At 43.5% G+C, this 144,179-nt stretch overlaps 3 protein-coding genes across 6 annotated transcripts; 1 reads left to right on the top strand and 2 right to left on the bottom strand.

Moving 5' to 3' along the window:
- Positions 1-2,227: 2,227 nt before the first annotated feature.
- SNRPB (small nuclear ribonucleoprotein polypeptides B and B1) lies at positions 2,228-18,417 on the bottom strand. Of its 4 annotated transcripts, none has more exons than XM_012455311.3 (7): positions 18,275-18,417; positions 7,763-7,914; positions 5,937-6,048; positions 4,350-4,502; positions 3,698-3,836; positions 3,244-3,369; positions 2,228-2,533 (listed from the first exon to the last, which is right to left on the bottom strand). In XM_012455311.3, the coding sequence occupies exons 1-7, from the start codon at positions 18,413-18,415 to the stop codon at positions 2,523-2,525; spliced, it is 834 nt and encodes a 277-aa protein (XP_012310734.2). In that variant the 5' UTR covers positions 18,416-18,417; the 3' UTR covers positions 2,228-2,522. The 4 variants fall into 4 exon arrangements, with proteins under 4 accessions (XP_012310734.2, XP_012310733.2, XP_012310735.1 ...); XM_012455310.3 differs by having other exon boundaries at positions 2,228-2,387; XM_012455312.2 differs by lacking the exon at positions 18,275-18,417 and adding an exon at positions 10,521-10,650 and having other exon boundaries at positions 2,228-2,387.
- Positions 18,418-19,004: 587 nt separating this feature from the next.
- Positions 19,005-29,878, bottom strand: ZNF343 (zinc finger protein 343). The gene is given in 5 exon segments (XM_064382285.1): positions 19,005-19,092; positions 24,899-24,971; positions 28,333-28,459; positions 29,518-29,576; positions 29,761-29,878. Coding segments are annotated over 4 exon segments (357 nt in total). The 3' UTR covers positions 19,005-19,092; positions 24,899-24,918.
- Positions 29,879-78,055: 48,177 nt separating this feature from the next.
- Positions 78,056-141,739, top strand: TMC2 (transmembrane channel like 2). The gene is made up of 18 exons (XM_012455314.2): positions 78,056-78,162; positions 81,467-81,619; positions 84,928-85,018; positions 91,878-91,959; positions 92,645-92,751; positions 101,271-101,369; positions 105,590-105,732; positions 107,934-108,081; positions 109,321-109,509; positions 118,171-118,350; positions 119,880-120,029; positions 121,161-121,289; positions 124,073-124,140; positions 125,033-125,272; positions 130,065-130,190; positions 135,679-135,757; positions 136,954-137,071; positions 141,522-141,739. Exons 2-18 carry the CDS (start codon positions 81,573-81,575, stop codon positions 141,737-141,739), a joined length of 2,214 nt encoding a protein of 737 aa, XP_012310737.2. The 5' UTR covers positions 78,056-78,162; positions 81,467-81,572.
- Positions 141,740-144,179: the final 2,440 nt, after the last annotated feature.

Here is a 144,179-nt window from a genome sequence, read left to right as displayed (position 1 = left end):
TAGGAACTGCCACTGTTTTCCATAGCGTCTGGCTACACTGTTCTCACCTCAAAGCATGAGGGTTCCTATTTCTCCACATCCTCACCAAGAGTTATTCCTTGTTTTCTTCATAAATAAGACATCCTCATAAGTATGAACCAGCATCGTATTGTAGTTTTAAAATGCATTTCTTTAATAACCAATGATGTTGACCCAGTTTTTATGTGCTTTTTGGCCATTTGTGTATCTTTGAAGAAACATCTGTTTAATTCCTCTCATTTTTGAATTGGGTTATCTTTTTAATAATTCTTTATATAGTTCAAATAGCAAGCCCTTATCAGATTTAGTCTGCAAAAATATTCTCCCCTTCTGTAAGTTGTGTTTTCACATTCTTCACCACATTCTTGGATGTACAAGTTTGAAATTGTGATGAAGTCTTATTTATATTTTTCTTTTGTTGCTTGTTTTCAGTGTCTAATAATCCATTGCCAAATCCAAGGTCATGAGGACTTACCCATTTTCTTCTAATAGATCTAGCTTTTATAGATTGTTTACCAATTTTGAGTTAATGAGTGGTATATGAAGGTACATGACATAAGAGCTCCAACTTCATTCTTTTCCATGTTGTTATCCAGTTGTCCCAGCACCATCTGAAGACTCTTTCTCCAGTAGATGGTTCTGGTACCATAGTAGAAAATCAATTGACCATATATGCAAGGGTTTCTGTACTCTCATCTCTCCATTGTCTATCTTTATGCCAGATACAGTTTTGATTAAAACTTTCTAAGTTTTGTGCAACTTCTAACATGATCAAGATTGTTTTGGCTATTCAAGGCCATCTTCAGCTTCATATATATGAGGATTCGCTTCTCCATTTCTGCAATAACCACTTAATTATAGGGATTAAATAGAATGTTTAGAGACTATTATCTACTACTATAATAGTTAAGTCTGCTGAACCATGAACATGTTGTCTTTCCTCATTTACTTAGTTTTCTTCCAGAATTTTTATAGTTCTTAGTAGTCTCACCGCCTTGGTTTGATTCATTCCTGGGTATTCTGGTACTGCTTGCTTTGATTCATAGGTATTCTTTGTGTTACTATCCTAACTGGAATTCTTTTCTATTTCCTTTTCAGATTGTTTGTTGCTGGCATATGGAAGTTTTTATGTGATCTTGTACCCTAAAACTTTGCTGAATTCATTCATTAGCTCTAGTAGCTATCTTGTAGATGTTTTGGGGTTTCCTACATACAAAATTGTATCTTCTGCAGAGGTAAGTTTTACTTCTTCCTTTCCAATTCCAATTCTTTTTATTGCCTAATTGCTCTGGCTAGAACTTCCAGTACAATGTTGAAGTGGCCAAAGTGGAAACCCTATTCTTGTTCCTAGTTGTGAGGGTCAAGTTTTCAGTCTTTCACTATTATGTTTGCTGTTTCATAAATTTCTTAATCTTGTTTAAAAATTACCTTCTGAGGTGGGTGCAGGGACTTATGACTTCAATCCCAGGCAGAGGCAGGATACCTTGAGGCCAGAAGTTTTGAGACTAGTCTGGGCAAATAGTTGAGATCCCCATCTCTATTAAAAAAAAAAAAAAAACTCCCTTCTATTCCTAATTTGCTGGGTGTATTTATCATGAAAGGGTGTTGAAATCATCTCAACTTTTTTTCCACATCTATTGAGAAGATCCTATGAGGTTTCTCTTCTTCTATTAATGAGGTAAGTTCTGTGGATTGCATTTACAATTATCTTCCCCTACACAGTAACTTTAGAACAGTGTTCTTATTTCTGTACCCTTACAGCTTGATGCACTAAGTACTAGAGTACTGCTCAGTGAACACAGGCTTTGGGTAGAAGAAATCATGAAGATACCACAACCCAAAAGTTGTATTAGGTTATATGTTACATGTGTGACCTTGGCAGAAAGTTACACCAAAATTGTTCCTCTCCCAGTAGAATTAATTTTCAGTTTTAGCATTTGCTTCCTGGAGGAGCTATCTAGAGAAGTGCCTTCCCAAGAGGATATTATGTATGGGTACTGATTTCAATAAAACTGATCTTTGAATTTGTAAGTGAAATGTTCAATTTTGTAATTATCTTAGTGTATGAGGGTGTACAGATGCAAATGAGTAGTAAAATATTTTACAGGGAAGAAGCTAAGATCAGGACTAATTTTTTTCCAAGGCAACCCTTCTTGACTCATTAAGCACCCGATCTATCAAAGATTTTTATAAAAATAAAGATCATATGTGCAATTATAATGTTCTCTTCAGAGTTTATTATAAACCAGTTTCAGAGGCCACAAGGAAATACAAGGACTATGTACAGCCTTACGGGAAACAGGCAGGGAGCTGAGGAGGGCCAAGATGAGTCTAGGGCCTTGGTGGGCGCATTCCCGGGGGAGGGGGCCCTGTAAGGGAAACCAGACAACCCGGTGAGACTCCGCGAACAACAGCATAACAAACAAACAGGTCTGTGGTAACGTGGCCCTGAGGAATCGAGCCCACGCCTCTGCGGAGCTACTTCCATACTCTGTGGCCAAGGGTCAAAGAAGGCCTGAAGTAAGAGTAAGAAGTTTAGTCAGTGCCTGATCTGCAACTTGAATCCCCAACCCTGCCCCAACCTCCCCAACCCTGCAGTCATGAAGTGAGTAGAGGGGTATATATGGCCTATGTGCTAGCTAGGGACTTCTCTGAGGCTGGCTGGGTTCCTATAAAAACCCATAAAGGAATAACCCAGACTAGAGAAACAGGGGTCACAAAGTTTGGCCATGCGTTATCTAAGCGGGAAAGAACACTAGACTTGGAGTCCACACTGAGCTCTCTGGGGCTCTACTTTCTCATCCACGTGGAGACTGATCTCAAAATTTCTCCAACTCAAGTTAAAGAGAAATCCATAATAGTATAGCAAAGCCCAAAGCCCCTCTTAATTACTAGGCACTGTTGAACAAAAGAGCTTAAGACAATCTCATAACTTTTGTTAGGGATCCTCAGAATGCATTAGCCCTGAAGCCACTGCCTCAGATATTGAGAAATACCCTGGGTGCAGGGCTGCTCTAATTGTTCTAAGAGGGGAGGTAAGCCCAATTTCAGAAATGTGTTCCCTCTTCTCTTTCCTTTCTGGACAAAGTTCTCCTCCAAGGGTTGATTTCCCTAGACTTAAGGCTTGAAGGCCCATGGAATATGGTTTAAATGCAACCTTCTCTCCATTTCCTGTCCCACTAGGCTCTAGGGAAAGAAGCCAAAGCCACCGCTGCAGGCACTTACCTCGCATCCCAGGGGGAGGAGGCCGCATTCCCGGAGGGGGCATGCCCATTGGAGTCCCTCTTCCAGGAGGGATCCCCATTGGGGGACCCATAGGAGGCCTCATACCAGGAGGTGGGCCCATCATGCCTGCAAAAGAAAAGCCCCAAGAACATAGCTCAAATGTCTATCTTGAAAAGGTAGCAAAAAAAACTACAAAGCTGTCCACCAAGTTCTGAGACAGGTGGACCATTCCACCCTCTCAGCAGCTCCCAGAAAGCTGACATTTGAGCCTAACACCTAGGGCTCCCAGTGGCTCTTGTCCAACTAGTTTCATCAGTCACCCACGCTGGATCTCAGAGTAATCCTGCTTAATTATACAAACTCATCATGAGTTTCAGTCAAGGTTGTATCTCATCATGAATCCAGCTAAGGCATCTTCTATGACTTAGCACTGATCTCCTTATGGGCTCCTCACCTGGAGGCGGTGCTCCTCGGCCCATAGGAGGGGGAGGACCCCCACGGCCAGGTGGGTACTGGGTCGGGGCCCCAGCAATACTGGCTGTGGCAGCAGCTGCAGCGGCTGCAACAGTGCCCCTTCCTTGTGGGGTCATCACCTAAGAAGAAAGAGTTAGAAGAGTACAGTACAATCAGTACAATGCAGCTTCCCACTCTCCTCCCCAACTTGCGGAAGGACAGCAGGAAATAGCGGACACCAAATCCCTTAATACTACAACTCTCAGCACCAGACTTCCTATAAAAAACCACATATGAAAGATCATGCTTGAATGCCCAACTCCCATATTCTAAACCTGAATGTAAGGATTTCCAATCCAAGTGAGAGAAGGCAATCGCATTTTCAAATATGACTCATGATTTCAAATGTTGTCATGGAAATATTTTCCTTAAATATAGTTGGCTAATTCATACATCTCTTTAATAGCATCAACATAATTTATAATGGCAAATTTTCCTTTTCACTTGACTCTAGGGCCATGTACAAAGCACAGTGACACATTGATAGTCTGACAATCATAGGTTGGTCACTCTGGACTCTTTTGACTGTGGGCCCTCCCCTTTATCCTTTATTTCAGCCACCAGAAGGTGGTACCCTTTCCCCAACCCCTCACCTGTTGAGATGGCCCGCCAACCCCACGGACTGGCCCAGCAAGTCCTGCAGGAGCCTGGGGCATGGGAACCCCAGCTGGGATTCCTCTGCCAGCAGCCCTGCCAATCCCTGGACCCCCGGCAGCTCCAGCAAGTGGTACTCGAGCAATACCAGTCTGAAAAATAAAGAAACATGCTCAAATGCCCAGTGGCCTGAAGAATCAGACCATATACACTTTAGAATACCATTGACAAGAGAGCCCCTCAGATTTAGAGGGCATAGAAACAGCTTATAAATACTACCTTTTCATGTGTGCTAACACCATTCTTCCTCCATCTAAGACTATGAGTCTAGCTGTTATCCCTGAAGCAGGGTAGAACTTAAGAGTAAGTCTAGAGAAACATGCCACAACTCAACCAGCTACATGTACTCCTGTGAAAGTTAAACCAAGAGTAAAGGGCCAGGGTTCCACTCAGGGTTCAGTAGGCAAGGCATTAAAGGGACATGAGATCCATTCCCAGCTGATTCTAATCTGCTAGTGACAACAGGCAAATAATCCCACAATCCTGGACTGAGTTGCCTTATCTGCAAATGATATGGTTATGGTACAACTGGTTGTGGTACAAAGGCTTACAATGAGTTATATTAGAGCAGCCAATTCTACTGGAAGTAGGTACTAAGAGATTTGAATACGTACATGTGCTTTGAACCAAGATATGCTAACATCCCTTCCAGACATTTATAATTGGAAAAGGCAGAAATGTAAAAATCTCCCAAACAGAAAATGACTAGGCTAAACTACTCTGTACTCGAGAAAATCTTTCAGTCATTAACTTGACTTTAAAAGTGTAAAGCAACAAGAAAAGTGTTAACATTAAGTGAAAACGCAGAACATAATACATGCATGTTATGTGTTAAGTACAAAAAACCCCTTATATATGTGGTTTAAAAAAAAAGTTAAACAAGAAGATTATTCTCTTGATTATAAATGTCTTGGAAAAGGGAAAGGGAAAACAAATTTGACCAGCTCTCTAAAGGTTGCTCTGTTTCTATGTGTAGCTTGGTGTTTACAGAATCAAGATTGTCTGAGATCTAATGTCAGTTTCACCACTTAGTAGCTGTGACACCTTGGGCAAGTTACTAACCCCCAGTTTATTCTATTTATAGGTGAGAATTTATCTCTAAAGACTTACAAGGACCAAATAAAATAATGAAGTGCTTGGCACAAAGCAGATTCTCAATAACTATGAACTATAACTGTACAAAACAAAATACATATTCTACTGTTTTGTAGTTAACTTTTTAAGATCCACCTAGGCTTTATCGTCACATTAAGAACTGACCCAGATGGCCTCAGGTGCTTCCTCCACTGACTCACTATCTATATCAACTGAGAAAGAGGAAGAGGTTTAAAGTCAGAAATACCCAAATTCTAGTTCCTTTTATCTGCTTTCTTGCAGGGTAACTTCTTTTAGGATTCCATTTATTATCTGAAAAAGGAGGTAAAATCCAGCGGATGCCTGTGAGAACTGCAATGAAACAGAATCTAACAGAGCCTGGCTCATGGGTAGGACCTCCTTCCTCCACAAGGCTGTCTGCTCTGACTTACATCTTTGGGAGGAGGTCCCTCTACTGTCATTGAGACCAGGTTCTCCCCTCGCAGCAGCACCAGACCAAGGACTCGCTTCTCTTCCCTTTCAGCTTGTTTGGAGTTCTTTGGCCTAAAGAGAGGTTTAGGAGAAGAAACAAAAAAAGTGTTAGAGGTGGGTAAAGTTCACCTGCCTAGTGGCCTCCAAGATTTACTTACACTACACCTCCTAACAAATGGTACACAAACTTTCCCAAGATAGCCCTCCTGGACAGTCTCTGCAGGCTGAACACATAACCTTTTAGGTGGCTGTCTACCTGTTTCCTACCATGCCAAGAGGACACACTGACCAAGAGATAGGACAGGGTCAACAATGCCCAGCCCTGGCCCAACTGCTAGTCCACGTTAACTGTGAAGGCCCTTCCCTCAGTCAAGTCTTCTTTCTTATGACCCTATTCCCTCTCTTTAGCTTAGGCCTCACCAACATCAGGAAGCTACCTCAACAATTCCAAATGAATCCCACCACCTCACTTATGCAGTGTCCTTCTAGTATCAATTCAACTGCATAGGCCTATAATTCTGTCCCTCATCTTACATGAAATACAAGCCATAGAAGGAAAAGGTTAAGAGAAATTTCACGTACATAGAAATTGAAATTTCACATCTGTCCCTCAAAAGCACAAAAACAGAATCCCCCAAACAGCAACAACTAGAAAAAGATGAACAAAATATAAATGTGAAGTAGAAAAAATAACTGCAACATAGGAAAGTGGGGAAAAAAGCTAAAGCTAAGATCCTAAAAATAAAGGGGGGAAAAAATAGTCTGATTTAGCTCACATTTTCTTTCTTTAAGATAATAACCATGTATTGTCTTTTCATAATTAGACCCCCCCTCAAAAAAAAAAAAAACACCACCACACCCTTCTGGGTATTTACTTTCTACTCATAGACTACTTTGTATTTTCAAAAATACTTTCCAATAAACATTTTTTATCATCAGAAGGGAACTCTGGAGTAGCTCCATACTCATCTGTTGGCCCCTCTCTCGTACGTACCTGGCACCCAGGCAACCCTACCACATTTTTAAACTATACTTCTTGACCTTGCGCCACGGAAAAAATCAGCCCTAAAGAGATTCAAAGGGAATTCAAAGCAAGTGACTACATAATATGGGCAATGCATATGACAAAAGAACTGATGACCACGGAAGTCACATCATCTTTTTGTGCCTCAATTAGCCTTGAATGTAAAATATGATGGGAAGCTATATCATATCTTTTAAGGGGCCAAAAGCTTAAGATCTATGAGATTCTAGGGAGTTAGCCAATAACTTATGGAATTGTAGCAAAGTAGAAAATATCTCCAATTGTTTGTATAAATGGCAACAAAAATCACTGGCCCCAAACCCACATGGGGAGCTGAGCACTTACCCTGAAGAGGGTCAGAGGCTTCTTAAAGCAGTTTCAGACCAGGTTGCATTGGGAGAGCCCTTTAGGCTACAGCTTTACAAATAGGCAATGAGGCCAGAAACTCAAGCTCTCCCCCCTCACACACCTGTGGGGAGAACATGAGAGCCCTTTACCCCAGTACCCAGGGGCACACAAAGTCAGAGAAACAAAAAGCCTAGCAGCCCTTCACAACTTGTACTTTGCTAGACCTAGAGAGCAAGGCTTGCTGGACTGAAAAAGATTTCTTAGTGTTCAATGTCCCCATTTAAGTCTGCTCTCTAAAACTGGAGAATAAACAGAGAAGAACCAACCAGCTACATCATAACCTCCATTACTTGGCCCACCCACTCAATCCATTCCCATCCTCCAGTCCCCACCACCCCACAGTCCACTCCTCACTTGATCTTCCTGAACTCATCACAGTCACAGAGGATCAAATTCATGTGCTTGTCAAAAGCCTTGAAGGTGCCAATGAAGATCCGGCCGTCCTGCAGGATGCACCTCATCCTGTAGTCAATATGCTGCAGCATCTTGCTGCTCTTGCCCACCGTCTGCAAGGAGAAATGGACAGGGATGAGACTCTGCTCTTTTCAACCCAGGCAGGCACCTCTTGCCCTCCCCAAAACTTCCAACATGGCCTTCTTGTCCATGTGTCCGTCTTTCTCAATAGATTCTTAGCTCAGTCTTCCACCCACAGCCCTTTCCTAGGAATTCTCCCATGCTACCCTGTTTTAGCCCTGATCTCTACACAGTAATCTGCTATTCGCTCTTCCCTTAAAATCAGTCTTTCTCATATTATAATTGCCTTTGTCTATGTTGTGTCAATTGCAGGGATGAGAGTATAGGGTGTCCCCAAACTAATCCAATCCATCCATACTAGAGCCATCTGCCATTGTGCAGATAATGTGTGACTCAAGTGCTGTAAACACCCAAATCTCATTAAAAAGACTGAGTAAAGGAAGAGCTAGAATGGGTCTGAAACTAAAAATCTAATCACCAAGAAGCTTGTTATCAGGAAGGAGATCAGCTTCAAGGTGGAGAATAAAATCCCCAAATCAAGAATTTGAGGCCGGGTGTGTTGGCTCACACCTGTAATCCTAGCACTTTGGGAGGCCAAGTCAGGCAGATCACCTGAGGTCGGGGAGTTCAAGACCAGCCTGACCAACATGGAGAAACCCCATCTCTACTAAAAATACAGAATCAGCCAGGTGTGGTGGCACATGCCCATAATCCCAGCTATTCAGGAGGCTGAGGCAGAAGAATCGCTTGACCCGGGAGGTGGAGGTTGCGGTGAGCCGAGATCACACCATTACCCTCCAGCCTGGGGAACAAGAGCAAAACTCCGTCTCAAAAAAAGAAAAAAAAAGAAAAAAATTGGTTAGTGTACCTCCAAGACTATATTTGACAGAAGGAAAACAATACCTTGACTCCACACAAAGATACTGCCAGCCACCCTCAGGTTATGTGGTTCAGTTTCCCTTCAATGACTATTTTAATCATCGTCTAACCACATGGGATGTGAACCTTTAGGACAATTCACTGGTCCAGTTGAACTAACGTTTACTGGGTGCTCACTATGTATCTGGCACTCTGATAAGCACTGTACATCTCATTTAATCCTCAAAATTGAGCCCATTATTATCCCTGTTTTACAGATAAGGCCACTAAGGCTGGAAGAGGTTAAGTAACTTGCCCAGTTTCACAGCTGGGAAGCTGTGTTGGAACCTAGACAGAATTAATCAAGTGCCTTTTCTAACCAATTATCCAAACAACATCCTACCAAGTTTCCCTGCTTCCAGTCCCATCGAATATACATGCCAGAGCTAGAGCGATCTTTCTAAACACAGCTAAGTTTGTGTCACTTTGATAGTTAAAATCCTTCAGCGGGCAGGGCGTGGTGGCTCACACATGTAATTCCAGCACTTTGGGAGCCCGAAGCGGGTGGATCACCTGAGGTCAGGAGTTTGAGATCAGCCTGGCCAACATGGTGAAACTCTGTCTCTACTAAAAATACAAAAAATTAGCCGGGTGTGGTGGCAGGCGCCTGTAGTCCCAGCTACTCGGGAGGCTGAAGCAGGAGAATCGTTTGAACCCGGGAGGTGGAAGCTGAAGTGAACCGAGATCGAGCCACTGCACTCCAGCCTGGGCAACAAAAGCGAAACTCCGTCTCAAAAAAATAATAAAAATAAATTAAATTAAATCCTTCAATGACATGCCTCACCACCAACAGGGTAAAATAACATGCAAGACTTTTAGTAATGAGCCTCCTGCCAATTCTTCCCATCTTCCCTACTCTTTCTTCCTTTCTCCTCCGACAACTTTTTCTCAGTCAAGAGACGCAGAAAAATCCGGTAACTTTTAAAATCATGCTACCTTTTAGCCTTTGTTCCTTCAGTTCTTCAGTAACATTCCCCCCATTTTCGCCGGGAACATTCTCGCTAATCTTTTAGGAATCTGCTCAGGAACCATCTATTTGACAATCTCACCCCGCCCCCCTACCGTTACTTTTATACCGAATGACCACACTGATTTATATTGAGTCCCCAACTACTTCTGTGAAGGAAGGAAACGTACTTCATAGAGTAGCCCCAGCGTCTGAGAAGTCAGACACAGGCAAACACAGAAATACGATGAACAACTGAGTCGAACTCTTCCTCCAAACATTCTTTATTATCCTCCTCCTCCCTCCTCTCCATCCAGTAGACCTAGCAAGACTCTAACGTGGTCCACAAGCTCTTCCACCCAGTTCCGCAACTCTTTCTCAGACTCACAACCTTTCACAAGTCTGAGCCTTTTACCGGGTCCCCGTGCGGCTGCAGTGCCTGCTCCGAAGCCTGAGACATATATTTATTCGACAAAAGTTAACTTAGTGCCTACCGGGTCCCAGGCATTATGGCTACAGTGGTGTTGAGAGCCGCGGTTCTACCCTCGCCCCAGTCGAGCGACCTTGGCCTCCGTACCCTGATTCCAACCTTTTCCTCGACTCCATGCCTAACCTAACCGCCAAGGTCTGGGTCTTTCCCGCCCAGACCGTGCGGCCTCGACCCAGGCCTTCACCGCCGTGACTCCAACCCACAGCTTCCTCCCCAGTCAGTCGCGGTTCTCACTACACAACAGACTCGAAAGCTCCCGCGCCGCCAGCCTGTGCCCTCCTCACCATGGTGGCGGTTCTGATGGCTCCGATACCCGCTGGATTCGCCTCCACAGAGGCCTAGCTGCTCGCCTAGCAGCCCGATTTCCCGCCGCTGCTACCGGAAATGCAGCAACACGTAAAATACGGTCGGGTAGAAATCTACTTCCTGTCCGGACAGGGAGTCCTAGAGTTCCGGCCCCGGAGCCCTAGAGTTCCGGCCCTGGGAGCTGAGCTTGGGCCGAGCAGGGGCGGGGCCTGAGGACTGGGCGTTAACATTCAGCTTTAATAGGAGAGCCTTTATAAGTTCCTGTTTGGACACCCTCCTAGCTTAAATCTGTACTCAAGGCTGCTCTGTGTCATACTCATCTCTCTTCACCCTACCCTTCCCATTACCCTCTCGGTCCTCATTTCCCGTTACCCTCCCCGGCTCTCTCCCCTGCAGCCACTGTCCTTGCTTTTCCCTCCACTGGCTCGACGTGCTCCTGCTTGAGCTCCTCTGCGTTTACTTTTGCCTCTGCCTGGAATGCTAGTCCCCAAGGTATACCAAAGGCTCCTGCCCTCACCTCTTTCAAGACTTAAGCTTAAAAAACACTTTCCCAGTGAGGACTTCCCTGACCATCCTGTAACCTTCCCACCCGCCTCATCCTCATCTCTGCTGTATTTCCCTCTTGCAATCTAACATGGTGTATATTTTTTGTTATTTTATTATCCCCTCCCCATTAGAAATATGAGCTCCATAAGGGTGTGAATTTCTCTTTGTGTATTACTTATTGCTGTAGTGCCTAGAACATTTTAGCACAAAACAGTGGCTCTATCCATATTTGTTGATAATCTCATCCAGTCCTATGACGTTTATTTTTTTCTATAACTTTTTTTTTTTTTTTGAGAGTCTCACTCTGTCACCCAAGCTGGAGTGCAGTGGTGCAATCTCGACTCATTGCAACCTCTGCCTCCCCGGTTCAAGCGATTCTCATACCTCAGTTTCCTGAGCAGCTGGGAATACAGGCCTGTGCCACCACACTCGGCTAATTTTTGTATTTTTAGTAGAGGCGGGGTTTCGCCATGTTGACCAGGCTGGTCTCGAACTCCTGTCCTTAAGTGATCCGCCTGCCTCGGCCTCCCACAGTGTTGGGATTACAGGCGTGAGCCACTTTCCTATGACTTTTAAATACAATGTATACACCCAGGGCTTTCAAGTTTGTTGACCTTGGCCTTTTCATTTAACTGTTGGTCTTTTATATCCAGCTGCCAGCATGATGTGAATGTCTAATGGGTATACCACATTCAATATGTTGAAAACTGAATTCTTGACTCTATTCACTCTTTCCAAAACCACTTCACCAGTGTTCCCCATCCCTGAAGTTTCTTGGATTAAAAAAGAAGAAAAAAAAAGAAAATTACAAACTTGAAGCATACTTCATTCTTCTCTTTCTCTGCCATCAAATAATCAAATTCATCAGCAAATCCTGTGGCCCCTACCTTCAAATTATCTTGAATATGACTGTTGTCACCCACTCCACTGCTTCCACCCTAGTCATAGCCACCATCATCTCTGTCTTGGATCACTGAACAACCCTAAACTTGTCTCTTCGCTTCCTTTCTTGTTCTCACAGCAGCCAGAGGGATCCTTCTAAATGTACTGGGATATCAGATGATGTCATGCCCTGGTCTCTACTTCCCAAAAACTTCCCAGCACACGTGGAATAAAATCCAGTTCTGCATTCCTCTCCAACCACACTCAGGTCCTTCAACATTCCCCTCATTCATCATTCTCCAGTCACACTAATCTCCTGTTCCTCAAACCCAGCAAGGAAAGCTTCCACCTTGGGGTTTTGTCACCTTCACACCATCTAAGAGGTATGTTCTGTTGTCCTGTTTCTGTCACCTGTAGATGAAGAGGTGAAGCCTCATAGAAATGAATTATGTTGCCCAAGGTAGCAGAGTCAGAGTGGGAATATAGGTTCATCTGGCTCCTTAGCTGTTCATCTGCCCCCACCTTACCCAGATGCCTAACACATCATTCATGCATGTATTAAAAATAATTTTTATTTAGCACCTACTAAGGCCATGCACTGTTATTGGGATAGAGTTCTTTCCCTCACTGAGCTGTACATTCTAGTGAGAAACACAGATAGTAAACCAAGTAAATAAGTATGCAGTGTAACATTAGAGTGACATGAAAAAAATAAAGGCAGAGGACTGAGAGGGTGGGGTACAATTTTGGCTAGGTGGTCAGGGAAAACTTCTCTGAGGAGTGGTATGTGAGCAGAGACCTGAACCTACACTCAGGCATATCTGAAGGATGAATATTATGAAGGACATTCTAGAAAATTCAGATAAAGGGAATAGGCTGGGCGCTTTATATTTATATAAAGGGAATAGGCTCACATCTGCAGTCCCAGCACTTTGGGAGGCCAAGGTGGGCGGATCACGAGGTCAGGAGATCGAGACCATCCTGGCTAACAAGGTGAAATCCTGTCTCTACTAAAAAAACAAAAAATTAGCCGGGCATGGTGGCACACGCCTATAATCCCAGGTACTCAGGAGGCTGAGGCAGGAGAATCGCTTGAACCTGTGAGGCAGAGGTTGCAGTGAGCCAAGATCATGCCACTGCACTCCAGCCTGGGTGATAGAGTGAGACTCTATCTCAAAAAACAAAAGAAAAAGAAAATTTATATAAAGGGAATAATATAATAATATGTGGTCTTTTGTGACTACTTTCTTTCACTTAGCACAGTTTTAAGGCTCATCCATGTCATGACATGTATCAGTACTTCATTCCTTTTTAGGGCCAAATAATATTCCACTGTATGGATGTACAGTAGTCCCCCCATATCCTTGTTTCACTTTCTGTGGTTTCAGTTACCTGTAGTCAACTGCGGTACAAAAATAGGTGAGTACAGCACAAGATACTTTGAGAGAGAGATCCCATTCATAACTTTTATTACAGTGTATTTTTATAACTGTTCTATTATTATTATTGTTAATCTCTTACTGTGCCTAATTTATAAATTAAACTTTATCAAGCTATGTATGTATAGGAGAAAATAGTATATATAGGGTTTGGTAGTATCTGTGGTTCCACGAATCCACTGGGGATCTTGGAATATAACCTCCTCAGATAAGGAGGAGACTACCACATTTTGTTTATCAGTTCATCAAATGATGAACATTTGGATTGTTTCCACCTTTTGGCTATTATAAATAATGCTGCTGTAAACATTCGTGTACAAGTTTTCAAGTGGACATATTTTTATTTTTCTTGGGTATCTAGCTAGGAGTGGAATTTCTGAGTCATATGATAATTCTGATTAATCATTTGAGGAACTGCCAGACTATTTTCAAAAGTGGCTTCACCATTATACATTCCCACAAGTGGGTATGAGGGTTCTGATTTCTCCAAATCTTCAACCATATTTATTATTATCTGACTTTTTGATTCAAGCCATCTTAATGAATGTGAAGTGCTATCAATTTCATCATGGTTTTGATTTGCATTTCCCTCATGACTAATGATGTTGAACATCTTTTCATGTGCTTTTTGGACATTTATATATCATCCTTGGAGAAATGTCCATTCAGATCCTTTGCTCATTTTTTAATTGGACCATTTGCCTTTTATTATTGAGTTGTAAGAATTCTTTCTACATTACAGATACAAGTTCTTTGTCAGATATGTGATTTATACAGATTTTCTCCCATTCTGGTTCTTTTTTTTTTTTTTTTTTTTTTGAGACAGAGTCTCGCCCCATCACCCAGGCTGGAGTGCAGTGATGCAATCACAGCTCACTGCAGCCTTGATCTCCTGTGCTCAAGCGATTCTCCCACCTCAGCCTTTTAAGTAGCTAGGACTATAGTTGCATGCCACCATGCTGGCTAATTTTTGTATTTTTTTTTGTAGTACAGGGTTTTGCCATGTTGCTCAGGCTAATCTTGAACTCTTGGGTTCAAGCATTCCACCCTCCTTAGCCTCCCAAACTGCTGGGATTACAGACATGAGCCACCATGCCTGGCATTTCACTTTCTTGATAATATCCTGTACAAAAGTTTTTAATTTGGATGAAGGCTAATTTATCTTTTTGTTGTCATTGTTGCTTATGTTTTTGGTGCAATAAGAAAAATCTTTTTTGCCAAATCTATGACCATGAAGATTTACCCCCTTGTTTTCTTCTAATAGTTTTATAGGTTTAGCTCTTACATTTAGATTTTTTATACATTTTTAGTTAATATTTTATATGTGGTATAAGGTACAGTCAAACTTTATTCTTTTGTAAGTAGATATACAGTTGTTTCAGCATCATTTGTTAAAAAGACTCTTCTTTCCCCCACTGAATAATCTTGGCAACCTGGTGGAAAATCAGTTGACCACTGACACAGGGTTTTATTTCTGGACTTCCAATTCTATTCCATTGATCTATATGAGTATCCTTATGCCAGTACTATACTATCCTGATTACCATTTGCTTTATATTAAGTTTTGAAGTCAGAAAGTATGAATCCTCCTCCTTTTTCTTTTTCAAGATTGTTTTGGCTATTCTCGATCCCTTGCAACTCAATTAGTTTGCCAATTTCTACAAATAAGGAAAAAGGGGTCATGAATTCAGAGCAGGGGACTAAACAGGGAATTCATTTGGTCTTTACTTAATAAAATGGTCCCAAGTTTCAGTCTAGATCAAAAGTGGGCAAAGTTTTTTTTAATATGTTTAAGACTGGTTAGTTTCCAATAAGTTTTTTGTTAAGGGCCAGAGAGCATTTTAGAGTTGGCCAGCCATTTGGTCTCTGTTGCAGTTACTCAGCTTTACCACGTAGCATGGAAGCAGCTATAGACAATACCTAGCAAATGAGTGTGGTTGGGTTCCAATAAAATTTTATTTATGTATACAAATTTATGTATACAAATATATGTATACAAATATATTTATTTATGTATACAAATATATGTCACAAAATATTATTATTCTTTAAATTCTTTGCAACCATTTAAAATGTAAAGACCATTCTTAGCTCAAGGCCACACAAAAACATGTGATCAGCAAGGGTTGGTATTTAGGCTGTAGTTCGCCAACTTCTGATATAGACCATTAGATTTCTGTGTCTAGATTCAAGGTCACAGCCCCAGTTGAGTATTCATAATTAATAGTTTTGACCTGCATTATTTCTTTGGCTTATCTCTGGGCTCACTAAATAAATGCAGTCAAAATTCATGTCTTTGCCCTCATTTTAAAAACACACACATATATGTTCACACCTGTATCAATATGGGTTTGACAAGGAGACAGAAACCATACAGTAATTTAAAGAATAATTTTGCCGGGCATGGTGGCTCACGCCTGTAATCTCAGCACCTTGGGAGGCTGAGGTGGGCAGATCACCTGAGGTCAGGAGTTCCAGACCAGCTTGGCCAACATGTTAAAACCCCAACTCTACTAAAAATACAAAGTTTAGCTGGGCATGGTGGCAGGCACCTGTAATTCCAGCTACTCAGGAGGCTGAGGCAGGGAGAATCACTTGAACCCAGGAAGCAGAGATTGCAGTGAGCTGAGATGTTGAACTCCAGCCTAGGCAACAGAGCAAAACTTCGCCTCAAAAAAAAAATTATTTTGCAAAGATAAATAAAAATACTAAGAAAAAAAAATCCCACAGCTGAGGGGAATTACCCAAGGATAAACTTGGAAGGAGGATTCCCTACCCAAGGCTAGGGTTCAGTCCTTATTGGAGATATGGTTGCAGCCTACTGGTCAGCAGAAAAGTTTTGAGGGGGAAGGTTGTGCAGGCCAGAGTTGGTCCACAGTCACCAGGCAAGCAGGCATAACCCTTTGGGGCACAGGCAAGCCTTTTTTATTCCATCTGATTCCAAGAAGTAGAAAAAATGGTTATTTAACAGTTACTGCCATCTTCGCTCACATACAGAGTACATGGTGGAGTCAAGACATCTCCTGAAAACTCCTCAGAGGTGAGTGAGGTAGTGACTTGGGGTGGCAAGATAGTCCTCTTAAGTCAGCGGAGGAGGGGCATCGGATGAAGCTCCACCCACAAGCCCTGCCCACACAGGTCTTCTCCCTGAGTGTGTCCTCCTCTAGTGCAAGATGAGGTTTAACTTATTGCCAGTGTGTTTCACATTTTCCCTCCTCACCCATGTAAAGTTTGTCCCAAAAAAAGCTGTTCTTTGATGAGGTGCACCTTTTTCCTAAGTCCTTGTCCATTCTCCCCACACATGCGGTGGTATTTCTATTCTATATACTCTGGGGTTTAGTAAGGGGTCACTCATGGCTGAAGCCTTATCCACATTCCTTATATACCTAACATGTCTTAGAATCAATTCTCTGGAGAGACAATGAGATGGAAAATTGAGGATTCATTGGAGAGTGAAGGCAGGACTGGGCAGAGGAAGAGGCTGACCTGCAATGTGTCTGCAACCCAGTGATCCTTCAGTTCAACTGGGACCTCTGGATCTGGAATGACCTTCTGGAGTTGTCCCAGTTGAGTCAATGGGTGGGGCCAGGAGCTACCCCTGTGAAGATGCATACCCCTAGGGTGTGCAGCTCCCTGTGACTGAGAACGAGTTCCAGAGTGGAGGGCATCTCTGCCAGCAGCAACACTGTTTTCTCAGGCAGCTGAGCTGTTAGCCCTGAAAAGGTCATCTGGGCAGAGCTCCACAGTGTCCCCACATGCCGATTCTCCCTGTGGTGTGTGATCACAAAAGCTTTGCCCATACACCCTGCAACAAAGACCTCCTTCCTGAGGGCCACCTTGTGCCTGACTGTCCATTCTTTTGCTCACCAACACTCCCCAGACAATGGTGCTTTCCCCTGAGGCTGTCATTGGATGTTTGGTAAATGTCGATTATTGCTAAAGCCTTACCCACGGTCCCTACACAAATGAAACTTCTCTCCTCAGTGTATCCTCTGTGCACACTCTATACTCATAAGGCTCCTCTCCTGAACGTGTCCCTCCCATGCCAGATAAGGGTCGACACATCTCTGGAACTTCACTCACATTCTGCATACACAGGGTCTATTCCCCATGTGTCTCTCTGGGGTAACGTGAGGCTTGACTGATCACTCAACTCTTGCCCATGACCCCTGCATACACAGGTTTCTCCCATCAGTGTGCCCTCTGGTGCCTGATGAAATTTGACTTGTGACTAAAGCCTCGCTCGCACTCCCTACAAACATAATGCTTCTCCCCTGAGTGTGTTCTCTGGTGGAAAAGGAAGAGTGATTTCTGGCTAAAGCCTCTTTCTGGCAACACTCACTGCACACCTAAGGCTTCACTCCTGAGTGTGTCCTCTCATGTACAATGAGAGTTGACTTGTCACAAAAGCTTCACCCACATTACCTGCAAATATAAGCCTTCTCATTTGTGTGTGTCCTCTGGTATCTGGCAAGATTTGACTTCTGGCTAAAACCTAGCCAATATTCCCTGCAAACATCATGCTTTTCCCCCGAGTGTGTCCTCTGGTGCACAACGAGGAATGATTTCCGACTAAAGCCTCATCCACACTCACCACACACATAAGGCTTCTCTCCAGAGTGCGTCCGCTCGTGTATCATGAGGGTTGACTTGTCGCAGAAGCCTCTCCCACACTCCCTGCAAACATAAGTCTTCTCATCTGAGTATGTCCTCTGGTGTTTGATGAGATCTGAGTTCTGGCTAAAGCCTTGCCCACACTCCCTGCAAACAAGGCTTCTCCCCTGAGTGAATCCTCTGGTATTTTCTGAGGGTTGACTTATCACAAAAACCTCGTCCACACTCTAGGCATACATAGGGTTTCTCACCTGAATGTGTCCTCCGGTGTCTGATGAAGGATGACTTCTCGCTAAAGCCTCCGTCACACTCGCTGCAAACATAGGGCTTCTCCTCTGAGTGAGTCCACTGATGTCTATTGAGGATGGACTTATTTCTAAAGCTTTGCCCATACTCCCTGCACAAATAGGGCTTCTCTTCTGAATGTGTTATCTGGGGTCTGTTGAGGTTATACTTCTGGCTAAAACCTTGCCCACACTCACTGCACACATAAGGCTTCTCCATCGAGTGTGTCCGATGGTGTCTGATGAGGGTTGATCTATCTTTAAAGCCTCGCCCACAATCACTGCAAATGTAGGGCTTCTCCCCTAAGAGGGTTCTTGGGTTTGTAATAAAGTTTGATTCCAGGCTATGGTCTGGTTCACACTCTCTACAGTTGATTGCTCCAAATCTCAAGGTTTCCAATTCCTTCAAGTCTTTGGCTGCACAGGGTTTGTTCTTTGGGCTGAGCTGGACTCTATTTCTACCACCATGTTGCCTTCTCTAGGACTTGCTGACTGTCTTTGGAGTAGGCTGGGGAATGCCCTTGAGGTTTCTCTCTCCTCTGTCCTTGCAGACCAGGGTTTGGAGCCACCTCCTCTCTCCTGATCTTCTGTGTTTTCATACCAGCAGCTCTGATGGGAATACTGCTGCCCCTGCTGTTTCCAATGCCCTGGGCTAGAATTCCCTGGATGGAAGTGATTTTCTGCACATAAGCCCAGGAAGATCTGAAGCACATGTTGGCTGAGGAATTGCTGACAAGAGAAGGCCAGAAGGCAGGAGGAACAAGGGTAGATTTCTGGCTTTAGCTCTGCTGAAGAAATAAATTTTTCAGTTAGAGTACCATAAGTAGGGCTGCTGGGCTCTTCTCCCTTGTCTTAGGACAGAGAATGTTTTGCTGCAATGCCTGTAATTGATAGTATAAATACAACACAATTTGCTTCTGAACAATGATTCCTTTACATTCCATCACATTTTCTATTGCAATCTAAAAAATCCACAACAAAAACATCTTGAGACCAGGAACCTCTCAAGTGAGTATTCTGTTCTGTAAATAGCTTTAATTATAGTTAGCCTTCTCCTTCTTCTAAAATCTTCTAAGCCATAGACATTCACATTGGTATATACTGTCCACAACTCTTTGTTCTGCTTGGAGATAATGGTCTCTATGACATGTGGAAATCTCCTCCATGACTGTTCTTATTATATAAAAAAGAGCCTGATAGGCATAAAAAGTCCCTCAGTCTGGAGGGTTTCAAATGTAGGTGAAATTGTATGGAATACTTATTAAAGAAATTATAGTATATAAAACAAATATAAATTTCAGGCTGCCCACCTGTAAACAAAGACTTCTTAGAAAACGTCAAAGTACTAGGTTCTCTCCTAAGTATTATGAATTCAGCAATGAACAAGAAAGACATGGTCCATGATTTCAGGATTGTGACAACAAACCAAAACAACAAAATCTGCCTTTCCTTCCACTTTTCATAAATTAGTAAAAAGACAAATTTTTCATTTACAGCAGCACCTGCCTACAAAATATCAAAACTAGATGTTGCATTTCATCACAACTAGATCTATCCAACTGATGCTGAGAAACAACCACTTCCTTGGCCCCAGACCCTGCTGAGCCTGATTGAAGACTTCTACCTAACTAATGAACACTGGAATCTTTATACTCAACTCTGTCTGTCCCTACAAACTCATTTTATCCTATCTAGAATGCTAGTTTTCAAATCTTTATTAGCAAAACCATCATGAAACTGCTCTCTAAGAGAAAAACATTTTACTTTTTCCCCCTCACAAAACTATACGGTGAATTTCTTCACTGTTGTGTCTCTTTGTCTCTTATGTAAAGGATTTGTGCCTTTTGATTTTTTTTTTTTTTTTTTTTTTTTTTTTTGAGACGGAGTTTCGCTCTTGATACCCAGGCTGGAGTGCAATGGCGCGATCTCGGCTCACCGCAACCTCCGCCTCCTGGGTTCAGGCAATTCTCCTGCCTCAGCCTCCTGAGTAGCTGGGATTACAGGCACGCGCCACCGTGCCCAGCTAATTTTTTGTATTAGTAGAGACGGGGTTTCACCATGTTGACCAGGATGGTCTCGATCTCTTGACCTCGTGATCCACCCGCCTCGGCCTCCCAAAGTGCTGGGATTACAGGCTTGAGCCACCGCGCCCGGCCGCCTTTTGATTTTTTGACCTTTTGTGTTCTTTGTTTTAGTTTCTGACAATGTGTTTTCCCTTTGGTCGCTTTCTGTGCATAGACTGAGCCATATGTGCTCAAAGCTGCTTGTCTGGCAGCCTTGCCATGGGTGAGGCTCTCAGTAGCCGTTAGGCTCTGCTTGCGTCACTGAACACTCCCTGAGCTTATTTGGTTTACTTGGGTTCTTAAAGTAACTCATTATTTGTTTCTATTTCTGGCCAGTCATCTCTTATAAGACTTGTGGTCATTCTAGTATTTTGTGACATGAACTTTTAGTCTTGATACTTTGACCGTGACTTGCTGCCATCTTTTTGGCTTATCTAGAAGCATACCAGGTCATGGTCATTCGGACTACAGTCTGGATCCATAGATGGTATATAGTACTGATGTAACACCCTACATCACTGAGAAGTATTTCAATAGAAGAAGAAATCTCATTTGTGTCTATTTTGTGTTAAACACAGGAACCAAAAGCTCATTACACTTAACACCCTGTTAAGTGGGCCCTATGTGTACTTATTATGATTCTAATCCCTATGCCTTACTAGGAAAGTGTCACCATTTCACTAAAGATAATTTAGATTTACAGAGGCCATTCTGAGGAACTCTGTTTTCTATCATGCCCCTTTGCTATATAATAATTCAGTATATATTTCTAAAGAACTACAGAGTTAAGAGATCTGGCTTGCATCATCAATACATGTACTCATTTGCTTAATCTTAAAATGCAAGGAATAAGGCTGGGCACAGTGGCTCACACCTGTAATCTCAGAACTTTGAGAGGCTGAGGCAGGCGGATCACCTGAGGTCGGGAGTTTGAGACCAGCCTAACCAATGTGGAGAAACCTCATCTCTACTAAAAATACAAAATTAGCCGGGCATGGTGGCACATGTATGTAATCCCAGCTACTCAAGAGACTGAGGCAGGAGAATCGCTTAAACCCAGGAGGCAGAGGTTGCAGTGAGTCAAGATTATGCCATTGCACTGCAGCCTGGGCAACAAGAGCAAAACTCGATCTCAAAAAAAAAAAAAAGCAAGGAATATAGTTTCAGAATTGTTGACCCATATCCTTATAAAATATATACAAAATATAGTCCATTTAGTTCAAGATTTGTCTGCAGTTCTTCTTTGTGAACAGAGAAGGAGTTGGCCAATTTTTTCTGTAAAGAACCAAAGAGTAGCATGGTGGCTCACACCTGTAATATCAGCACTTTGGGAGGCTGAGGCGGGTGGATCACGAGGTCAGGAGTTCGAGACCAGCCTGACCAACATGGTGAAACCCCATCTTTAAAAACTAAATAAATAATAAAAATTAAAAAAAAAAGAACCAAAGAGTAAATATTTTAGGCTTTGTAGGTGACATGGTCTCTATCATGACTGCTTAATTCTGACAATGTATAACAAAAGCAGCTATAAATAATTCATTGTTCCAAAAAAACTTTATTTACAAAAACAGGCAGTGAGAGAGATTTGGCCTGTAGACCCTAGGTTTGCCAACTCTCACTTTACTGTGGAGTATGGTCAAAGCTCTCTGTTAACTGGGTTGTTTTCCCGTTACCTGTGGCCGTATTATTATTTCGGAACATAGGTAGTTTTTTTCTCTTTGTATTCCAGTTTAGGGATTCTCTCTCTTTGCTGATTTAATTCCTTTCTTTGGGTATGTAAAACATTAATATGCTCTAAAAGTGCAAAACTTTTCAGAAAGGTCTCTCAGAGAGGACATGCCTCTCCTTTCCACAGCCTTCCAGCCAAATTCCACATATAACGCCACAGCTAACCAATCTCGTTAGTTTCTGGTTTATTAACCCTGTGATATTTTGTGGAAAAAAAAAGAAGAAACATATGCATATGCTCATAATTTCTCAGAATTTACTCCCTATCAGTTCAGAGGAGCTCTTCCTCATTCTAGAAGGATGTACCATAACTTCTTCAACCAATTGACTACATAAGAGCAATTAGATTACTCTGATATTTTATATAGAAACAATGCTATAGTGAATAACCTTGTGCAAATGTAATAACTTTGGAGATCAATCTTCAGGGTAAATTCTTCTAGGTAGGATTGCCAGGTCAAAGCACAGGCACATACAGCTTTGTTACATATTACCAAATTTCCCTCCATAATGGCTGCAGCATTTCTGCATTGCCATTTACAGTGTATAATGTTGCCTATATCCCTCAGCTTTGTCAAGTATTTTGTCAACCCTTTAAATGTTGCGAATGATACATTAAGAATGGTGTGTAGTTTTAATTTGCATTTATCTAATTAGAAGTGAAGTTAAACACCTTTTCAAATATTTAAGGGCCAATGTTATATTTTATTTTGTGAACTGTCTATTTAGGTATTTTGCCTATTTTCTTCCTAACTGGTTTTAGGGTTCTTCTTCTTAAATTTTAAGATTCATTCTATATCATGGAAAATAACTCTTTATATGTGATATACTGTCTGTGACAAATATTTCCTGGAAATTTGACCTTTCTTTTGACTTTGTTTACAGTATGAAACTTATCACTCTTCTCCTCTAGGCATCTGAATTTTTAGCCAAATTTAGAAAACCGTTTCCTATGTCCAGGTGATAGAATATTTACTCCCATTCTATCCTACTATGTTTACGGTTTAATTTTTTACATTTAGAGCTCTAGTCATATGGGATTTTTTTTGTGTATGGTGTGTGGTATATGGTCCAATGTTGTTTTTCCAAATGGAAATGGATATCTAGTTGTCCAACACCATTTATTAAAATGTCCATCTTTACTCCAGGGATTTGAGATGCTACCTTCATTGCATACCAAAGTTCCGTAAGTTCTTGGGTTGACTTCTTAAACTTCTCCTTGATTCCACTAGTCTATTTGTCTAGTCATGGGCCAGCACCACAATCTTTTCTTTCTTTATTTTCTCCTTGCAGCTTTAACTCAAAGGACACATTTTAATTCTAAAGGTTTTGTAGTATATTTTAGTGTCTGATAAGGATAGTACTCTGTTATGGCTTTTATTTTGCAGTGTATTCTTGACAGTTTTTCCACATTTATTTTTCCATGTGAATTTCACAAAAGAGCTTGTTACTACTTTTGTATTGGGATATGTTGACTTTATGAATTACCTTAGGGATAACTGACAACCTGATTTTAATCTATAAAAATATTTTTTGAGGCCAGGCATGGCTCACACCTGTAATCCCAGCACTTCAGGACGCCCACATAGGTGGGTCACTTTAGACCAGGAGCTTGACACCAGCCTGGACAACATGGCAAAACCCTGTCTCTACTAAACATACAGTTAGCTGGCATGGTGGCATGTACCTGTAGTCCCAGCTACCAGGACGATTGAGGTGGGAGAATCACCTGAGCCCAGGAAGTCGAGGCTGCAGTGAGCTATGATCATGCCACTGCATTCCAACCTGGATGATAGATGTGAGACCCTGTCTCAAAAAAAAAAAAAAAAATATATATATATATATATATATAAAAATATTATTTATATTTATATATTATTTTATATATTTATTATTATAAATATATGTTTTATATATGTAAAATATTTCTTTGATTAAAAATAATATATATAAATATATAATATATTATATATTTATATATTAATATATATAAAACATAAAAAATATATAAAAATATGTTTTATATATGTAAAATATATTTTTGATTAAAAATAATATATATAAATATATTATTTTTATATTTATATAATATATATTTTTTATTTAATATGTATAAATATATATATATTATTTTTAATCAAAGAAATTTTAACATAGATTTGGTATTAGATGATTCCATTAACTTTGTTGAATATAGTAGTGGTATTGTGGCTATGTAAAAATCCATTTTTAATTTTTAGAGAAATGTGGTATATTTAAGGGTGTCATGGTATTTTGAATTAACTTTAAAAATAATTTGGCCAGAAAGGGAGAAGGGAATGATAATACAAGCAGGTAATATGTTAATAACTATTAAATTTAATAACTATTTATTAAATTTAATAGTTATTAAATTTTACTATTTATTAAATTAATAGTTATTAAATTTAATAGTTATTAAATTAATATAAAACTATTAATATATAAATATTAATAGTTATAAAATTAATAACTATTAAATTTAATAACTATTAAATCTAGATAATTTATGTTCCTCCTTGACCTATCAGCCCTGCGAACACTTATTTCTAAGATTCAACTTAAGCTCCCCTCTTACAGTAAACTGTATTTTGGTCACAATATCTGCTGTTCCTCCCCACAGAGCCCATCTCTGAAGAAGGATTATCTTTCCCACCACAATGACATCAGATTTGGCTGTGGGATTTGCTTTGGCCAATGAAGGTTAGTGGGAAGTTAGTACACTTTCAAACAAGTTTTAAGAGCTACCATGTGGTCCCATCATTGCTCTTTTTCCCTTTACCTTGAGAACCCCTGATCCAGCTAGAAACTGCTCCTTTTGCTTGGATCCCAAAACCAACAGAGTTGAACAACACCTGAAGTAACCAAGAGAAAATGTAAGTGAGAAATGAACATTCGCTATCATAAGTCACTAAAGTATAGGGGATGTTTATCACATTATTAGCTGGTCTAAGCTTCCTAAATTGTCTCCCCTGTGAAGGCTTTAAAGATTATTTCAGGCCAGGCGCGGTGGCTCAAGCCTGTAATCCCAGCACTTTGGGAGGCCGAGGCAGGTGGATCACGAGGTCAAGAGATTGAGACCATCCTGGTCAACATGGTGAAACCCCGTCTCTACTAAAAATACAAAAAATTAGCTGGGCACGGTGGTGCATGCCTGTAATCCCAGCTACTCAGGAGGCTGAGGCAGGAGAATTGCCTGAACCCAGGAGGCGGAGGTTGCGGTGAGCCGAGATTGCGCCATTGCACTCCAGCCTGGGTAACAAGAGCGAAACTCCGTCTCAAAAAAAAAAAAAAAAGATTATTTCAGAAAGAATTGGCCCATTTATTTCGAACAATGCACTTGAAGAAAAGACATTAACATGAATATGTGAAGAAAGAGAGAAAAAGAGACTCAGGCCCACCATGGCTCACACCTGTAATCCCAGCACACTGGGAGACGAGGGTGGCCAGATTGCTTGAACCAAGGAGTTCAAGACCAGCCTGGACAACATGGCAAAAGCTTGTCTCAAAAAAAATAAATAAAATAAGGAAAGGAAAGGGGAAAGGGGAAAGAAAGAGAGAGACTGTTAGGAAGAAAAACAGTATGCTCTCAAGAAAACTTTGAGAATAAACTTGTGGTTTGCAGGCAAGGAGAAATATGGGGACGAAGCACAGGTGAGACAGTGATAGATAATGGGTTTGTTATAATGTGTGATGGGGAAATTGTTAAAGTTCACAAATTGCTAAAAGGTATGAATATAAACACAGAAAAGGAGTATGTGACACTAACTCCTATGGACCCCTGCAGTCCAAAGAAAAGGAAAAGAAGAGAATAGCCCAAAAGAGAGATGTAAGAGGCTGGAGACTGCAGAACATTATGGTGTCAAGCAAGACAAAAGAAACAATTTCAAGGAATGCTATTGGCATCCAGGTTTTCAATATCAAGATTAATTTAAACTAGGTCATTTTTTTGTTTGTTTGACGTTTTTTGTTTTTTTTTTTGAGATGGAGTTTTGTTCTTGTTTCCCAGGCTGGAGTGCAATGGCACGATCTTGGCTCACTACAACCTCTGCCTCCTGGATTCAAGTGAATCTCCTGCCTCAGCCTCCCAAGTAGCTGGGATTACAGGTGCCTGACACCACACTTGGCTATGAACCAGTGTGGTTCATAGCCTCTGAATTGTCCTCTGAATCAGTTATATATGTATTAACAGTGGAAGAGAAAACAGTATGACCAGAGAAAAATAAAAATAAAAACAAAACCTAGCTGGACTAACTAGTTAAGGCCAAATCAAAACACACAAAACCATTTATGAAAATAATAAATCAGGCCGGGCGTGGTGGCTCACGCCTGTAATCCCAGCACTTTGGGAGGCCAAGGCGGGTGGATCACGAGGTCAAGAGATCGAGACCATCCTGGTCAACATGGTGAAACCCCGTCTCTATTAAAAATACAAAAAATTAGCTGGGCATGGTGGCGCGTGCCTGTAATCCCAGCTACTCAGGAGGTTGAGGCAGGAGAATTGCCTGAACTCGGGAAGTGGAGGTTGCAGTGAGCCGAGATCGCGCCATTGCACTCCAGCCTGGGTAACAAGAGCGAAACTCTGTCTCAAAAAAAAAAAAAAAAAGAAAAGAAAAGAAAATAATAAATCATTATTTTTAAAGGAAAACACAGCCCACACAGAACCAGTCTGAAATGGATAAATCTATACTGATTTAGATGGAGCCAGGTCAGATGGGCGCTAGTTCAAACCAGAGGGAATAAGATCAAAACACGTCAAAGAAGATGAAAATGGAAAAAAGTAAATCTGATTAAATATATCAGGGAAACAGCCATGCCATTTGGAGGAAACTCCCAAAGACGCTCCTGCCTGAAACTGGTTTGTGTCTCCAAAAATGTAATTCTTCTCTACATGTTTTATCTAGAAATATAGGAATACCTAGAACAGTACTATCCAGTATAGCAGCCACTGGCCATGTGTTTATTGAGCACTTGAAACATGGCTAATCTGAACTAAGATGTACTCTAAGTGTAAAATACACACTGGGTTTTGAAGACAGTCCAAAAAATAAGTAAAATACCTAATTAATAAGTTTTGTTAATTTCATGTTAAAATGATATTTTAATATATTGGTTAACTAATATATATATTTTTAAAGTTGATTTCACCTGTAGGTTTACTTTTAAAAATATAGTTGCTAAGAAATTTTAAATTACCTGTGTGGCTCACATTATATTGCTACTAGACAGCACTGATGTAGAACAAGGAGTGGAAAATGACTGCCCACAAGCTAAATCCAGTCCTTTTTTTTTATCACCTACAAGCTAAGAATGGTTTTTACATTTTTAAATGGCTAGAAAAAAGTAAAAATAGCAATATTTCATGATACATAAACATATGAAATTCAAATTTCAGTGTGCATAAAGGAAGTTTTACTGGAACATAGCCATGCTCATCCATTTACATATCATTTATAGGTGCAACTCAATGGCAAGTTAAGGGTTGTTACAGAAGCCTTATCACCTTTAAAAACAACTTTTGTTTGGTCCTTTACAGAAAACGTTGGCCAATCCTTGATCTAGAGTTATGTTGCAATTGATAGCATTTATCAACCCAGATTTAAATAATCATTTTAAGTTTGTAAACAAATGAAAACGAAAAAAATATGATTTATGAAACCCCCAAACCACAATAAACTTGACTCTTAATTTTAACTTGTGTCACAGAGATGCATCTCTCCCTGCTCTGTGCCTTGCAAACCATGCCCCAGCCTCACTGGCCTCCTTGCGGTTTCATATACTGGGCAGGTACATCCCCTCACTAAAGTCTTCACGTCAATAATTCCCTCCACCTGAAATGCCCTTACCCTAGATACTAGGGTTCTAACCTCCTCACCACATTATGTCTTTAGCCAAATGTTACTGCACTGATTTCAAATACCCAGTTTTAAAATTCAGCCAGCCACTCTCTCACACCCAATACCCCTTTATCTTGCCTTATTTTACTATTTTTAACTATGTTTCACTTATCACCTTTTAACATACCATAGTATAATATCCCTGTATATAGAGCTTTTTGTTGTCTATCTCCTTACACTAGAAAGTAAGCCCCATGGAGGCAGGGATTACGATTTTGTTTACTAATGTGTTGTGTCTGGAACATTTTTTGTGGTACATAGTAGATGATTAATAAATCTCTACTGAATTAATGAAGGAAAGGAAAGAACACAGCCTCACCCAATGAGAGAAGATTCCTGTAACTCTCCAGCATCACTTCTTTGTATAGATTCCTCTGCTCTGGACTCAGTCTCTTCCATTCTGCTTCCGTGAAGATCACAGTCACATCCCTGAATGTAACTGGTACCTACAAACAACCAGTAAATTAATGTATAGCAAGCCACCATCAATCTTCCCTGTGTGTGGAGCACAGCTGGTGGCCCTGGAGAGCCTGGATATGCAAGTTGATGTAATTCATCAGAGTACACGGTTCTCCATATGAAGATCTTCTGAGCACTACTGAAAGCCTGGCTTTCTGTTTTTTGTTTGTTTGTTTGAGACGGAGTTTTGCTCTTGTTGCCAAGGCTAGAGTGCAATGGCACAACCTTGGCTCACCACAACCTTTTCCTCCCATGTTCAAGTGATCCTCCTGCCTCAGACTCCTAAGTAGCTGAGATTACAGGCATGTGCCACCACACCCAGCTAATTTTTTGTATTTTCAGTAGAGACAGGGTTTCTCCATGTTGGTCACGCTGGTCTCAAACTCCTGATCTCAGGTGATCCGCCCGCCTCAGCCTCCCAAACTGCTGCGATTACATGTGGGAGCTACCACACCTAGCACCTGGCTTTCTGTTAAAACCTGTGAGGAGCATAACTGAGCACAGAACACATTCTAGGCCTTTGACACATATAATTTCACTGGAGAAATGATTTGTGAATTAGTTTGTAAACCTCAGGAGTGTTTAGGACAGTGACCTTGAGGATTCATAGGGAAGGAATTCAGAGACAGAACAGCAGAGAATGGGCTGCAGAAGGAATAAAAGCATCATGGACTTGGGGCTAGTGCTGGGCAGTAGGGAGTGGTGAAGATTTAGAGGAGAAAATGGAAGAAAACTTTGATTACAGAGAAAAATGGAAATGAACATTAGAGGAGAAAATGGAAGAAAACTTTGATTACAGAGAAAAATGGAAATGAACAGATGGGGTCTGGAATGAGCATTTTTTAAAAGTTTAGGTTACTAAATGGGATCTGTAAAATCCTTGTCTTTGCTATGTATTTTAACAACTTTTTTCAACAAAGCCTAATGCTTCACTCATCTACCCAGATGTTGACCACCTTTTCCCTTCCCAAGAAAGAGAATATACGTCTGTTCTCTGTGAAATGAGCCAGCAATTCAGGAAAAAAAAATGTAACCCCCAACTCACCACTATTTAGGCCTTTCTCTCCTTTTCCTGGGGCCAGTCAGTGTCATTAGAAGGCAAGCCTAGGAGAAGAAAAAGAAGCCGTGAGAAACCAGACCTCCTTCCCGCACCCATGACACTCCCTCAGCAGCTCTTCTGAGCCTTAGGAAGGAGTCACTTTACTCAGAGGTGACCTCTGAATCATTCTTAGGTGAACCTGGAGTCTTGGCTCCCTCTTCATCTCTCCAGCCCCTCAACAATTCTCACCTTTTGCTTTATGATTCTGAGCCAATTTCTTCATGGTCTCTATATTTTCCCCACTCTTTGAAAGGAAAATCTCCTCCCAGTCTTCATCTCCCAGTGCTGAAGGATAAGGCAACATCATGGCCCCAGAGTCAGCCCAGTTTGTGCCCTGAAATTCTGCCAGAGGTCCAGGTACATGTTATTTCATCTCAAGACGGATTCTGCTGCCTTCTTCCAACCTTAATTGTAAAAGCCCATCTTTTTTCCATGCAGCCAGTACCTGTGGGATGAAGAAGCAATGTGATCTTGCTGGGGCTTTTATTGTGGGCCCTAGGCCTATGCCTCTTCAACAGGGATCCTGTCCTCTCACACTCTCCTTATTCAACAAACATGGAGTCTCCGTCTATAGGGGTTCCCTGGATTTTCTACCTTCATTCACTCTACCTTCATTTCTAAGCCCTCATGCTTATATTCTGCCACCATCCCTTAGCTCTCAAAATTTATTTCTTCTGCCTCTGCACCTCAAATTCAAACTCTATGTTTTGGATCAGTCTCTGCTACTACCCGAAGCCTGAATCAGAGAGAAGACAGAATATAACATAAAGCCTGTGGAGAAAGAGCCTCTGAATGTTTCCTGCGGACCAATCAGTGCATGCAGAACTCAGCTTCTGACTCCCCTGCCCCGGCCCAAGATTCCATCTATATTCAATTCCCTATGTCTTAGATGGGCACAGTGGCTTACATCTGTAATGCCGGTACTTTGGGAGGCCAAGGCAGGTGGATTGCTTGAGCTCAGGGGTTCAAGACTAGTCTGGGCAACGTGGCAAAAATACCATCTCTACAAAAAATACAAAAATTAGCTGGGCATGGTGGTATATGCCTATAGTCCCAGCTACTCAGCAGGCTCAGGTGGGAGGATCACCTGAGCTCGGGAAGTCAGGGCTGCAATGAGCTGAGACTGTACCACTGTACTCTAGTCTGGACGACAGGAGTGAGACCTCGTCTCAAAAAAAAAAAAAAAAAATTCCTATATCCCTGTATTCTGAGGCATTTAGGAGATCAAAACTTAGTCCTTTTTACTTAAGGGAGAGCTCCAGGTCTCATAATTACTCTGAAGAGATAATCCCCCCAGCTTCCATTTCTATGCATGCCTACCACATGACCTTATCAGAGATGTGCATTTGGGTATCCTGATGCGCCCAAGTCAAAGTCCTACACTGATGTGGTCCCAAAGAAGGCAGGTGGTATTAGGAGCTATGCCACCTTCAGAAGCTCCTCAGATGCTAAGATTTCACCCCAAATGACTACAGGCCTATTGTTGCCTAGTACCCTTCTGAGACTAGCTGGGGCCTCTAAGCAGCTCTTGTAATTCATCCCCCAGCACCACAGGCAGAGATGATCACTCCCTCTTCTGTCAAACCTGGGCATCATACCATATTGCAATTTCTCTATTTATTTGACTGTCTTTACTAAACTGTGACGCTTCTTGTAAATGAAATGAATCTCAGTCTTTTTGCTAATTTAATTCTAGTGATAGGGATAAAAAAGGCCTTTGTGGTAGATTTTATCATCGTTCCCAATTACTTGTTGCTCTATAAAAGGACTGTACTTCCCTGTCCCAGACATCAGGCTTGACCTTGTAACTTGCCTTGGAAAATGAATGTGAGTGAAAGTGACAATGCCATTTCTTAGCACTGCATAACTGCACCATTTCTCTTGTTCTCAGAACTATGGCCCCAAAGGGACTGTGGTTCTATTGTAAAAGGTCATGGTACAGAGCTAAAGCCAGCATACAATACCTACAGTACAACTTAGCTGAAGCTGACAAAGCCTTTCTCCTAGTAACACTAGTATCTGTAGCTAATATTTGTAAAGCAAGATCTGTACTAACTGCAGATTTTTTTTTTTTTTTTTTGAGACAGAGTCTCGCTCTGTTGCCCAGGCTGGAGTGCAGTGGCACAGTCTCAGGTTCAAATAATTCTCCTTCCTCAGCTTCCTGAGTAGCTGGGATTACAGGCGCCCACCACCATACACAGTCAATTTTTTGTATTTTTAGTAGAGACTGGGTTTCACCACGTTGGCCAGGCTGGTCTTGAACTCCTGACCTCGTGATCTGCCAGCCTCGACCTCTCAAAGCGTTGGGATTACAGGCGCAAGCAACTGGCCACTAAGTGCAGTTTCTGATAATCTTCACAATACAGCCAAGAGGTAGATGTTGCTATTCTTTCCGTCTCACAAAGGAGGAAACTGGGGCACCAAGGGGCTGCTTTATTTGTCTTTAAGATTACACAGCCACCAAAAGTCAGAGCCTGGCCCAAGGTTGGGCTGAGTTATTCTATAATAATAACCTCCACACAATCTCAGTGACTTAATGTAATGAAGGTTTACTTCTCATCAGACTCCATGACTATTATCTGTCAACTAATTCATCTTCACTCAAGGACTGGGGCTAATAGTGCAGCCCCTATTTGGAAAATGGCCAGTAGAAGTAGCAGAGTAAGACAAAAGATGGAGAACCATATACAAGTGCTTAAAAATTCTACCCAAAGAGACAATTCTGACCATAGCTCACTGGCAAATCAAGTCACCTGGTCACTCCTGAGTTCAACATGATAGGGTGTATACCTATAAGGAGTGGCCACACAATGAGGATGAAGACTGAAACATGCTACTATAAGGACCCAAGCCCATAAACACATTCTCACCTAGCCCAAGTCCCCACTATTGATTCAGCCTTTAAAGTACAAAGATTTGTGGTTGTGCCTAGAAGACAAAAATGAAGGACATGGTCCCATCACTTGCCATACCATCACAGAACAAGCAGGGATGCTGTTCAGGAGGAACCTCATTCAGCACAGAAAGAACAGGATGCTCTCAGGGTGGATCCAAAGAATGAAAATGATGCTGCTATTTAGAGCATAAGATGAAGTCTGCCCATCTATCCAGGAAGAAACACTCCAGACAGAGGACAGTCTGATCAAGAAAGGAGAAGGGGCTTGGTGCAGTGGCTCATGCTTATAATCCCAGCACTTTGGGATGCCAAGGCAGGTGAATCACCTGAGGTCAGGAGTTCAAGACCAGCCTGACCAACATGGAGAAACAGAGTCTCTACTAAAAATACAAAATTAGCTGGGTGTGGTGGCACATGCCTGCAATCCTTGCTACTCAGGAGGCTGAAGCAGGAGAATCTCTTGAACCCGGGAGGCAGAGGTTGCGGTGAGCTGAGCTCACACCATTGCACTCCAGGCTAGGAAACAAGACTAAAAGTCTGTCTCAAAAAAAAAAAAAAAGAAAGAAAGAAAGAAAGGAGAGGGAAGGGAGGCAGGGGGAAGGAGAGGAAGAGAGAGAGAAAGAGAGGAAGAAAAACAAAATGGGTAATTTCTTAGGAGAATAAAAGTTGCCTAAAATCAAATATAGGTGAAAAAAATGAACAAATTCTTAACCAGAGAAAAAAGTGGAAAGGCAGTCAAAGATCTGCTCTACAAAAGGCATCAGCTTCACATAATTTTATTGTCCAGTTCAAGCCAAACTTTGAGGAGCAGGTAATTCCTGTAATAAATATTAAATCCCCAAAACATTTATTTAAATGATTCCTAACTCATTCATCAAGGACAGCAAAAATAAAACACTACAAAAAAAGAAAGCTAGGGGTCAATTCCACTTGTAAAAATAGATGCAAAAATCCTATGCGTAAGACACTACCAAACTGAATCCAGCTGTACCTTAATGAAATAATAATACATCATACCAAGTAGACTTTATCCTAAGAATGACAGGACAGTTTCACATCAGAAAAGCTACTACAGGAGGGGAAACTTCCATTACTCTTTCATTAAACTGATCATCTGGAATACTTTTACCTGATAAAAGATGACTTAATTGTTCACATTTCGCTCTATGTGCTTCATCACATCTATCCATACAGATAGGTGAGTATATGTGGACATTCAGTGTATTAAGAGCAAATTTTTCAACTTTTGTATATGCATGAAACTGTCACAAAAAATGTTAAGGGAAAATCAGATCCAAAAAGACTTAAGTATTTGCAAAATACATGATGAGTCGAAAAAAGCAATTTATATCTGCTTATTGCTATTTCCCAGAGAAATCAATTTATCTGTCTTATTTTCATTCCAAAGGTAAATAAGTCTATCTCTCGATACATTATAAGAGACTTCAGGGATGAAAAGCTATCTGTGGCCAAAAAGCAAGCATACAAAATCTGCAGCAAACAAACACTGCAAGCACAACTTGCTGTATGAAATTATATGTCTCAGCCACCTTCATGGATATAATCTATTAGTTCCATTTGATTCTAACAGGGGTCTCAGAAACAGCAAATGATGTAAGTTACACAGTACATCCACATAAACTTCACCTTACCCTTTTGTTTGCCAACTCCATTGTGACAAATTGATTTCCTTATAAAAATACAAATATTTGAAGTGCATAATCTTCTTTAGAAGACTACAGAAAAGTCCAGTTAAAGGGATCTCCCATGTCTAGCTGCTTATTATAACACATAAACATCCCAACTTTCTCTAAATTCTTGGTCAGTTATTTTTTTCTCAAGAGCTCTCCAGCTATTACATTATTTATTTGTTCCCGATGTCCGTAATACAGATGTTTTAAAGTGCACTGTCCCCATGTCAAGCAGGCATAACTGAGGAGAGTTTAGTAAATGAACAATTTACAAAGGCACAGTCAGGGTTAGGTGAAACAAAAGGATGCTGCAGTCCCATGGATGGTCACAAGAGCAAAGGGTCTTTACCAACACCAGGTCTAAATGGGAGGGAGTAGTTACCAGAACCAGGAGCTAGAACCACGTAGAATGGACTGTTTGACAGAAGTTTTGGCCTTCGACAGAGGTGACCCAGTACAGATAGAGCCAAGGGACCAAACACATAACAACAGAGGAGGGAACTCAGAAGTTAGATAAGGTATCTGAACCAAGTCTCCTAAAGCAAATGAGTAATTATCGGATATTCTAATTCTGTCAACCCCTGTGAACTACAGCAGAATTTCTGGTATAGAATAAAGGAGATATAAATATGATATGTGATATGGTCTGGCTCTATGTCCCTCCCCAAATTTCATGATGAATTGTAATCTCCAATAATGCAGGGGGACCTGGTGGGAGGTCACTGGATCATGGGGACAGATTTCCCTGTTGCTGTTCTCATGAGAGTGAGTTCTCACAAGATCTTGTTGTTTGAAAGTGTGTAGAACTTCTCCCTTCCCTCTCTCTTTCCTGCTGCCATGTGAAGATGTGTTGCTTCCCCTTTGCCCTTCTGCCATGATTCTAAGTTTCCTGAGGCCTCTCCAGCCATACCTTCTCTACAGACTGTTGAACTGTGAGTCAATTAAACCCCTTTTCCTTATAAATTACCTAGTCTCAGGCAGTTCTTTATAGCAGTGTGAGAATAAACTAATACAATATGGAAAAGGTTCATTTTGTAAAAACCCAGTAATCCTGAATTTGTAATGGAAATATCGGTATGAACTTATGAAATATTTCTTAGCTCTGTCTACTGTAAAAGCCTAGAAACAATGATCAATTCAGTTACAATGATCATCCTCAATGCCCAGATTTTGATCCATTTCTTGACCTGGGTATTTACTTTATTCTAATTCACTACATTATACATGTTTTTAGTGTATTTTTTGTTTGATTTTATTTATGAGGTTTTATGTCCTGTGCTTTATTTTATAATAACAAAATAAAAACTATAAAGACACAGAAAATAAAACCATAGTGTTAGTGCTTCAGTAGACAGAAGAATGGAACAGAACACAAAGCCCAGAAAGAGATTCGTGTATATTTGGGATTTTAATATACGGTAAATACAGCATCTCAAAACAGTCAGGAAAGGATGAACTCTTTATAAAGGATTAAGACAAGCTGCTATCCAGTTAGAAATTAGACTATTAGCTCATACTTTACATAAAAATTAATTCTAGGTAGAGTTAGTGCAAAGATTAGAAACATAAAAATTTAGAAACATACAGGAGAATATACATAGGACCTTGAGGAAGGGCAGACCTATTTTAAAAAATCAACCAATCAGCTGGGCACAGTGGCTCACGCTTGCAATCTCAGCACTTTGAGAAGTCGAAGCAGGTGGATCACAAGGTCAGGAGTTCAAGACCAGCCTGACCAATATGGTGAAACCCTGTCTCTACTAAAAATACAAAAAATAGCCAGGTTTGGTGGTGCATGCCTGTAATCCCAGCTACTCAGGAGGCTGAGGCAGGAGAATCACTTGAACCTGGGAGGCAGAGGTTATAGTGAGCCAAGATCGTGCCACTGCACTCCAGACTGGGCAATAGAGCAAGACTCTGTCTCAAAAAAAAAAAAAAAAAAGGCTGGGTGCGGTGGCTCATGCCTGTAATCCCAACACTTTGGGAGGCCAAGGTGGGTGTATCATTTGAGATCAGGTGTTTGAGACCAGCCTGGACAACATGGTGAACCCCATCTCTACTAAAAATACAAAAATTAGCCAGGCATGATGGCAGGCACCTATAATCTCAGCTACTCAGGAAGCTGAGGCAGGAGAATTGCTTGAACCTGGGAGGTGGAGGTTGCAGTGAACCAAGATTGAGCCACTACACTGCAGCCTGGGCAAAAAAAAAAGAAAAGAAACAAACAAACAAAAAACCAACGCCATAAATTCCAGAAGCCATTAAGGAGAAAATGCCGAAAAGGGAAGGACATAAGGACATTTTGGGGGGTGATTGAAAAGCTTTATATATTGATTGGGGATATGGTTACGTGGGAATACATATCTGTCAAATTTTATTGAAATATATACTTAAGATCTTTGTATTTTATTATATATAAGTTATACCTGTTTTGTTTTAAAGAATAAATTTAAAAATCCTTCTCAGGGATACATAATAAAGTAACATATTTATAAATCAAATGACATGCTGTCTAATATTAGCTTTAAAATAATACTGCAAAATAAAGGGGTGGAGTGGGGTGGTGAAACAACCTTGAACATGAATTGATTATTCTTGAAGTTGGATGATGAACTCACAGTGCATATTTGGAAATTTTCCATTATGCAAAGTTAACCACAAAAAAGGCATTAATTATCTAATTTTGTTCTTGTCTGTTTTTAACTTAGAATGGAAGTTATCTGGCAGCAATGACATGTTCCAAAAGATGTGTTGATGAAATCAGCAGTGCACCTCCTGTCTGTCAGAAGTATCATGAATAAACATAAGTTTGTTTCTTATGAGTCAAAACTAAGGACACTAGAAAGTCACAGTTTTAGCACTATTTATGCTGGAGCTTTGGAATGGCTTCAGAATGCTGGAGAATGCTACAACCCTAAAAGTGGAAAGTCAGCTAAGCTATAAACAACTGTCTATAGTAATCATTTTGTTATTGTTTGTTTATTCTAGGAATCCAAAAACACCTCACACAGCTCCCAAAGTATGTTTCCGCCTGCCTGCTGGACACCTCACTTCAGCAAACACTTACTGAACATCTGCTACAAGCTGGGCACTGAGAGTCCCTGTCGTGGAGAGCCCAGCCTGTGATGGAGAGCCCAGCCAAGGCGTGCAGCTCCGTGAGCAGGGCAGTCCACAAGCTGCCATATAAATGCCTAGTCTCCTTTCCTTCTCTTCCTGACCTGCTACTCCTTCTTGCTTCATCTCCTCCACTTGCAAGACCCCCAGTTCTGTCACCACACTTGATCTCTTTGTCATCACTGACTCCTTGCCACACCTGACCAATTACAAAAGGCTGTAGATTCTGTCCACGTCAGAGCTGCCTCCCATCACCCCACATCAGCTGAGAAGCTTAGACAACAGTGACAGCCTCCTGACCCGGGTCTCCATAGATCTCCCCCACACCCCAGTACTCCTTATCCGTGCCTCCCACAGTTGACTCTACGTGCTGTTGACTGAACTATTCAATCGATCCATAAATAATGCAGCACCTACTGTCTGCTAAGGACTGCTCCGACATTTGGGATACTGCCGCAAATGCAACAGAAAAAATAGCAGCCCTCATGTGGCTGCCATTTTAGTGGGGTAGGAGCAAGGAGATGGACAAAAATAAAATATACCTCAGAAAAGATACAAGATGTCAGGTGGTGACAAGTACTGAGGGCAACAGAAAGATCCAGTGGGAAAGACTGGAGGAGTTGCAATTTTAAATCAAGTATTTAAGGAAAGACTTTTAAAGGTGATTACTTGAGATTTGAATGATGTGAGGGAGTGATTCATGTGGGCAACTGTGTCAACAGAGCTATAAGGAAAGAAACCAGCCCATTGAAGGTCCTAAGGCAGGAGTGAGTCCTGCTGTTTCCGAAATAACAAGTTCACTGTGGCAGAAGGGTGTGAGACACAGTGGTGGCAGCTAAGAGTAGTCAAAAAGAACAGCACCAGGGCACAGGCCACGTGCAGCCTTGGGCACGCTGGTTTTGATTCGGAGTGAAATGAGAAGCCACTGGAGGATTTTGAGCAGAGGAATAACATGCTTGGATTTACATTTTAAAAGATGTCTCTGGCTGGTAGACTAGGAACAGACAAAGGGGAGAGGGGAAAGGAGAGAGGCAAGGAAATCCCATAAAGGCTGTTGAAATAATCCAGGTGGGAGATAACAGTGTTTTGGACAAAAGTGGACACAGTGGAGATGGTGAGTAGCAATCACATCCCGAATTTCCTTATTGTAGGTGAGTTGTGAGATGAAAAGAAAAATCAAAGACAATTCTAAGATTTTTGCCTGGAGCAGATGGAAGGATAAGACTTACCATCAACAGATGTGAGGAAAGCTATAACTGGAGCAAACTTGGGGGAGCAGAACAAAGTTTGATGTTTGAGACTAGATTTGAGATGCTTAATACAGGTTCAAGTGGAGATGACAAGCAGGCAATTAGTCATCCAAGTCTGAAGTGGAAGGAAGAGGTTGAGGCTAGAGTCATAAAGATGGATTTAAAGTCCTCAGAGTGGAGGAGATCAGCAAGGCAGAGGAGGAAGATGAAAGAATCATCAAGGACTAAGCTCTGGAGGACGCCACAGTTAGAAGGCCAGGGAAAAAAAAAGAACTGGCAAGGGAGACAGAGAAGTAGCCTGTGAGGGAGAAAGAAAAGGAGAGGTGCATACAGTTCTGGAGCCCAAGGACAAGGTGTGTCAAGGAGGAGGAAGAGATCGACCACAGGAAATGCTGCCAAGAAGACAGAGTAAAATAAAGACTGGAAATTCACTCCTGGGTGTAGCACAGTAGAGGCTGCTGGTGACCTTGACAAGAAGAGTTTCTGGAGTGTGGGCTATAAAAGGATTTAAAACAGAATGGAAAAATAGGGACTGGAGGTAACAAGTATAGACTATTCTTTTGGGCAGTTTTGCTATAAAGGAAAGCAGAGAAATGGGGTAATAGCTGAAGGGAGAGATCACACTCTAAAGTAGCTCAAAACCTTCAAGTGGTTCCCTAATGGCCACAGAATGAAGTCCAACTCACTAACTTGGTATCCTGGCCTTTCTTAATAATGACCCAACCCACTTCTCAATCTGAGCCACCCCTCAACCCCATCCCAGCCCGTATGGCTCCTCCACAGCCAGGAAACAGGGCTGCTCAATGCTCACAAAGACTTACTTAGTCCTGATAGTTATTAGGCACCATGTCAGTGACACAAAATAAGCAAGAGGTCCCTGATCCTTAAAGAGCCACTTCATGGTCCAGTTCAACAAAGTACTCATATATAAAGTGCTTTAGGCCAGGTTCGGTGACTAACGCCTGTAATCCCAGCACACTGGGAGGCCAAGGCGGGTGGATCACCTGAGGTTGGGAGTATTGAGACAAGCCTGACCAGCATGGTGAAACCCTGTCTCTAATAAAAATACAAAATTAGCAGGGCATGGTGACACACGCCTGTAATCCCAGCTACTCAGGTGGCTGAGGCAGGAGAATCACTTGAACCCAGGAGGTGGAGGTTGCAGCCGAGATCACGCCATTGCACTTCAGCCTGGGCAATAAGAGCAAAATTCCATCTTAAAACAAACAAACCAAAAAAAAAAAAAAAAAGTGCTTTGGTGCTAAAAAAGAGGCTGCAGACAACTTTGCCTGAAAAAAATCAAGGCATGCTTTGCAATGGAGTAAATGTGACTAAATCAATAGGAGTTTGATTGCCAAGTAAAAAACCACAGAGGAATAAAACAGCACAGAATGGAATCTGTTCCCACACGACTACAAGGGCGCGACAAAGGCAGTAAGTTGTAGGGACAAGACTGAAAAGGTGAGTTGAGAGATAATTCAGATATTAATCAGATATCAATATTAACAACCACAGTCCATATTTAGTAAGCGTATACTATGTGCCAGGCACTACCTTATAGGAATTATCTGCCAGACTGTATAAAAATTACTACATTTCTTCCACACAACTCCATGAGATGGGCACTATTATTTTCACCATTTTACAGATGAGGAGTAAAAGGCACAGAGAGTGAAATAATGTTTCCAAGGTTACACAGCCAATGTGTGGTAAAGACGGGCTTTGAACCCAGGCAGTCTGTCTCCAGAGCTCACACTCAGGCTGGAGTGTAGTGGTGTGATCTCGGCTCACTGGAACTTCCACCTTCCAGGCCCAAGCCATCCTCCCATCTCAGCCTCCTTAGTAGCTGGGACCACAGGTGCGCACCATCATGCCCAGCTAATTTTTCTATTTTAAGTAGAGACAGGGTTTCACCATGTTGCCCAGGCTGAGTTCAAGCGGTTCACCCCTTCAGCCTCCCAAAGTGTTGAAATTACAGGCATGAGCCACCACTCATGGCCTCATACTCTAATTATTGAGTTTGGACAGAGTTGGAGGTAGGCAATAAGAAATGGCCCTCTTGAGTAGATGAGTGGCATGATCTTTATTTTTCCTTCAGAGAAGCAACTCAAAAGGCAGGGTGGAGGGTGAACTAGAATGTGGAGAAGAGAAAAAAATCTGGGTAGCACAGCAGTGAGATGAGGGGAAAGGAATATGGGATATGCCAAGGTAGAATGGAGAGGACTCTGTCGCTAATTAGAAGGGCGAGAATTTCAGAAAGAACAAGTTGGCAAAAAGGACTCAGAGCTCCTGTTGGTGACCAGAAGTGGAAGGCACAGTCATTAACAGAAATTAGCAACAGGTAAAGAGAAAAGGGAGAGGGAGAATTGGCCTTGCTGAATTCCAGATACCTCCCTCTTAAACTTCTTACCTGAATTGTTAGGTGTGTACAGTTTGAACTAAGCAATGGGTATTTTTTTTAGAAGAAATGGGCAGATTTTCAAACAGTTTAGGAATTAAGACATTAAGGAATTACTGTCAATTTTGTTGAATGTGGTAATATTATGGTTACATATTTAACAAATAGTCCTTCTCTGTTGGAAATGCATATGATAGTATTTATAGGTAAAATTATGTGATGTCTGGGATTTCCTTCCAAATACTCCAGTAGCTAAAACAAGAAAATGAGGCAGATTAGGGGCGGGAGGGGGGCTCAATGAAACAGGGATTATAGAAGGTTGATAATTGAAGAAGCTCTAAATCCTAATTCTACCCAACCCAGCCATATTGCCCAGGTAAGTTTTTTAAACTCTGTAACATGCCACTTTTTCTATCAATTCAGAGTTTTGATTCCTAACTTTCAAATTGTTGAGAGTTTAAAATATTGTGGAGACTATAAACCCAGTTGCCTGGCACAGAACAATGGCCCAATAAATGGTGATCACCATCATTTTTTATTTCACAGTAGCTGACAAAGCCCTGGGAATCCAGCAGCTAGGATGAAATATGGCTGGGGCAAGGATGGTGGTCACCTGAATGAAAGTACCAGTCTGGGGTGATATTCCTCTTGGAGATCCTTGCCCTTAAAATCCTCCCAGTATTGTGGAAATACAAGCAAGGCCTTAAGCCTCAATTGCTAGACTTCAGAGTACAAAACATCAGATGGGCAAAGGAAATTCAGACATAGTTTTGAGCAGAAAAGACACTATAGGAATATGAAAGGTAAGTGGTACCTACCAGACAGTAGGTTCTCAGGGGCACAGAACTCCTTCCTTTCTCAAGAGATAGTCCTCTCCTGGCAGACAGGGATTGGAGAAGGTGGACCTGAGGATGAAACAGGCAGTGTGAGCTTCAGGATCGTCTCCTAGCACCCAGATATGGAGGCTAGAAATCCCCAAGTTTAAAATGAGCAGGGCTCCTCTTCCTTTAACAAGAAAGCCTCAGATCTGTCAGAGAAGAGAAGAATGTAAACAGCTTCTAGGGGACAGAGCCACATGGGGACATCAGAATACAGTCTGCCCTGACAAGCTGCTATGACATATTTATCCCTTTAATGCCTGTGGGCCTCAAGCTGTAATATTATTAGTAATAGTTAACACTTACTAAACTCTTACTGTATATCAGAGGCAATTCCAGGCACCATACAAGTTTTACCTCCCCAAAACTCCATGAGTTATATACCTTCCTCAAAATGACAATGCTAGAAAGTGCCTCGATTTGAAGTCTAGCTGCGGAGCGCCACGCCCTTAGCCAGTTGGGCCAGTAATAATGTCAGCAGTGACCAATCTCTCTGGAGTCTGACAATTCTTAAAGTGTATCCACACATAGGGTTGAGGGGATGTAGATGAAACAAAATTGGCCATGAGTTAACAAATGTTGAATATTGTGAACAGGTCCATGGCAGTTCACTGTATGTCTCTATTGGGTAGACTTAAAATTTGTCCCTACCAAAAAATTAAAAATAAAATTAAACGCCTGATATCTGGAACTCACCATATGCCAGAAGTGATTTGGATTGTCAATCAAAAGCCCCCAGAGTTCCCCACCCTACCTAACCCTTCACAGCCCAAACCACAAATTTGGCCCTAACATGTGAGGCAAAAGCAGACAAGTAAAGAAGTCAGCCAGACGGGCCACCCGGATTAAAACCAAACCCAGGATCTTTGCCGCAAAGCACAGGGGCACCTACCACGTGACACACCTTGGGACATCAGGTCCCAGAGAAAAGAACTGCCCCCATTCAAAAAACCTCCCTAAAAACCCTAGGGACTCCTGACCCAAGACACTCGTCCAGACCCTCTAAGGATATTTTGACCACCCCTGGAACCCCTAATAAACCAAGGCCCATCAAGCATCAAGGCCTGAAATGGCCTACCCCTCACCCCACCCCTGTCACCACTTGGGACATATCCAGCCCCACCCAAAAAACAGAAAAACCAAAAATAAAACTTTGGCATCCACGATCAGCCCTGTATTCTCACAACCATTCGGAGATGCAGGACTGAAAAAGCTCCCCAGCCAAAACCACCCAGGGATGTGCGGACCTAGCCACGTTCCCACCCTAGCCTCGGGGATGGTCGTCCATTTGGCCCTGGCTGAACTCATTCTCACAACCCACAGAAACCCCAGGAAGCACGACTGGGGCCGCCCTCCTTATTCTTAAACTGGTTGACCCAGAATAATCCCACCTTGTTCAAAACAGACAGAGCTCCAGGTCACTCGCGTCCCAGCGGAGGAAGAAAAGTCCGCGGAGGTCCCGACGGCCCCAAGGTTACCAGCGAGCTGGTGCTCACCCCATCGCCTGGCCCGAGTGGGCACCGCAAGCCGCGCCCCCTCCTCCAAAAACCAAATATCCCCAACCTGCACTCTCCATCAGCCACACTCTACCCCGCGTCCTAACCTAGGCCCGGCTTTTCCAGACCCTCTTTCCCCCACGAGAGAGGGCATTCTGGGGCCAAGGAGCGGTGGAGGCCGAGCTCACCAGAGCCAGCGGGCGAGTTCCCTGAGACCTTATGCGCCGACCTATGCCAGAACTACAGTTCCAGCATCCTCGCAGGCTTCGGTTCCTATTGGTCGCCACGGAGCAGCTTCTGGGCCGTGGAACGGTTAATTTATCAGGACAGTGACTACTGCAGTGACAGCCTCTTCTATTCTCTTAAAATACCCATGCTGAAAACAGGTTCTGGCTCCCGAGTGAAGTCTCTGTCCCCTCGGCTCGGTCTTCAAAAAAAAAAAAAAAAAAGACTACACTCCCCACAAGCCTCTGCGGGAGCTTCCGCAGGCGCTTCCGGAAGCTGGGGTCAACGAGAGAAGCCATTTCCGATATGCGAATCTAGCGGGAGCGATTCGTGGGCTGTTAGGCGTGCATTGGATATGGAGTTTCCTGCACCGAACCAGCCGAATTCCTTGAGCTGAGGCTCCATAGCATGCTAACTACTGTTACCGGGGGAGTACCCAGCTTTTAGTTTCTTGGCCTCTCTACCCCTAAGAATGGGGAAAGGGGCCCCGGAAGCGCAGTGAGTTTACCGTCTGAATAAAATCGTGGACCCAAAGAATTTTTGCGGAAGAGCGATTTATTAGACAGAGAGAGAGAGAAGACAGCTCCCACACTGTGGTGGGAGGGGAACCCAGAAAGGAAAATCCGTTCAGGTAGGAGCACAGCTGAAGTTTTAACCCTTGAGTTATTCCCTCCCCATTCATGTTCTCGTCCAATGAGAGGAGTTTTTTTTTTGTTTTGTTTTGTTTTTTTTTTTAATGTTTTGGAGCCTGGATTCTAAGAGAGAGGAGTTCTTTTAAACTTCCTCTGGAATGATTGATCTTTGACTCTGATACCAGATTGGCTACTTGTTCTACAACCCTGCGTTACAGAACCCCCTCCTCTCAGAGCTTTCCGCGGGAATTTGGGACAAAATAACCCCACCCGGTTTTCGCGAAGCGGGAAGATAGGACAAAGAATTTACCTGGCCCGCATGGTGGAGGTGCTCACAGAGCCCTAACCGCCTGAGGCGAGGGAGCTGGGAAATTCCTGCATTTGAATCCCCTCTGGTCTCGGGATGGAAGCTTGGAGAAAGTGTTCCAAGAGCCCCTGCCTGAGGCGGGAAGAGGGAAATTCCTGCACTTGAAACCCCTCCCCTAGCGACCAGGGAAGAAAAGTTTCTTTAACATAGTTCCTCACTACCTTACGAGAACCATGTAAATTCGACTTCGTGCTGCCTGTGGGACACAGGCAAGGCAAAACTGCCTTCCAGCATCTCAGTTGAGCTCTTACCCTCAACACCAGTACACTCCTATGGGTGCCCTGTAGTCACCTTCTCTTGTCGAAGGCCTCGAAGTTAGTGACAGACTCATCGAGTTCCGGGAGGATGGAAGCCTCACTCAGGCTGGAGTCTGCCTCGATGGCCTCTTATCTAAGATCCCGGTTCAGATCTGGGCTACTAAAGCCGGGTGTGGAGGCGCATGCCTGTAATCTCTGTAACCCCAAGAGAGGCTGAGGCTAGAGGATGGCTTGAGCCCGGGAGTTATACATATATTTAAAACTGGGCTATGCTGGTACCTTCTGCAATGCAGCAATTGGGGTTTTGCAGATCAGATGGGAGGAGCATTTAAGTAGTAATGGCAAATACAAATTGAATTAAATTTTGCTTGTTGCTGAAAGGGAAATAAACCAGACCTCCCACCCTTGGCATATTTCCAAGAGAAATCTGTGTAAGTGCCCTTGTGATATGTACCTGATACTTTTGAAAGGCTGAATACGTATCTGCCAGCTTTACAAAATAGGAATGTTTCCCCCAAAAGCCTGGTGAGCCATCTCTTTGAAATGTAAGCAATGAAGAAGATAGTGCCCTTATCTCCCTGTCACCTTGTAACTTTAGCTTAGGTGCCTGCCTTCAAACTGGTAACCGTCGGCTTGTCATAGATAAAAGTTGTATTTTTACTTTTTGAGAAAGGCAATTAACTAGTATAGGTGGCTACCCCAATTACCAGGTGCATTTAGAGTGAACTATGAAAAATTGTACAGCAAACAATTTCAAATCCTCTTACACGAGGGCAAATTACTCTTAATTTTGAGGACATGTTTGTAATAGACTGTATCTTCTCAACTAGATAAAAAGTGAGATCTCTTTCTGTCTTTGGCATCTGATTAGCAGATTGTCTATGATGTGCTTCACAGTCCGGTTTAATATTATTTGATAATAAAAGTGTTCTCTTTCTTTTCTACATTTGCGAATGGGATTTTCTGGGTTAGCCGGAGATTTTATTTTTATTTTCTCCAACACCTCCTTCCATCCTCTTATTTCTTTTCACCTTCCCAGCATCAGCCTTCTGAGACTTCTCTGTTCTTCAGTACTCAAGAGATAGAGAACATAGACCTAAGGCCATTGTGAGCCAGAAGATAGACATTTCTTGATATTCTGTCCTGGCTTTCACCGAAAGGACCAATTGCCTTCTCTTGTCTTGGAGGCTGCCATGTTAATACTGGGCAGAATCTGTTACTGAAACGCCAGGGGTTGGATCTAGGTCCTGCTGCTTGCCAATCAGAAAGCCAATCACTGAGACAATGAGTATTGCAAGGGAAGAAGGCTTTAATTGAGTACTGCAGCCAAGAAGATGGGAGATCAGTCTCACATCCATTTCCCTGACTGGCCAAAATCAGGGATTTGTTTAGCAGGGAAGAATTGTAACTGTGTGGGAAAACAGAAATTAGGAAGAGGAGTTGGAATAGGCGATTGGTTAGGCAATCATGACTAATGAGGAGTCTGGGTTCTCATTGTCCAGATGCAATGATCTGGTAAGTTGCAGCTCCTTGATACTATCTGGGAAGCCTGAAGGAGGAATCCATTTCTTTTTCTTTTCTCTCCTTTTCCTTTTCTTTTTTTTTTTTTTTTTTTTTGACAGAGTCTTGCTCTGTCACCCAGGCTGGAGTACAGTGGCATGATCACCACTCACTATCTCACTGTAGCAGTGATCAACCTCCTGGGCTCAAGTGAGTTCTCACCCCCAGGTAGTTGGGACTACAGGCCCATGCCACCATGCCTGGCAAATTTTTTATTTTTTGTAGAGATGAAGTTTTACCTTGTTGCCTAGGCTGGTCTTAAATTCCTAGGCTCAGGTGATTCTCCCACCTCAGCTTCCCAAAGTGCTGGGATTATAAGCATAAGCCACCACACCTGGCCTGGAAAGATCAATTTCTGTTTAATCAAAAAAACGATAAACATCAGTTCTGCGGGACAATTGGGCCAGTTTCAAATCCATCTCTTGATCTGGAGCCCTCCCTTTGCATCCCTCTCTGCTCCATGTGACTGTTATTTATCATGTGAATAAAATCTATGGGACAGTTAAATAAAAATACAAGGACAGAGGTGACATCAATGGGAAATCTCTGTCCCTTCTGTTTAATTTTGCTATGGACCTAAAATTCCTCTAAAAATGAAGTCTATTCATAAAAGGGCAAAATTAGGAAAATTTGGCAAAGTTTTTACTTGCCCCTCACCCTGCTTTCCTCCCTGGCTCTTCAGCAGTCTCAAAGCCTACATTCACAGCATAGGATGCAATTATGACAGACCCACAGCTAACATCAGAAAACTGAAAACTTTTCCCCTAAGGTCAGTGACAAGACAAGGATGCCACTTCTCTTCAACATTGTACTGGAAGGTCTATTTACAGCAATTAGACAAGAAAAAGAAATAAAAGTCATTCAAATGGGAAAAGAAGAAGTAAAATTATCTCTATTCATAGATTATGTGATCTTGTATATAGTAAACCCTACATTTCTATAACTAACAACGATTTGAAAATAAGAAAATAGTTCCATTTGCAACAGCATCAAAAAGAGTAACATATTTAGGAATAAATTTAACCAAGAAGGCACAAGACTTGTACACTGAAAATTACAAATCATTGCTGAAAGAAATTGTATAAGCTCCAATAAATGAAATTACATACTGTGTTCATGGGTTGGGAGACTTAATATTGTTAAGATGGCACTACTTCTCAAAGCAATCTACAGATTCAATGCTATCCCTGTCAAAATTCCAGTGGCCTTTTTGCAGAAATGGAAAAGTTGATCCTAAAGTTCATATGAAATTTTAAGGGACCCAGAATAGCCAAAAACAATTTTGAAAAAAGAAAAAAGTTGGAAGACTCTCTCTTCATAATTTTAAAATTTAATACAAAGCTTCAGGAATTAAAACAGTGTGATACCACCATAAGGGTAGACATAGACCAATGGATAGGATTGAAAGTCCAGAAGTGAAACCATACAGAAATGGTCAGTTGCTTTTCAACAAGGATGCCAAGACCATTTAATGGGGAAAGAATAGCCTTTTCAATAAATGGTGCTGGAACAACTGGATAACCACAAGTAAAAGAATGAAGTTGGACCTCTACCTCCCACTGTACACAAAAATTAACTCAAAGTTGATAAAGATCTAAATGTAAAAGCTAAAACTCTTAGAAGAAAGCATAGGGGTTAATTTTCATTACGTTGCATCTGAAAAATTGTTTCTTAGATATGACGCCAAAAGCAGAAGCAAGAAATGGAAAAATAAATTGGGCCAGTCTCAGTGGCTCACACCTGTAATCCCAGCACTTATGGGAGGCAAGGCAGGAGGATCATTTGAGCTCCAAAGGTCAAGACCAGACTGGGCAACATAGACTCCTTCTCTACCAAAAAAAAAAAAGAAAAAAAAAAAAATCCCCCAAAAAATAGCTGGGCTTGGTGACAGGCACCTGTAGTCCCAGCTACTTGGGAGCCTGAGATGGGAGGATAGCTTGAGCCTGGGAGTTTCAGGCTGCAGTGAGCCATGATTGTACCACTGCACTCCAGCCTAGATGACAGAACGAGACCCTGTCTCAAAAAAGAAAAAGAAATTGTAATTTATCAAAATGTAAAACTTTGTGCACCAAAGGACACTACTGGAAGAGTGACAAGACAACCCAGAAGAATGAGAGAAAATATTTACAAATCATATTGGCCTAGTGTCCAGATGATGGCCTAGTGTCCAGATAATATTGGCCTAATGTCCAGAATATATTAAGATGTCTTATGCCTCAATAACAAAAAGACTAACAACCCAATTTTAAAATGGGCAAAGGACTCAAATAAACATTTCTTCAAAGAAATAACTGCATACAAAACAGGCAGCAAGAACACACAAAAAAATGCTTAATATCACTAGTCGTTAAAGAAATGCAAACTAAAACTGTAATCAAACACCACACCCACTAGAATGGCTATAATAAAAATACTTTTTTAATGGAAAATAACAACTTGACAATGTTGTGGAGAAGTTAGAACCCATATACCCCTGGGGAAATCCATTTTGCAGTTCCTCAATAAGTTAAACATAGAATTACCATTTGACCCAGCATTTCCACTCCAAGCTATATGCCCCAAAGAATTGCAAACAGGTGTTCAAAGAAAAACTTGTGTAAAATGTTTACATCAGCACTATTCAGAATAGCTGAAAGGTGGAAACAATCCAAATGTTCATCAGTTGGTGAATGGATAAGCAAAATATGGTAAATCCATACAATCAAATATTATTCAGCAATAAAAAGGAATGAAGTATTGATACATGATGTAACATGGATGAACCTTGAAAACATGCTAAGTGAAAGAAACCAGACACAAAAGACCACATACTGTATCATTTCACTTATATGAATTTATATCTCCAGAATATGTAGATCCATGGAGACAGAAAGTAGATTAGTAGCAGGGTCTAATGGGAAGGTGAAATGCAAAATGACTACTTAATGGGCATGGGATTTCCTTTTGGGGTGATAAAAATGTTCTGGAATTGCTATAACGGGATGTCTTGATTGGAGAATCACGTAAAAGGAAAAAAATTTAAAAATTAGAAAATAAATACAAAGGAAAGAAATATTCTGGAGTTAGATAATGGTGATTGTTGGGCAATATTGTGAATGTACTAAATGCCTCTGTGCAACTTAAAATGGTTAAATGTTAAATTTCTTACTTCTATTAGAATGAATTGAGCTAATAGAAGTAATACTTATATGAGCTAAAAGCTGAGGAACACACACTTGCCTCAACTGCCCTTTTCTTCTGCAAGTAAGACCAAATTAAATGTTGCTAGGGAGCATTTATGAAAATGAGCTTGAATCGCCTGTGTTCTCAAAAGAATCTTCAAAAGGATTCCAAAGTACTTAAGATGCTCAGAACTTCAAAGATCTTAGAAATTCTCTTATTGGGAGTTGTAAGTAATTATAGTGAATCAAAGCAGTATTCGTGTAAATAACCATACAAGTTCTCAAAGAACCCTCTTGTTGCTAGTCAAATCAAAATAAGATGAATCCAGCCAGTATTTGTATAAATAAGCAGTCTAATTTAAAGAAGCTCAATATTATATATATTTTTTTTAAAGATTTTTTTTTTAAACTAATACTATGTGTTTAGTGAATTAGAAGCCAAAGCAGGCCAGGCATGGTAGCTCACGTCTGTAGTTCCAGCATTTTAGGAGGCCACGGCAGGCAGATCACTTGAAGTTAGGAGTTCAAGACCAGGCTGGCTAATATGGTGAAACCCCATCTCTACTAAGAATATTAATACAAAAAACTAGCTGAACTTGGTGGCATGTGCCTGTTGTCCCAGCTACTCGGGAGGCTGAGGCATGAGAATTGCTTGAACCTGGGAGGTAGAGGTTGCAGTGAGCCAAGTGAGCTGGATCGTGCCACTGCACTCCAGCCTGGGTGATACAGCAAGACACTCTCTCAAAAAAAAGAAAAAAAAAAAACAGAAGAAGAAGCCAAATCAAAAAAAGGGGGAAAAAAAGAGTTTCTACTCAATTTATTGCTGATTAGAATACATTGATATTAAAGTAAACTTTAAACAAACCAGGTGAGAAACACACTTTCATCTCACTTTCTTATTATTTGTCAGAGCTATTTATGATATTTGTGAAAAGGAATTCTGAATCCCATACCGGTTTTTCTTTTTTAGCCTCAATATATTAATCACATTAAGAATCCCAAAGTAAAAAAAAAAAAAAAAGAATCCCATATTGTTCTTAATAAATTTACATATGTAGTCAGAAGCGTTCAAAGTATGTACTGATACATAGAGGAATTACAATGACTAAGCAGGATTCATGAAATCAGCTCAGAATTGTTCTCCGAAGAATCTTCAAAAATATTCCAAAAGTATTCAAAAGTACTCCAACTCTAACTTCTTTGAACTACTACTGCTAACTAGATAACTTGTGATAATTTGAGACACGTGTGTCCTGGAGCTTTTCTTTTACTTACTCTAGTTATTCTAATTATATCTAGTTACCTAGTTAGTCTCAGTTATCTTGTTACCTCTGCTTATCAATAGTTCTCACTAGGTATATGAACAAGAAATAAGCTCTAGTTAACAGGAATGTATAGTTGAGGTTCTTTGCTTAATCTTTACCCTTGACTTTGACCTTGGGCATGAACTTCAACCTTAGACTGTGAGGGTCAATATGAGGGTTAGAGACAGGCTCAGAGTGATGGTACCAGAGTGGGTATCACACAGATCCATATCTGCATCTTGAGGAGGATCAGAGTAAGGGTGAGTCAGGTTGTGATTTCGGGTGAAGGTGGGGGCTTCTTCTCTGGAGTCAAATGGGGACTCAGCGTTGGGAAGGATACAGTGGACTTTTTATCTTCTGGAAACAGAAGTAGGGCTGTAGCCTTTAGAGAGAGAGGTAGCAATTGCCTGTGGAGCCCAAATCCAGACGAAGCCTCTGGAGGGAGAAGTAGGGCCCTCACGTGTGGGGAGACCTCTGGGGACTCAGCTTCCAGCTCTAGAAGCAGAGACTTAGACTCAGGTGTGGGTAATGGGATGTAGTCTCTGAGGCAAGAGATGACTTCTGCAGTCAGAATTGGGGCTCAGCCTCCAGAGAGAGAAGTGTGAACCTACACCGTGGGTATATGGTAGAGACTTAGCCTTTGGATGGAGAAGTGGAATCTTAGTCTTTGGTGTAGGAAATGGGGAGCTTCAGTATGGGAAGTGGGGATTTAGCCTCTGAAATGGGAAATGGGGGCTTGGCCTCTGAAGCTGAAAATCTCGACTCAGCTTCCGGAAGGAAAAGCTGGGACATAGTGATGGGTGGTTAAGATCAAAGCCAGTTCCACAAAGAAGGGCCTTTGTGCCAGTCTGGAGGAACTACCCTTAGTGAGTGAGGAAAGCAGGACACTGAGATGAATGCATTTCTCAGCTTGTTTGCACATGTAAAGTTTACAAAGCATTTAAGAAGCGTGTAAGGTTTGTTTAAAATGAATAAGTTATTTTGAGCTTGATTTCACATAAACTCTTAGATATACTCTAAGTTACTGTAAGAAGGTCCTTTTGAGAATGCTTGAGTCTACAGTTGTTTTAATATCAACTGTTACATGTGAATTATTTCTAAGGACCATTAAAAGTGTGGTTTAGGCCGGGCGCTGTGGCTAATGCCTGTAATCCCAGCACTTTGGGAGGCCAAGGCAGGCGGATCACCCGAGGTCGGGAGTTCAAGACCAGCCTGACCAACATGGAGAAACCCAGTCTCTACTAAAAATGAAACATTAGCCGGGTGTGGTGGCTTATGCCTGTAATCCCAGCTACTTGGGAGGCTGAGGCAAGAGAATCACTTGAAGCTGGGAAGTGGAGGTTGCGGTGAGCTGAGATCACGCCATTGCACTCCAGCCTGGGCAGCAAGAGTGAAACTCCATCTTAAAATAAATAAATAATAAATAAATAAATAAAAGTGTGGTTTAAAATGAATGAGTAATTTTGAGCTTGATTTTACCTGTTATACTTAGTATTGACTACATTGAGTCTAATTTCACATAACAAGTTGGATTAAGGACATATTCCTTAATACTGCTTAGATTTATCTAAATTGGTTCTAACTCATTTTATTTACTTTCTCACCATTAGACGTTTCCTTAGAGGGAAATGTCTGATTCTTAGTTTGCAAACACTCTACTTGTTTGTAAACATACACTTTGGAGTTACTGTAGATGTGATATGACACTGTTTTTATTTAACCTACTTAATTTGTTCCAAGTTGCACTTAGTTGATACTTTTCAGGTGACCATGTTTCTTTTTTTTTTTTTTTTTTGAGATGGAGTTTTGCTCTTGTCCAGGCTTCAGTGCAATGGCGTGATCTCGGCTCACTGCAACCTCTGTCTCCTGGGTTCAAGCAATCCTCCTGCCTCAGCCTTTCAAGTAGCTGGGATTACACGTGTACACCACCACACCTGGCTAATTTTGTATTTTTTTTTTTTTTACTACAGATGGGGTTTCACCATGTTGATCAGGCTGGTCTTAAACTCCTGACCTCAAGTGATCCACCTGCCTCGGCCTCCCAAAGTGCTGGGATTACAGGCATGAGCCACTGAGCCCAGCCAAGGTGACTGTGTTTCTGAACTTGTTCACATAAGTGCAATTTACACAGCACTTACAAAGCTCATACAATTTATTTTAAATGCATGCTTTTGAGTTTGTTTTCACATAGATGTCATTTGTCCTAATTTACCATATGAAGTTGAGTTTGGGAATACTACTTAGATTTGTCTTCATTTTTCCAAACTTACAAAAAGATATTTAGTTGGAGATGAGTCTTTCTGAGCCAGTTTGTTTGTCTTTCTGAGCTAATGTGCTCTAGTTCATAAGTCAATCTAGCTCAGTTTCAATTTTAACATAAACTGCTTAATTACATTTATATTTACTCCAACTTATAATAAAAAGTTACTTTTATTTTTTTTTTATTATTATTATTTTTTTTGGAGACGGAGTTTCGCTCTTGTTACCCAGGCTGGAGTGCAATGGCGCAGTCTCGGCTCACCGCAACCTCCGCCTCCTGGGTTCAGGCAATTCTCCTACCTCAGCCTCCTGAGTAGCTAGAATTACAGGCACGCACCACCGTGCCCAGCTAATTTTTTTGTATTTTTAGTAGAGACGGGGTTTCACCATGTTGACCAGGATGGTCTCGATCTCTTGACCTCGTGATCCACCCGCCTCGGCCTCCCAAAGTGCTGGGATTACAGGCATGAGCCACCGCGCCCGGCTGAAAAAGTTACTTTTAAGATCAAAGTGTAAGATCAGGCATGGTGGCTCACGCCAGTAATCCCAATATTTTGGGAGGCTGAGACAGGCGGATAGCTTGAGCTCAGGAGTTTGAGACTAGCCTGGGCAACATGACGAAACCCTGTCTATACAAAAGATACAAAAAAAAATTAGCCAGGTATAGTAGCTTGTGCCTGTGGACCCAGCTACTTGGGAGGCTGAGGTGGGAGGATCACTTGAGCATGGGAGGCAGAGGCTATGGCAGCAGCATTTGATTCAGAGCGACTCCATCTTGAATAGGGGCTGGGTAAAATAGGGCTGAGACCTACTGGGCTGCATTCCCAGGAGGTTAAGACATTCTAAGTCACAGGATGAGACAGGAGGTCAGCACAAGATACAGGTCACAGAGACTTTGCTCATAAAGCAGGATGTGGTAAAGAAGCTGGCCAAAACCAAAATGGTGATGAAAATGACCTCTGGTCGTCCTCACTGCTCATTATACACTAATTATAATGCATTAGCATGCTAAAAGATTCTCCCACCAGCGCCATGACAGTTTACAGATGCCATGGCGATGTCAGAAAGTTACCCTCTGTGGTCTAAAAGGGGGAGGAACCCTCAGTTCCGGGAATTTCCCACCTCTTTTCCGAACACTCATCAATAATCCACCCCTTGTTTAGCACATAATTAAGAAATAACTGTAAGTACACTCGGTTGAGCAGCCCATACAATTGCTCTGCCTGTGGAGTGACCATTCTTTTATTCCTTTATTTTCTTAATAAACTTGACTTCACATTATGGACTCGCAGGGAATTCTTTCTTTCTTACACATGATCCAAGAACCTTCTCTTGGAGTGTGGATGGGACACCTTTCCGGTAATAGTTGCAGTGAGCTGAGATTGTGCCACTGTACTCCAGCCTGGGTCGCAAAAAAAAAAAAAAAAAAAAAAAAAAAAATTGAAGTGGGTGATTCTGAGCCTCTTTTAAAATACTGCTTAGGCCAGGTGGGGTGGCTCATGCCCATAATCCCAGCACTTCGGGAGGCCTAGGCAGGAGAATCTCTTGAGCCCATGAGTTCAAGACCAGAATGGGCAGCATAGTAAGACCTGTCTCTCTACAAAATAAAAAAAATTAACTGGGCATGGTAGCACGCACCTGTGCTCCTAGCTACTTGGGAGGCTTAGGATCTGCTCGAGTCAGGGAGCTCGAGGCTGCAGTGTGCCATGATCATACCACTGCTCTCCAGCCTGGGGAACAAAGGGAGACCCTCCCTCAAAGAAAGAGACAGATAAATTATACTGCTTAAATTCATCTAAAGTCGCTCTCACAGATTCTTACCCTGGCAGAGAATGTGTGATTTTGAGGTTGCTTTCACATATACCTACTAGTGTCCACTAGGTCCCCAGTTCCCACCGTGAGGCTAGGTTTCGCGGTCTGGTCCCAGGCTGCCCCCTGCCCCCCGCCCCCCGCCCCCCGCTCCCCGCCCCCCGCTCCCCGCTCCCCCGGCCATTGCCTGCCTCTGCGGCAAATTGCAGATTTTGCTGCAATGCCAAGTCCCAACTTGGCCAACAGGGGGCGCCTGACCGAACCTCCGGGACCTAGAAGGGCGGGCTTCCAGGCCCAATTCCTTAGGTTGCGCGCTCACCTTCCTATGGTAGCTTGGGAAAGTCAGGTCCCTGAGGCCACTGAAGCTGAAAGTGGGGACTTCGCTTTTGGGCGACAAGTAGGCACCCACCCTCCGCGGGGTGGCGGGTGGGGAGGGAACGGGGACTCGGCGGCTGGCAGCCTGGGTCGGCGCTATGGCGACAAATGGGGACTCATTCCCCTGAGCGGGCTTAGCCTCTGGGGGACAGGTGGGGACGCGGCCCCCGGTGGCATAGACCGTCAATTAGTCTCGGAGTGGAAGGCGTGTTAGACCTAGGATCAAAAATACCAGATTCCTTTTCTGGGGTGAAAACTGCGGGATTGGCCTCTGGAGGGAACCGCAGGGCTGAGCCCCTCGGGGAGAGGCGGGGACTAAGCCTCAGGAGCGGGAACCCTCTGGAGAAGGGCTTCCACTTTCCAGTTGAGAGCCAGGACCTTGGCCTCTGGGCCCCGCACAAGATCGGGGGCCAGCGGGCAAGGTGGCTCACGCCTGTGATCCCAGGACTTTGGGAGGCAGAGGCGGGAGGATCAGTTGAGATCAGGAGTTGAGTCCAGCCTGGATGACAGAGCGAGACCCTGGCTCAAAATAAAAATAAGAGGAAAGGGCTGCACGGCAGGGAGGGCGGGCCTGCTGCAGTTCCGGGGTAGGCGTCCGGGCTTCCGGTCGTCGCCCGCACCTGGCTTCCTTCCTGAAAGGCCTCCACACTCTCTGCCAAGGCCCCTTGGGTTCCCCCGGCGAGGCCTACAGCTCTCGCCCAAGCGGAACCTGAGGAATTGGGCCTGGAAGCCCGCCCTTCTAGGTCCCGGAGGTTCGGTCAGGCGCCCCCTGTTGGCCAAGTTGGGACTTGGCATTGCGGCAAAACCTGCGATTTGCCGCAGAGGCAGGCAATGGGGAGCGGGGGGCAGCCTGGGACCAGACCGCGAAACCCAGCCTCACGGTGGGAACTGGGGACCTAGTGGACACTAGTAGGTATATGTGAAAGCAACCTCAAAATCACACATTCTCTGCCAGGGTAAGAATCTGTGAGAGGGACTTTAGATGAATTTAAGCAGTATAATTTATCTGTCTCTTTCTTTGAGGGAGGGTCTCCCTTTGTTCCCCAGGCTGGAGAGCAGTGGTATGATCATGGCACACTGCAGCCTCGAGCTCCCTGACTCGAGCAGATCCTAAGCCTCCCAAGTAGCTAGGAGCACAGGTGCGTGCTACCATGCCCAGTTAATTTTTTTATTTTGTAGAGAGACAGGTCTTACTATGCTGCCCATTCTGGTCTTGAACTCATGGGCTCAAGGGATTCGCCTGCCTAGACCTCCCAAAGTGCTGGGATTATGGGCATGAGCCACCCCACCTGGCCTAAGCAGTATTTTAAAAGAGGCTCAGAATCACCCACTTCAATTTTTTTTTTTTTTTTTTTTTTTTTTTTTTTTGCGACCCAGGCTGGAGTACAGTGGCACAATCTCAGCTCACTGCAACTATTACCGGAAAGGTGTCCCATCCACACTCCAAGAGAGGGTTATTGGATCATGTGTAAGAAAGAAAGAATTCCCTGCGAGTCCATAATGTGAAGTCAAGTTTATAAAGAAAATAAAGGAATAAAAGAATGGCCACTCCACAGGCAGAGCAATTGTATGGGCTGCTCAACCGAGTGTACTTACAGTTATTTCTTGATTATGTGCTAAACAGGGGGTGGATTATTGATGAGTGTTCTGGAAAAGAGGTGGGAAATTCCCGGAACTGAGGGTTCCTCCCCCTTTTAGACCACAGAGGGTAAAACAGAATTGTGCACTTTAAAATGGTAAATTTTGTAGTATGGTCATTATGCCTCCCTGAAGCTGTTCTAAACAAACAAACGAAAAAGACTAGTTAGACCCCAGGTTTTTCTACTTCTTTCCCACTTCTGCAGATTCAGTGTTGGTTCTCTAAGAGGCCGACATGGTGGAAAGCTCTGGTCTGAGCGGTCGTATATATGGCCAAGGCCAAGATAAGAAACCCTATGAAAACAAGAGAACCGAGTGAAAATTCTCCTCCTGAAGAGCAGAACTCCCAGCTGCCTTCTCTTCCTCAACTCCCCGAACACTGGCAGCCAAGGTGTATTCTCTGGGAAAATGGGAAGATTTTTTCTCTAGGAATTCTGCCCTGCCCAGAAGAAAAGGCCCATAAACACTGGGAGTGGGTTTCTTTTATCCCTGCCTCATCACCTTACAGCAGTGGGTTTTTTTGTTGTTGTTGTTTTTTGTTTGAGACGGAGTTTCACTCTTGTTACCCAGGCTGGAGTGCAATGGCGCAATCTCGGCTCACCGCAACCTCCGCCTCCTGGGTTCAAGCAATTCTCCTGCCTCAGCCTCCCAAGTAGCTGGGACTACAGGCACACGCCACCATGCTCAGCTAATTTTTGTATTTTTAGTAGATACAAGGTTTCACCATGTTGACCAGGATGGTCTTGATCTCTTGACCTCATAATCCACCTGCCTCAGCCTCCCAAAGTGTTGGGATTATAGGCGTGAGCCACCGCGCCCGGCCTAGCAGTGGGTATTAAACTTGAAGGACACCCTCCCACCTCCAACCCAGTCTTCTCTTGGTACATTTAACAGAGCCTGGAGATGCTGTGGGTTGTCTCACCTGGTAGGAGGTGGGTGTTACAGGTTTCTATCACACAGAGGCCAATGATGCTGCTAAACACCTTACAACTCAAAAGACAGTTTTCACACAATGAAGAATTATCTGGTCCAAAATGTCACTAATGCTGAGATTGAGAAACACTGTCCTAAAGTGAGGCCCACCCATCAGCAAGGCCTACCCACACGCAGAATGCTCCCACATAGCCTTTCAGCACCTCACAGTGAAATATGAGCAGATAGCCAAGTGCCCCCAAACAATAAAACAAACATCAGAAGAGTGATGACTTAAAAGATTTTGCTGAAGTGACAGATCAATGTTGTCCCTGACACATGCATCTCAGTGGTGAAGTCTCCCTGCATCCATTCCTGCTCCCTTTGCCAAGGTCCAAGCCCACTGAGCAGCCATCCAACCGCAGGACTGCAACAGGGGGACTCTCTGGCTCAGTGGAGGTCTTCTCCACTCCAAACTGTATGCATGAATACTCTGACATTCTAGGATATCAGATGAGCTGAGTCTTGCTAGGGAGAGTGAGCTCTAGAAACAAAGTAGTAGGTAGAATTCAAAACATCCAAGGAGAGGGGTTAGGGAGGTGTTTCCTGTGGCAGAAGTGGCCGAGAAACTTAAAGCAATTAAGTTATCTCTGCCGGGGACTTGCCTGCCCTGCGCTCTGCTACCGCTACACCAGCTTATCTCCAAAGGGTTGGTGATGAGCGATTGCACATCATAGCCTGGCTTTGTGCTGCTCTGTGGAATAGAGAAGAAGCCCTAGAGCCCAATAGGGTAGAGACAACACAGAAGAGGCTGGAGGTAGAGGAGCTGACAAGGTGAGGGCCACATCTCTACCACTATGTGGCCATAGGGCATACTTTCATGAGGCAGTGAAGTAAGGAGTTTTGTAGCAGGTGCATCGTGGAGCAGAAGAAAGGGGCAGGCTCATTCATGCCCTGGCAAAAATGGGGCCCAGACTCACTGAGGCTGGGAGCAAAGTGATGGTGAGCAGGAATCCCACAGGGGTCTCTCCTAACTCTTCAGGGCTTTGGGTGTTCTGGTTATGGCCGTATTATCTCACTCAGTCCCCAAAGGGCTCTTGCAGTTGTTGTAGCAGAATTAACTCCACCCGGCAGGTGGAAAAAAATGAGGCAGAGAAAGCTTCAATAACTTGCTTATGGTAGTGTGGGATGAAGAGGGGCTTGTCACCTGTCTGATTCCAGCTGACACTAAAAAATGAAGTTTGACTTTATTTGTTTAACACTTGTGCTTTGAGGAGCGTTACAGTTGTTCCTTGTCCTTTTACCGTGTGGGCAGAAATAATAGAGCCCCTGAATCTAGGCTCCCTACTTTCTTTCCCTGACTCTGCGTCCTGGGGTGGTGGGCGAGAAGCAGACAAATAAAAAACCATGACCCATAGTCACCAGCTGGCTGCAGTTTTCCCCGTGGGCCGTGTAGAACGTGCCTCTCGGTCTGTCTGGCTTATATCTGGTAGTAATCATCCCCTGCCCTGGGAGTAATGGGGGATGCCCTCAGGTCCCAGATACCTGGATCTGGGCCCAACTTCCTTCGTAAGAGTCTGAGATGGCAGAGACAACCTCAGCAGGTTGAGGCAAGGGTTTCATGAACTCTTGGCCTCAAATGATCTGCCCACCTCCGCCTCCCGAAGGTATGAGATTACAGGCGTGAGCCACCACACTTGGCCCACTTTTTAATTTTTTTTTAAGAGATGAATCTCACCATGTTGCCCAGGATGATCTTGAACTCTTCAGCTTATGTGATCCTCATGCCTCAGCCTCCCAAAGTGCTGGGATTACAGTCGTGAGCCACCACCCCCAGCCCAAAAGATAAAATTCTTAAGGATTTCAGCTGGGCACGGTGGACCCTGAGTTCAAGGGTCCTTGAAAACAGGACCCTTCTGCCCCACCTTCAGTGCTGATTGAGAAAGGTCAAGAAACCAACACTCTGAGCAAACAAGCTTAGCAGCGCTGTTCGTATTACACAACCCAAAGCTTTCAGGGACACTCTGCTACCATCCAGACCCCTATGGCCTATCTCCCACCCTGTGCCACTAACTACCCCAGCACCGTGCTTGTTGGTGTGGGTGCGTAGGTGGAGGGCAGCATCCTTGAGATAGCACCAGCTCACGTTATCCAGCTAGGGTGTTAGCTGGCGTAACTGGATCCTCTCCATTGTGCCGGTTTACAACGTTCTATGAGCAACACTGGATGTTTTGTAAGCAGACACCCACAGCTAATTATAAATATATGTATATACTTCTAATTGGAGAGACAAATTAACAAGATGGCCCAAGAAGCTTCCCCAAACAGGAGGTCTGGGGACAAAAGCACCCCTGGATTTGAACGCCCTGCAACTTTTGGTGGAGATTGCACACGTCATTTTTGTTGTTGTTGTATTGGGTCTTGGGGTTTTACTTTCTCTGAGCAAACCATATCCATGAAAGAGAATTAGTACAGAACTCACCCTCCTTAGCACTAGCAATAGGAACGTTCACCATCCTGATAACATCAGAGCACAACACTCTGATATTATTACTCTTCAGAATAATATTTGAGTTGAATGTCCTGTAAGTGTTACTCAAATAATATTAGCTAAAGTCTTGTATTAAGAACAATGAAGAAAAAGAAGGAATATTTCGCAAAAAGTTAAAAGCACATTTTTGTGCCACTTTTCCTGTAAAACCTGCAAATGTGTGAAATCAAAAGGTTTCAAGTTACAGACATGTCAAGACCACCATGGAGAAAAGGCAAATCTTGATGAGGCAAAACCCAAAGTCAGAGCAGAGAGAGAAGCTTCCTGGAGACTGGAATGCTCTGCTCAGACCCCAGACCCCACCTGGTAGTTTGTTAGGGTTATAGCTCTGCTAGGAAACATCATTCCAAGTCATGTTGTAAAATGCTGGGTGGGCAGTGTGCCCAGGGCTCTGCCACACGTCCTGAGGTCAGCAGTCTTCATAGTTGTGCCCCAGGCAGAGGGGATAGTGGAAGCAAAGACAAAGAGAGGTCACAGTACCGCGAGTGAAAGCAAGTCACATTAGCGGGTAGGAATGGCTGGACTGAAATAGAGAGGCAGATGGGGCCGGAGGCCGTTGGAGCTCTCAAGGGCCTTGGATGGCATATTGGAGGGTCTGGGTTTTACCCCTAAGCCATAGAGTCCCAGTGAAGGGTTTCAAGGAGAGGAGAGATGAAGTCAGACCTCTGCTCTGGGTGCTGCCCTGGCTGCCATGCAAGAGAGAAACTGAAGGGCAGGGCCAATAGTCCAGTGCCCAGGTGGGAGGCAAACAGGACCTCTGGAAAGGAGGATATGGTGCAATCCAGATTTTCCCAAGAGGTCAGAAGAGTGTAGGGAATAAAATATTGGACTCTGAAGTAAGAACAGTCAACGGGGCTGAAGCCTGTCTCCAGGGACTGCTGGGACCCATCTTATCTCAGCCTCCATTTTTTCATCTGGAAAGAAAGATAGTAAGATAATCTGCCTCAAATAGTTGTGGTGATGATTCAATAAGTCATTTAAAGGGTTGGCAAGTGCCTGGCAGAAAGGCGGTGACAGGTAACTGTCAGCTGTGGCTGCCTTGAAGGGTGGGTTTCCTGACTGTGCACCTGCCTGACTGCTCATGGCTCCACACTCAGAAGGGCCCTGCACTTGGTCTAGTACTGTGCTGACACCATAGTGAAATTCTTTTTTTTTTTCCTTTTGAGATGGAGTCTTGCTCTGTCACCCAGGCTGGAGTACAGTGACACAATCACGACTCACTGCAGCCTCTGCCTTTTGGGTTCAAGCAATTCTTATGCCTCAGCTTCCTGAATAGCTGGGACTACAGGTGCACACTGCCATGCCCAGCTAATATTTTGTATTTTTAGTAAAAACGGGGTTTCACCATGTTGGCCAGGACTGTCTTGATCACCTGACCTCATGATCCAGCCATCTTGGCCTCCCAAAGTGCTGGGATTACAGGCTTGAGCCACCGTGCCTGGCCGAATTTTTTTTCTTTTTTTTGAGATGGAGTTTTGCTCTTATTGCCCAGGCTGGAGTGCAATGGCACAATCTCGGCTCAATGCAACCTCCGCCTCCAGGGTTCAAGCGATTCTCCTGCCTCAGCCTCCTGAGTAGCTGGGATTACAGGTGGACGCCACCACACCCGGCTAAGTTTTATATATTTATATTTTTATATATATATATATATGTGTGTGTGTGTATATATATACACATAGATATGTGTGTGTGTGTGTGTGTGTATATATATATATATATTTTTTTTTAGTAGAAACAGAGTTTCTTCATGTCAGTCACGCTGGTCTTGAACTCCTGACCTCAGGTGATCTGCCTGCCTTGGCCTCCCAAAGTGCTGTCAGGAGTTTGAGACCAGCCTGGCCAACATGGTGAAATCCCATCTCTACTAAAAACATAAAAATTAGCCAGACATGGTGGCACACGCCTGTAATCCCAGCTATTTGGGAGGCTGAGGCAGGAGAATTGCTTGAACCCGGGAGGCAGAGGTTTCAGTGAGCTGAGATCATGCCACTGCATTCTGGCCTGGGCAACAGAGTGAGACTCTGTCTCAAAACTAAAAAAATAATTTTAAAAAATTAAAAATTAAGTCCAGGTGCAGTAGCTCACACCTGTAATCCCAGCACTTTGTGAGGCCAAGGTGGGTGGATCACTTGTAGTCAAGAGTTTGAGACCAGCCTGACCAACAGGGTGAAACTCCATCTCTACTAAAAATACAAAATTAACCAGGAGTGATGGTGCATGCCTGTAATCCTAGCTACTTGGTAGACTGAGGCAAGAGAATATCTTGAACCTGGGAGGTGGAGTTTGCAGTGACCCGAGATCATGCCATTGCACTCCAGTCTGGGTGACAGAGCAAAACTTCATTTCAAAAAAAAAAAAAATTAGGTGGGCATAGTGGTGCTTGCCTGTGGTCCCAGCTCTTTGGGAGGCTGAGGCAAGAGGATCATTTGAGTCCAGTATGTTGAGGCTGCAGTGAATCATGAAAGAAGAAGGAGGAAGAGGAGGAGGGGGAGGGAGGAGGGGGAAGAGGAAGAGGAAGGGGAGGAGGGGGAGGAGGAAGGAGAAGAAGGAGAAGGAGGGAGTAGAAGAAAGAAGGAAGAGGAAGAAGAAGGAGGAGGAAGAGTCTGATGGGACAATGGGGTATGTACACGAGCAGAGGAGATATGAACATATGCCACCCTATTTGCATGTCACATATATGATGCCCCATGAGCACATAATTCCAGTGGGCCCACAATGCATGGGAGTTTAGCAAGACTCAAAGCCAGTACAAGGCTGGGGTGTTATATCTGTGGTTAAATATGTAGAAATGCTTCCAGCCCAGAGGGGCTACACTTCCCACTTAAACCAGAACTTACTTCAGATACTAAAAGAAGGCAGTGGTGTTCTAAGAAGCATGACAACTAAGGAACCCTACCCTATCCTTTTTCATTTGAGTTGCTTCCCTGGATTAGCCAACCACCTAGGCTGACAGTAACGACCCAGAAGAAAAGGAAAAGAGAGCAACCCATAATTCGTTTTCTTTTCAGTTCTTTTTTACTCATCCGTAAGCCAAAGGCAGGAAACATTGGTGGAATGTGCACAAATCAAGACATGAAGTAAAACCATTGAGTGAGCTTTGTGCAGCATTTCTACAGTCCTGATAAGCCTGAAATCCTGCATGTATACGAGCTATAAAATACAAATTGTGTCATTTCAGTGATTCCACATAGGAGTCAAGTACTCTTATACTTGCATTGAAACCTGGCATTGCTGAATATCCAGATGAATGGTGAGATGCATGTGAATAATTTAAAATTTTGAGTTTTCTCAGAATGACATTAAATAGCAGAAAGATTTTATATTTTAGTACCTTTAACTGTTTTTCTTGCTTTCCGGACAGGGGACCCCATATTTTAATTTTCCACTGGGCCCTGCAAATTATGTGGGCTGCTCTGCTGCTTTTATTATTAATCCTCAGGGGTGAGTGAGTGAGCACTGGGGAAAAGGCAGTAGAATCCTAATAGACATTAGAGGCTAGTGGGACAGGCATGCTATAGAACCTTTGCATTTGCTTCAGAGATATACCTTGGATTCTATGTCCAAGCAGATGGGTCAGCCTAGGGGTGCTCAGGCCCGTCCACCCTCAAGGAAATCACAGCCCAGAAGTGACCTTCACAAAGGCACTTACGGATTTAATGGTCAACCCAAGTCAAAGCCACATATCCCAACTTCCAGGCCCAGGCTCAGTTGATCTGTCACAGACCTGCCCAGGAGACACAAGGGCTCCGCGTTTTTTTATTTCTCCATCTGACACATGGCGGTGACAACACTATCCTCACCGTGAAGAATAGAGAGGTTGGGGCAGAGTGCCCCGGGCAGGACCTAGCACAGAGCAGTGTGTAACACATACGCAACGAGGATAATAGTTTTAAGACATCACCGTTTTCTTTTTCACACTCTCTAATATGAGACCTTCTCCTTCTTCCCTGAATCTGTATTTATCTCAGGAAGCAAGGAATTGATCTAAGTGGCGTGCAAAGAGAAAAGCAAAATACTCTGTTTTCAGCATCTGATTTCCAAACTTGGATTTTTGAACTCCATAGAAATAATTGTAGAAAGCAGGGTTTATTGTGAGAGAGAAATCTGTAAATTCCTAGATCACTCCTTCAGACATCAAGGGCTAAACCCAGCCACCAGACAGCAAAAACACATCAGCCCCTGAGGACAGCCGTCTCTATTTCATTTGCTGACGAATCCCCAGAGCCAAGAACTGGCTTGACCCTAGTGGGTGCTCATTTTTATCTGTGAGAAGGAGAAAAGTGGTGTAATCCACAGTTAGTCAGGTACAAGGGAATCTGATAGTCCTATCTGGAGGGAATTTCTCTCTGAAGATGAAGCTGTTGTAGAAATCCTCCTCTGGCAACAGAGAACAAGAAGAGCAGGGCGAAGGGCTGCTGGGGGCCCTTAGTCATCAGGGGAGAGGGCTCGGGGCACCCCCAGCAGGAACCTTGCTCACCAGTTCCTGCTCTGGGCCAGGCCGTCCTGTGGCTGCACAGCTGCGCATGCTGCTCCTCACACGGATGGGGGCCCTGCCCTGGAATGGCCCTGGTGGGTAGAGGGATTCGCTGCTCCAGACCTGCAGCCCGGACACCAGAGAATGCAACTCGTTTGCCGCATGCCCCGGGGGCTGGGGAGGCACTGCAGGAACCAGCTGGGTCAGAGACCAAGGTGAGGAACAAAGAGAACAGCTTCAAAGCTTGAGGTGAACTGCTGCATGTGCGTTTTAGAGGTAGTTCTTTTGCCCCTTCCCTTCACCGAGGTTGCATGGGACAGGCACTCCTACTCCTGACCCCTGAGGAAGTACATGGGCATGATCAGAGGCTGGGTCTGTCCTTGACGCCCACAGGAGACTTGCCCTGGGGCAGGCTCTTGATTCTGTTGTGTCACAAAATCCTTTGGCATCCTGGTAAGGTCCATAGACCCCTTTTCATTTTTATTTATTTATTTGAGACAGAGTCTCACTCTGTCACCCAGGCTGGAGTGCAGTGGTGCGATCTCGGCTCACTGCAACTTCTGCCTCCTGGGTCAAGCGATTCTCCTGCCTCAGCCTCCTGAGTGGCTGGGATTACAGACACATGCCACCACACCCAGATAATTTTTGTATTTTTAGTAGAGACAGGGTTTCACCATGTTGCCCAGACTGGTCTCGAACTCCCGAGCCCAGCTGATCCACCTGCCTTGGCCTCCCAAAGTGCTGGGATTACAGACGTGAGCCGCCGCGCCCGGCCACAGACCTCTTTCTAGAACATAGACTTTAAATCCATAAAACACGAGGATTACAAAGGAAATCAGTGATCCTGAACTAGGAATCAAAATCACTTTAAATACTTTTCATATAATGACAATATATGCTTCCTAATTAAATAACAAGATCTCATGGCAGATCTCTATTACAATTTGAAAGTTATAATAACATAAATGATATTTTGAGATATTCCCAATGGTTTAATTGGGGAATAAAATATCTGTGACTTTTGCTGGGACAAAAATCATGTCTTTGCTTACATTCATGATTGAAGGAAATGCTAAAACTCACTTAAGGATAGGAAAAACAAAGATGTAATGTTTTCTCTGTCACGGTTCACAGACTCACAGAATTCCATCCACAACTCTGGGAGTTCCAGGGACTCCAGGTTAATAACTCCACACTCTGAGACCTTGTGACCACCATTCAGAGGGTCCTTCTGACACTCTGGTGATGGTGTTCTTTTCTTTTCTTTTCTTTTCTTTTTTTTTTTTTGGAGGAGTCTCACACTGTTGCCCAGGCTGGAAAGCAATGGCGTGATCTCGGCTCACTGCAACCTCCGCCTTCCAGGTTCAAGCAGTTCTCCTGCCTCAGCCTCCCAAGTAGCTGGGTTTACAAGCACCCACCACCACACGTGGCTAATTTTTGTATTTTTAGTAGAGATGGGGTTTCACCATCTTGGCTAAGCTGGTCTCAAACTCCTGACCTTGTAATTCACCCGGCCTCCCAAAGTGCTGGGACTATAGGCGTGAGCCACCACAGCCAGCCTTGGTGATGATTTTCAAAGCAGCCAAATCTGCCCTCCCTGAAGCCAGGGAAGAAAAGCTGTGGAGGGAGAGGGTGGGGGCTGAGCGGGAACATTCATCTGTGTGGGCTCAGGACTCCTGCAGCATTACACAGTGCAGGCTCCCAGGCCTGGCACAGACTGATTGATTCCAACACCCAGTGCCACTCCAGGGAATCTCCATTTTATGTTTTTAAAATTATTATTATTTTTTCTTTTTGTGGAGACAAGGTCTTGCTATGTTGCCCAGGCTGGTCTTGAACTCCTGGACTCAAGCAGTCCTCCTGCCTCTGCCTCCCTAAGTGCTGAGATTACAGGTGTGAACCACCACCTGCCAGAATCTGCATTTTAAACAGAAGCCCAGGTAATAAACAAACATCCTAGCATTTCCCTGGTGCTTTGTCCTAGTCAGGGACTCAAGATGGTGGGAAAGAGCCCTGGGATGCTCCTCACACCTCCTCTGGCTAGACTGCCAGTGGCATCACTGCCGGGAGATGAGCCTGCCGCTCCTGGCCCCTCCAGGGCCCCTCATGTATAAGTGATGCCTGAAACGTGAGGCCATGCTGCCTCTTTGCAGGGAAACCTGAGCAGAGGAGTGTGTGGCCGGATTGATGGGCCAGGAACTAGCCGCCTCCCTTCACCTATCTCTCTCAAACTTCACCTACCTCCACATTCAATCTCAAACAAACCAAGAAGCCCTGGCTGCTGTCAGGTCTAGGAGGGGAGGCCGGCCACTATGACAGCAGGAAAGCAGCCCAGGCTGAAGGCGTGCACCCAAGAGCATGCTGTGTGAGCCTGTGCGGGACCCCAGCAGCACTGCTGACCATGAGCCACCAGGTAAAGGGCCTGAAAGAGGAAGGTGAGTCCATGTCCTGATCCTCTCGTGGGGGGCCCCCCACAGGGTTCCTGGGCAGCAGCACGGGATGGGGGAAGCAGATGTGTGGTCTTAAGAGACATAGGGAGTGGCACACACCTGTAATCCCAGCACTTTGGGAGGCCGAGGCCGGCAGATCGCCAGGTCAGGAGATGGAGACCATCCTGGCTAACATGATGAAAACCCATCTCTACTAAAAATACAAAAAAAATAGCCAGGCGTGGTAGCGTGCGCCTATAGTCCCAGCTACTTGGGAGGCTGAGGAAGGAGAATTGCTTGAACCTGGAAATCGGAGGTTGCAGTAAGCTGACATTGTGCCACTGCACTCCAGCCACCACCCCCCGCCAAGAAAAAAAAGAGACATAGGGAGGAACTGGGTTTGAGTCCAGGGTCTACCCTCTGCTTGCTGAGCGACCTCAACTGGTTATTCAACCTCTCTGGTCCTCGTGCATGGTATGGAGGTAGCCATCACCTCCTTGCAGGGCTTCTGGAAGGATTCAACCTGTGCATGGTGCCTACGTTCAGGACAGCACTGGAGGCCGTCCTGGCCGCTGCATGTTCCTCAGAGCCTGCCGGGGCCGCTCAGCTTCCTAATTGTCTTGGTTAGGGTTGCCTGTTCTTAGCAAGCCCCTCAGCAGATTTCTATTTGTCTCTGTCTCTGTCCGGGACAAGGGATGGGGGATATTCTGACCTCACGACTGACAGTATCAGAGAACTGTCACAGGCAGGAGACTCTATAATTTGCTGAGTAAAATCACTGGAGATGGGTTCCAGTTTGAGGCAGCCACAAACCGGCTGAGGGGTCCCACAGTGACTGGAGGGGGCTGTAGGGAGGGGGACTCCCCAGAGGTCAGCCATGTGTCAGCATTCCTGTCTCTTACAGCACGAGGCAGAGTGAAAGGGCGGGCGAGGAGCGGCTCTCCACCCACAGGTGAGATGGGGTGAGGGTCTCTGGGGAGCCCACAGTTCCTGGATGCCCTCTACCCAGCCCAGCGGTCCAGCCACCCATCCAACTTCTCTTTCATCTCCTTCCCTCTCATTCAACACCCTGCATGGAGCCTTCCTGGGAGGCAAGCTGTGTAACATGGGAGGGGGCAGAGTACCACGCAGAGAAGGTGCCTCTCGGCCCTGGGTGTCAAGGGAGATTCCCAGGGTTAGTGACACTCTGAGCTGAGCCTTAGGAAGCAGTGAACATACACCAGACAGAGGGCAGGGAAGCTCAGTGCAGGCTTCTGGTGGGTAGGTTGTGTGGCCAGACTCACACCCAGGTCCCAGGACTCCAGGGGAACGCTCCTAACCTCCAAAAAGTAGCAGCCACAGTGGGTGCTCCGAGAATGGGACCACAGCTCTCCCGTGAGCCAGTGAGGGAGCCGACTTGCTCCAGGAGAAGCAGGAAAACCCAAGGAAGCCATAGGCAGTAGAGAAAATCCTTGGTTGAGACTGAGGGTTCAGAGGAGAGGGGCAGAAGCCACACTCACAGGCTGGGCATCTTCACATCACAAAATATGGATGTGATGCTGTTTTCTCCCCCTTCACATCCCAAGTAGGGCTGGGTCCTGCACCCCACACTAGTAGGCACAAAACCAGAATCTTGGGGAGTGATGGAGTTCTGGGGGTTGGAAGAGATCTCCTTCCTCCCCCATTCTGGGAGAGGGCTCTGTCCTGGCCCCACTCTGACATGCCATCGTTGGAGGAGCTGGCTCCAGGAGCCACTTCATCTGTCCCTTCTGCCAAGCCCTTCCCCTCTGGTGACCCGCTACTCCTCAGTTGTGGGGAGCCTGAGACTCAGTGAGGCAGCCCTGTGACGAGGGGAGAGACTCAGGAGCAGGAAGCAGTGAGAAGCTGGGCAGAGGCTGGCAGGAGACGCAGCTGTGGCATCTCAAAAGCCCTTCCTGGCCCCCAGCCCGGAACCTCCCTCAGCCACTGTCCCTTCTCCCCACCCACCTGCCTGCCTCATCCACTCTTTACCTCAATCCAAAGATGTGGGAGCAAATGTGAGAAATGCCCAGGGTGGCTAAAGGAGAAACCTTCCTCCCGGGGGTCAGGCCACAGTGCTCCCATGGTGACTGCTGCCTTGGGGTGGCCAGATGAGAAACCTTCCTCCCAGGGGTTGGGCTGCAGTGCTCCCATGGTGACCACTGCCTCGGGGTGGACAGATGAGAAATCCTCCTGGGGGGTTGGGCCGTGGTGCTCCCGTGGTGACCGCTGCCTCGGGGTGGACAGATGAGAAATCCTCCTGGGGGGTTGGGCCGTGGTGCTCCCTTGGTGACTGCTGCCTGTTGGACACTGGGGCTGGTTCTCCACACTCCACTCCCCTCATTGTCATCCAGAGAGATACCATCCCTTCTGCACCCAGCCTGGCCTTCCTCTTCCTCAGCTGCAGGGCTGTGCCTTGTGGGACTCCCCTGCGGGCAGGAGTCCTTGAGTAGGACTGAAATGGAAGATCATTTTGCCTAAAACACAAACCCTTTCCTACTGAAATATTCCACGTCGCCTCTCCCATTTTCCCTTTCCCATAGAACATAGGAAATTGATCAGAATGTTCACTTCAGAGATCTAAATGGTGAAGGGACACGGTAAAGTTAAATATTGGGAATATATTAAATGAACTGAAACCCAGCCCTGTGAAGGTTTCCATTTGAAATCTCCTCTGCAGTCACCTGCGAGGGAACCTGATATCCTTGTTTTTCAGTTTATTCTCTACCAGGAAGGAAAAAAAAGTTTAAGAATACAATGTTCTTTTCTCAAAATAGCTACAGTTTGTTACTGTGCTGTTTGAAAAGAAGGATGAGAACTCTCCCTCCTCCTCTATCGTTTGGTAAACGCACTGAACTGTTGAGATCACCGTTGGAGGGTGGCCCCAGCTTTTCTCGGGCCTGTGTTTGGCACTGTGAATTCTCTAACGGAGTCAGGTGCTACATGGGAGGAGGCCTGTTACTTTGAAGAGAGTGTGTGCTGGGCTTGGTGGTCTTCCTAGCAAGATAGCTGCCTTTCCAGCTCCTAAATTATGCATTATGTGGAATCTGTTGAAAACTGATTATGAAAGAGGAAAAAGCAGCTTATTTTCTGTGTAGAAAAGGTCTGGGGAAGATTGAAGGGCAAATTCTGTCTTGTTTTCCACATTCCATGTGAATATATATATATATATATATATATATATATTTTTTTTTTTTTTCAGATGGAGTCTCCCTCTGTCGCCCAGGCTGGAGTGCAGTGGTGGTGTGATCTTGGCTCACTGCAACCTCCACCTCCCAGGTTCAAGTAATTCTCCTGCCTCAGTCTCCCAGAGTAGCTGGGACTATAGGCGCATGCCACCATGCCCGGCTAATTTTCATATTTTTAGTGGTTTCACCGTATTGGTCAGGCTGGTCTTGAACCCCTGACCTCATGATCCGCTCATCTCGGCCTTCCAAAGTGCTGGGATTACAGGCGTGAGCCACCACCCAGGCCCTGATAATTCTACTGTTGTCTAACACCAGGCAGAGCACCACCAGTACTCTAACATAGACAAAGGAGGAATTAACAAATCTCTGGTTATAGAGCATACAATTGCTGAAATGTTTGAACATTTTACCTACAAAGTTAACCTAGAGAAGGCTAAGCATATCTTCTGATTTAACAAGCTTCCCACAAAACCCTAACAACAATGTATCAAATAATCCTAATTGTTTCTGGCACCTGTATTTTAAATAAGATGCAAGAACAAGTCTTTGTGGTCTCTTAGAGGCCCTCTGGGAAATCTCAAAGATAGTCTTAGGTAACAGATATTCTGAAAGTTATTTAACTTCACTTGAGAGTCAATCTTAGAAACAAAACAAAATTGTCTGGAGAGTTGAACACGGGAATAACATTTGGCTACTTATTTGAAAGTGGCAATAAAACATTTAAAGCATTTAAAAACAAGCATAGAAGGTAAGGCGATCACCTGCTAAGACCCTAACTCTTACATAAGTGAAGCAGCTTCATTTTCTTAAATAAAATTTCCTTTCTGCAAACCTTCTGCCATTTTCTGTTTCCATTCAGGTTTTGTCCTTCACAGTTCTCTTTACTACTCTGAAACAACCAGGCACTTTAGGACAAAACTATTCTTTTTTTCTTAACGAAAACATGTTTTATGACTTTGCACACAAAGTTGTACCTCTCTATCAAGATTGATCATACTAGAGTATCATTTAATTATAACTTTTACCAAAGGCTCTTCTGTTTCACAAAACAAACTGGGAGAATGGATCATTGTCAGCTGTCACACATCAGCATTTTAGACTAGCAGAGTTCACGAATATACACAACACAGCATTCAACAAGCACACACATCCTGTATACAACTTCTCAAAAGGGCAGGTATGAACATGTCTGTTAACAGGCCCAAACGTATAACTTCTCTGTAGCATATTAAAAAATAAAAGAAGCAAAAGTAAATAAAATTAAAATTATGTTTAGGAATCAATGTTTCAGAATTCTTTCTTAGAAATTAGTCAGGCATCTAATCAATATCCATAAACTCAATATCAGTCCAAGATTTTATGAGACCTAAAAATCTTGGAAATTAATTTCCCAGCTGGCATACTACAAAATATAATTACTGTTGGAAAAAAAAGTTCAGAGTATGAATCATTTTAGTTAAGCACAAATTTAGGTATTTTATAACTTTCAACATCAAATAGAAGTAATGCTAATATAACCTATATAAGTCTAGGAACAACATACTCACGTAGAATAAAAATGTAAACTAGACTTTTTTTTTTTTTTTTTTTTTTTTTTTTTGAGATGGAATCTCACTCTGTCACCCAGGCTAGAGTGCAGTGGCACCATCTCGGCTCACTGCAACCTCCATCTCCTGAGTTAAAGCGATTCCTCCTGCCTCAGCCTCCCAAGTAGTTGAGACTACAGGTGCCCGCCAGCATGCCTGGCTAATTTTTTTGTATTTTTAGTAGAGACGGGGTTTCACCGAGTTAGCCAGTATGGTCTCGATCCCCTGACCTTGTGATCCGCCCACCTCAGCCTCCCCAAGTGCTGGGATTACAGCCATAAGCCACCCCGCCCAGCCGTAAGCTAGTCTTTTACTTAATGCTGAAAAACCAAAGACGGCATAGCTGTTTATATTAAGTTAAACATAATAAATTAGTTCATTTGCTAAATTTTTACCTAATTTCTGGGATTTTTACAATTTATTTATTTTTTTTTTGTTTTTGTATTTGTTTAGAAACAGGTTCTTGCTCTGTTACCGAAGCTGGAGTGCACTAGTGCCATCATAGCTCACTTGAGCAATCCTCCTACCTCAGCCTCCCAAGTAGCTAATATTATAGGCACTTACCACTATGCCTGGCTAAATTTTCAGTTTTTTTGTAGAGCCAGAGTCTCGCTATGTTGCCCAGGATGGTCCTGAATTCCTAGGTTCAAATTATACTCCGTCCTCGGCCTCCCAAAGTGCTGAGATTATAGGCATGAGCCATGGCGCCCAGCCTAAGCTTTTATTTATATCTTTTAAGCCAATTAAATGAGTCTTTTATTTTGTTGTTGTTGATGATGATGATGATTTTTTGTCACTTTAAAAAAATATCTTTCTAGCCAGGCATGGTGGCTTACATCTGTAATCCCAGCACTTTGGGAGCCAAAGGCAGGCGGATCACTTGAGGTCAGGAGTTTGAGATCAGCCTGGCCAACACGGTGAAACCCCATCTCCACTAAAAATACAAAAATTAGCCAGGCATATGCCTGTAATCCCAGCTACTCAGGAGGCTGAGGCAGGAGAATCCCTTGAATTCGGGAGGCGGAAGTTGCCACGAGCCAAGATCACACCCCTGCACTCCAGCCAAATAGGAAAAATATTTTTCCTATCCTTCTGCAGTTTGCATCTCCTTCATCTTCAGAAAAACTTCTCCTTGAGAGTTTCCTCAGAGCATCTCATTCAGCAACCATTTCATTTTTAAAAAACAGACTTCATGGCGCATGCCTGTAGTCCCAGCTACTCAGGAGGCTGAGGTGGGAGGATCGCTTGAGTCCAGGAGTTCTAGGCTGTAGTACGCTATGCAGATTGAGTGTCTGCACTAAATTGAGCATCAATATGGTGACCTCCCAGGAGCTGGGGACCACCAGTTTGCCTAAGGAAGGGTGAACCGGCCCAGGTCGGAAACGGAGGAGGTCAAAACTCCCGTGCTCATTAGTAGTGGGATGGCACCTGTCAATACTCACTGCACTCCAGCCTGGGCAACATATCGAGACCCCGTCTCAAAAAAAAAAAAAAAGAAAGAAGAAAGAAATAAAGAAAGAGAGAGAGAGAAAGAAAGAAGGAAAGAAAAAGAAAAATTTTAAAAAATTCATTTTTTAGAGCGGTTTTAGGATTTGAGAAAGATTTTGCAGAAATTATATTAGAGTTTTGGCCATGTGCGGTGGTTCATGCCTGTAATCCCAGCACTTTGGGAGGCTGAGGCAGGTGGATCACCTGAGGTCAGGAGTTGGAGACCAGCCTGGTAGAGCCGGGGTAAAACCCCATCTCTACTAAAAATACAAAAAAATAGCTGGGCATGGCGGTGTGTGCCTATAATCCCAGCTACTGAGTAGCTGAGGCAAGAGAATCACTTGAACCCAGGAGGCAGAGGATACAGTGAGCCAAGATCGTGCCACTGCACTCCAGCCTGGGCAACAGAGCCAGACTCTGTCTTAAAAAAAAAAGCTCCACGCAGTGGCACATGCCTGTGGTTCCAGCTACTTGGGAGGGTGAGGTGGGAGGGTCACTTGAGCATGGGAGGCAGAGGCTATAGTGAGTTGAAACTGAGCCACTGCACTCCAGCCTGGGTGACAGAGCAAGACCCTGTCTCAGAAAAATTAAAATTAAAATAGAGGCCAGGCGCACTGGCTCACTCCTGTAATCTTAGCATTTTAGGAGGCCGAAGCAGGTGGATCACCTGAGGTCAGGAGTTCGAGACCAGCCTGGCCAACATGGCAAAACCCCATCTCTTAAAAAAAAAGAAAGAAAGAAAGAAAGAAAGAAAAATTACACAGAGTTTCCATATACAACCTTCTTTCCTCCCTCTCACCAATGTTTCTCCTAGCATCTCAAATTGGGTGTGCTGCATTTATTACAACTGATAAGCCAATACTGAGTGCATATTTTACATGAGCGTTCACTCTTTGTACATTCCATAGGTTTTGACAAATGCATAATATATCATGTATCCATCATCACAGTGTGAGACAGAATAATATGCTCCCAAAATGTCCTGTGGCCCACCTAGTCAACCTTCTCTTCCTCCCACTGATCATTTTTTTGCTGTCTCTAGAGTTTTCTCTTTCCCTAGAAAGCTGTATGGTTACAATCATACAGCATATAACCTTTTCATATTGCCTTCTTTCACTTAGAGATATGCATTTAAGATTCCCTCATGTCTTTTCATCGCTGGAAAATTCATTTTATTTTATTGGCCAGGTGCAGTGGCTCACACCTCTAATTCCAACACTTTGGGAGGCCAAGGCAAGGGTGGGAGGATCACCTGAGGTCAGGAGTTCGAGACCAGCTTGGCCAACATGGCAAAACCCCGTCTTTACTAAAAATACAAAAATTAGCTGGGCGTGGTAGCAGGCGCCTGTAATCCCAGCTACTTGGGAGGCTGAGGCATGAGAACCACTTGAACCCGGGAGGTGGAGGTTACAGTGAGCCAAGATCATGCCACTGCACTCCAGCCCAGGCAACAGAGCAAGACTCCATCTCAAAAAAAGAAAAAAAAAAAAAGTTCATTTCATTTTATCACTGAGTAATATTCTGTTATATTTATTACCACAGTTTGTTTATGTATCCACCTATTGAAGGACACCTTAGTTGCTTCCAAGTTTTGATAATGATGAATAAGGTGGCTGTAAATATTTGTGTGCAGGCTTTGGTTTGGACATAAATTTTTCAACTCATTTGGGCAAACACCTAGGAGTGCAAATGCTGGATTTTATGGTCAATCTCTGTTTAGTTTTGTAAGAAACTGCCATACTGTTTCCCAAAGTAGCTGTAACCATTTTGCATCCCCACTAGCAATAAATGAGAGTTCCCGTGTTCTACATTTTTATAGCATTTTATGTTGCCAATAAGCATGTAATAGTATTTCACTGGCGTTTTAATTCATAGTCCCCTAACATATGATGTTGAGCATCTTTTCATCTGCCTATTTACCATCTGCATACTTTCTTTAGTGAGATGTCTGTTCAGATCTTTTCTCCATTTTTTAATTTTTTTTTTATTCTTGAGTTTTAGTGTGTGTCTTTTGGATACAAGTCCTTTGTCAGATATGTGGTTTGCAAGTATTTTCTCCTAGTTTGTGGCTTGTTTTTTAAATTCTCTTAACATGTCTTTTGCAGAGCAGAAGTTTTTAATTTTAATGAAGTAAAACATCAATTTTTTTCTTTAATGGATCATGCTTTTGATGTTGTATTTTATTTTGTTTTTGTTTTTGCTTATGGTGTTGTATTTTAAAAGTCATTGCCAAATCGAAGGTCATTTCAATTTTCTCCTTTGTTATCTTTTACAGTTTTATAGCTTTGTGTTTTACATTTAGGTTTATGATCCATTTGGAGTTGATTTTTGCGAAAGGCACAAGGTCTGAGTCTAGATTTTTGGTTTTGGTCTATGGGTGTCCAGTTGTTCCAGCACAATTTGTTGACAAAACTATCCTTTCTCCATTGTATTTTCTTTGCTCCTTTGTCAAAGGTTGGCTATATTTCAATTGTCATTGCTGGTGTATAGGAGCAATTGACTTTTTCATATTATTAACCTTGTATCCTGTATCCTGCAACTTCCTTCTCCCGGATTCAAGCTATTCTTCTGGCTCAGCCTCCCAAGTAGCTGGGATTACAGCCATGTGCCATGACGCCCAGCTAATTTTTGTATTTTTAGTAGAGATGAGGTTTTGCCATGTTGAGCCGGCTGGTCTTGAACATCTGTGATCCTAGCTACTCATGAGGCTGAGGTAGGAGAATTGTTTGAACCTGAGAGGTTGCAGCAAGCTGAGATTGTGCGACTGCACTCCAACCTGGGTGACACAGCTAGATTCTGTCTCAAAAAAAAAAAAAACTGATTTAAAGAGTTAGGAGTGTCTTTAAGAGTGTCAGAGCAATGATGTCCACCCTCAGATGGCAGTCACTGTACTATGTTAACAATCTAATAGAATATTAATATCTGCATGTTAGAGATGAGCTGAGACTCAGAGAAGTTAAGCAACTTGCTCAAAGACACCCAGCTAGTATGAGGTGGAGAGGTTGGTTATGGTCACCAGAACCTCATTATCTTTTCACTTGCATTTGATTTGTAAATGCCTGTAAGGATAGTTGTGCTTACATAAGCTGTTTAGCAAACTGATGGGGAAAGTTCATACTGTACAGTAGATTCAGTTCCACCAGGCCATTTGTCAAGGCTGTGAAGTCTCTGTTAAAAACAAACGGCTAGGCACGGTGGTTCACACCAGTAATCCAGCACTTTGGGAGGCCAAGGCAGGCGGATCATGAGGTCAGTAGAGCAAGACCATCCTGGCCAACGTGGTGAAACCCCTACTCAGGAGGCTGAGGCAGGAGAATCACTTGAACCTGGGAGGCAGAGGTTGCAGTGAGCTGAGATCACGCCACTGCACCCAAGCCTAGCGACAGAGCGAGACTCCATCTCAAAACAAACAAAAAACATGTAGGCAACGCAGAGGAACAGGACCCAACCTGTCTTGGCAGCTCTCACCCCCTGTTCCCTTCACCATTCAGCAAGGGCACATCCCCCTGGAGAATGGAACCAGCTGGCCCTGTCTCAATGTTCAGGCTGACCAACCAGAGCCCATGCTTGGCCCTGGCACTGGGTGTTGGGACCTGTTGCAGCTCTGACCTCAAGGATCAGTCCTTGAAAAGTAAATCCAAGAAAAGGAAGAACCCCTGCCTCGATCTCTACCCGAGGTTTAGGCAAGCATGTGGGAGAGCCAGCAGGCAGAGAACAGAGGCAGTCCTCACCCAGTCAGGAGGCTTTCAAATTAGGTGGCCTTTGGACCTCGAGGGAGAAGAGATTTCTTTCCTCAGCCATTGCAAGGTTTGTGGCTGAGACTCCAATAATGAAAGACAGATTAACAAGAGAAGAGCATCCACATTTATTTAATGTTAAGTTTTAGGAGACACAAGAGCCTTCAGAAATGAAGACCCAAATATCCAGGGAAAACTGTATTTTTAGGGACATTTGTGCAGAAGCATGATTGGAGGACAAAAGGGTGTGATGTCATGGTAATCAACCAGGGGGAGGTACAAGGCCTGTTTGTTCAGATTCCTCTTGGCCTCTGTGTGACTTTCCTTTCCTTGGGTATAGGGCAGGACACCTGTCACAGGGGGTCTTCAAGGGAGAGGGGAGGAAGAAGGCCAGAGAGTGACATTCCTGCTTCTGCAGTTTTCTCAGTTTCTTTCAGCTTAACATACTCAGTATGCCAAGGTGCCATATTTGGGGTGTCCTATTCTGAGCCCCGCAGAGCTCACAAGCTCTCGGAAGCACTTTGGACTTTCGATTTCTCACAGTCAATGACATTTTCCTGGGCCACTGGAACCAGACCTGTCCATTTCCTGCCCCTGCAGGTGACAGGTTGGGAAGGAGACCCTCGAGCAAGCGGGGTCCCAAAGCCCAGGGGGCCCCGGGCAGGCGTGGAGCTCAGCGAAGCCAGAAGGAGCGCGCAGGGGACAGCCCACGCCCGGAGTCTCCCCAGAGGAAGCAAACAGAGCGCAGGAGACTTGGAGAGGAGCTGGGGAAACAGGAGCCGAGCAAGGCAGAGGGGACCCGCAAGGGGAGGAGGAAGCGGGGTGAAAGGTCTTCCCTCAAGGAGCAGACAGCACCCTCAAAGAAGGAAAAGGAGATTCCGAGGAAGGAGGAGAAGTTGAAGCGGCAGAAGAAACCCAGGTGTGTTGTGGTTCGGATTCTGTGTGTTCACTCCACATGCTCACTTCGCGGTCCTTCTCCTTCCCCCATGAGGGACTGATGACCCTCCCTGGTGAGAGCAGCCCCTGCCCTCACTCTGGCTTCCGTGTCTCCCCGCCCCTACCACTGCCTCGCTCTGCGGTGGGCTCTTCCTCCCAGAACCCACACGAAGCTCGCAGGTCCTCGCAGGTGGAGAGGCCACAAGCTCTCTCCACTCCAGCGTCTCATGGCACACTGGTGAAGTGGAGCGTGGGTGGTGAGGTGACGGAACAGCAGGGTGGGACAAGATCCCGCGTCCCCTGAATTTCAGCGTGTGGCTAACTCCAGCTCTTGAAGAGGAGGAGCTGAGAGACATGAACAAAATTGGATTCAGGAACCATCCGAGGGCTTAAAAGCACACCCCTTTCTGGATTCCGGATCTGGGCCAGTTTCCTGTTCTGGAAATGTGGCATTGGTCTAGGAGACCTTCACGGGTGCTACCAGCTCTGAAATTCTGGGGCTCGGAGGTTTTATTTGTTTTGCCTCCTTTGTTCCATTACCATTTCCACCAACTAGCACATGTGGGTTAGTGGACAGGGCCAGCTTATGGCATCAGAAAGTGGGGATTTGGAGTTCATGTTTTTGCTATCAATTTTAATAGATCTCTCTCTCTCTTTGCCTCCCTTTTTCAATCATTGAGGATAATAGATACCTTATTCGTTGCTCAGATTGTTTTAAGAATTCCCCGTGATAGAAATAGGAAAACTTGTGCAAAAATTGGGAGTGTTAGGATTATGGTGAAGAGCTGTTGTTCCTTCCCGGTGGTTTGTAGCAAACCCTCTTTACCCGCAGCCTCAGTTGGGTGCTCCCCCTTCCTCTCCACCTTTACAGAGGAATCTGAGGCTCTTAAACAAGGCCACTGATTTTTTCTGTTGCCATGCCAACCATCCTGGCTTGATTAGAGCCTTTGTCTGCTGTCTGGTTGCTGCCAGACATGAACTGAAGGGGAAAAGGGTGCATTGTGCCCTTGGACATTTAAAAATAATTTGAATGCACCGTTGATGGGCCCTGAGTGTCCTGAACTTTTGAGGGAGGCTGTACCATCCCAATAGGCCGCAAAGACTCATTCGTGTCATTTTCAGCTGAGGGTAATGCTAGGGCGTAGAAGGATGAAAACATTCCGTTCCCGTTGCCCAGATACCGACAGTGTAGCAGAGGAGATAAGACAGGCATTGGTAATCCTAAGACAAGGCAGAAAGCAATATGCATGCAAGACAGGACTTGACAGAGTGCTGAATTCTGGGGGTGCTGGGCCATCAGGGCTCCTCCATGGAGAAGGTAAACATCGCAACGAGGCTTTGAAGAACAGGTGGAACATGAACAAGCAATGACTGGATGCCCAACCCCCAAACTGTGGGAACACCCTATGCAGAGACTCAAAGGCAGATATCATTCATAGGGTGTGCATGAAGTATAGCAAAAATATATATATATATATACACACACACACACATATACACATATACATATATATATATATATATAATCTGTTTTCTAGGCTTTTCAACCTTCGAGGGCATCCAGAAACTTCTCCTTTGCTCCCCAGGAGTTAATCAGAAGCTAAAACACTCTGAGGCTGCTGCAAACTTGTCTCTAAAGGGGCAGTTACCCAAGCCCACACCCTGATGTTTCCATTTATGAAACGCCCTCAGGCTGAACAGCCATAACCCTTTCTTAGTCCTCTCCTTCACCTACACAATCGGCCACTGTCTCACTCAGCTGAGAGTCACTATTTTTATCACTGAAGGAGTCAGAATAGGCTGGACACTATAAGGAACACACAAAGTCACTTGGATTTTGTGGCAACTGAGCACATAGAATTATCTGGGAGATGGGGGGTCCCCAGCTGGAAATTCTCCATGGCCCTGCTGTCCAATGTGACAGCCGCTAGCCACATGTGGCTGCTGAGCACTTGAAATGTGGCCAGTGTGGAGCTGAGGAACTGAACTTCTCATTTAATTGTAACTCAATGAGTAACTGAATTTCTCATTTAATTGTAACTCACGGTTAATACCACTGAGCTGACATAGGAGTTGGTAAGTTTACTTAATTTGGACAGATGTAGTTTTGAAACTGATTTGATTTGACTTTGAAGCCAGAACAGTTCTACAAAAAGACAAACTACTGATGTCAATGCAGATGCAAATATCAAAGGAAAGGAATATTTAGCTACTTGATTCAGTTATTGGGAATCTTTTAAGTATGTCTAAAACAATTTGGGGAAATCTACCTTTTTCACCTATAAACTTATGAAATATAAATGTAGATTAAATACGTCTGATGAAAGTTTAACATCTGAATAGCCTTGCAGTTTGAGTACAAAATGAATACCGACCTTTGAAGACAGTATTTTTTTTTTTTTTTTTTCTGTTTGAGATGGAGTCTCACTCTATTGCCCAGACTGGAGTGCAGTGGCATGATCTTGGCTCACTGCGCTCTCTGCCTCCCAGGTTCAAGCAGTTCTCTGCCTCAGCCTCCTGAGTAGCTGGGATTACAGGCACCCGCCACAACGCCCAGCTAATTTTTGTATTTTTAGTAGCGACAGGGTTTCACCATCTTGGCCAGGCTGGTCTTGAACTCCTCACCTCATGATCCAGCCACCTCAGCCTCCCAAAGTCCTGGGATTACAGGTGTGAGCCACCACGTCCAGTCTGAAGACAGTATTTTTTTGAAAGACTGAAATATCTCTAATAATTGTCTATTGATTGCAGGCTAAATTACAGTTTTTAATGTATTTGATTACATAAACTGTATTATTAAAATTGCTTTAATCCATTGCTTTTTACCACTTCAAGGTGTCTACTAGAAAAATTTGCATTGGCCGGGCGAGGTGGCTCATGCCTGTAATCCCAGCACTTTGGGAGGCTGAGGCGGGTGGATCACCTGAGGTCAGAAGTTCAAGACCAGCCTGGCCAAGATGGTGAAACCCTGTCTCTGAAAAAAGAAAAAAAAGAAAAATTTGCATTACAATAAGTGGCATGTGTCCTGTTTCTATTGGGGAGCACCAAGCTGGAGTGTAGTTTGTGGGAAGACTTGGAGAAATGAAGGATGCGGAGGCAGCCCTCCGGGGCCCTGGGCTATAGGATAGAGTTTTGGCCTCTGCTGCCAGGTGATGGGAGTCACTGAGGGCTTCTGAGCAGGGGGCAGGAGTGCCATCTTGCCCGTGGGCTCCACCTCACTCCACAGCACCTGAGGACACCACCTGCTTTCCAACTCCCCTCTGCCTCCGCCCTGGCTCTGCCTCCAGATCATCCTCGTTAGCCTCCAGTGGCTCTGGTGGGGAGTCCCTGTCTGAGGAGGAACTGGCCCGGATCCTGGAGCAGGTGGAAGAAAAAAAGAAGCTCATTGCCACCATGCGGAGCAAGCCCTGGCCCATGGCGAAGAAGCTGACAGAGCTCAGGTGAGCAGGCTGCAGGCCAACCAGGGCCTCCTGATGTCCACAGGGCTCAGCTCCTTCTGATGGATGGGAGCCCCTCCCTCCACACTTCCCCAAAGGGGCCTGATGGGAAGGGGGATGCTCCAGAGAGGAGCATAGCACTCAGGGAACCTCATGAGAGCCAGGGCAGCCCTGCTGTTCGCCAGCACCACAGGGCCTGGACGGGGACCAGGGAAGACTCAGAGGACTCCCGGCCTGTGCCCACGTATTCCCCTGCCTGGCTGCCCCTTTTATCCCATGCCCCACCTCATCTAGTGGCTTCTGTGCCTCCCTCACAATCCAACACAGACGTTCCTTTCTCAGAAGCTTTCTAGACCTCCTCCTCCTCAAGAGCAGCTTTGTTTCATGTTCCTGTAGCACCCAGCATCTCTCCGTGTGTACACACTCTCTCTCATGTGATTTGCAGAGTGAGCTGGAGAGGGTCTCTCTGAGCCACTGTCACATCCCGTTGCCTGGTGCAAGCCTCCAGGCATCATAAATATCACTCTGTGAATGGCGACAGGCCTCCTGCCCATGCCGTTCAACTTCTATTTTCTACTCAGCCACTTCTCTGGTTTCCATGCAAAAGGCTGATGCATGGAGCATTTGATGATTCTGGAGCCTGCTGCAGTTTTGAAATAATAGCAGTAGGCTGGGTGTGGTGGCTCACACCTGTAATCCCAGCACTTTGGGAGGCCAAGGTGGGTGGATCACTTGAGGTCAGGAGTTTGAGACCACCCTGGCCAACATGGTGAAACCCTGTCTCTACTAAGTATACAAAAATTAGCCAGGCGTGGTGGCAGGCACCTGTAGTCCCAGCTACTTGGGAGGCTGAGGCAGGAGAATTGCTTGAACCCAGGAGGCAGAGGTTGCAGTGAGCCAAGATCACGCCAGTGCACTCCAGCCTGGGTGACAGAGTGAGACCCCTGTCTCAAAAGGAAGGAAGGGAAGGAAGGGAGGGAGGGAGGGAGGCAGTAGTTATATTATGTAATTTTGGGGTTTCTACTAAAAAGTTCCCATCCAACATGACCATTTTCCCCAAGGACCCTCTGTTTTTTTGCCACAGCCTTGGGGTGACACTCACTTCCCCCCTCTCTTCTGTAGGAAGCCCATGCTCCCTGGCTCCTCTCATACCTGAGCTTCCTCATTGGTCAAGTCAAATTCCTCACCCTTTATTAAACAGGGCAGTTTCCAGCCATGTTCTGGCATTATTTACCCCAAGAGGCATAGCAAGGATCTAGCTACACCGACACTGTGCAGACCCTGACAAGGATTCTGGAAAGCAGAGCTTACCCCACAGGCTGCAAATTCTTATGTCATCTCCTATGGAGCTGTGAGAAGAAACACCTCCTGGGAGCGCCTTCAGGCCTATGCTTTAGGCCAGTGCTGCTGACCACCAGAACTTTCTGCAATGATGGAAATCATTCTAGATTTGCACTAACACATAGCCACTACCACGTGTGGTTACTTAAAACAGAGTTAGTGCAACTGAAACACTGATTTTTTTGTTTTAACTTTTATTTAAACAAATTTCTGTACAGCATGGTGACTATAATAATAATGTATTAGATACCTGAAAATTGCTAAGAATAGATTATAAGTATTCTTACCACACAAAAAAAATGAAAGGCAATGCATATATTAATCAGCTTAACAATTCACAATTATACACATGTCAAAACATCATACATAAATACACCATAAATATATACAATTTTTTTTTTTTTGAGATGGAGTCTTGCTTTGTCGCCCAGGCTGGAGTCCAGGGGCATGATCTGAGCTAACTGCAACCTCCGCCTCCCGGGTTCAAGCAACTTTCTGCCTCAGCCTCCTGAGTAGCTGGGATTACAGGTGCCCACCACCACGACCAGCTAATTTTTTTTATTTTTAGTAGACAAGGTTTCACCATCTTGGCCAGGCTGGTGTTGAACTCCCAACCTCATGTGATCCACCCACCTTGGCCTCCCAAAGTGCTGGGATTACAGGCATGAGCCACTGCACCTGGCCCATTTGTCAATTAAATAATGAAATAACAGTAGGCCACGTGCAGTGGCTCATGCCTGTAATCCCAGCACTTTGGGAGGCCAAGGTGGGTGGATCACATGAGGTTGGGAGTTCGAGACCAGCCCGACCAACATGGAGAAACCCCATCTCTAGTAAAAAATGGAAAATTAGCCAGGCATGGTAGTGGATGCCTGTAATCCCAGCTACTCAGAAGGCTGAAACAGGAGAATTGCTTGAACCCAGGCAACAGAGGTTGCAGTGAGCCAAGATTGCGCCATTGCACTCCAGCCTGGGCAACAGAGTAAAACTTCATCTCAAAAAAAAAAGTAATTTAAAAAATTTAAATAGTCCTGGCCCGGCACAGTGGTTTACACCTGTAATCCCAGCACTTTGGGAGGCCAAGGCGGGTGGGTCACTAGGTCAAGAGATCGAGACATTCCTGGCCAACATGGTGAAACCCCGTTTCTACTAGAATACAAAAATTAGCTGGGCATGGTGGCACGTGCCTGTAGTCCCAGCTACATGGGAGGCTGAGGCAGGAGAATTGCTTGAACCCAGGAGGTGAAGGTTGCAGTAAGCCGAGATTGCGCCACTGCACTCTAGGCTGGCGCCTGGCGACAGAGCAAAACTGTCTCAAAAAAAAAATTTTTTTTTAAATAGTCCCGTGTCTCGGGTGGCGATAGTGTGGAAGATAGGCTCAGCTCTGGGCTGTCTCCCTTCGCAGCCTCCTCTTTTTAAATCCTTTCTCCCTGCTCCCCCCAAGCTAGTCTCCTTCTGCCAGTGGGACAGAACAGCCACCTGTCACTCTAACAGAACCTCTCTCCCACTCAGATGCCACCAGAACACATCTTTTATTAACAGTGGAAAAAGTGCAACCCTGATGACTATGGAAATGAGATCTCTAGCTGGCTGGAAGTCTCAGGGACCACGGCCCTCAGCTGCCAGAGGAGAAATCTGACATCTCCTCCCTGCCTCTGAGGGGCAGAGTTCCTGGGGCTGGCAGGGTGGGCAGAGGCTAAGGCCTGAGAAGCTGAGGAGACCCATGCCTCTCTCACTGGAGTGGGTCTCCCCAGCAAACAGTGGGTCTCCTCCCCCGGGCCTCCCTCCTTGCCTCTTCCTAGCATCTTCCCTCCCACAAGGCTCCTTATCCCAGACTCAGGTTTAAGGCTGTCCAGCTTCTGAGTCTCCACCCAAACTGGTGCCTCTGCCACATGTGTTTGAGCCTTCATAGTTCAGATTTCCTTTGGTTAGGTGATAACTGAATTCCTGCTCTTTTTTTTTCTAAGCAGGGAGGCCCAGGAATTTGTGGAGAAGTATGAAGGTGCCTTGGGAAAGGGCAAAGGCAAGCGACTATATGCCTGCAAGATGCTGATGGCCAAGGTGTGTGGGGTAGAGGCAGCAAATCTGTGGGGAGGGCTTGCTCAGCTTTGGAATCTGGGGACCAACTCGGGCACTTGCCCAGTTTCACCATTTGTGTCCAGCTGCCCCCAGAATCCTGGGTGTGAGGGCCACCTGACCATTCTGATCCACCTACAAATGGAAAGCGATCATATATAGCCTGCCAGTTTCTCCAATTGTACTGTGAGGGCTTCAACACATTTGAGACTTGTTTTCTCTCCATCGAATACACTTAGAGAACTAATGATGTTAAAACCACTGCGATTTTATTTTCCAAACCCCAAATCAGGACAGGCTGAGCTGGTGGAGACCCAGAAGGGCTGTGGTGTAATCAGGGTCACATGGATGACAAACAGCTATGTCCCCAGAGGGGTGGGGGGCAGCTCTGTTTTGTTGAGTTGTATCACAATCTAGGCATCTGCTTGAAGTTAGGGTAGTGTTTCATGTTGGATATTTAATGTGAGACTTACTGAAGTATCCTTCCTTTGCCCACTGATTTGAAAAACTACCATTCTCATTCACTTAATTCTTGTACAGAGCCTGTTTCAGGGCTTTTGTACTGAACAATCATTTGATGTCACGATCTCAACTCAATTCTGACGCCTGGTAGTTCTAGGTTCCCCTTTTTACTTTTGGTTTTTTGTTTGTTTGTTTTTAGAGACAGAGTCTCACTCTGCCACTGAGGCTGGAGCACAGCGTCACCAATCCAGCCTTAGTGGCAGCCTTGAACTCCTTGGCTCAAGAGACCCTCCAGCCTCAGGCTCTGAGAAGCCAGGACTACAGGTGCACCCCACCACACCCTGCTAAACCTTTGTTTTTTTTAAAAAGTTTCTTGGCTGTCTTGTCTATGTTTCTACATGCATTTGAAAAATCAGTTTGCCAAGTTCCACTATAGTGTATGGATATTGTGGTTGGAATTTCTTTTAATCCTGTCTTTAATTTGGGACTTCCTTATGTATACAATATTTAGTCTTCGCATCCAGAATACCATATATTTCTCAAGCCTATATTATATTATCAAGCAAAGTTTGTCATTTTCTCCCTATAGATCTTTTCCATGTTTTATTTCTAATAGCTAATAGCCTAGTTGCTTTTGCAAATGGGATCATTTTTCAACTATTTAATAACTAGTTATTGGTAGTATGTAAGAAAGCTGCAAATTCCTGTGCTCATTTTTTATCTGGTTCTCTTATGGTACTCTCTTATTAATTCTAATCTTTTTCATCTGATTATGTACATAAAGATGTTTTTGTTGGGTTCTCCTAAGTGCCTATCCTAAAATGTGGGCTAGGAATCCTAGAACAGGATCAGTTGATAATGGTGATCATAGCTCTCCTTGTCTTTGCATCACTTTAATGAGAATGACTCTAATGACTTTCACATTAAGTTGATGGGAGTTGTTGGCTTGAAATAGATTTTCTTTGTAACCATAAAAACTTATTGTCAGCTGGGCGCCATGACTTATGCCTGTAATCCCAGCACTTTGGGAGGCTGAGGCAGGTAGATCACAAGTCAGGAGTTCGAGACCAGCTTGACCACCATGGTGAAAACCTGTCTCTACTGAAAATACAAAAATTAGCCGGGTATGGTGGCGCACACCTGTAATCCCAGCTACTCAGGAGGCTAGGGCAGGAGAATCACTCGAACCCAGGAAATGGAGGTTGAAGTGAGCCGAGATCGCGCCACTGCACTCCAGCCTAGGTGACAAAGCGAGACTCAGTCTCAAAAAAAAATTATTGTCTAGTTATTGTTTAGTAAGACTTCCATTTCATTGAAAATAATTAGGTTTTATTAAACACCTTTTCCTTTATGTTATTACATTTTTTAAAATTTCTGGGATACCCTCAGTCATGGTACATTACTTTTAACTCCACAGACACATTTGATTTTCCAATATTTTATTTTTGATTTTTACATACATTTTCATAAGATTGAATTCGTGTGTGTTTGTACACAAGTGTATGCATGTGTAGTATCTTGGAAGATTTTAACATTAGGGCTGCGCTTGCTTTATAATTTTAAATGAATAGCATTACCTCCTCTTTATGCTGTCAATGAGTTTTTGGAGCATTATAATACACTTTTTGTTAATTTTAAAGATGATACCCTTACAATGGTAGAGATCAGAGCCATTTTTATAGAATACCTTGAATTTTTTAAGTATTCAGTTTGTTGGTGTACTTAAGCTTTAACTTTTTCTTGGGACTATTTTGATAATTCATATTCTTCCTGAAACTTGATCATTTCATTAACATTTTCTTATGTGTTAACAGAAAGTCACATATGGTAGCCTAATAATTTTTCTAATTATTTTTTATATATGTTGGGTTTGGTTTGAATCTCTTTTTTTTTTTTTTTTTTTTTTTTTGCTCTGTTACTCAGACTGGAGTGCAATGGCATGATCTCAGCTCACTGCAACCTCTGCCTCCTGGGTTCAAGCAATTCTCCTGTCTCAGCCTCCCAAGTAACTGAGGTTACAGGCATGCACTACCACACCTGGTTAATTTTTGTATTTTTAGTAGAGATGGGGTTTCACCATGTTGGCCAGACTGGTCTTGAACTCCTGAACTTGGGTGATCCTCCCGCCTCAGCCTCTCAAGATGCTGGGATTACAGGCATAAGCCACTGTGTCCAGCCTGAATCTTTCTTATTTCTAATATTATTTTTCTCCTTTTTCAGTTATGCTTGCCAGACAACTATCTATGGGTCATTTTATTAATTTTGTTTAGAGACTATCTACCACTTACCAACTGCACACTCACGTCTTATTTTTTCCAACGAGGAATGTGTTCTTCAAGTATATTTTTTTCTAGATTTTACTGTGACAAACAATGCTCCAACAAACACCTTTTATACATTTATCTTGGATCCATGTGTTTTTTTTTTTAATCACAACAGGACAGTCACTCAAATAGCACTGCTAGTTCAAAAGTGTGAATATTTTAAATTTTACTACACATTTTTCAAACGATTTCTCCCAATTTGTAGCAAATCATACTCAAGGGAACAAAGAGAATGACTTATCCTCACTAGTTATGAAAGTTATTGTCCATTTTACTTTGTGCTAATCTAATGGGTAAAAAACAGGTTATTATTCTTCCTTTAATTTGTATTCACTGTTTTTTTTTATTGTAATAAGAACACTTGAGATTTACCTTTCTAACTGACTAAGTACACAATACCGTATTGTTAAGCACAAACATCATGTTGTACAGCAGATCTCTAGACAGGTACATCTCTGATAAATGAGTCTGTTCAGCCATGTTTCTGTTCACATAGTTCTAGCTTCCCGCTTAGGAAAGGATAGCTGCCTGCTTCCCACCCTCCATCCTCCATGTTTACTTTTCCACACAATTTTTAGCTCTTTGCTTCTTTGTCTTTGCAATCTCAGAAATTTATCGGGTCTATTCTCAATATCATTGGATCCATTTTCCCCTGTGTCAATTATAGTCTTTATTTTGTCTAATGTTTCTTTTCATTCAATTACTAACCTCTTAGCTTCCTTGTAATCCTTCCGTATCTCATCTGTATTCTTTTTAAATTGGTATCCTTTACTTTAGAAGCCATATTTCTTGCATCCTATTAAGAATACTGAACTGCTTTCTAGACATTATGTTGTGTCTTGGAGGAAACATTTTCCACAAATATCAAAGAATGGCGTTCCTTTTTCCCTGTTCTGAAATGATATTTTCCAGGCGTCACTTGTTATTTTCATGTTAGCTACCCAGATCCTGATTTTATTGACAGGACATGTAGCTTGCCTGTGTCTTGCTCCGCCATGACTTGAAACTTTTTTCCTATATACAGCTGGAGAGCAAGACAGCATGACAACGAATAACCCATCCTAGGACCAGCAACTACCACCACACACAGCCCTGAGAAAGAGGCTTGGAATCTTCTGCCCATGCCCCAGCCCAGTTTTCTGACTCTGTCAACCAGTGAAGGATAAGAGAATCAGTACAGGAGCATCTCCCAGGCCTCTCTCTCCCTCTGCTCCAAATCCGGGGCCTCACTTTTCAGTCCAAGATACCCACAGCCTTGAGGAGCTATCAGGTGGTTGCCAGGAACCGATCGGCAGGCTGTGCCTCCAGGGGCCTCACGTGGCAATGTTCATTACCCCTGCTGGTCCTCAGCCTTGCAAGCCTCTATTTTATACTGATTTTATCAGCACCCTGACAAAGGATCCATCTCTCAGGGGAGGACTGGCATTAATAAAGCTTATGAGGCTGCTACATGAAACCAGATGCTGGATTATTAACTTACAAGAAGGAGTAACTGATGCAAGATGGAAAATCAGAAGTCCACAGCAGCCGTGTCTTTTATTTTTGTTAGCTCAGTTATATGGGAAGCTAAACCATCATCCCAATTCCTATCTATGAATTTGCAATGAAAGTCACTGCCATAGAAACCAAAATGCTTTCTTTATAGGCAGACCTACATAGGAAACCAAATAGTCAAAGAGTATTTTGGGGTTTGGGGATTTTTTTTTTTTTTTTGAGACAGAGTCTTGCTCTGTTGCCCAGGCTGGATGGAGTGCAGTGACGCAATCTTGACTCACTGCAACCTCCACCTCCTGGAGCAAGTGATTCCCCTGCCACAGCCTCCTGAGTAGCAGGGATTACAGGCACCTGCTACCACACGCAGCTAATTATTGTATTCTTAGTAGAGACAGGGTTTCACCATGTTGGCCAGGCTGGTCTCTAACTCCTGCCCTCAGGTGATCCATCCACCTCAGCCTCCCAAAGTGCTGCGATTACAGGTGTGAGCCACTGCCCCCAACCTGTATTTATTTTTAGTAGAGACAGGGTTTCACTATGTTGGCCAGGTTGGTTTCGAACTCATGATCTCAAGTGATCCACCCACTTCAGCCTCCCAAAGTGCTGGGATTACAGGCATGAGGCACCATGCCCATGGTGGCCCAAAGAGTATTTTTGAAAACAGAATCAGAGCTAGGGAGGGTGGATGAAGCAATGAGACTGGGCTGCCCAGTGTCTGTCATCTTCCAATCCCCATATTCTCCGTATCTTTGCCGCTTTTATCAACCAGTCTTTACTCATGGGCTTCTCTTCTCTTTTGCATCTGTGACCATCTCCCTCTTCTGACAGCTGGTTCCCTTCTTTATACAATCATTCAATCAGGAGATGGTCAAAACCATATCTGGAAAACCAGGTCTGGAAGCCTGTCTGATTCCTTCACAAAATTTTTCCCTTTTTAATGGACGTGGTGGCTCACGCCTGAAATCCCAACACTTTGGGAGGCTGAAGGCAGGAGGATCACTTGAGCCCAGGAGTTTGAGACCAGCCTGGGCGTTGTGGTAAGACCCTGTCTCTACAAAAAAAAAAAAAAAGAAATTAGCCGAATGTGGTGGCTGCTTAGGAGGCTGAGGTAGGAATATCACCTGAGCCCAGGAGGTCAAGGTTACAGTGAGCCGTGTTTGTGCCACTGTACTCATGCCCTGGGCAACAGAGTGAGGCCTTGTCTGAAAACAGAAATATTTCCCTTTCCTCCTTTAGTGACTTTAGTTTTTGCCCCTTCTTTCCGCATGTGTTGACTTTAGTGACTTTACAGGGGAAAATCTCATTTCCTTCATGAACAAGTTCTGAGGAGACCTTTTAATAATAGGAACTGTGCCAGACGCAGTGGCTCACACCTATAATCCCAGCACTTTGGGAGGTTAAGGCAGGTAGATGACTTAAGGTCAGTTTGAGACCAGCCTGGCCAACATGGGGAAACCCCGTCTCTATTGAAAATACAAAATTTGGGCCAGATGTGGTGGCTCATGCCTGTAATCCAGCACTCTGGGAGGCCGAGGTGGGTGGATGACCTGAGGTCAGCAGTTCAAGGCCAGCTTGGCCAACATGGTGAAACCCCATCTCTATTAAAAATACAAAAATTAGCCAGGCGTGATGGCGCGCTCTTGTAGTCCCAGCTACTCAGGAGGCTGAGACGGGAGAGTCGCTTGAACCCTGGAGGCAGAGGTTGCAGTAGCCAAGATTGCGCCACTGCACTCCAGCTTGAGAGACAGAGTGAGACTCCGTCTCAAAATAACAATAATAATGGGAACTGATCTTAGGATCTGCTCTCTACTACCTCTTATCCTTTTTATGAGTATTTCTACCTCAGCTTTCTATGAGTATTTGTTTTATTCCAAATCAATTTGTTTCCAGAGTGTGTGGTTGGTGGAGAGCAGCTCCTCCGAGAGTTGACAAAACAGCCAGCCATAGAAAGACGGCTGATCAGGTTTCTGTTTGGTACAAAGTCTGGGTGTCAGACCACAGGAGGGGACAACATGCCTTTCTGACTCCTTTCAGAAAAGCGAGGCTGTTGTTTCCCCAGGAGAAGAACGGGCCACCATGGGTTGAAATCTCCTTATCAGTTGCACCACCCTTGCAATTTTATGACAATTGCTATCAGACAGAGGTACTTGGCTGTCTGCCAGACATGGGTCTGAGAGTTGCCAGATTTCCTTTTTCCTTTGAACTTTTGTTAAGATGAAGAAGGTCATATCAGAGGTTGCTAACTCAGTCAGACCCTCCAACACAGAAATCGTCCAGATAATTTCTCACTTTATCTGCACGCTGTCCAAACCGGAAATGTTATCAGCACAGTAAGGGGTGGCCCTGGCTTGTCTCTCACTCCATACCTGATGTTGGGGAAGTGAAGGTTTGAACACCTGCCTCTGGCAGACTGGGCTCAAGGACAGCGGAAGCTGGGGACTACAAGACAGCAGCCTCACCCGCACTGACTCATGCTGACCTGCCAGCTTCCTCCTGCCCCTCATCATGCTCCTTTGTGTCCCAGCTCGACATGCTAATGAAGAGTTTTACCTCTTTTATTTCAGAAATGGGTCAAATTTAAGAGAGACTTTGATAATTTCAAGACTCAGTGTATCCCCTGGGAAATGAAGATCAAGGACATTGAAAGTGAGTGTGCTGGCGTCACTGATTTTTTAATTGGTTTCCTAAAGAGTTCCCAAGAGCTTGAATTGTTTCCTTGGCCCTCTAAATAGATTAGTTCATTGGTTCTGCTGTATTAGGAAAAAAGAATGGGTTTTGAACTAGTCAAACCAAGATTTATTTATTTTTATTTTTATTTTTTATTTTTTGAGACAGAGTCTTGCTCTGTTGCCCAGGCTGGAATGCAATGGCATGATCTCAGCTCACTGCAGCCTCTGCCTCCCAGGTTCAAATGATTCTCCTGCCTCAGCCTCCTGAGTAGCTGGGATTATAGGTATGAACCACCACAATTGGCTATTTTTTTTTTTTTTTTTTTTAGTAGAGAAGGGGTTTCACCAGGCTGGTCTCGAACTCCTGACCTCAAGTGATCCATCCACCTTGGCCTCCCAAAATGCTAGAATTACAGGCATTAGCCACCACACCCAGCCCTGACCAAGATTTAAGTTCTGCTTCTTCACTTTTTGACTATGGGAGCTTAGGCAGGTTAGTTAACCCAAAGAGCCTCAGGTTATTTATCTAGAGAAGGAAAGGGAGACAGATGTCATTCAACAGACTGATGATAAAATTGAATCCATCACACACATAAAGTGCTCAATAGTGTATATATTTTTCCTTCTGCAGCACTTACACCCACCATCTTTGCTCTCTCTAGGTCACTTTGGTTCTTCCGTGGCATCATATTTCATCTTTCTCCGATGGATGTATGGCGTTAACCTTGTTCTTTTTGGCTTAATATTTGGTCTAGTCATCATCCCAGAGGTAAGAAAACAACTTCCTAAATCTTTGGATAGAGTTGAGGCTTATGACCACCGTCATCAATTATCAACCAATACTTCCTGTTTTACAAAGAATCATTCATTCATTTAAAATGCTATTAGGTTGGTGCAAAAGTGAGTGTGGATTTTGCCATTAAAAGTAATTTATAAATTACTGCCGTTAAAAGTAAATTTATGAAATTAAAAGTAATGGCAAAAGTCGCAATTACTTTTGCACCAACCTATGATCTAGTGTACTCACATTAATTGCCTAGATGGTTTAGTACAAAGAATGGAACCAAAATACTTCTGTTACTTAATAGGAGAATCTTATATTTTTCTACTTCTCATTGTACCTTAAGATCAGTGGAGAATTAATGCTTCAATGAGTTTTTGAACCCTAAAAATTAATACACCTATGAGGAAGAAAATACCAAATGCAGACATATTGTTCCTCTGAAAGCTGTTGAAGTAAACTCGCTTGTGTACCCAGCACCAGCACCAAGTATTTCAGAATTACTTCTCCCGCCTCAGCCTCCCAAGTAGCTGGGATTACAGGCACCCACCATGCCTGGATAATTTTTGCATATTTAGTAAAGATGGGGTTTCACCATGTTGGCCAGGCTGTCAAGGGTGGTCTCGAACTCCTTACCTCAAGGGATCTGCCCACCTTGGCCTCCCAAAGTGTTGGGATTACAGCCGTGAATCACTGCACCCAGTCCTATAAGGTATTCAAGTAAGCTGTGCTCTAGGTTTACAGAGCAAGCATTTAGTCTGTAAACCGCATGTGATACTTCCCTTTAAAAATAACTATTAAGAGCCGGGCGCGGTGGCTCACGCCTGTAATCCTAGCACTTTGGGAGGCTAAGGCGGGTGGATCACGAGGTCAAGAGATTGAGACTATCCTGGTCAACATGGTGAAACCCCGTCTCTACTAAAAATACAAAAAATTAGCTGGGCATGGTGATGCGTGCCTGTAATCCCAGCTACTCAGGAGGCTGAGGCAGGAGAATTGCCTGAACCCAGGAGGCGGAGGTTGCAGTGAGCCGAGATCGCGCCATTGCACTCCAGCCTGGGTAACAAAAGCGAAACTCCATCTCAAAAAAATAAATAAATAAATAAATAAAAAATAAAAATAACTATTAAGTTATTTTAGACATATGAAAAGATATAATGAATGAGCCTACTTGCTCATCAGTATGCCTAAAAAATAAAATATTACATGTCCTCTAATTAACTTTCCCCAATTTTATTACCTACATAACACTCACTATCCTGAACTTTCCATTTCAACTTACATTTTAAAATTTATTGACTTAAATGCAGTCATTTCTTATTTTCTAAAATCACAGTGTATCTAAAGGTGTATCCCCTTTTGTATTACAGTACAATTTTTTGTCTCATTGACAGCAAAGGTTTTTCTTTTTTAGTTATTTTGTTAAAGAAAAAACTTTTGGCTTTGCTGATTCTCTCTGATATATTTTTTTAAATTCAGTCTTGTAGGGGCACAATTTAAATAAAGTAAAATTTACTCTTTTTAGGTATACAGGTCAATGACTTTTAACAAATGTATCATCAGGTAACCACCCCACAACTAAAATATAGAACATTTTCATCACCCCTAAATTTCTCTAGTACCCTCTTTGCAAGCAATCTCCTCTCCCAGCTCCCACCCCTTGACAACCAATGATTGATTTCTGATTTCTGTTCCTAAAGTTTTGCCCTTTTCGGAATATCATATAAATAGAAATATGTAGTATATAGTTTTTTTTGTGTCTAACCTCTTTCAGTTGGTACAATGTCTTTGAAATTTATTCATGTAGTTTTATCAATAATTTGTTCCTTTATTGCTGGAATGGAATGAAAATTACAATGAAATTGTAATATCCCATCGTATGGGTATATCATAGTTTGTTATCCATTCACCAGTTCATGGACTCAGTTGTTTCTGTTGGGAAGCTATTATGAATAACTCTACTATAAATATTTACATTCAAGTCTTTTTCTTATACATCTTTATTTTTATATTACTAATTTCTACTTGTATATGTATCATTTATTTCCTTCTAATTTCTTGGGGTTTGTATTTATTATCTATTGCTGTGTAACAAGTTACTCCCTAATTTTTGGTTGAATATAACAACTATTTATTATCTTATGATTTCTGTGGGTCAGGAATCCAGAAGTGGTTCTGGCTTGGGGTCTCCCACAGGCTACAATCTAGGTTTTATCCAAGGCTACAGTTATCTTGAGGCTGAACTGGAGAAGATCCACTTCCAAGCTCACTCACATGGCTATTGGCAGATCTCAGAAGATACGATTTCAAGCTTCCTCACATGGCTTCTGGCAGGCCTCAGAAGATCTGCTTCCAACCTTACTCATGTGGCTGTTCCCAGGGCTCAGATACTCAGTGGCTATTGGCCAGAGACATCAGTTTCTTGCTACATAAATTCTTTCACAGGCATGCTTATAAGATGGCAGCTTTCTTCTCCCAGAAGGAGAGAATCCAAGAAGGAAATACAGCAAGAAGAAGCTTCCCACATAGAAGCCACCATTTTTTATAACCTAATCTCAAAAATGACATTCCATCACTTCTGCCATATTTAATTCCTTAGTAGTGAGTCACTAAATCAAGCCCACACTCAGTGGGAGAGTATTATTGTGCACAACAATAAATACCAGAGGCAGGGAATCATGTGAGCCATCTCACGGGCTGCCTACCACATTCAACCCTCTGGTCCTCAGTGATTCACATCCCTTCCACATGCAAAATACACTCGCCCCTCCTAAAGGCCCCTAAAAATCTCATTCTGGTATAGCACCAGCCCAGATTCCAAACTCTCATTCTCTAAATCAGTAGTTCAGGTGCAGATGAGGCTCCATGGGAGTAGCTCTTTAAATACAACTCCTGAGTCCAATTCTCTTTACCATGAGACTGAAAAGACATGTTATCTGCACCAACACAACAAACATAAAATGGTAGGACAGGCATAAGATAAATACTATAGACATGCCTGTGTTCAAACAGGAGAAAAATGGGAGGCACAAGGGAGTTATTGACCCATGGCAAGTCTATAACTGTATTAGGCCATTCTTGTGTTGCTATGAAGAAATACCCGAGGCTGTGCAATTTATAAAGAAAACAGGTTTAATTGGCTCGTGGTTCTGCAGGCTGTACGGAAAGCATAGTGCCAGCATCTGCTTCTGGTGAGGGCCTCAGGAAGCTCACAATCATGGTGGAAGGCAAAGGGGAGCCAGCACGTTGCTTGGGGAGAGCAGGAGCAAGAGACTGATTGGGGGAGGTCCTAGACTTTTCAACAACCATATCTCTCGGGAACTAACTGAGTGAGAACTCACTTATCACCAAAGGGATGGTGCTAAGCCATTTATGAGGAATCTGCCCTTGTGATCCAGTATGTCCCACCAGGCCCCACCTCCAACATTGGGAATCACATTTCAACATGAGATTTGGAAGGGACAAACATCCAAATGACAACAATAACACAACACTCATTTATAAATTTTCCCTCAGTACTATTTTAACCACATTCCATATACTTTGATAAACATTGCCATTATTTATTTTTAGGTAGTTTCTAATTTCCTTGTAATCCACAAGTTATTTATGAATATATTTTCAATACTTTAATATATAAAAAGATTGGCAGCATTTTTTTTTACTGGTTTGTAGTATAATTTTATAGTGATCATAGTGTATATTTAGTATGAAACTGATACTTTTCATCACTTGGGACTTTCTTTATTTGTTTAGATATGGTTAATTTTCCTAAATATTTATATTTTTTGCATGGTTCAAATATATTACTTATATTCTATAAATTATCTATAACCTTATTAATTTTAAAGCAGCATAATCAATTGCTGAATGAGATCAAGTAAATCTCCTGCTATTGTCTTTTTCTCACTGTAATTATTATTTTTGTTTTATATATGTTGATGCTATGTTATTGGGTACATACAAATTTAAGATTGTTGTGTGGTGAATTATATTGATTTATTTTCAAATGTTAAACCAGATTGCATTCCTAGAATAAACCCAACTAGGTCATTATGTATTATCTTTTTCATATATCACTTGATTTTGATTTGTGAGTATTTAACTAGAACTTTTCATCTATTTTTGAAAGATTGGACTGTAAATATCCTTTTTACAGTGTTCTTAAAATGTTTGGGGATCAATATGAGATCTCATAAAGTGATTTGGAAATATTTCCTTTTTTTATTGACTTGAAGAATTTGTGTAAATTTTCCTATGGTAGGCTTATGTGAATTTTTTAAAATTTATTTATTTTAATTGACAAATATAAATTGTACATATTATTTATGGTACACAAAGTGCTGTCTTGGCCTGTGTATACATTGTGAAATGGTTATATCAAACTAATTAACATATGCATCACCTCATATACCTGTACTTATCAATTGTTTTTGGTGAGAACACTTAAAATCTACTCTCACAGCAATTTCCCAGTATACAATACATTATTATTAACTATAATCAACATGTTATACAATAGATCTCTTGAATTTATACTTCCTAACTGAAATTTTTGTATCCTTTGACTAACATTTCCCGATCTCCCCAATTCCCCAAGTGAAGTTTTTGTTGTCATGGTCGATTTGTTGCTTTTTGTATATGTGGTAGGCAGAATTCTAAGAATGACCCTAAATGACCCTCAACCTTGTATAATCCCCTCCCCTTTGAGTATGGACAGAAACTGGGAATGAGATATCACTCTGAGGTTATTTGAGTGAGCCTAATTTAATCACGTAAACTCTTCAAAAGCTAAGAGTTTTCTCTGGCTGGTTGCAGAAGGAATCACAGATACTCAAAACATGAGAAGGGCTGAACACACCACTGCTGGCTTAAAGATGGAGGGAACCAAGTAGTGGGGAATGAGGGGCCCTCGAGAGGCTGAGTGTGGCAACCACATGCCACCCAGCAAGGAAACAGGGACCTCAGTCCTACAAGCACAAGGAAATGAATTCTGCCAACAATCAGTGAGCTTGGAAGAGAACTCCAGACCCCAGATGAAACCCTTAGCCCCTGCTGACTCCTTGATTTCAAACTGGTGAGACACTGAGCAGAGAATCCAGCCACACCATGCTAGACTCCTGACCCACAGAACTGTGAGCTAATAAATGGATGTTACTTTAGGCCATCTTTGTGGTAATTTGTTACACAGCAATAGAAATCCAAAGCAGTAGACATCCAGCTTTGGATCTGTAGCACTTATTAAATCTTAAACTGTTTTTTGTCACATTGGGAAAATTCTCTGCCATCGTCCCTTTAAATACTGTTTCTGTGCCATTCCATCTTCTCTCTCCTTCTGGGACTACATATATGTGTGTGCATTTGTGTGTGTGTGTGTGTGTGTGTCTTGTCTCAGCAAGCCTTGTGTCTGTATTTCCATGTATGCCTTATGTTCTTTTCAGTATTCTCCATCTTTTTCTATATATATTTAAGTCTGGACTTTTTTGACCCCATATTAAAATTTAGCCATTCTCTTTTCAGCTCATCTATATGTTCTTAAATCTGTCCACTGAGCTTTTAATTTCAATGATCACGTTTCAGTTCTGTAACTTCCATTTGATCATATTTATAGTTTCCAGTTCTCTACCAAAATAATTCATCTTGTCCCTTAATTTCTTAAGCATATTAATCAAATTTATTTTAAAGCTCATAACTGACAACTCCTTTATCTGGACTTCCTGTGAATCTTTTTTTATTGTTTAATTTTTCTTTTGGTTTTTGGTCAAGTCTTGTCTTCTCTTATAACCAGTTATTTTTGACTGAATGCTAGGCATTGTTTGTGAATAAATATTGAGATTTACTTATTCCTCTGGTGGGAGAACTAACCAAGATGGTCTATATTTTTGTTTAATTTTACTTTCTGAGTAAAATGTTCCCAAGCCTGGGCTTTTTCCAGATATCTTCCTATTTGCCTTTTTTTTTTTTTTTTTTTTTTTAGTGGAGATGGGGTTTTGCCATGTTGCCCAGGCTGGTCTTGAACTCCTGAGCTCAAGCAATCCACCTGCCTCAGCCTCCCAAACCTATTTGTCCTTAAATTTCACTTTCATTTCATTCTTCAGCCCTTTGACATTCCAAAGTTGCTGCATGCTTTCTTTATCTTTTAGCTGCTGTGATCGAAATCAGCAAATTACTCATGGGGAACAGCAATCCACAATCACTTCTCCAGAATTTCTTTATCTCCTGGATCTTGGCAGCACAAGTCAGGATTGTCCACTTGTCTAGTTGTTCTGAGTGAAAGAGTTTGTCCAAAGCAACTTCCCCTCCTTTTGTTGGCAGTAGTGTTTGCAATAGTAAAATCTGGAAACAATCCAAATGTCTATGAAGAGTAGACTGTGTAAATATATTACAGTATGTCCACACAACATAATATTACATAACAGTGAAAATTAGAGAACTGTAGCTACACTTGTCAATATCTATAATCTCAAAAGTGTAATGTTGTATAAAAAAACAATTCAAGGGGAATAGTTATGTATAATTCCATTTAACAGGCAAAACTAAAGCAAAACTAAACAGGCAAAGCTACACAATAAATGAGTAAAATATAAGATAAAACAAGGGAATTATTATCATAAAATGTACTGTATCTGGGCTGCATCTTAGGATGGAAGAGTGATATAATTCAGGAGAGGCTTATCCAGGATATTATAAAGGCCTGGAGATTTCCTGTTTCTTAAGCTAGCTAGTGGATATATAGTAGTTAATTTCCTTTTTGTTATGATCAACTATACATATATGTTATACTATTCTATGTATAACATATTCCCCAATAAGAAAGTGAATTTAAAACAAAGAAGCAAAAGGAAATTACCTAAAAATGATGAACCTATAAATTAAGAAACAAAGTAATGTTATATTAAATCCTGAAAAAAGACTAAATTGTGTGCTACAAAAATCAAAAGAAACATGGTATATCCCTATCCCCACTACTTTTCAATATTAATTTCTACCACCTATTGCAATGTCAGGAAAACTAACATCTTACACACTTTGTCCAAAAATTACAGGGTTATTGTGGTTTGCAAGTATGATTGTAAACCCCAAAAAACTCCAATGACTTTATCAAAAACTACTAGAATCTAATAAACAAGTATATTGAGATGACTGGAGTCATTTTAAAGACAAATGGCATTGATTCTCTGTATCCACTTTAAAATAGAATTTAAAATTTTGACATAATGCAATAAATCTATAAAATAACTAGTAATACATTTAATAAATTAGAATATTTCTATGAGGAACACTATAAAGAATTACTGGACGAAAATAAGATAATAAATGGAATAATATATTCTTGGAAGGAAAAATTGAATCTCATTAAAAAGTCAGTCCTTCCTGAATCAATATATAAATTTAATCCATTTCTGATTGTTTTTACAATTAAGGATATGAATAAGGGCATATATATAAGGGTATTAATAACAGAATTATATACATGTGCAGAATTAGAAATACTCTAATGTCCAGCAATAGGGGATTTGTTAAGTAAGTTTCTTGTATAGATTTTTGATTAGATATTTTTGAAGTCATTTTATTTGGGGAAATACTTTATGATGTAGGAAATTGGTCACAATATTAGGCTAAATAACTAGACGAAAATATATACAGAACTCAGAATCAACTGAAAGAAAATATATAAATATCTAACAGTCATTATCTTTGGGTTTTGGTGGTGATAGACAACTTTTAAAATGCTCTTCTGGCTGGGCACAGTGGCTCATGCCTGTAATCCCAGCATTCTGAGAGGCCAATGTGGCAGGATCACTTGAGCCCAGGAATTTGAGACCAGCCTAGGCAACATGGCAAAACCTTGTCTCTACTAAAATTACAAAATTTGGCTGGGCGTTGGGGTGCAAACCTGTAGTCCCAGCTACTCAGGAGGCTGAGGAGGGAGGATCACTTGAGCTAGGGAGGCAGAGGTTGCAGTGAGCTGAGATCGAGCCACTGCACTCTTCTGTGCTTTTTCACATATTTTACAACACGTGTATGTTACTCTTAAAATCAGGAAAGTGATCAATATCGTTTGAAGAAGAAAATAGGACCGGACACAGTGGTTCACACCTATAATCCCAGCACTTTGAGAGGCCGAGGTAGATGAATCACCTGAAGTCAGGAGTTCGAGACCAGCCTGGCCAACATGGTGAAACCTTGTCTCTACTAAAAATATGAAAATTAGCCAGACATGGTGGTGGGCACCTATAATCAGCTACTTGGAAGGCTGAGGCAGGAGAATGGCTTGAACCTGGGAGCTGGAGGTTGCAGTGAGCGGAGACCACACCATTGCAACCCAGCCTGGGTGACAAGAGTGAAACGCCGTCTCAAAAAATAAAAAATAAGTTAATAAAGAAAGAAAGAAGAAAATAGGTATGTCCCGCTCTGAGAAAGAAAGTATTTACCCCAGTATATGAATGTCTCTGTGTGTTTGTATTTCTTCCACTCATACTCGTGTCATTGTGTTCCTACACAAGGTACTGATGGGCATGCCCTATGGGAGTATTCCCAGAAAGACAGTGCCTCGGGCTGAAGAAGAAAAGGCCATGGATTTTTCTGTCCTTTGGGATTTTGAGGTACTGTTGTCAACATGCCAATGAACTTCCATTTGTGATTATGAAGCCTAAAGATTGCATGGATAAGTATGAAATAGTGCATCTAATTATTGAAAATCCATTGCTTTAATAAAATAGGATCCCAGCACTAAGCTAAATGAACTTGCAAACCATGCCTCTGCACAGTCCTCCCGGGTCTCCTGCATGGGCTGCTCTCTCTTGATGTATGTGGGCTTTCCATGCGGCCACTGCACCTCTCCGTCTGCCAGCTCTCTGTAAGGTTTTCTTTATAAAACATACTTACAAAACAATTTATAAAATATACTTATAAAAACAGTATGGTTTTCTTTCCTCATTCCCACATTAAGACCCCAGATCTATCTCCACTCCAGGCTTCCCCCAAGTTTCACATGATATCGTCAACTGAATGTCTCACTTGCTCTTCAAATTCAACACCTATGCAGCCAAAACCCACATCTCTTTTCCCTATTTCCTCTATTGGAATCGCCATGCATCCAGTCATCCACGTCTAAAGGCTGAAAGTCATCCCACACTTCTCCCTCTTCCTCACCAGCCATCCCCCACTGCCATCCAATTGACCACTAAATCTGAGCCTACCTACTAAATATTTCTTGAATCTTTTGTAAACCCAATTGTATTAGTTCATTTTCACACTACTACCTGAGACTGGGTAATTTATAAATAAAGAGATTTAATTGGCTCACAGTTCCGCATGGCTGGGGAGGCCTCAGGAAACTTGCAATCATGGTGAAAGGTAAAAGGGAAGCAAGGCACTTCTTACATGGCAGCAGGAGAGAGAGAGCTCAGGAGAAATGCCAGACACTTATCAGAACAACCAGATCTCGAGAGAACTCCCTCACTGTCATGAGAACAGCATGGGGTGAACCGCCCCCATAATCCAGTCACCTCCCACCAGGTGCCTCCCTCAGTACCTGGGGATTACAATTTGAGATGAGACTTGGGTGGGGACACAGAGCCAGACCGTATCACCAATTAAGAACATTTGGCTTTTATTCCATTTGGGAATGGGAATCAATGGATATCTGAGGAGGAAGAAAATCAGTGAATATCTGGGCTGCGTAAGAAAAAGCCATGGAGTTTTTCGTCCTTTGAGATTTCAAGGTGCTATTGCCAACATACCGAAGCCCCTCCATTTGTGATTGTAAGGCCTAAAGATTGCAGGTATAAGTGTGAAACAGTGGACTTAATTATTGAAAAACCAGTGCTGGCTGGGCATGGGGACTCATGCCTGTAATCCCAGCACTTTGGGAGGTCTAAGCAGGCGGATCACGATGTCAGGAGCTCAAGACCAGTCTGGCTAACATAGTGAAACGTTTTCTCTACTAAAAATACAAAAATAACCCGAGCATGGTGGTGCGCGTCTGTAGTCCCAGCTACTCGGGAGGCTGAGGCAGGAGAATCGCTTGAACCCAGGTGGTGGAGGTTGTAGTGAGCTGAGATCATGCCACTGCACTCCAGCCCGGGCAACAGAGCAAGGCTCCATCTCAAAAAAAAAAAAAAAAAACAAAAAAAAAAAAAGAAAGAAAAAAGAAAAAGAAAAACCAGTGCTTTAACCAAATAGGATCCCATCATTAGGCAAAATGCTTTTTTCCATGTCTTTTACTTTCGCCTTGAATAATGCCCTCACTTTACCGGAACTACTGTCAGAATCATCTACCTCTCCTCTCTGCTTTGGCTTGGCTCCTAAAATTTCCATTCCCTTTGCTGCTGGAGTGATCTTTATAAAATGCAAATCTGATCCTGTCACTCTCCTACCTCAAATTTTCATTGATTCTCATTCCCGGTGAAATAAAAGTCAGTGTTCTTAACTGGGTTTACAAAAGAACTGTTCCTGACCCCGCTGCTCCCTACTCTCCAGTTCCACGTCCATCTAATACCTCGCACTTTAGTGCCCAATGCCACCGAGCTCTGGGGAAGTCCCAGCATGCATCACACACCACACCATTATTGCCTCTCTGCCTTTGCTTATGGCCTTTGCCTGGAACACTCTTCCCTCCTTTGCGAGCTTCACACCCCCATGCCTCTGGAGACTTAGTTCGCAGCTCCAAGGGCTTGCTAAGGCTGGAGGCATGGTTGTAGTGCCACCCACAGCAAGTCATTGCTGCTGCCATCCCTTACTCTCAAAGTCAGAATCGAGACCCTTCAGAAAGTTATTTGGAACAGGGCTTCCCAACTATACTGCTACTAAGGATTTCTTTATTCTTCTTTTTTCTTTTTTTTTTTTTTTTTGAGACAGTCTCCCTCTGTTGCCCAGGTTGGAGTGTGGAGGCGTGATCTCTGTCCACTGCAACCTCCGCCTCCCAGGTTAAAGCGATTCTCCTGCCTGAGCCTCCTGAGTAGCTGGGATTACAGGCTACTGCCATCACACCTGGCAAATTTTTGTATTTTTAGTAGATATGGGGTTTCACCATGTTGGCCAGGCTGGTCTCGAACTCCTACCCTCAAGTGATCCACTTGCCTTGGCCCTCCCAAAGTGCAGGTGTGAGCCACCGCGCCTGGCCCACACCTTTTTTTTTTTTTAATGCCAGGATTCCCTGTTGAAACATCCTATGTACCAAAAACAAACCTAATTTTTTCAACAATAATCCCTTACTTTTTATTTACAAAGACATATACAAAACGTTAACAATCTGTTAATATTTTCCTAAATAGTTACACCTAAAAAGTGTACTAATTACAGCTTAAAATGTACTAATTATACCTAAAGACAATAGCACATAAAATCCCAAAATAAAACAAAATTCAAAGTTCAAGTTAGAGTGTTAGCCTTATTGCGTATATTTTCTTCAGAGGTTTTGAAGTATTGAAAAAGCTCATAGACTGCTGTCTACTTCTGGAGTGTTAAATAAAGACCCTGGGGGTGGGGGAAAGTAATTGGGAGCTATATGTGCATGTGCATGCATGCACAGACATACACACATACACACACACATACATACACGCACAGACATACACACATATATACACATACACGCACAGACATACACATATACACACATATACACACATACACTCACAGACATACACACACATACACACATACATGCAGACACACACATACACATATACACACACAGACACACATACATGCACAGACATACACACATACACACACACATACACGCACAGACATACACACACATACACATACATGCACAGACATACATACATATACACATGCACAGACATACACACATACACACACATATACACACATACACGCACAGACATACACACATACACACACATATACACATACATGCACAGACATACACACATACACACACACATACACACAAACATGCGCAGACATACACATACACACATACACGCACATACACACATACACATATACACACATACACGCACAGACATACACACATATACACACATACACGCACAGACATACACACATATATGCACACACACACATACACATACATGCACAGGCATACACACATATACATACATACACATACATGCACAGGCATACACACATACACACATATACACACATACACACACAGACATACACACATGCATGCACACATACACATACATGCACAGACATAGACATACATGCACGGCATACACACATATACATACATGCACAGGCATACACATACATACACACATACATATGCACACACATACACACACACACATACACACTATCCCTAATTTTGAACCCTCCTGGGTTCAAGTGATTCACATGTCTCAGCCTCCCGAGTAACTGGAATTACAGGTGCCCACCACCACACCTGGCTAATTTTTGTATTTTCAGTAGAGATGGGGTTTCACCACTTTGGCCAGGTTGGTCTTGAACTCCTGGCCTCAAGTGATCTGCCCACCTCAGCCTCCCAAACTCTGGGATTACAGGTGTGAGTCATCTCACCCAATCCCCTATCCCCAGTTTTGTCCCAAATATTAGTAACACTCTCTTCTCCCTCCCACATCTCCGTGCACTCTATGTAATGAAGAAATAGAGGGAATTAAGAAGAGAAGGAGGTGGAGGTGTGGAGGGGCCCTGGAGCCACTGGAGGAGGTGAAGGGAAGAACAAGAACATCCGGAACTCTTCCTTCGACCCCTTAGACTTGGTTAAGACTCTAAGAAAGAGATCCCTGGTAGAATGGGCGTGTCTGGTGATCACCAGCTCTGAGCTCACCAACCCAGAGCATGTGGCTTTGCTGTCCCCCAGGGCTATATCAAGTACTCTGCGCTCTTCTATGGCTACTACAACAACCAGAGGACCATCGGGTGGCTGAGGTACCGGCTGCCCATGGCTTACTTTATGGTGGGGGTCAGCGTGTTCGGCTACAGCCTGATGATTGTCATTCGATCGTAAGTATGACCGTCTCATCCACAGGCTTTGACTTCACACCCACGGCTCACTCCCCAAGCACTCTATGCCTGCCTCCCTTCTGGAGGGGCATTCAGAGAGAAAACAAGGAAATGAATGCAAAAAGCATATGCACATTGTAATTTGTGGTATGAAAGACATGAACCAGGTCATGTGGGCTGTTCAGGGAAATGGGATAGAACATCTTTTAGATAAGGGTGAGAACATCAGCCATGCTGATATTCTGGGGAGCAGCATCTTAAACAAAAGAAGAGCATGTGCAAAGGCCCTGAGGCAGCCAATAGCCTAGTGTGTTCCCCAGAACTGCCAAAGGCCAGTGTGGCTTGAGAGGGAACATGGTACCTGGTAGCAGAAGTAGGGCTGGAGGACTGTCAGGCCTGTTGCTGCTTTTCTCCCAAGTTCAGCTTCCTCTGAAAAATCCTTCTCCCCATCCAAACTCTAGCTTGTGTGTGAGAACCGAGCCTGACACACAGAAAGATATAACCAATAAACTTATACTAAATAAACGTATGTGGCATTGATTAACCATGGCAGCCTCTCTGGCCCCAACTCTACTTGATTCTGTGGTCAGAAGTGGCCTTTTAATGTGCCTCTTAATTCATATTCTCTGAAGAAAAAACTTGGCCCAGCCCATGAATTGATTGCCTTCTTCAGAATTAGAGGACCCCATCAGCTGTGGCTGGGGGTTGCAGGGTGGAAGGCACTGTCTGTCCACCTGGATACACTCTCCTATCCACACAACCTATCCACCCGGGCCCACTCTCCCTTCAGCACAGACATGAAGAGTGTGGGTGGCTGTGTCTCCGTCTCCAGGAGAGGAGTGGAGCATTTTTGAAGCCTGAGTAGAGCCCCTGAGCCAGCCATGGGGACACAGGGCTTGGCTTTCTATCACATGGTCTCAGGCAGAAATGCTGCCATTCACAAGACCCTGCCAGCACTCGACAGTGACCACTGGGTGATCTCTGACTGCACAGCACCATTAGGCAAAAGGAAAAGAACAAGGAGACAGGCTTGGTTTGATTCTCAGCCCTCATGTTGTTACTTTTTCCCTGCTTTCATCCCAGCTAAGTACAGAAATACGGAATGTTTTCGTGACAACCAAAGAAGCTAGCTAAGCCCTGTGGAACAGCAAATCCAGAAGCCAACCTGTAGCACAGAGTTAGGGAGGATGACAAACCCCTCATAGTCTCTGATAGAGCCCCTGCTTGGAACTCTGTGATTCCCACAGGGTCTAACTCCAGGGAGCATAGGTTGAAGACAGGTAGGATGAAACAGGAAGGTCCAAGTTGCTTTCAGCCAAGCTCGCTTAAGAAAAGGATGTATGACCTGATTGTATTAGGTTGGTGAAAAGTAATTGCTGGCTTTGCAATTAAAAGTAGTGCCCTACCTGGTTGATCCTGCTAGTAGCATAATAATAATAATAATAATAATAATGTAGTACTAGGCCAGGAATGGTGGCTCATGCCTGTAATCCCAGCATTTTGGGAGACCGAGGCGGGCAGATCACCTGAGGTCAGGAGTTCAAGACCAGCCTGGCCAACATGATAAAACCCTGTCTTTACTAAAAATACAAAAAATTAGCTAGGCATCGTGGTGGGTGCTTGTAATCCCAGCTATTCAAAAGGCTGAGGCAGGAGAATGGCTTGAACCCTAGAGTCGGAGGCTGCAGTGAGCCAAGATCATGCCACTGCATTCCAGCCTGGACGATGGAGCAAGACTCTGTTACAAAAAACAAAAGTAGCACTAACCACCTCAGTGTGTTTTGTGTTTTATATCAGAAAAAAATATGTTCTATCCAAGAAAATAGATGACTTAGAAGAAGATGTTCCTGTTTGAGAATAGACTCCCTGTAGAGTTCTCCAACTGCATTTGCGGATGAGTCAAGCCACAGGAAGTTGGTGTAGGGAAAAAAACATGGTCACATGTCCTGTGTCCTACAGGATTTTTATTACCTAACTGACAGCATGTGTGCTTGCAGGGGACTCTGAATTTGGGGAGAAAGGTGTCCTGGCTATCCTCAAAGCTGACTTGGCCCATGTCCCTGCCGGGCTTGTTTCATCACTGAACGTCAGTTACCTGTTCATCTGTTACGTGTGTCCAAGACTGGCTTAGGCCAAGGTTCCCTGGGGGTGACACAGCAGAAAGAGGGCAGATGTCACAACAGCGCCATGTGCCCTTACAGGATGGCCAGCAATACCCAAGGAAGCACAGGCGAAGGGGAGAGTGACAGCTTCACATTCAGCTTCAAGATGTTCACCAGCTGGGACTACCTGATCGGGAATTCAGAGACGGCCGACAACAAATATGCCTCCATCACCACCAGCTTCAAGGTAGTCACCCCAGGACAGTTCCCACTTCCAGGGGAACTCTGGGTCCCTCTGGTCATTGAAAGACTTCTCCCAGCTGGGACATAGGAAATAAGGTCTTCAAGAGCTTTCCCAGAAATGTGAGCCCAGCTTTCAAGCCCGTAAGCAAGAATGCTTGCAGCTGATACCACTGTCTGTTTTTCTTTCTTTCTTTCTTTCTTGCTTTCTTGCTTTCTCTCTCTCTCTTTCTTTCTTTCTTTCTTTCCTTTTTTTTGAGACAGGGTCTCTTTCCCATTGCCCAGGCTGGAGTACAGTAGCATGCTCTCAGCTGACTACAACCTCTAGCTCCTGGGCTCAAGGGATCCTCCTGCCTCAGCCTCCTAAGTCGCTGGCACTACAGGTGCCCGCCACCACACCCAGCTAATTTTTTTTTGTTTGTATTTTTAGTAGAGATGGGGTTTCACCATGTTGACCAGGCTGGTCTTGAACTCCTGGCCTCAAGAGATCCGCTCTCTTCTACCTCTCAAAGTGCTAGGATTACAGACATGAGCCACCACGTCCAGCTTGTCTGTTTTTTAATATGACAGAGTATCCTGGCTGCTGAGACCTGGTCCTGCCTGCTTCCACATGAAACACCTTTCTGCTGGAGGAAGTGGAAGGATTCATTTTGGGAAAACATTTCTCAACTTTTTCTGCATGCTAGAATCACCCGAGGAGCATAAAAGATCTCCTGGGACCCACTAACGGAGACTCGGATATAAATGGTCTGGAGTAGGGTCCTGACATTGGTTTTTCAAAAGCTCCCCAAAAATTAGAATACCCAGAAAGAGTTGAGAACCCTGGTTTGGGGGTGTGGAAATAAAGAAATCAACCCAGTGGCTGCACCAAAATCTCAGAAATTATCACTAAAAAACTTATTCATGTAACCAAACATCACCTGTTCCCCAGAAAGCTATTGTAATGTGGGTAATCACAGTAACTATCCTACTGGTTTGTTGCTGGGATTAAGAGGAACAGTGCATGGAAAGTCCCACATCTGGCACATGGTGACTATTCAAGAAATCTCAGTTTCTCTTATATGTACTGGAATAGCAATAACAACAAATATATTTTTCTAAAGAAAATAAATCTCCATAGGGTACAGGGCATCCTATCACCTCCTCTGTATTATTTCATTTCTAGAAATGTAGAAAGTACTATTTTTAGAACCAACAGCCACAGTCTGGCCTGACATTTACACACATCTCATTTTCACACATTAAGGAATCAATAGTGGATGAACAAGAGAGTAACAAAGAAGAAAATATCCATCTGACGAGATTTCTTCGTGTCCTGGCCAACTTTCTCATCATCTGCTGTTTGTGTGGAAGTGGGTACCTCATTTACTTTGTGGTGAAGCGATCCCAGCAATTCTCCAAAATGCAGAATGTTAGCTGGTATGAAAGGAATGAGGTAAGAAGGACATCTCTGATGAAGTGAAGGTTGAGGGCAAAGACCGAAATCACTGGTTCCTATGCCATTCATTTGATTTATTGAAAGTCTGGATTATAGATTTGTTTTAGTAAGTGAAATCACATCCCTTTCCAGTCAAACAACATGACTATCCTGAACAAAAAGTCACCTGTTATTAGGTTTTGAGGGCTGGCTTTTACAACTAGAAAAACTGTATTAGCAACTGGATAGCCAACTGTGCAACACCAATTACTAACAAGGTGATCCTTTGCTCACTGCTTTGCAATGCCACACATCATAAATCAAGTGTTTATTAATGCACAGGTGTGATTCTGCGCTCTCTTTTCTATTCCCGTTTGTCTATTTCTACACAAATAACAAACTAATATACTATGCATTTACAGTATGTCTTAATATCTGATAGAGTGAGTTTTCTCATCAAGCTACACAATAAAACACATTAAGGTTTTCTTGTGATAACACAGAATCCATAAATCTCTTTTGGGAATTTGACATCTGTGGTCATTGGTGAAAATGGCTACAAATTCTTCCTATCCTTGTATGCACATCCCTTTGCTTTCTTTTGCACATTCATGAAGAGGTGGAATCTGTGTCCCCCATCTTTTGAATCTATCTTAGCTTGGTCATGTGACTTGCTTTAGCCAGTGGAACAATAGCAACCATGAAACATGCAGAGATTTGAAAAGTGCTTGTGTATTGAGACTTGCTCTTTTACTGTTTGGGGGAACCCTGAGACCTCCATCATGTGAAGAATCTCTGGCTAGCCTCCTGAATGATGAGACACATGGTCAGTTATCTCCTCACCCTAGCCGGCAGCCAGTTAACCACCAGACATTTCAGTGGCGCTGTCAGCCATCAGCAGGTGAGGCCAACAGAAGAATCACCCAGTTAAGCCCAGTTTAAAAAAAAATGCTGCCCCACAGAATCATGAGCTAAATAAATTAATAATAAGAGTTTATCTTGCATTCAAACTGCAATTTAAACAAAGATGAGAGTCTATCTTTCCCCAACAAAGCAAGAAAGGATATAAAAAAGGAAATATGGAGTTGATGGGACAAATATAAAGCACAAAATTTGATTGAAATCTAAATCAGTGATTCTAATAGATGTAAATGGATTTGATAGTACAGTTTGAAGACAATAATAATTAGATCAAAAACTGTTAAAGCTATGTGCTATTTATAATCAACTTATCAAAACATTGGGACACAGAAAGGTTTAAAATAAAATGGGGTCGGTGGTTTCTGCTAATGGTAGCCTAGGTTATTTGGATCAAGTAATCAATTGAAAGCACTAAAAATGCTGGTTTAAATAAAAAGCATACTTTGAAAAACACTGAGGACCTGAAGACACAGTGAGAGACCCCTCAAGACCAATTTTAAGTGAAAGCCTGTGACCAGAACTATAAGAGGAGTATCAGTGCCAAGTCTCTAATGCTCTGAAGGCAACTGCTGACTTTTCAAACACCTGTACCTGTGCTCTAGTTCCATCCCACTAGGGCCAGTGTCTTTGCCTGTGTTGTGTTTATTAGGTTCCTGCAGCCTTGATGTGCTGTGCTGACTCTGTCCTAAGGTAGGACATTTCACAATAGCCAATTAGCAATTCTTGAATTCCCAGTTTATTTTGAGGCCTTCACACACCATCAGCCACTCCACTAATATTCAACACACAGGCAGTAATAAAAGAGAGGTAACAAACCACAACGATGGTTCCAGAGACCAACACATCAACAGATGAGCCAAGGGGGTCCAGAAGTCGTATAGGCCCTGGCCAGCAGAAGTGGGGATCACTGTTTCTGTCTTGCAGAACTTCCAGCAGCTGCTACCAAAATCAGGAGAACGTTCCACAGTTCTCTCATGGGCAGAGCCTCCGAAGGCCTTTTGAACAAGACCAGGTCCTGGCTGATTTTATGATCCTCCCAGATGGGTCTGTTCTCTTTATCTCAGCCAACCTTTCATACTCTATCAGTTAATTTCAGGAAATACTAGGCAGCAGCAGGCATTATCATATCATCTCAGTCCATTATATATAGATGCATATCACTTTGAGAGAGGGCAGAACAACTTCACTATGGGCTTCATGCTTTTTGACATAAGTGACTCCATTTTGAGACATTAGGATCACAAGTTATTATGATATATCAGTTTGCTAGGGCTGCGATATTAATACATATTTCTTATTATATATTGGTCTTCTCCCAATTTCTGACACATAGCCCCTAAAACCCTTGGAATCTCTAAAGTGATCAGTGTTTTTTTGTATGCCAGTAAGATGACTGGTGGCTGGAAGCTCCTGGATAACCTCTGCATGTGGGCTGGTTGCCAGGGGAAGCAGCCAGTGATTAAAAAATTGGAGGTGAGCCCTATCCCCTCACCTCCAAGGAGGGGAGTGTTTGAAGACCTTCTGGGTTGCTGAACACATGGAGTGTGGCTAACCCAGAAGGCGTGGAAGCTCCAAGCACCTTGCCAGTACCTTGTCTTATGCATCTCTTCCATCTGGCTGTTTCTGAGTTATATTCTTTGAAATAAACAAATAATCTAGTAATTAAACTGTTTTCCTAAATGATTTGATCACTTCAGCAAATGACCAAACCCAAGAAGAGGGTTGTGAGAATCTCTGCTTTAGAGCCAAATCGAACAGAAATTGCCAGTAACCTGGCAACCTAATAGTTGTAATTGGCATCCAAAGTTGGGGCAGCCTTGTGGGACTGAGACCTTCTCACCTGTGGAGTCTGTGCTTACTCTGGTTAGTATCCTAATTGAATTGAATTTTACACTACTCAGATGGTATCAGAAAATTGGTTGGTATGGGAAAAAATCCCACACATCTGATGTCAAAAGTGTCCTGGAAGTCAAGTGTAGAGAGTGTAGAAGGAACACCATATAGGCTGCCATAACATAGTACAACAGGCTGGGTAGCTTAAACAACAGAAATGTCTTTGCTCACCATTTTGGAGGCCAGAAGGCAGGTTTGCTTTCCCTTGAGGCTTGCAGGCAGCTGTCTTCTCCCTGTGTTCTTCTGTGACTTTCCTTCTGTGCATGTGCATGGAGGGAGAGAGAGAGAGAGATCTGGTGTCTTTTCCTCTTCTTTTTTTTTTTTTTTTTTTTTGAAACAGAGTGTCACTTTGTCGCCTAGGCTAAACTGCAGTGGTGCAGTCTCAGCTCACTGCAACCTCAGCCTCCTGGGTTCAAGCAATTCTCCTGCCTCAGCCTCCCGAGTAGCTGGGATTACAGGAGCGTGCCACTGTGCCCAGCTAATTTTTGTATTTTTAGTAAAGACGGGGTTTCACCATGTTGGCCAGACTGGTTTCGAACTTCTGACCTCAGGTGATCCACCTGCCTTGGCCTTCCAAAGCGCGGGGACTACAGGCGTGAGCCACCACGCCCGGCCTTTTCCTCTTCTTATAAGGACACCAGTCTTATTGGATTAGGTACCACCCTTATGACCTCACTTAACCTTAATTACCTCCTTAAAGGCCCCATCTCCAAATAGTCACATTGGGAGTTATGGCTTCAAGATACAAATTTGTGGGAGAGGGAGGAAAAGACGTGATTCAGTCCATAAAGTCCAAAGAGACAGTTTCCAGACCAAGACTTTTCCATATTAGGAGGAGGGGAAAATCTTGTGGATTAAATTGACCTCACCACCCCTCTCCCAGAAGTTAAGGCATTCAGGGTATGGGTGAACCTAATCTAACCACCCTCCTCCAGTAACTACTGAGAGGGTAACTTTGGTCCTGCTTAGGCTGGAAGTGGAAGACAGAAGGAAAAGGTGCTGTCCCCAGAGCCTGTGGCCTCAGACCTTCCACTGAGTAGGCTTGTACCTGGGGCTGTCAGACCTTGACTTTGGTTTGAACCATTGTGGATGGTAGTGTACCAGGTACCTGGCAGAACCAAGCTTAGAGCCTCTCTGATTGAGCATGTACCTATCTAGGCCTTAAAGAACTCCATAAATATTTCTTAAAGGTCAATGACCAGAAAGAAGTCAAAGGTTACCTGGAATACAAGAAAATAAGGCAAAATGATAGACTTGCTCCTTTTCCCTACATGCCCAGATTTATTTTCCTTTTTCTTTAAAGTCCATTAACTTTACTAGAATACATCTCAGTGTTGGCATTCTGGTTTGATGTTCTCAGATATACAATGTGTTCTCTTTTTTGAGATGAAATTTTGCTCTGTTGCCTAGGCTGGAGTGCAATGGTGTGATCTTGGCTCACTGCAACTTCTACCTCCCAAGTTCAAATGATTCTCCTGCCTCAGCCTCCTGAGTAGCTGGGATTACAGGCACGCACCACTGCTCCCTGCTAATTTTTGTATTTTTAGTAGAGATGGGGTTTCACCATGTTGGCCAGGCTGGTCTCAAACTCCTAACCTCAAGTGATCTGCCTGCCTCAGCCTCCCAAAGTGCTGGGATTACAGGTGTGAGCCACCACACCAGGCCCCAGAGTTTTTAAAAATGTTAGGCAGATTCAAATCTTGTTTTTCATTTAAGGGAAGACTTATCAAATTGCAGGTTTTTTAAATTTATTCTGGTCGCTGGTTTGAGTTTTCTTGTTCAGGACCTCCTATTATACTTACGTTGAATCTTCTTTGCCTATCTTCAATACATCTTGTTTTCTCTGAAATTCTGTTAACTTCTTTCTTCATTTATTTTTATTTTAAAAATTCTCTCCCTTTTCATCTTTTTCTTGTCACTATCATTACATTTCTTAATTGTGATTCTTTTAGGTATTCTTCAATTTTAATATAGTTTTCCCTTAATTTCTATTTTTCTTTTTTGGCAGTACTCTGTCACTCTTTTTCTGTTTTTTTTTTTTTTTCTAATTTTTATTTATATTGTTTTGTGAGCTATATTTTCTTAACATCTTTCAGTTTTCTGTTTCTGAATACTGATTATAATTTTTTAACTGTTTTGTATAAATTACTTTTTGGTGTGTTTTCATTTGACCTAGAAAAAACTTTTTCACTGTTCATTTTTATATAAGGTTAGTTTTGCTGAAGTTTTAGTGAGGCATGGTTCAAGATAACTTTCCTAATTTAATGGAGCTCTCTCTTCCACTGTTCTTGTGAAGTCTTCAAAATATATGGTGGCTTGCTTTCTGAGAGCTCCTGCCTCTCATCCCTTTTCTACTTTTTATCTAGACCTTCCCATTTCTTTCTCTATATTCCCCCTGCCTGTTCAATTCAATTCTGTTCTCAGAATAGTCTCCTTCATGTTGTGCCCTGTCCTGTTAGGGAGCTTGACTGATCAATTTTAAAAGTTCAAGAGGCCCAGGCTGTTTTAGCTTATCTCCAGATAAACTAAGAATGACCTTGCACTCACCTATTATGGGACTGAGCAGAGTTCCTCACAATTTAAGCTGCTGTTCTCAGATTGTTCCACTATGCTTTTCATTGAGTACCTATTAGCCATTTTGACATCTTCCTGTTCTCAGATTCATTGGACACCCCACTGTTTCTCCTGGCTTTCTCTCATCCAGACATGAACTCTGTAAGAACTTGTGGCTGTTGGTAATTTGCTCCCAGCCACTTGTATTTAAGAATTCATGAGGACATCTAGCTTTGTTGTCCATGAGTTTTTTGTTTTATTATTTAATTGCTTTGTCCAGTTTTACATGGGAATTCAGGGAGATTCAAAAATCATGTTGTGGCTATCATTATATTCTCAGAACTGCAAGTTATTATTTTTATTATGAAGATGCATTCACCATGAAAACCATCATTTCTTCTTAGGATAAAGTCCTAAATGGCTTTCCCTGACTTACCTTCCCAGTTGTACCTTTATTTTTATTTATTTATTATTATCATTATTATTATTATTATTTGAGATGGAGTCTCACTCTGTCATCCGGGCTGGAGTGCAGTGGCACGATTTCAGCTCACTGCAATCTTCACCTTCCAGGTTCAAGTGATTCTCTTGCCTCAGACTCCCAAGTAGCTGGGACTATAGGCATGCACCACCATGCCTGGCTAATTTTCATATATTTAGTAGAGACGAGGTTCTGCCATGTTGGCCAGGCTGGTCTCAAACTCCTGACCCCAGGTAATCCACCTGCCTCGGCCTCCCAAAGTGCTGGGATTACAGGCGTAAGTCACAGTGCCCAACCCCAAGTTGTACCTTTAGTCACTCTTCCCCATCTTCACTAAACTGCAACAACATTGGCTTCTGCTCTGCTGAGATGCCTTCTGTCACACACTCTCATCTCTCTTGAATAATTTCAGGTCTGAGCTTAAATGTTATATCCTTATTTCTATTATATACTTCACGTACTTACCCTTTGCAGCATTTTTACCTTTGTAATGATTAACTCATTATGGAATTACTTACATCTACTTTAAGTCCTTGTGGGCAGAGTCTGTATGACTTTTTTATTCTTTGTTGCATCTTTAGAATTTGGCACAGTGATTCACGCATCCTAAGTGCTCAGTAAATGAGAGATGGAGGAAAGACAAAGGAGAAAACTATCAACTGAATACCTACAAGAGACCTGGCACTCTATATGCATTATTTATGCCTCATAGCACATTGGCAGGGTAGGCATCCTTAGTCCTAGTTTTTGCATAAATATGTGAGGCCCAGAAAGTCTAAGACATACAGCTTATTAGCAATGGAGTCAGGATTAGGACCCAGTACCTGTCTGGCTCTGAGTCTTTCTCCAGGACCTCGTTCCTAATTGCCTAAACTTACCTCTAACTCACTCTGGATCAGTGCAGCTGGACATCAACTCAGGCACTCTCAATAGTAGATTAGAGGTCCCAGTGTAGCTCCTCACCTGGTCAGAATGGGTTTAGGCTATGGGAAAGACAGGGACTTTGGGGGCCCCTCTGTAGAATGGGAGAACTGAGGAACAGAGTCAGAAGGGAAAAACGTTCCTTCCACAAAGCTTTCACTGGGTCACTAACCTGTGAGAAGGACTCAAAAGATGCCCAAGATGGATTCTACCCTTAAAGGGATTGCAGTTTCCTTAGGATGCAGGCTCGACAAGAATAAACCAAAGCACAAGCAACAGTAGGCAGGAATACCGTGATCAAATTAGAGGTTCCAGGTTACAGATGGAACTGTCCATGAGAGCTGAAGAGGTGGTGGAATTTTGTGGCAAAGGCAGGAATTACGCTGAGCGTTACACAAACATATAATGAGGTACAGTGGTAGATGTAGGGCAGTGATGGCTCTCCAGATGAGAACTACATGGACAGGTGTGGAGATGATGAGAAACCAAGCCAAGGGCTGGCATGAGAGAAAGTGGGAGAGTCAGGGCCAGCCCAGAAAAGTTGACCAACTTGCAATTTGGTCAACAGTTTGAGGATTTACTTTCCAGTGGGTGGGCAGTTTTAATTGCAGAGAGATGTCTTACTGTGGTCAGATTCAGTTATATGAGTCAGGATTCTCCCAAAACTGGAGCCAAAATTGAGTGCTTGATGCTTACCAGGCTCTGGGATCATAGATAACATATATTATCTCTTCTTATTCTCACACAAGGACTGTCGTCACCCTTTTACCCATGAAGAAACAAGAAGTTCAGAGAAGTGGTGTAACTTTTCCTAAGCTACAAAGACAGCAAGTGTTAGAGCTGGGGCTTAAACCCAGAGAGCTGACTCCAAATGCCAAACTCTTTTTTTTTTTTTTTTGAGACAGTCTCACTCTATCACCCAGGCTGCAGTGCAGTGGCACGATCTCAGCTCACTGCAGCCTGTGCCTCCCAGGTTCAGGTGATTCTCAAGTCTGAGCCTTCTGAGTAGCTCGGATCACAGGCCACACCACCATGCCTGGCTGATTTTTGTATTTTTAGTAGAGATGGGGTTTCCTCATGTTGCTCAGGCTGGTCTCAAATTCCTGGCCTCAAGTGATCTGCCCACCTCTGCCTCCCAAAGTGCTGGGATTACAGGTGTGAGCCATCCTGCCCAGCCCAAATGGCCCACTCTTAACCATACTCCTAACCTCTGCTGTTAGTTTCCATCTGTGATCTGAGCTTCCTGTATTTGATGCTATTTAGATGAGGGCTATCACAGTGACTCCTACCTAACTCACAACTTTTATAGAACACAAAGCCCTCAACTGGGCATGGTGGCTCACCCTGTAATCTCAGCACTCTGGGAAGCCAAGGCAGGCGGATCACGAGGTCAAGAGTTCGAGACCAGCCTGGCCAACATGGTGAAACCCTGTATCTACTAAAAATACAAAAATTTGCTGGGTGTAGTAGTATGCGCCTATAATCCCAGCTACTCGTGAGGCTGAAGCAGGAGAATCACTTGAACCTGGGAGGCGGAAGTTGCAGTGAGCTGGGATCATGCCATTGCACTCCAGCCTGGGCAATAGAGTGAGACTCCATTAAAAAAAAAAAGAAAGAACACAAAGCACTACCCCATATGTTAACTCATTTGCTCCATAAAGAAAGTGCTGTTTTCATCAATACTAATAGCAACAACCATGACAGCAACTGATCACACAGCAGTTATGATACACAAGCACAGGCCAACTGCTCAGGGTATGTTGATGTCTTTTCCAGGGTCACACAGCAAGCTGTATAGACCCCAGGGCATCTCCAGGGGCAGTGGAGGGGGGCAGTAGCCATGGGAGTCCAGGAATGGTGGCCAAACAAGTAATGCTGATGACACAACCCAGGCTTTCCCGATTCCTCAGGTAGAGATCGTGATGTCCCTGCTTGGAATGTTTTGTCCCCCTCTGTTTGAAACCATCGCTGCCCTGGAGAATTACCACCCACGCACTGGACTGAAGTGGCAGCTGGGGCGCATCTTTGCACTCTTCCTGGGAAACCTCTACACGTTTCTCTTGGCCCTGATGGATGATGTCCACCTCAAGGTAAAAACCACAACTCCCCCGCCCCACTGCAACTCCTGGTACCCATAGTATTTTCTTTTTAAATATAATAATTTTATTATACATAATTTATATTAATTAAATGTTATAAATACAGAAAAATAAAATTTAAAAAAAAAACTCCCCAGAAGCTATGAGCCAACGATGACCACTATTAACCTTTTCTTGTAGTTTTTTTCTTTTTCTCTGGTTGTCTTCTTTCACATCATAAACATGTCATTTGCTACCTTAAATTTTATCTTCAACCTCTTCCTCACTGTTTCATAGGTGCCATAAATGATTAACAGCCAAGGAATTGTCCTCTAAGGTGGTGCTAGGTCATGGTTGACCTAACTGTTCATCAAAGCTCACCACACAATTATGGAGCACCCACAATGGCAGGCCCTGGGGTAGAGCAGACAGGAAGACACAGTCCTGTCCCAAGCGTGTTCACACTCTGGGCTGGGAGACAGACTTCATTACAGCATGCTGTGGGATGTGCTTCAGTGGGGGCAAGCCCAGGGCAGCATGGCAGCTCATAGGAGGGGCTCCAGATTCCACCTTGGGGACCTTAGCAGACATTGGGAAAGGCAGAGGAAACAGCTGGGTCAACAGGGAACTGCATGATGGCTAACAATGGAGTGAAGCAGAGGAGTGAAAAAAATAGACCATGGGAGAGCCTGATGATGCTGAAGCCCCTCTTCTCCACCCCTTTTCTCCTCATTATTGAGCTGTAGGAACATTTTCCTGATGCTAACAGAAAACTGTTCTAAGCATGGAAGTGACTGAATCTGGCCCTAACCTCCCTGCCTTTTCTCTGGTTTCCCTCCTACCCAGGAGACTGCTCCACCCTCCTGAGCCTCACATTTCTGCCACAGGACAAAATTCTCTCTTGCCTCTCTCTCCACCCCTCTCCTCATGTTTGACTAGTTGACTAATCCTCCTTGAGGTTTTGGCCCAGATGTCACTGCCTCCAGGAAGTCTTCTGTGGTCCCCATTGTGTGATGTGGATGCTTCTCCCAGAGAGAATTTCTCACAGCTCATATCGCTCTGTTTTGCAACTGTCTGTTCATCTCTGTCATTTACTAGACTCTAATCTTTCTGAGCAAACTCCCATCTCTCCTGGTCACTCCTGCATCACCACTACTTTATATGCACAGAAGAGACCCTGAATAAATTATTTTCAAGAGAATAATGAATGACTGGATAGATGCATGAATGGATGGATGAATGCTCGGATGGATGGATGGATGGATGGATGGATGGATGAAGGGATGGACAAATGGATGGGCGGACAGATGGATGGATGAATGCTGACTTTGAAGATAACTTCATGGGAAAGACCCAAGGACTACAGCCTCTCCCGTACATATTGAAAGGCTGAGGAGGGAATTTCTGGAAGGACTCTGTCCAGGGGAAGGGCAGAAGCTAGATGGTAGGGTTGTGGCATTTGCTAGCTTTCATTGTTCTTGTGGAAACAGTTGAACCATCCCTGGCTCCTTCCTACCCCACACCTCCATCTTCTGTTCTAGCTTGCTAATGAAGAGACAATAAAGAACATCACTCACTGGACTCTGTTTAACTATTACAACTCCTCGGGTTGGAATGAGAGTGTCCCCCGACCACCCTTGCACCCTGCAGATGTGCCCCGGGGTTCTTGCTGGGAGACAGCCGTGGGCATTGTGAGTAGTTGTGCTCTCTGAAAAGGTGTCCCCTGTTCTCAGTTCTTTGTTATTCCCTCCTTGATGTTTCCATTTGAGGAATAATCCTAAAAACTTACCAGCTGTTCATCCAGCAAACGTTTCATAATTATCTTGGAGGAAATAAAATGACTAAAGCAGACCCTGTGCCCCCTGGGTACTCCAAATCTCTTTAGTGTCTCAAAGGTGGTGATGGTGTCTGGTAGATATTTTCAATTTTTCAAAAAAAATAGTAAATTATATATATTCTACAAATGCAGAGAAAGCTTTGTCCTTCAGTTTTTTGTCCTTCTTCTATATGTTTCTGTGAAAACCTGTTTTATTTTCTCTGTATATATATTTTTAAAAAAAAATCCAGGGGCTGGGCATGGTGGCTTATGCCTGTACTCCCAGCACTTAGGGAGGCCAAGGCAGGCGGATCACGAGGTCAGGAGATCGAGACCATTCTGGCTAACACGGTGAAACCCTGTCTCTACTAAAAATACGAAAAATTAGGCATGACGGTGCGTGCCTGTAGTCCCAGCTACTCAGGAGGCTGAGGCAGGAGAATCGCTTGAACCCAGGAGGCGGAGGTTGCAGTGAGTAGAGATCATGCCACTGCATTCCAGCCTGGGCAACAGAGCAAGACTCCGTCTCAAAAAAAAATCCAACTAGCAGGAGGTGAAAAAAGTTTGGCATTGTCCCCAGTGACTGGTGGTCACATTTAGTCTTAGTAGGGGCAGCTGGCACTTCACAGTAAGTGGGGAAGCAAGGCTTTCAGATCCTAGTGATGATAAAATGATACATTGGGCATAGCCAATCTAACAGACAATTTGCATATGTAATTACTAAGTTTCCCAATAGCCTTTAGAAATTGATATCAATATCAACTTCAAGAGATTCAGAGATTATTCCAAAGTCATACAATTAGTAATCTGTAGAGCTGGGACCTACACATTTTCCAGAGCCGAGGTCCCCTCTCTTCACCACCATTCTGCCACAAAGAATCAGAGGGTCACAGAGACAAAGTCAAGTGGGTGGGGGAGAGTTTATGAGACTCTCAACATACTTTCAGGGAGGGTGGGAGAGGTGGGCAAGGTCTCCACCCACCCCGCTTCCTGTGTTCCTCTGCAGGAATTCATGAGGCTGACGGTGTCTGACATGCTGGTAACATACATCACCATCCTGCTGGGGGACTTCCTACGCGCTTGTTTTGTGCGGTTCATGAACTACTGCTGGTGCTGGGACTTGGAGGCTGGATTTGTAGGTCACCACTTCATGGACATTCTGCACAGACGAGTTTCAGCCATCCTCTTTGATACTTAAAGCCAGATGCATTCTTGGGCATTTCATTTCTTTGGAGGCTTAATGATGGTCTCTGCTCTTTGGAGTAAAAACTGTTTAATTTGTATTTCCTTTAAGGATCCTATTTGCCTTCATAGGGGAAGCTACTGCTTCTCAATGTAATGAACAATATGACCTTCTATTGTAGGAAATGGAGGCATTTGGCCTAGGGGAAAGTGGACCACACTTCAGTACTGAGCCGATGATTAATAGGGAATTGCACCTGAGCAGTCTCAGCTCTTATCAGGGAGGCTGAAATCCAACAGTGGAGGCGAATGTTTCAGGAAGTCCTGGAACACACCAAGAATACAATAACCACTGGTCCTGTCTTCTGGATGAAGCTTTGAGAAACCTCCTTTGACTCGTATTCTCTTACAGCCCTCTTCCCCACCTACCTGGTAGATGTGTATCATTTCCTCTCTTTAGTGGCCTTCTATGATCTGGCAGAACCTCTGGCTCAGGCACCTGTGCCGTACATGTCTCTTCCACGACACCTCACTGGCCCAGCCTGCAGTCACTGGTGTGCATTCGTGGTACCTACCTCTTACCTGAGCTCCTGGTGAAAGGCTCCATAGGATGTTGACCTATGTAGCCCTCATCCTGGCCTGGCCCAGGTAAGGGCCCCAGAACAGGTTTCTGTCACATTTTTTTTCTTTCAGTCACCAGTCTCAGTTTTAAACAAGTCTACTGAACTCCTCAGCAGCCAGGAAAGCTTCGTAATCTTGTCTGAGAACAAAGATGAAAGCCTTTGTGCTCAAAAAGGATGACATCTTTGACAGAAACACAAGATATTGCTAAGAGTTCATTGTTCTTAAATTTGTAAGATCACCAAGATACTCAAATAATACTAAAGTTCATTTAAAAAATAAGCATGTGAGAGTATCCAGGAAAATTATTTAAAAAGAAGAAGAAGGTCAGGTGTGGTGGCTCACACCTGTAATCCTAGCACTTTGGGAGGCCAAAGCAGGAGACTTGCTTGAGTCCAGGAGTTTGAGACCAGCCTGGACAATTTAGCAAGACCCCATCTGTACAAAAAATTAAAAATTAGCTGAGTGTGGTGGTGCACACCTGTAGTCCCAGCTACTCAGGAGGCTGAGGCAGGAGGATTCCTTGATCCCTTGATCACACCACTGCATTCCGTCCTGGGCAATACAGTGAGACCCTGTCTCAAAAAAATATAAAGAAAAAATAAAAAGAAGAATAAAAGGAACTCGACTTACCATAATACTAAAACATATGATAGCACTATAATAACTAAAACTAGTACTAGAGTATAGACCAACTTGTCAATGGAACAGAATAGGAAGTCCAGAAATAGATACTATCTATATGGGTCTCTAGTTTCTGATAAAAGGAGACTTTCAAACATGCTGGGGGGAAGGATTATTTTATATATACATATAACAAAAATGTGGGGGACTATATCCCTCATTCATTTTACCTAGATAAATTAATTGTAGTTGAATCAGAGTTTTAAACATAAAAAATGAAATTATAAGTTTCTAAAAGAAAGCATGTATGAACTTAGAATCTTGGAGTGAGGAACATTTGTCTAAACAGGACATGAAACCCAGTAGATAAGTGTTTTTCAAACATTTTAAAATATTAAAATTTAAAATTCCAGGCTGGGCACAGTGGCTCATGCCTGTAGTCCTAGCACTTTGGGAGGCTGAGGCAGGTGGATCACTTGAGGTCAGGAATTCAAGACCAGCCTGGCCAACATGGTGAAACCCTGCCTCTACTGAAAATACAAGAATTAGCTGGGCATGATGGTGTGTGCCTGTAATCCTAGCTACTTGGGAGGCTGAGGCAGGAGAATCGCTTGAACCAGGAGGCAGAGATTGCAGTGAGCTGAGATCGTGCCACTGCACTCCAGCCTGGGCAACAGAGCGAGATTCCGTCTCAATAAATAAATAAATAAATATCCAAGTCTTTACCCCATGGATGCCTCATCCTTCCATCTATTAATGCTGGCCCTTTCTCTTTCTCTTTTCTTACTTCTCATCTCTTCTTGTGTTCCCATTTCCCTTTATCTCCATTTCTGGAAGATAAACTGGAATGAGGGCTTTAGCATGCTTCATGAGGACCCCCATATCTTCGGTGCTCACAGATTTTATGTTCTTTCAAATATTGGACAAATCACAAAAACTGAAAATCAGGCTGAAAATATGAACCAAGCTGGGCACCTTCCTTTCCATGAACTGCTCTCAGACTAGAGGAAGAAGAGAAGGAGAAAGAAGAGTTGGAAGGATGATTTGGGTTTTGTTTGTTTTTTTAAGCTTTTTTTTTTTTTTGACTCCTCATTTAATTATTTGCATTTCATTATTTATTAGATTTCTCATTGATTATAATTTCAAGGTATGTTTCCAATTAAAGCATTGATAAAATGTTCTCTTAGAGGCAAGGGTCTTCCCAAGAACACACTGTCAGCCTGCAAGTCCCGAAAGACAGAAACTCTCACTTTTTTTGTCCAGAATTCCAGTTCTGACATTTTAAAAGTTTCAGCTTTGAAAATGTCAAATTTTTTCTTTAAAAGTTGAAAACATATTAAAGAAATAGAATGCTAAATCTAAGGTCCTCCTCTAGTAACCAGAGCAGGCTATTTGGGATGGAGTGGCCATGGCTTGGCCAGCGGTTGGTAGTAGGGTTTGGCTGACTTCACCAAACATGCTTCTTCTCTCTCTCCCTCCCTCCCTCTCTAGCCTTCATATGCTGAGTTTGACATCAGTGGAAATGTGCTGGGTTTGATCTTCAACCAAGGAATGATCTGGTGAGTTACCCATTTTTCCGGGGATCGCCTCATCTGAGGAATTAAAAAACTGGAATTCCAGATTTTGCAACTTAACTAGTTGGAAGAGGCTGGATACATCATCTTGGAAGAGGCTGGATACATCATCTTGCCTCTCTACACTCCCCTCTTCCACGTGAAAAATTGAGAGCAGGACTAGATGAGAAGCAGGATAGTTTCTGGCCCACCCATGTGCCATCATAGAAGTAGACAGAAAGGGAGAGAGGGGGTTGGGGGAGAAAAGGAAAAAGGAAGGAAGGCAGGAGAGAAGGTGGGGAAGAGAGATGAAAAGGGGAAGAAGGAAGAAAGACAAAGGAAAGGGAAAAGGAAGGAGTAAAGAAGGGAGGAGGAAAAGAGGAGGAAAGGAAATAAGGAGAGAGGGAAAAAAGAAGGAAGAGAAGGTGGAAGGCAAAGGAAGTACGGAACTCCCTCCTCTGAAAAGCGAGTTCTAGGAGGCCACATAACTTCAGCCAAAGGCCTTTAAGGTGCCAAGGGCTCACGGCAAGCCACTGCTCAATTCTCTTGATTGAAGGACTTCAAATACTCTTCTGAGCAGCAATACCAATTTATGGAAACCAAGGAGAAATAGGCAGGAGATGGTATAATTTGGTAGGTGCCTGAGGGCGAGGCAGTGGTAAAATCCTGGCCGGAGCTTAAGCCAGGAATGCTCGGAGTGCCTCCCACTCCTGCGGACTACATGGTTTTGGCTTGGTGATCAATATTCTGGTTAAATGGGAGGCCCCTCACCTGGGGACTTGCCAGGAAAGCAGCTCTGCCTCATGCCCCTAACCCATCTATCCCATTTCCTTCTATCACCCTTCCCTCGCCTTCCCTGCTGTCCAGCCAACCAGGTGTTCGGTTTCTGCCCTTCCAGGATGGGCTCCTTCTATGCTCCGGGCCTGGTGGGCATTAACGTGCTGCGCCTGCTGACCTCCATGTACTTCCAGTGCTGGGCGGTGATGAGCAGCAACGTACCCCATGAACGCGTGTTCAAAGCCTCCCGATCCAACAACTTCTACATGGGCCTCCTGCTGCTGGTGCTCTTCCTCAGCCTCCTGCCGGTGGCCTACACCATCATGTCCCTCCCACCCTCCTTTGACTGCGGGCCGTTCAGGTGCAGAGTCTCTGTTGTCCAGGAGCACCTCCCTCCCGAGGCAATCTGCTCAGAGTGCTTGGCCCAGAATTCCAGTTCTGGTTTCACGCCAGCCTGTAAAGGGCCATGGAGCTTTGGGTGATTCACTGATGCTGCTCAAGAGTGTTTTCTGCCAGGATGGAAATGTTCTGTTGTTCTGCGTCTGTGCTGTCCAATTCAGTAGCCACCAGCCACCTGTGGTGTTGAGTGCTTGAAATGAGGAACTGAGAAAATGAATTTCTCATGTATTTATTTTTCTAATTTATTTAATGTTTAATTGATAGTTATACATATTTTAGGAGTACATGTGATATTTGGATACATGTATACAATGTATAATGATCAAATCAGGGTAACTGGGATATTGATCACATCAAACATTTATTTATTTATTTTAGGCAGAGTCTCGCTCTGTTGCCCAGGCTGGAGTACAGTGGTGCCATCTCAGCTCACTGCAACCTCTGCCTCTCAGGTTCAAGCGATTCTTGTGCCTCCGCCTCCAAAGTAACTGGGACTACAGGCATACACAACGACACCCAATTAATTTTTTGAATTTTTAGTAGAGACAGTGTTTCGCCATGTTGTCCAGGCTGGTCTCAAACTCCTGGCCTCAAATGATCCACTCGCCTCAGCTTCCCAAAGTGTTAAGATTACTGGCGTGAGCCACCATGCCTGTCCTAAACATTTATCTTTTCTTTGTGTTGGGAACTTTGAAATTATACAATACATTTTTGTGAGCTGTCATCTCCCTGCTGTGCTATGGGACTTATTCCCTCTATCTAACTGTATATTTCTACCAGTTAACCAACCGCGCTTCATCCCCGCTCCTCTCTATCCTTCCCAGCCTCTGGTCACCCCATTCTACTCTCTACCTCCGTGAGATCCAGTTTTTTAGCTCCTATATGTGAGTAAGAACATGCAATGTTTGTCTTTCTGTGCCTGGCTTATTTCACTTAACATAATGACTTCCTGTTCCATCCATGTTGCTGCAAATGACAGGATTTCATTCTTTTTTTTTTTTTTTTTTTTTTAAGACGGAGTTTCGCTCTTGTTACCCAGGCTGGAGTGCAATGGCGCAATCTCGGCTCACCTCAACCTCCACCTCCTGGGTTCAGGCAATTCTCCTGCCTCAGCCTCCTGAGTAGCTGGGATTACAGGCATGCGCCACCATGCCCAGATAATTTTTTGTATTTTTAGTAGAGACGAGGTTTCACCATGTTGATCAGGATGGTCTTGACCTCTTGACCTCGTGATCCACCCGCCTCGGCCTCCCAAAGTGCAGGGATTACAGGTGTGAGCCACCACGCCCAGCCAGGATTTCGTTCTTAACTTCAGTTAAAATAATCACACATGGCTAATGGCTACCACATTGAGCAGCACAGTTCTACCCTTTAACACATAGATAACTTACTACCTGGGATTACTTTACCATAGGACAAGTAATGGTGGATATTCTGAAGATGAATTATCATAAACTTACATGTGACATTTAAATGTGAAGCAGCTGCAGAGGACTCTTGACAGACCTCAACTGAGCGCTCTCTGCTCTCTAGAGCATAAGCCTGAGAGTTCGATATAAGTCAAGCTAGTTAGGAGACTGGATATTGTATAAAAGGACAAATAGTTACGTAAGGAGATAGATCAAGAGATAATGTGCATCTACTGTTCTCTTTCCAAATGCATGACCTTCTGAAAACAAAGCCCTCTGCTGACTCCATAAGGAGAGGTTCTGTGGTTAAAGCAGTTTGGGACATATTGCCCCCTCTGTCTCCCATTATCGCACTTTGAAATGCTTGATGTGTGCTCCCTTGTTAAAGGCTCTGAAGAATCAGAGGCAATGAGGTAACACCTGTAAGCTAGTGTCTCCATCCTTATTGACCACAGAACCCTTTCTGCATGGATCACTCATACAGGACTGGAAATAGGGTGTGGCAGGCGAGTGGCACCCCACACTGCACATGAGCAACTCTGAGGGCATTACTTTCTTAAATTGTGCACCCAAGGCCTCACCTGCCTCACTCTAGTCGCAACCTTGCCTACCAATCAGGAGAAACACTGTTCTGTAAAAGGGTCGTATATGCAAAGCAGCCCCCAAATGCACAAAGAGCTGCGAACCCAAAGGAGGAAGGAGACAAATGCAGTTTGTCGGGTTTGGGTGATTTATTAGGGGTAACTTACAGGCAGAAGCATGGTCGCAAGCAGCACGAGGCAGGTAGATCTCCACACCTCAATGCCCCAGACCCGGGGCTTATATCTTGGGGAAAGTATGTGTGCTCTGGAAGGAATGTGTAGGTGGCTCTGGACATCACACCCTGTGATTTATGCAGCAGCACCAAGGGTTGTTTTGGAGGAAACTTACAGTAAACAAGGGTTCCTACATAAAGAGAAATACATCCACTAGACGTGTGGGAGGCACTCCCAGACTCCGGGTTAGTTAGAAGTTACCAGGCAGATTAGCATGTAAAGTCAAGTCACTCATGTCCCCTACAAGTACACTCTGAGAAATGCTGATCTGGTCCTTCTCAGTTTCTAAGGGACTTACCTAGATAGAGGCCTGTGATGGTCGGAGCCCAGTGATGTTAGCAGGAGCGCTCCAGCAGTGCCACCTGGCAAACAGGGTTCACACAGAAGGAGGGGATCAGTCTAGAGAAGGAGTGTGTGGAAGTGCAGACGACCTGAGATGCCAGACTGAAGGGAGAACCGCATGGAAGAGGCCTCTCTTGGCTTCCTCCTAAACAAGGTTTGGAGGGCTGGGCCCTGGGTTTATTCTTAGGAATTCAAAACCTAACGGAGGCCAGATACAGTGGCTCACACCTGTAATCCCAGCACTTTGGGAGGCCAAGGAGGGCAGATGACCTGAAGTCAGGAGTTCAACAAGACCAGCCCAGCCAACATGGAGAAACCCCATCTTTACTAAAAATACCAAAATTAGCAGAGTGTGGTGGCAGGTGCCTGTAATTCCAGCTACTCAGGCTGAGGCAGGATAATCACTTGAACTCAGGAAGCAGAGGTTGCAGTGAGCCGATATCACACCGTTGCACTCCAGACTGGGCAACAGAGCAAGACTCTGTCTCAAAAAAAAAAAAAAAAAAACCCTAATGGAGCTTGGCTGACTGGATTTCAAAATTGCTTGAGATTGGTGATTCCTTTCTTCCTTCCATTTTCTCCTTTTTGGTATTGCAATGTGTATAACTGTTATCCAATGCCTGCCCCAGCTTGGTTTCAGCCCAGTGAAACCCTTTCAGACTCCTGGACTCCAGAACTGTAAGATACTAAATTTGTATTGTTTTAAGCTACAAGCGTGACAAACAGCAAGTACTGGACTCTGATACACCATCTAATTCAAAGACAAAATAATCTACACTCTGCTGTCACATAAAAGCCTAACACGTAAAGTTCACTTTTCTCGTTCTTACATGGTGAGTATGCCTTGGTAATAATAATGATAATAAATTAAACATCGTGATACAGCGATGTGCCTGGCACTTGAAATCTTGTCGTGTTATAAGAGGATCATTGCAATTTGTGGTGTGCTGGCCAACAGTTGCAAGGCATGAGAGAGCCACAAATGGTCTCTGACACAACTGCTCTTCCCTGTCATTATAGCACAAAAAATGAATGAGCTGAAAACTTTATTTACAGACACGAAAATTTTAATTTTATACTTCAATTTTTACATGTCACAAAATAGTATTCCTGTTTTGATTTGTTTTCAGCTACTTAAAAATGTAAAAATGATTCTTAGCTCACGAACCATATGAAAATAGGTGACAGGCCAGGCACAGTGGCTCACGCCTGTAATCCCAACACTTTGGGAGGCCGAGGTGGGCAGAACATTTGAGGTCAGAGGTTTGAGATTAGCGTGGCCAACATGGTAAAACCCCATATCTACAAAAAACACAAAAAATTAGCCAGGCATGGTGGTGCACACCTGTAATCCCAGTTACTTGGGAGACTGAGGCAGGAGAATTGCTTGAACTCGGGGGTGGAGATTGCAGTGAGCTGAAATTGCACCACTGCTCTCCAGCCTGGGTGACAGAGTGAGACTCTGTCCCAAAAAAAAAAAAAAGAGAATGATTGTCTAAGTGTCTCACAAGTGATCAATGGGAGAGCAAGGATTTAAGCCAGGAATTTCAAACCCCACAGTCCATCTCTTGGCACCAAAATTACCAACCAAGAGCCAGCAGTATCCAGGAGTCTCTGGGCCAGCATTTATAGAAGTAAATCTGCCTTATGCTTCTTAAGTATTTAAAGAAAATAAAAATTACAGTTGCGAACTGTCCAGGAACCTGTCCTAGGTAATCCAATATCCCCTAGACTTACAATCCGAAGGTTAACTGTAGGCGTTTCTGAGAGACACTCAGGTTGTCCAGCACATCAGCCTCTGCAGAACTGTTTCCAGACCCAAAGGAAGCTCCATGTTGGTCTGGTAGCTACAAACACAGGCAATTTCTCCCATTAGAATATATGAGAAAACCCATTTTTTTCTGGCTGAGGAAGGCGTCAGACACAAAAGACCAGTGAAGGCTGAGAGGTTATAAGTTACTTAGGATAGAAAGCTCGTGAGCCAGTGTGCCAACACAACTATCAACCCTCGCCAGAATGGTAATCCCTCAAGGGGAATTTTTTACTCGCAGTTCATTTGGAGCAGAGCTCTGGTTCTTCCAGGAAAGCAGTGGCGAGCAGCAGCCCTGGACCTGAGGGGGCGTGGACACAGTTGTGAATGCCACAGGCACTCTGCAGCATGTTATAATGTGTTCTCTCCATTTTCCAGTGGGAAAAACAGAATGTATGATGTCCTCCAGGAGACCATTGAAAACGATTTCCCAACCTTCCTGGGCAAGATCTTTGCTTTCCTCACCAATCCAGGCCTGATCATCCCAGCCATCCTGCTGATGTTGTAAGTTAGCCAGGACCCATGGCTCCACCCCACGGAAACCTCTCCTTCAATTCAAGACTTCCTTGGCAGGTCCTTTTCATCTTGCCTTCTTAGTCTGCACTCCCCAGAAGCAGACTCATGATGAGGATTTAAGTGCAAGTATTTTATTGGGGAGGGGGTAGAACTTCAGACAGGGAAGGGAAAGAAAGTGCATGGTTATCACTGTGGGAATTCTGGAAGGCAGTGTGCCTCAGCGTTATCCCTCCCTAAGTGTGGAGGATTCGGGGCATTTGTAGACCAGCTCCCAGCAGCATTCCTGGGTAAAATGGCTTCAGTGGGTGTCACTGGGGGGTCCAAGATGAAAGGGAAGCTTCTGGTCACAGAGATGAAGGCACCAGCAAGTGCAAGTCTTTTGGAGCACACTGAAAATTTGGGTGAGCCCTGACAGTATCTCCAACTACTCCCGCTAAAATGCTCACTAGAAATATCAGAGAACTGTGGGCTCTGAGCCTCTTAGGAAGCTGAACGGTGATTTGGCCTGACCCTGGCTGGGCCCACAGCACTACTCGATTGAGCAGCTTATGCACTGGAACAAGCTGGTTCCTTCATCACCGTTGCCCTCAACAACTGTTAAAGTCCTGAGGATAGAAAACGAGTTTGAAAATCTCTGTATCCCCAATGCCAGCCTAACGCCTAGAGCATAGCTGGCAAACAGTAAATGCTCAAAGAAGGAACCAGGGAAGAAAAGCAGGAAGCCAGAGTCTTGGATTGGAATTGCTGTCGTCAAAAAATGTGCTAGTAAAAATGTTAGCATTTTTCTTTATAAAAAAAAATCTTGGCATGCATTTTTAAAAATTATGAAATATTCCCAGCATACAAATGAGTAGAGACAACCATGTACACTATCACAAGAATAAACAGATGTTAACATTTTGCAATATTTACTTCAGGTTTATCTTTCTTTGTAACAGAAATAAAACATTACAGATACACTTCAAGACCCATCCAATCCTTCTTTCTTCCTCCCTCCCCAAAGGTAACTATTATTCAGACTAGATTTCATTATTTCCGTGCATATTTTGTACTTTTAATCACATGTATATATACTACTGTTTAAAGACTTTTAAATCTTTTCATGAATGGTTCACATTATATGCTTTTCCTCAATCAACATTATATTGAGGGGATTCATCCATGTGGATACATGAGTACACGTTTGAAGGCGCTACTATGTTCCGTTGCATGAATACGCCACAGTTTATCCGTTCCTCTGCATAGGGATAGTTAGGCTGTTTCCACTTTTGGGCTGTTGGAAACTGCGCTCCAGCCAACATTTTGTATATATCTCCTTGCACAATCTAGAGGCAGAATTGAGGGTCACAGGCATGTGTTTCTTCAATCTTTTTAGATCTTACAGAATTGCTCTCCAAGTGGCTGTATTTCCCTTTGACTATTATTTATAACTTCCAACTCTCTGGTGAAATTCTCCAACTTTCTATTTTCTTGAACATAGTGATTATAATTATTTTTAAAATCCCAGTCTGGTATTCCATTATCTGGACCACTTAGGTGTATTTTTGTTGTCATTCGTTTTCCTCTTGTTTATCATCAGCCCTAATTTTAGCATGCATGTAATTTTCACTAGATTCCAGACATGTGGATAAAAAATTATAGAGGCTATGAATAATGTTATCTTTCCTCAAAGGGATGGGTTTTTTTTTCCTGAAAGGCAAATGGAATACTAGATCACTTAATCCTGTCAAGGCTTGATGTTTTAGCTATCTATTATTACATAAGAAACAACCCCAAAAACTGAAAAATAATATTTTATTAATGAATCTGCAATTTAGGTAGAGCTTAGTAGGAATCATTCTTTTCCTCTTTACTCAACTTCATCTGGGTCAGCTCAGCTGGAGGCTGGAGGGTCCACTTTCTTTTTTTTTTGAAAAGTCCACTTTCAAGATGGTCATTCACAGCCAGGCTTGGTGGCTCATGCCTGTAATCCCAACACTTTGGGAGGCCGAGGCCAGCAGATCACAAGGTCAAGAGATTGGGTCCATCCCGGTCAACATGGTGAAACCCTGTCTCTACTACAAATATAAAAATTAGCTGGGCATGGTGGCACACACCTGTAGTACCAGCTACTCAGGAGGCTGAGGCAGGAGAATAGCTTGAATCCGGGAGGCAGAGGTTGCAGTGAGCCAAGATTGCGCCACTGCACTCCAGCCTAGCGACAGAGCAAGACTCCATCTCAAAAAAAAAAAAAAAAAAAAAAGATGGTTGCTCACATGACTGGCCAGTTGGCACTGGCTGTCAGCTAGGAACTCAACAAGCGCTATGGACTAGAGGCCTCAGTTCCTTCCCGCAAGCTGATGATTGGGCTTCCTCATAGTATGGTGGCTGAGTTTCAGGAGCAAGCATCCCAAGAGAATGCAGTGGATATCCATGGCATCTTTACTTACTCCTGCCATACTCTACTGAGGCAATCACAAAGGGATACCCAGGTTCTAGAGAAAGAAATATAGACTCATCTCTTGATGAGGCAATGGCAAGATTCTGGAAGCACATGTAAGATGGGAGTTATATTATTGTGGCCATCTTTGGAAAACAGTTTGCTATTGCTAGATTTGGGCTTTCTCAGGGCTGATTTATTTCAGTTTTGCCCTATTTCCAAGACACTGACCTTACTCCTACAATGTGATCCTTACTATTGAGCACGGTCTTTTAGGGATCTCAACTGAAAGCCTACGGTGTTTACCAATTCCCTCCATCTTGGCAGGGCTTAAAGCTCGTTCTCTCTTTTCCCAGTTCTGCAGTTTTTGCTCACTCTCTTTCTCCAGTAGTACTGCTACAGCCACCGTGAAATCTCTGCTCTGCTCTTCAGCCTCCCTGGTGTCGTTTTCTTCTGGGCTTCCTGAAGCAATTGAAGAATTGGTCAATCATTTGAGGGTAATTTGTATGCAGAGTTTGGCTTATTTATCTGCAATTTGTTCTTCTCTGGGATTCTGTCCCTCAAGTCCTATAGGGTCCAGCCCTACTGGTTCCAGTGGGTGTTCTCTACAGGTGCAGAGACGAGAGACTGTAGAAATAAAGACACAAGACACCGAGATAAAGAGGAAAAAACAAATTTGGGCCCAGGGGTCCACTGCCACCTAGTACGTGGAGTCCGGTAGTGGCCCCGAATGCCTGTACACTATGACTTTTATTAGGTACAAAACAGGGGAGCAGGGCAAGTAGGGTGAATCTTCAAACAGATCACGTGTCTAAGGAACAAGGGGCCCAGGGCTTTCAAGTATCCAAACAAGGGGGCAGCGAGATGCATCAGCACTTTATGTTATGCTTGCCAAGTAAGAACAAAGGCTTCAAGATTTATGCTACTTCTTTTTGTCTTCAAAACAGGAACCAGGTGCAGAAGTAGGGAGTGAAAGCAGACACAGACTGTGGCCAATACAGCACAGCACCACATAGAGACAATTAAACCCCTGGGTAGCTCAGGTTGGGCTGATTGATATCAGTCTTTCCACAAGAGCCCGGGGGAGTGGTGTGTTCTCCAGCTCACCCAAGGACAGGAGATGTTCCCTTCCAAGGTCTGCTGAGTAACGGGTGCTTCCCCAAGCACTGGCGCTACGGCAGAGATTTCAGATGCCCTCCAGCAACCTTACGAGGGTGTGACAGAGGGCTTGGTTTCGGCATTCAAGAGGTTGTCTCTGCTGATTACCACCAGTCGATGTTCGACAGGTATTAATGCTTTTGCCTCATGGCCACAGTCATAGTGTCCCCTATCAGTCCCTGACCACAGCAACCTGAAGTTCCTAAATAATTATGCATAAAGTACAAGCGGACTTTACTCAAGGCTTAATATTCAGTAAGACTAATATCTAATCACTCTTGATACTTAATATTCAATAAGACTAATATCTAATCACTCATGATACTTATTCCTAAATAGACTCTTCTTTCTATATTCTATTTATTAGACAGGAACTGGCTGAGACTTCAGTCTCCTGCTTTGGCACTTATGAGACTTTCCTCCCACAAAGTCACAAAGATTGGCAGTAATTAACTCTTACCTGCGTCTTCTCCACATTGTAAGATGTCCACTTTCTGCTTGGACTCTGCTTCTGGGTCACAAATTGGAAAATACTCTCAAGGAGAAACCCTGGAGGAATGTGGCACGCACCTCACATGCTTCCCTTCCCTCAAGCATCAAGCCCCTGTAGTCTGCCTGTCTAGTCGCTCTCCCATGTCTTAAACTACAGTTTTGTAAATTTTGCTCAGCATTTACAGTTGTTTTTCTCTGGAGAGCTGGACCAATGCAAGTCCCTCAGTCAAGACCAGAATAAGGAGTCTTTCCCTTCTTTGCTCATTTGATTTTCCACAGAGTCAGATTGCCTAGCACCAAAACAACAACAAAAATAATCTGTGATCATTTTCGTTAGAATTCAGAAAGAAGGCCGGGCGCGGTGGCTCACACCTGTAATCCCAGCACTTTGGGAGGCTGAGGCAGGCAGATCACCTGAGGTCTGGAGTTTGAGACCAGCCTAGCCAGTATGGTGAAACCCCATCACTACTAAAAACACAAAAATGAGCCAGCCGTGGTGGTGTGCGCCTGTAATCCTAGCTACTTGAGAGGCTGAGGCAGGAGAATCCCTTGAATCCGGAAGGCAGAGGTCGCAGTGAGCCGAGACCATGCCACTGCACTCCAGCCTGGGTGACAGAGCAAGACTCTGTCTTTTTTTTATTATTCAGCCACCAATACAGATAGGTTTTGTGTCCCCACCCAAATTTCATCTTGATTTGTAATCTCCATAATCCCCACATTTCAAGGAAGGGACCAGGTGGAGGTAATTGGATCATGGAGGCAGTTTCTCCCATGATGCTCTTGTCATAGTGAGTGAGCTCTCACAAGATCTGATGGTTTCATAAGGGGCTCTTCCCACTTTACTCAACACTTCTCCTTCCTGCCACTTTGTAAAGAAGATATCTTGCGTCCCCTTTCACCTTCCACCATGATTGTTAGTTAGCCATGTTGAACTGTGAGTCAATTAAATCTCTTTCCTTTTTAAATTACCCAGTCTTGGGTAGTTCTTTATAGCAGTATGAAAACAGGCTTACACAGCCACCCTATGAGTGTATTGTTTATATTTATTCAACCAAAGTTCTTGAATCTTCCAGGTCATTTTCTCATTTGTGAACAATGAAAATGTTATATTTTATTTAATTCTTAGATATATTTTTTCTCTGTAGGATTAATTAGTACCTCCCAGGGGGAAAAAGTCAATTTATATTTGGTGATGAAATATACTTTTGCACCAGGCGCAGTGGCTCAAGCCTGTAATCCCAGCACACTGAGAAGAGAGCATAAGACTGTAGGACACCCACCCCCCACCCAGAGGCAGAGCCTCGGTAGCTATTCCAGGAATCCTGCCTTGATTCCCCAAGAAAGGCACCCAGCTCCTGTCATCTGCCAAGATCACAGAACCATAGGAGGCATGTTTTTCTCTTGCAGCCTGGCCATTTACTACCTGAACTCAGTTTCCAAAAGCCTTTCCCAAGCTAATGCCCAGCTGAGGAAGAAAATCCAAGCGGTGAGTCTGTTGGGAGTTTCATCCCGGAGGGTAAAAAGAGATCATGTTTTTGGTTTTTGCTAATTTGCTCTGTGATCGCAGCTGTGTTATCTAAATGACTTTCTTCTAAACCAAATCCCAAATATCTGTATTATAGGAAGTAGACTTGTGAGATTCAATAGCATGCATTTATATTATTGAGGCTATTTGGTGATGTGTGACAATATGACTTAAATTTCAAGGGGTTGCTAAAGAACAGAAGAAATTCAGTGAGTTCAACCAATGCTCATACAGAAAAAGCCAGTACCCACAATAATTCCTAAAGATTAAAGTGAATATTTAAATACTAAAGGAAATATTGTTGTCAAAATGACAATATTATTTCTTGTGCTAATAACTATTTCTTGTGCTCCTTAGCTGAAAAGATCTCCTGAATTCCCTTCACACGTGAAGCCTCTCTCAACATCCCAGCTGACACCCTACTTCTGACTGCTCTCTCCACACACACACACACACACACACACACCACACACACACACAGACACACACCCTAAAGGTCAGACCCTAACTCTCCCTAACCCCTGTTCTTGCTTTCTCTGTACTTCTTCTGGAATGAATCTCATCTGTCTTGCTGCTGGTCCCCACCATCCACACCTTCTTCTGTTAATCTCCCTGGGCTCCTGCCCAGGTATAGAAAACCATTGAAATAGAGGATTGAGAGGGTTGCTGTCCTCTGGCTACATGATTCTTCAATGGTTGTGTGAATCTGTGAGCCTCAGGCTGCCCTCTCAATCAATTGTGAGGACCAGTCACAGGCAATTTAAGGTAGTCACCAAGAACTGAAAACAGGCTGGGTGCAGTAGCTCATACCTGTAATCTCAGCACTTTGGGAGGCCAAGGCCAGTGGATCACCTGAAGTCAGGAGTTCAAGACCAGCCAGGCCAACATGGTGAAACCCTGTCTATACTAAAAATACAAAAATTAGCCAGGTGTGGTGGTGAGCACCTGGAATCCCAGCTACTTGAGAGCCTGCGGGCAGGAGAATCACTTGAACCCAGGAGGCAGAGGTTGCAATGAGCCAAGATCGTGCCATTATACTCCAGCCTGGGTAACAAAGTGAGACTCCATCTAAAAAAAAAAAAAAAGTTCACTCAGCACCTCTGAGCCTCAAACACCCATTTCCTTGGCCAGGACCAACAGTTCATTATTTCCTGCAGCTCCATGAAGTTGAGAAGAGCCACAAGTCTGTCAAAGGCAAAGCCACAGCCAGAGATTCAGGGGACACACTGAAAAGCAGCTCCAAAAATGCCACCCAGCTCCAACTCACCAAGGAAGGTAAGCGCTTTGTCATGATGATTATGTTTTACAAGGCCACATGGAAAGGTGTAAAGAGCCTATGAAACAGTGTGAAATTAGACTGTTCTGGGATTGAAATCAGAATCCTAACAATGATTAGCTTATGAAATTGGACAGGTGAATATCAGGGTCAATCATAGCAGCTGCTTCATGGGATGGTGAAGCTGAGATGAAATCATGCAAAAGTGCCTACCAGAATTCCTGGCACAGAGAATGAGCCAATGAATACCAGCTGGCAGCGGTGCTGTCATGCACCCCTTAATACCATTTGGATCAACCATGGACTGCATATAAAACGGTGGTCCCATAAGATCATAATGGAACTGAAAAATTCCTATTGCCAAGTGACGTAGCTGTCAACATCATAGCAAAACACATTACTCATGTCTGTGGTGAGCTGGTATAAACAAGCCTACTGAGCTGCCAGTTTTAGAAAAGTCTAGCACATAAAATTATGTATGACACAGAATACTTGACGATGATAGTGTTACTGGCTTATATGTTTACTATACTATACTTTTTACTATTATTTTAGAGTGGATTCCTTCTACTTATATAAAAAAGAGTTAACTGTAGAACGGGCTCAGGCAGGTCCTTCAGGAGGTATTCCAGAAGAAGGCACTGCTATCATAGGAGATGACAGCTCCATGTGTGCTATTGCCCCTGAAGACTTTCCAGTGGGACGAGATGTGGAGGTGGAAGACCGTGATAATGAGGGTCCCAACCCTTTGTAGACCTAGGCTAATGTGTGTGTTGTGTCTTAGTTTTTAACAAGAAACATTTAAAAAGTAAAAAGAAAAAAAATCCTTAATTTGGCCAGGCGCGATGGCTCACGCCTGTAATCCCAGCACCTTTGGAGGCCAAAGTGGGCGGATCATGAGGTCAGGAGTTTGAGACCAGCCTAACCAACATAGTGAAACCTCGTCTCTACCAAAAATATAAAAATTAGCTGGGCATGGTGGCACATGCCTGTAATCCCAGCTACTTAGGAGGCTAAGGCAGGAGAATCGCTTAAACCCTGAAGGCAGAGGTTGTGGTGAGCCAAGATTGCACTACTGCACTCAAGCCTGGGCAACAGAGTGAGACTCTGTCTCAAAAAAAAAAAAAAAAAAAAACCTTAATTTAAAAATAGAAAAAGCTTATCAAATAAGGATATAAGGAAAAAATATTCTTGTACAGGTGGTCAATGTATTTGTGTTTTAAGTCAACTGTTATTATAAAAGAGACAAAATGTTTTTTAAAATTTAAGTTTATAAAGTAGGCCAGGTGCTGTGGCTCACTTCTATAATCCCAGCACTTTGGGATTATAGAAGGCAGGCAAATCACGAAGGAGGTTGAGACCATCCTGGTTAACACGGTGAAACCTGTTATCTTCTAACAATACAAAAACTTAGCCGGGTGTGGTGCACGCACCTGTAGTCTCAGCTACTCGGGAGGCTGAGGCAGGATGATCGCTTGAACCCAGGAGGTGGAGGTTTCAGTGAGCCAAGATAGCACCACTGCACTCCAGCCTGGGTGACAGAGTGAGACTCCGTCTCGGGGAAAAAAAAAGGTTATAAAGTAAAAAAGTTACAATAAGCCAAGGTTTTTATCTATTATTGAAGAAAGAATATTTATTCTCACTCTGTCACCAGGCTGGAGTACAGTGGCATGGTCTCAGCTCACTGCAACTTCCGCCTCCTGGGTTCAAGAGATTCTCTTGCCTCAGCCTCCCAAGTAGCTGGGATTATAAGCATGTGCCACCACACCTGGCTAATTTTTTGTATTTTTAGTAGCGACGGGGTTTCACCATGTTGGCCAGGCTGGTCCCGAACTCCTAACCTCATGATCCATCCACCTCAGCCTCCCAAAGTGGTGGGATTACAGGCGTGAGCCACCATACCTGGCCTAGAAAAAGTTGTTATTGAGTGTAGCCTAAGTGCACAATGTTTATAAAGTCTACAGTAGTGACAGTAGTGTCCTAGGCTTTCACATTCACTCATCACTCACCCACTGACTCACCCGGAGCAACTTCCAGTCCTGCAAGCTCTATTCATGGTCAGTGCCCTAGACAGGTTTACCATTTGTCATCTTTCACATACTGTACCTTTGCTATGTTTAGATACACGAATGTTTACCATTATGTTCCAACTGACTACAGTATTTGGTACAGTAAGTTTTGTGCAGGTTTATAGCCTAGGAGCGATAGGCTAAATCATATAGCCTAGCTGTATAGGAGGCCATGCCATCTAGGTTTGGGTAAGTACATTCGATGATGGTCACACAACGACAAAATCACCTAATGACACATTTCTCAGAATGTATCCGTGTCCTTAAGCAATGAGTGCTATAGTCTATATTCTCTGAAAAGAGAAGCACTGGAATATCTGGGATGAAAGAGTGAGAAAAGTCCGCATAAAAAGTTCCCAAAAAAGTGTCCTGGGGCTACTGCTCCTCAGCCTTTTGGCTAAGATCAAGTGAAAGTGTCCTGGGCTTCAAAGGGGAGTGATCATAGGCCACCTCAAACTGTCACTGAAGTGAGGAAAGGTCAAGTTGAAAGAGACCATCTCTGAGGTGATCCCATTTTCCAAAGATCATCTCTGTTTTAAAATTAAACAGCGTCAGCATGCAGACACTTTACACTTGGATGTGAGAAGTGAATGAGATGCATAAGAAATGACTGACAGTTTAAGAATTTGAAGATTTTGTTTTTGTTTTTGAGATGGAGTCTCACTCTGTTGTCCAGGCTGGAGTGCAGTGGTGAGATCTCAGCTCACTGCAACCTCCGCCTCCCAGGTTCAAGCAATTCTGTTCAGTCTTCCAAATAGCTGGGATTACAGGCACCTGCCACCATGCCTGGCTAATTTTTGGATTTTTAGTAGAGATGGGATTTCACCATGTTGGCCAGGCTGGTCTCGAATTCCTGACCTCAAATGATCTGCCTCAAACAGCCTCCCAAAGTGCTGGGATTATAGGCATGAGCCACTGCACCCAGCCTGAACTTTTTTTTTTTTTTTTTTTGAGACAGAGTCTTGCTCTGTCATCCAGGCTGGAATGCAGTGGTGCAGTCTCAGCTCATTGCAACCTCTGCATCCCAGGCTCAAGCGATTCTCCTGCCTCAGCCTCCCAAGTAGCTGAGACTACAGGCACCCACCATCAAGCTCAGCTATTTTTTGAATTTTTAGTAGAGACAAGGTATCAGCATATTGGCCAGGCTGATCTCGAACTCCTGACCTTGTGATCTGACCTCCTCAGCTTCCCAAAGTGATGGGATTACAGGCGTGAGCCACCGTGCCCAGCCCTGAATGTTTTTTTAATACAAGCATTCCAATTCCTTAGTAATTGAAATTTTATTTATTTTTATTATTATTTTTAAGTATTAGCTGTAACAAAATGATACTAGCTGCTGCGACAAAGAGGCACAAAATGGCTAGCGGCTCAGACACAATAAAAGTTCACTTCTTGGCGGGGCACAGTGGTTCACACATGTAATTCCAGTACTTTAGGAGGCCAAGGTGGGTGGATCGCGAGGTCAGGAGATCGTCCTGGCCAACATAGTGAAAATGAAAACCCTTCTCTACTAAAAATCCAAAAATTAGCTGGGTGTGGTGGTGCATGCCTGTAATCCCAGCTACTCAGGAAGTTGAGGCAGGAGAAGAATCAGGGAGTCGAAGGTTGCAGTGAGCCAAGATTGCACCACGGCACTCCAGTCTGGGCAACAGAGACTCCTTCTCAAAAATAAAATAAAATAAAATAAAATAATAAAAGTTCACTTCTCACTCAACACAAAGTCCAAGTTGGGTGTTTTCACCTGACAGCCATGAGTGCTATCATGGGGACCCTGGCTCCTTCCATCTTGGGGCTCAGCCTGTATCAAGCTAATGCAAGGGGAAAAGCCTAGGGAACATGTGAATGTGGTCCCATCACAGCCTGAAACTCCAGCACAGGCCACAATTATCCACAAGGGAACCAAAGCCATTTCCGTGTCCCAGAAGAAGCGGGACTGGGTTTGGTAAGGAGCAGTCATTGTCCCTAACTTGGAGTTAGGGGAGGGGAAGGAAACAATGAAGGACTGGAAAGTAGATCTGATTGCAAACAATTCCCACGGCCCCTTCCCGTCCATCATCACATTCGACCCTGGCAGTCAGCCTGTGAGGCTGCTGTTATTCCTGTCCCAATTTTATACTCTCGAAAACCCGGGATCAGAGTCTAGCCTAAGGCCAGGGTTCAAAATCAAGTTCTCCAGCCAGCAGACCATACTCCTCCAACAGATGTGTTTATGCAAAAGCCAGGCCAAGGTGACCCCAAGACAGCTGAGCGCAATCCGACACCTCTCGCATCACCAAACAGGACTAAAACCTACACATACCGCAGGGCGGCTCTGGAAAGCTTCAACTCAACCTGTATCAAATCTCCCACTTCCTCTTTCTTGTCTTGGTTCGTTTTCCAGAGACCAGTCCTCCCTCTGCCAGCCAAAGCCAGGCCATGGACAAGAAGGCGCAGGGCCCTGGGACCTCCAATTCTGCCAGGGGGACCCTGTTGCCTGTCTCTGGACACCTTCCTATATCTCGGCCTCCTGGAGTCAGAACAGATTCTGGCCACCCCCCATCTCAGACTCATCTGTGGAGGTCAGCCTCTGGGAAGAGTGCTCAGAGACCTCCCCACTGATGGCTGGGACTCCTGGGAGCTGACCCTCGAGTTCCCCAGTTTCACACACACCAAACCAAGGTTCTCTCCCTTCCTTCCTCTCACATACACTCTCTCTCTCCTCTCTTGGAATGTGAGAACTTTGATTCCTTCAGGCCCTTGTCAGCTACCAAAGGAGGAAGACAATTCTGAACTCCACGCTCACAGTGGTCGACCTTGACTCCAGACTTTGGGAGTTGGGGAAGGGCCATGACCACCCTCGTAGACTTTTTCCATGGGACACGGTTAGGGACACAGGTTTCTGCCAGCTCCCTTAACTGGGAGGGGGATGCAGAAGGGCCTACGTTTCTCAATCCAGAGAAAGTGAGCTGGGCACAGAGGCCAACTTGGGTGAATCGCTTGAGCCCAGGAGTTCAAAACCAGACTAAGCAACATGGTGAAACCCCATCCCTACAAAAAATACAAAAATATTAGCTAGGTGTGGTGCCACACACCCCGGAGTCCCAGCTACTCAGGAGGCTTGAGGCAAAAGGATCACTTTTTGGATTTTTAGTAGAGATGGGATTTCACCATGTTGGCCAGGCTGGTCTCGAATTCCTGACCTCAAATGATCTGCCTCAAACAGATCAAACACTTGGATGTGAGAGGAGGCAGAGGTTGCAGTTAGCTAAGATCATGTCACTGCACTCCAGCCTAGGCAACAGAGTGAGACCCTGTCTCAACAACAACAACAAGAAATCTGGCCAAGCATGATGGCTCACACCTGTAATCCCAACAATTTAAGAGGCTGAAGTGGGAGGCCAGGGGTTTAAGATGAGCCTGGGCAAGATAGCAAGACCCTTGTCTCTACAATTAAATAAACAAACAAACAAATAAAATGTCCAAGAAGTGAATGAAAATAAAGGTAAATGGACCAAAGACCAGTCATGGTGAGTGGGGAGTGGTGGGAAGATTGGCGATACCCCAGTACCCAGCCCGAGGGAAGCTTACACCATGGAGCACAAAACAGGGACTGCAGCCGCCTAGCAGTGAATCACAGGAGCAAGTGAGCCGCCCAGTGCCTCTTATCTCAAAAGAAAACTTCCCCAGGGCAGAAAAATATTTTTCACGCACCAAATTTTAAAAAGAATTCAATAACTAGATTATTGTACAAGGGACCTTGAAGATGGTTTCTTTGAAGAGTTTTACAAAAGGTACAATGCAGAGCGTTGTCTCTTGGGATTCTATGTTCACTTAGTGTCATATCATGGTTCTATGCAGAATATTTCTTAGGGGGAAGAAGCCGGGGGCCAGACCATTAAGAAGCCCTTGATGGCAAGGGCAGAGCCTTGGCAGGGTGGGAGTCACAGTCCAGGACTCTGCAACAGCCCAGCTATCTTGCACACAGCTCCTTCCCTTCCTCCACTCTGTGCTTCCAGACCCAGGTGAGCAGTGTGGCCTTGGGATCAAGGGACTCTCTCACCCCATGTCTCTGAGTGTACCATACCAGCTGTTACAGCCACCACCCAACCAGGTCTCCAGGGGTTCTCAGGAGAATCTCCCACACCCAGAAAGTCGGGCAAAACCCTGGTAGAGTTGGAGATTTTTATAGCCATTTCATAAGTTGTACAATTAAAATAATTTCTAACTTCCTCCCAAATCCTTTCCCTTCTCGACCCAGCACCAAAACTTCACACATATACAAACTGCAATGGAATAATAGGGATATGTGACCAGGAGAAACAGGATAAATTATTTTACACCAATCTGTCTCCTGGCAAGGTTAAAGAGACATGTTGCAATGCCCAGTTTCCATGGAACCCAGGTCCAATCCCCAAATCCAAAACCACCTGTGTCATATGCCTTCCCCCAAGCTAACCTCCCTGAGACCTCAGTACAGGGATCCTGGCACTCAGGACCAGAAGGCCCAAAGATGGCCACCACACCAACAGCTGGCCTTCTGTGTCAGAATGTTAGGCCCTGAGGAAGGGAACACTCTGCCTGCCTGAGCCATTGGTCCCCCCTAGTGATTACTGTCAGGCCTCCTCTGGTTACTAATACACCTAAATACCCACCACAAACACAAACAAACCATCCTGATCTGATGAAGTGTAATTTTATGTGATGGAATGTATGTGTTACCTAATGCTGCATAACAAATTATTCCCAAAACATAACAGCCTAAAACAATAAACAATTATTTATTATTGTACGTAGTTTCTGTTCTGTGGGTTATAAATTTGGGAGTGGCTTAGCTAGGCAGATGTGATTCTGGATATTTCAGTCAAATTCTCAGTCACAATTATTGGAAGGTCTGACTAGAGCTGAAAGGTTTGCTCTCAAGATGGCTCACACATGGCTACTGGCAGGAGGCTTTGGTTCCCTGCTGGCTATTGAAGGGGACCTGGGTTACTCTCCATGTGAGGCTCTCCATAGAGCTGCTTGGGTATCCTCACAACATGGCTGCTGGTTTCCCCCAGAG

This window comes from Aotus nancymaae, unplaced genomic scaffold (genome assembly GCF_030222135.1).
Source record: "Aotus nancymaae isolate 86718 unplaced genomic scaffold, 86718_ANA_hifiasm-v0.15.2.pri h1tg000029l, whole genome shotgun sequence".
NCBI lineage: Eukaryota > Metazoa > Chordata > Mammalia > Primates > Aotidae > Aotus > Aotus nancymaae.
This window is presented reverse-complemented; position numbering and strand designations above follow the sequence as displayed.

Excerpts from the sequence above, each read along its gene's own strand:
- SNRPB (XM_012455310.3), bottom strand. The coding sequence starts at position 18,415 with ATGGGCAAAGCTTTAGAAATAAGTCCATCCTCAATAGACATCAGTGGA. Across the intron at positions 7,915-18,274 it reads ACACCGGAGGACACATTCAG|ACGGTGGGCAAGAGCAGCAA; the intron begins GTGAGAAACCCT and ends TTCTCCTTGCAG. Across the intron at positions 4,503-5,936 it reads AGGGACCTCCTCCCAAAGAT|ACTGGTATTGCTCGAGTACC; the intron begins GTAAGTCAGAGC and ends TTTATTTTTCAG.
- TMC2 (XM_012455314.2), top strand. The coding sequence starts at position 81,573 with ATGCGGAGCAAGCCCTGGCCCATGGCGAAGAAGCTGACAGAGCTCAG. Across the intron at positions 108,082-109,320 it reads CCATCACCACCAGCTTCAAG|GAATCAATAGTGGATGAACA; the intron begins GTAGTCACCCCA and ends TCACACATTAAG. Across the intron at positions 130,191-135,678 it reads CCAGCCATCCTGCTGATGTT|CCTGGCCATTTACTACCTGA; the intron begins GTAAGTTAGCCA and ends TTTCTCTTGCAG.